We start from the raw sequence: 144,179 nt of genomic DNA on the forward strand, positions 1-144,179 counted from the left end.
GAATGGCTAAAATCAAAAACACACAAAAAAAACAGGTGTTGGTGAGGATATGGAGAAAAAGGAGCACTCCTACACTGTTAGTGGGAATTCAAACTAACGCAGTCACTGTGGAAAAGTGTATGGAGTTTCCTCAAAAAGTTATATATAGAACTACCCTATGATCCAGCAATCACACTACTGGGTATTTACCCAAAGAATACAAAAATACTAATTCAAAAGGATACATGCACCCCTATGTTTATCGCAGCATTATTTATAATAGCCAAGATTTGGAAGCAGTCCAAGGGTCCATCGATAGATGAATGGATAAAGAAGAGATGATATATAATACAATGGGATATTCTTCAACCATAAAAAAGAATAAAATCTTTCCATTTGCAACAACGTGGATGCAGCTACATAGTAAATGCTAAGGGAAATAAGTCAGTCAGAGAAAGACAAATAGCATATGATTTCACTCTTACATGGAATTTAAGAAACAAAACAATGAGCAAAGGGAAAAAAGAGAGAGAAACCAAGAAATAGGCTGTTAACTATAGATAATAAATTGATGGTTACCAGAGGGGAGGTGAGTGGGAGAGTGGGGGAAGTGGGAAGGAGTGCATTTGCTGTAATGAGTACATGATGTATAGAATTGTTGAATCACTATATTGTATACTTGAAACTAATACATAGCACTGTATGTTAACTAACTGGAATTAATTAAAATAAAAACTAAAAAAAAAAAAAAGAAGAATTAGGGGAGAAAACAAAGATAGGTTTATCATAGTTAAGCGACAAAATAAAGACATGTAAGAATGCGCAGGGTAACCTGGAATTGAAAGGCCAATATACCAGGAAGAAAAAAGCTTTTCTGAAGTAAGCTCAACATTTTGCAAAGCATTCTTCCTCCAAGTTTGAGTCACTTCTTAAGAGTGGACTGAGCAACCAAACAGTACTCTTAAACCCAGAGTCTCTAGGAGAGTCATAAGACTAGGAAGAGGAAGTTGAAGTTCAAGGCTACTAAGGCAATCAAAAGGGACAAGATCCTATAGAAAAAAAAGAACTGCAGAGAAGTGAGGCCAAACCTGTCCTAGCACCCCAACCCAGTCTTCCCAAAGTGTTTTCAGTTTTCTTAGACTATATGTGAGGATTTTAGGACATAAGTAAAATGTACCAGCTAAAAAGCAGTAAAAATAATAAAGACTTTCCACAATTCCAGTGCTGGGAATACAAAATCAAAGTTAAGAGACCACCGGGTTACTACTAGAGACCTCATATGGGACACATCCTAGGAGTAAACGCAAACCAAAAATGATATGCCTTAAGAAAATTAAATGCAAGGCACTTGGATGGCTCAGTCAGTTGAGCATCCGACTTTGGCTAAGGTCATGATCTCGCTGTGAGTTTGAGCCCTGCATAGGGCTCACTGTTGTCAGCCTGTCAGTGCAGAGCCTGCGTTGGATCCTCTGTCCCCATCTCTCTGCACCTCCCCATTTGCACACGCTCTCTCCCTCTCTCTCTTTCCCAAAATAAAAAAAAAATAAATTAAATAAAACATTAAAAATACACTTAAAAATTTTAAAAAAGAAATAAAAAGAGAAAATTAAATGTAACTTCTAGATATTGCTTTCCCTAATTGGAGTAATGATCAGACTACATATAAACCCTTATTGTAGGAAGATGATATCAACCAAAGTCGCTAGAACAGCCCTTTCCAACAAAATGTTCTGTCATTGTGACAGCTGTATTGCCTCAAAGTGTAGCCACTAGTCACAGAAGGCTATTGAACACTTGAAAGTTGGCTGCTCTGACTTAGGAGCTTAGTTTTAAATTCTATTTCATTTCAATTACTTAAATTTAATTTTAAATAGACACATGTCCTTCATGGATATTTTACGGGGCAGCACAATTTTGGCAATTCCCAACACTGATTCAAAAGTTATTGTATATAACAAGAGATTGGAATAAATTATAGTAACTGAGAGGTGAAGGAACATTATTAAAAGCAACCTACCAGATGCTACACTTTCTGGAGTTTTCAGGTATATGTATACATGTATACTTTTGCCTCTCCCCCACCCCCCATCAACCCTCAGTTTGTTCTCAGTATTTAAGAGTCTCTTATGAGTGAAAACATATAGTATTTGTCTTTCTCTGTATGATTTATTTCACTTAGCATAACACTCTCCAGTTCCATCCACATTGCTGCAAATAGCCAGATTTCATTCTTTCTCATTGCCAAGTAGTATTCCATTGTATATATAAACCACATCTTCTTTATCCATTCATCAGTTGATGAACATTTAGGCTGTTTCCATAATTTGGTTATTGTTGAAATGGCTGCTATAAACATTGGGGCACAAGTGCCCTTATGCGTCAGCACTCCTGTATCCCTTGGGTAAATCCCTAGTAGTGCTATTGCTGGGTCATAGGGTGGATGTATTTTTAATTTTTTGAGGAACCTCCACAGTTTTCCAAAGCGGCTGCACCAGTTTGCATTTCCACCAACAATGCAAGAGGGTTCCCGTTTCTCCACATCCTTGCCAGCATCTATAGTCTCATGATTTGTTCATTTTAGCCACTCTGACCAGCATGAGGTGATATCTCAGTGTGGTTTTGATTTGTATTTCCCCGATGAGGAGTGACATTGAGCATCTTTTCATGTGTCTGTTGGCCATCTATATGTATTCTTCAGAAAAGTGTCCATTCATGTCTTCTGCCCATTTCTTTACCGGATTATTTGTTTTTTGGGTGTGGAGTTTGGTGAGCTCTTTATAGATTTTGGATACTAGCCCCTTGTCCAATATGTCATTTGCAAATACCTTTTCCCATTCTGTTGGTTGCCTTTTAGTTTTGTTGGTTGTTTGCAGTGCAGAAGCTTTTTATCTTCATGAGGTCCCAATAGTTCATTTTTGCTTTTAATTCCCTTGCCTTTGGAGATGTGTCAAGTAAGAAATTGTTGTTGCTGAGGTCAGAGAGGTTTTTTTCCTGCTTTCTCATCTGGGGTTTTGATAGTTTCCTGTCTCACATTCAATTCCTTCATCCATTTTGAGTTTATTTTTGTGAATGGTGTCAGAAAGTGGTCTAGTTTCATTCTTTTGCGTGTTGCTGTCCAGTTCTCCCAGCACCATTTATTAAAGAGACTGTCTTTTTCCATTGGGTATTCTTTCCTGTTTTGTCAAAGATTAGTTGTCCATAAATTTGTGGGTCTAGTTCTGGGGTCTCTATTCTATTCCATTGGCCTATGTGTCTGTTTTTGTGCCAATACCATACTGCCTTGATGATTACACCTTTGTAGTAGAGGCTAAAGTGTGGGATTATGACGCCTCCCTCTTTGGTTTTCTTCTTCAATATTACTTTGGCAATTCGGGGTCTTTTGTGGTTCCATAAAAATTTTAGGATTTTTCATTCTAGCTTTGAGAAGAATGCTGATGCAATTTTGATTGGGATTGCATTGAAGGTGTAGATAGCTTTGTGTAGTATAGACATTTTAACAATATTTATTCTTCCAATCCATGAGCACAGAATGTTTTTCCATTTTTTTTGTATCTCCTTCAATTTCCTTCATAAGCTTTCTATAGTTTTCAGCATACATATCTATTACATCTTTGGTTAGGTTTATTCCTCGGTATTTTATGATTCTTGGTGCAATCGTGAATGGGATCAGTTTATTTCTCTTTCTGTTGCTTCGTTATTGGTGTATAAAAATGCAACCGATTTCTGTACAATAATTTTGTACCCTACGACTTTGCTGAATTCATGTATCAGTGTTAGCAGACTTTTGGTGAATCTGGCAGGTTTCCCATGTAGATTATCATGTCGTCTGTGTAAAATGAAAGTTTGACTTCATCGTTGCCAATTTTGATGACTTTTATTTCATTTTGTTGTCTGATTGCTAATGCTAGGATTTCCAACAGTAAGTTAAACAACAGCAGTGAGAGTGGACATTCCTGTCATGTTCCTGATGTCAGGGGGAAAGATCTCAGTTTCTCTCCATTGAAGATATTAGCTGTGGGCTTTTCATATATGGTTTTTATGATGTTTAAGTATGTTCCTTCTATCCCAACTTTCTCGGGGGGGTGGGGGGTTTACTAAGAAAGGATGCTATATTTTGTCACGTTCTTTTTCTACATCTATTCACAGGATCATATGGTTCTTATCCTTTCTTTTATTAATGTGATGTATCACATTGATTGATTTGTGAATATTGAACCAACCCTGCAGCCCAGGAATGAATCCCATTTAAAAATGGTGAATAGTTATCTTATTAAGCTGTTGAATTCAATTTGCTAGTACCTTGTTGAGAATTTTTGCATCCATATTCATCAGGGATATTGGCCTGTAATTCTCCTTTTTTGTGGAGTCTCTCTCTGGTTTGGGAATCAAAGTAATGCTGGCCTCCTAGAATGAGTCTGGAAGCTTTGCTTCCATTTCTATTTTTTGGGATAGCGTGAGAAAGATAGTTATTAACTCTACTTTAAATGTCTGGTAGAATCCCCGTTGGAACCATCGGGCCCAGGACTCTTATTGGGATATTTTTGATAACTGGTTCAACTTCTTCCTTTTTTATGGGTCTGTTCAAATTTTCTATTTCTTCCCATTTGAGTTTTGGTAGTGTGTGGGTGTTTAGGAATTTGCCCATGTCTTCCAGGTCATGCATTTTGTTGGTATATAATTCTTCATATATTCCCTGATAATTGCTTGTATTTGAGAGATTGGTTGTAATAAATCCATTTTCATTCATGATTTTATCTAGCTGGGTCCTCTCTCTTTTCTTTATTCTGGGTAGAGATTTATCAATTTTGTTTATTTTTTCAAAAAACCAACTCTTGTTTCCATTGATCTGCTTTACTGTGTTTTTGGATTGTATATTTTTTATTTCTGCTCTGATCTTTTTCATTTCTCTGCTTCTGCTGGGTATCTTTGCTGTTCTGCTCCCAGTTCCTTTAGGTGTGCTGTTAGAGTTTGTATTGGAGATTTTTCTTGTTTCTTGAGATAGGCCTGGATTGCAATGTATTTTCTTCTTAGGACTGCCTTTACTGCATCCCAAAGGGTTTAGATTGTTGTATTTTCATTTTCATTTGTTTCCATATATTATTTAATTTCTTCTTTAATTGCCTGGTTGACCCATTCATTCTTTAGTAGGATGTTCTTTAACCTCAATACTTTTGGAGGCTTTCCAGATGTTTTCCTGTGGTTGCTTTCAAGTTTCATGGCATTGTGATATGAAAGTGTGCATGATATGATCTCAATTCTTTTGTATTTATTGAGGGCTGTTTTGTGACCCAGAATGTGATCTATATTGTAGAATGTTCCATGTGCACTCAAGAAGAAAGAATATTCTGTTGCTTTGGGATGCAGAGTTCTAAATATATCTGCCAAGTCCATCTGGTCCAGTGTATCATTTTGGATCATTGTTTCTTTACTGATTCTCTGTCTAGATGATCTATCCATTGTTGTAAGTGGAATGTTAAAGTCCCCTGCAATTACCACATTCTTATCAATAAGGTTGCTTATGTTTGTGATTAATTGTCTTATATATTTAGGTGCCTCTCAATTCGGCACATAGACATTTATAATTGTTACCTCTTCCTGATGGATAGATCCTGTAATTATTATGTAATGCCCTTCTTCATTAATTTAAATAATAAATTACAGTCTTTAATTTAAAGTCTAGTTTGTCTGATATAAGTATGGCTACTCCAGCTTTCTTTTGATCTCCAGGAGCATGATAGATAGCTCTCCATCCCTTTACTTTCAATCTGAAGGTGTCCTCAGGTCTAAAATGAGTCTCTTGTAGACAGCAAACAGAGGGATCTTATTTTTTTAATCCAGTCTTATACCCTATGTCTTTTTATTGGAGCATTTAGTACATTTACATTCAGTGTTATTATTAAAAGATATGGGTTTAGAGTCATTGTGTTATCTGTAGGTTTCATGCTTGTAGTTATGTCTCTGATACTTTGTGGTCCTTGCAACATTTTACTCACAGAGTCCACCTCAGGATCTCTTGTAGGGCTGGTTTAGTGGTGATGAATTCTTTCAGTTTTTGTTTGGGAAAAACTTTACCTCTCCTTCTATTCTGAATGGCAGGCTTGCTGGATAAAGGATTCTTGGCTGCATATTTTTCCTCATCATCACATTGAAGATTTCCTGCCATTCCTTTCTGTCCCGCCAAGTTTCAGTAGATGGGTCTGCTACTACCACTGTGTGTCTACATTTGTAGGTTAAGGCTCATTTGTCCATAGCTGCTTTAAGAATTCTCTCTTTATCTTTGTATTTTGCCAGTTTCACTATGATATGTAGCACAGAAGATTGATTCAAATTATGTCTGAAGGGAGTTCTCTGTGCCACTTGGATTTCAATTCCTGTTTCCTTCCCCAGATCGGGGAAGTTCTCAGGTATGATTTGTTCAAGTACACCTTCAGCCCCTTTCTCTTCTTCTTCTGGAATTCCTATGATATGGATATTGTTCTGTTTTATCGAATCACTTAGTTCTCTAATTCTTCCCTACTGATCCTGGATTTTTTTATCTCTTTTTCTCAGCTTCCTCTTTTTCCATAATTATTTCTTCTAATTCACCTATTCTCCCTTCTGCCTCTTCAATCAGTGCTGTAACCACCTCCATTTTATTTTGCATTTCATTTATAACATTTTTTAACTCATCATGACTATTTTTTGTCCCTTGATCTCTGCAGCAATAGATTCTCTGCTGTTCTCTATGCTTTTTTTCAAGCCTACAATTAATTTTATGACTATTATTCTAAATTCTTATTCAGTTATATTGCTTAAATCTATTTTATCAATTCATTAGCTGTCATTTCTTCCTGGAATTTCTTTTGAGGGGAATTCTTCTATTTCCTCATTTTGGCTAGTTTTCTGTCCCTTATGCATTTTAAAAGCTTGTTATGTGCTCTGCACTTGCAAGCACTGCTCTATTAAAGGAGGGTCATACACAGTCCAGGGCCTGGTGCCGGAGTCCAGCTCCAGCAGGTGCAGGGGTTCCCGAAGGAAAAACGGTATCGGTGAAAATAAAATAAAACTAAAATTAAAAACTGGAAAATAAAAAACTAAAATAAAAAACTAAAACTAAAATAAAAACAGACACAGACAACAGCAGTGTGTTGAACTGGCCGATTTATTGTAGCAAACGTGACATTATATATGCTAGTGATTTCCTTGTAGCATACGTCAACTATGTTTTTTTAACGTTACCTAACTTTGAAAATGTTCCTATGTATAAACAACCTTTAACATGGTGATTTTCCCCTAACTTTCCCACATACCCTTTGATTATAGATTAATTTCTTACATTATTCCATTATGCATCTGCGTTTATCTATAATCTACAAAGCATTTGCTTTGCTCTTCTCGTGAAAGGCCCTCCATTTCTCAACAGTTCAAGTGGAACAGTTACAGGGATATGACCTCCTAACCACATGAGGGCAGAAGAACAATGTGTTTGCCTCGGTCCAAGGTGCCAGAAAGGGGCTGAAAAAACCTTAGAAACCCATGTCTCATACATTCTGAGAGAGATAATGCACCTAGGAACCAATGAACCATTCTGTAGCTTAACTAATTAGGTTCAGTCATCATCTGGAATGCCTCCGGGGGGCCAGGTGGGCCTAGGGGTTGATTTCACCTGTGCCCAGAGATACACTCCTTAGTTGCCGGAGTGAGGCTTTCAAATCCATATGTCTGTCCTTTACAGGCCCTCTTTGCTGGCAAAGGTATGAGGCTATCCTTCCTGTAAGTAGAGGAGTCTCCATAGGGGATGGCAAGGGCTAAACGTGAGGCCACACAATTTCTTGCGGAACCTTATTTTCATCCCTAATGGTTCTTTTCCCAGGAGACCTGCCGAGGGCAATTCCCCAACAGACAATACCCCAGGTAGTTTTAAGGCCGTATTACCTAAAAGCTGGAGTACAAGAAGCTTCACTGTTGGCAGTCCGCCCTGCAGTCACCAATCCACCCACAGCCCGGGCCCTGCCACTCAGGCTGGGTTAGCTCGGCTTCCAACAACCTGGCCCTTCAGGAGGTGTTTTTTCAGAGTTTGTTACTCTCTCTCTCTGTTGTTGTGACTTTGGTTATTTTATTACCCTACTCGTAGTGATATTTTGGACCCTCTACCAGGTGTGTTTTGATTTGTTCCTTGGAGTATCCCTGTAAAGGAAAACAGACAAACAGGAGACAAAAACAGGCAAACATAACAAACAAATAACACAAACAAACAAGTAAACAAAAACAAAACAAAACAAAAAACTAAAAACAATCCAGAAGCAAAAAAACAAAAAACACCAACTACAAGTAAAGCACAGGGTGGTGTGGTGCCGATGGAAAAGCACATACACAGGGCGAAATGACAGGAGCGGGGGCTGGGCGGGGGAGGAAAAATAAACATTGATTAGGCAGAGAGACTAAAAGGCTTAATCCAGAGAGAGAGAGAAAGGAAAATAAAAAGAAACAAAGATAAAGTTACCCAGACAGAGAAACCATATGTGTTGATTATTCCAGAGAGAGAGAAAGGAGTATAAAGAAGGAGGTGTAGAACATGTATCAAGAAAATGGATTAAATATGTCTGTTTAGACAAACCAATAACCAGAGTTACCAGCCCAGAGGAGGGAAGAGTTGAGGAGCAGAAATGGTGGGAGAATATATCTACATACCCAGAACTGACCTAGAGTTAATCCAGACAATGCTGCAGTGCTGGTCTAGAAGAGCCATCCATCTCCTTAAACAGAATCTGTCTCGCTCCAGTAGATACACGATTATCTGGTGCAGAGGGGCGTGGTTTGGTGTAGGCTGGTCCTGCCTCCACTGTCGCCAGTGGACAGATCCCTGAAGCCCCGCCTTGGGGGGGGGGGGGGCGGGGAGGAAAATGGAGATCCCCGAGTTTCTTCACAGAGCCGGACCAGTGGACTCCATTTGAATCGTCCTCACTATGCCTGGGCACAGATGGGGCAGTCCTCGCTTCACCAACTCCCATGACCTTGCGGTTGTCTAGGATTCAAAATCCCGCTCTGTGTGCTCTGGCCCTGGGGAAGCGCCTCTCAGTGTGGCCCCATATGTGGTCCTGGCTGACTTTGTGCCTCCGCACTTCAGGGAGGACCGCCTGCTCCTACTGCGGACTGTGCCACTGAGCTCGCCATAGAGCCCCAGGGGTGGCAGACACAGGCAGGCTTAGGCTTTTTCCACAAGACTCCAGGGAGGGGGCCTCTTTCTCCTACTGTGGACTGCACCCCTGATCTACCACCAAACCCAGGGCTGGCTCCCCTCCTCCCCAGGTGCGTGAATAGGGAGCCATCCCCAGTCGGAAGAAAGACCTGCAGTTAGAGATAGGATCCCTCTCAGTCCCAGTCTGAGCGCTTTCTCTAGTCCAGATATAGTATTACACTTCCCCAGCCCCTCTTTCTCTTCCCTTTGTCTATCTGCAGAAGGGGATCCCTCCCCGCTGTGCCTACACAGCCTGTTTGATCTCCCCTACTTCACAATCACCCACCTATCTTTTCTCCAGTTGACCCATTTTCTTCATGGTAGATTCAGTCTCTTTTCCACCCAGACTCTTGGGGTTCAAAGTCCTTTGGCCTCAGCACCTCGCAGGAAGTCTCTCCCCCTACTTCTCTGCCATGTTGGCCCTGCTCCTCTGGTCTTTTATCTCTATCCAGTCTTATTTTAACTATTATTTTAAAATCTATGATAGGAAATTCCATTATCTGAAGCTCCCATGAATCTCTCTCTCTATGGTCTTTTTTTCCTTCTTTCATTATCGTCTGCATTAATGTGTTCCCTTATGTGCTAAGTTCCTTTTAATTCAGTGCTGAATTTTTGACATCTTATTATTTTTATTTTTCTCTGTCTCACTTAGGATTTATCATTTATACATGAACCACTCCATGTATTTCAAGTAAGAATTTGAGCTTAAACTACAATTAGAAGGGCTGGAAAAACAAAAGTTAATGAGGATATCTCTGTTTTTCAGAAAATTGGAAAGTTCAAAAGTCTCAAGAGAAGTTGATTGCAGCTTCGGGAGCAGCAGAGGGTATGATTCTGAGGGAGATGCGTGAAGAGCCCTGGCAAATCCGCACATTTCTCGCATACATGTGCCACATGCTTGCTTTAAGCTTTTACCAAAGAATAATAGCTTATTTTTCTTACTCCACTTTTCATCTATGAGAGTTCTTTTCATCAGCTAAGTGTAACTGAAACCCTGCTGGCAGAAATGGTAGGAAAAGTAATTTCTAGTCTTTCAAATTTTTTGACACAGAGGAAATTTTAGAATGCTGGAATGAAACTATGTATCAAATGAAGTATCTGGACACATCTTGTCTGCTTCCCCTCCCCCTCCCCTGCCCCCCCCCCCCCCCCCCCCCCCCCGCCATCTGGTAACCTAAATGCTTTTCTTTTCAGGACACATAACGTAAATGTAGGTTTGAAAATAAATAATATACCTTTTTAACTTCCCCTAACAAATATAAACCTTAGTTGAGGAGGATTTTAAAGAGACAGACATATTGTTGAAGTATAGTACTGTGATTAGAAATATTTAGAAAAAAAATACCAGCTTTGTTTGGATTATTAGTCATTAGTCATGTCACATAGGACAGATTCCTTCATTTCTTTAACATGTTGCCTTGTACATTGATACATCTCTAAAATTGTTATTATAGGGGCGCCTGGGTGGCTCAGTCAGTTAAGGGTCTGACTCTTGATTTCAGTTCAGGTCATGATCTGGTTGTGACATCAAGCTCCACGTTGGGCTCTGCATTGACAGTGTAGAGCTTGCTTGGGATTCTCTCTCCCTCTCTCTCTGCTCCTCCCCCACTCATGTTTCTCTCTCTCTCACTCCCTCCCTCTCTCTCTCTCTCTGCCTGAATAAATAAATATTTTACTATATGTCTATCATCATCTTCATCAAAAGCTCAGGTATGCTTACTGTGCAAAACAGAACCCTGATATTAATAGGTAGATTGGTCCCATTTAATTCAAATAGTTCTATTTAACAGCACACAAATTTTGTTTTGGAAGCCAGAACTTTATAAAGATAACAAAGATTTGTTGAGAATAACTGAGCCTATACTCTAAAAAGAGCTATAAATATTTTACATTACATGGTGTTGGCCTTTAGATAAAAGAATACAGTTTTCTTCTGCACAGATACATTTCTCCTTCACTCTACTTCCAGTGACAAGTCAGTAAAAATTTATTTCTCTTCAGTCCCAAGAAAAAGACCTGTTATGGTTCATCAAGTCAATAACATTTCATGAAGCCAGGATTGTTTCCATTTCCCCTGCTATTCCAAATAATCTAAATCCAGAGGACACACTTTTGTGTGTATTTATAAGTACATTTGGAAATTGCCCATACCCTCCTGCACCAAAATGTTTATTTTCAACAAAGTGTGTGAAGTGACCTAGAATTGTCTTGACCGAGTCTTATTTGCCATCTTTTGTGTCATATGGTAATCAACTAAGAGCTCGGTGAAAAATGCAAGCACTTTAATCTACTTTGGTTTCTTTTTAGCCTAGTTAAAGAAGTTGTCCTAATGATCTATTTTGCTTTACTGGATCTTACTCTGATCTTTGAGGCCAACATTTATTAATAAAAACCAAGTACTTTTGTAAATTTTCATTCTATCTTTAAGTATTTTTCTTAAACACATGCAGGAAAGGGGTAACACTTTGACAAGACTCAGGTATTTGTGATGGCCTTTGTCCAAACACCTGTTCAGTTTCCTAGGGCTGAACAAAGTGTTATAAACTAGATAACTTAAAATAACAGAAAAGTATTATCTCATAGATCTAGAGGATACAGGTATGGATTCAAGGTGTCAATATCATGGGTTCTTTCTGAGGGCTGGGAGGGAGAATCTGTTCCATGCCTCTCTCCTTGCATCTGGTGGTTTGCTGTCAATCTTTGGTGCTCTTTGGCTTACAATTATATCACATTCATCTGTCCTTCATCATCTCATGACTTTGTCCCTGTGTTTGTTTGTGTCCAAGTTTCCCCTTTTTATAGAGACACAGTCATATTGGATTAGGACTCAGTCTACTAACCTCATCTTAATTTGATCACAAAGACCAAAGCTTTTAGGATAGATGCCTGATTGAATATGATTGCACTACGACCTTTCAGTTTAATTCTTCTATGCATAATATAATATAGACTGAAATGCAAACATCTATTTTATTTTTGGTTGAAGATTCTTTGTTCAATGAAAAAAAATCTTCAAAGGGATGTAATACGACAATGCTTAAATAGCTTTATTCAGAACAGAAAGGTAAATCTTCCCTCACCTTTCTGTAGCTGAGAACTTGAGTTCTAGTGTTCTTAACAGTGACAATAAATGTGGTCATGAGGCCGTGTAAGCCAGGGAACTAACTAGAGATGAGATCCCTTTGGAAAACAGAAAGAGCTGCCCTTCCATTAAAGAAGATAGGAAAGGGGCACCTGGGTGGCTCGGTCGGTTGGGCGTCCGACTTCGGCTCAGGTCATGATCTTCGGCTCAGGTCATGATTTGAGCCCCGCGTGGGGCTCTGTGCTGACCGCTCAGAGCCTGTAGCCTGTTTCAGATTCTGTGTCTCCCTTTCTCTCTGCCCCTCCCCTGTTCATGCTCTGTCTCTCTCTGTCTCAAAAACAAATAAACGTTAAAAAAAAAAAAAAAAAGATAGGAAAATCTCTATACATGATTCACACTTATGCCAGTGCAGGAAATAATGTCTCCTTATTTATTTATTTATTTACTTATTTATTTATTTATTTATTTATTTTATTTTGAGCAGGAGAGAGAGAGAGAGAGAGAGAGAATGAGTGGAGGAGGGGCAGAGAGAGAGAGAGAGAGAGGGAGAGAGAGAATCCCAAGCAGACTCCGTGTTATCAGTGCAGAGCCCCACACAGGGCTATACCTCACTAATCGTGAGATTGTGACCTGAGCCAAAATCAAGAGTTGGATGCTTAACTGACTGAGCCATCCAAACACCCTGATCTAATGATCTGTGTGTGGAAAACAATTGATGGTTCCCCAGTACAGAAAACCTGGTTACAAATTAATATAAAATTATCATATTCATAAGATTAAGAGTCATATGAGAGGATCAATAATGGAGGTATCAAACCCAACAAAAAGGAGATAAAATTCTACAAGAAATGGAAACAATAAAATATTCTATAAAATCTAAAAAAAAAAAATACATGCAATAAAAATGCCTAGAAAATGGGCAGAAGAAATCAAAACCATGTTAAAATAGTACACACCAGGAAATAATCTGAAGACCACTGCCTGGGTTTAACTCCCAATTCTACTTTTTGTATAATATTTGATACTCTTCTTGTCTACTATGTCCTTCAGTTTACCCATTTGCAAAGTGGGGATAATTACAGTATCTACCTCATTAGGTTGTTGTCAACAAACACTAAAGATCTCATAATGTGTAGTCTGTAGTTTTTTTCCATAAAGTAATAAACTTAGAAATGAGTAAAAGAGAGTATTTTTTAAGGGTGTGTGGGTGGCTCAATTGGTTAAATGTCCAACTCTGGATTTCAGCTCAGGCCATGATCTCACAGTTCATGAGATTGAGTTCCTCAGTGCTGTCCACACAGACTCTGCTTGGGATTCTCTCTCACTGCCCCTTCCCCACTCATGTGTGCGTGCGCTCTCTCTCTCTATGAAAAAATAAGTAAACTTAAAAAAAAGAAATATAATCCATAATATAAAATCAAATTAAAAAATCACAATTAAGCTAAAGTCAATAAACTGAATAAGCTTCCAGAACCAAATAATAATACTAATAATACTAATAATAATTAATGTAGAAAGAAAAAAAAAAAAACTTTCTTACATATTCTTCCAGAAACTAATAGAAAGGGGAACATATATAAGTCCATTTAATCAAGTAATCTTATCCAATTGAAAACTAGACAAGGACAATACAACAATACAAAAGAAGAAAATTAAATTTAAGTTTATGTTTAGAGATTAAAAGAAAATCATAAATAAGATACGAGAGATAGTTAAAATACATTTTAATCCATTATGGAGTTGTTCAAGGAATGCACAAAATGTTTTACTATTGGAAAGCTCTTTAATGCAATTTACCACATTAACATTAAAGAAGTTATTGCGTGTAAAATTTTATTGGGATACAAAAAACACATTTGATATTAAGCCATAAACTCATAACAAAAAATAAACTCTCCAACAGCTTAGGGATAGACGGTAATTTCCAAAACCAAATGAAAGGGATCTAGGTAAATTCTAATACAAACAGAACACTTAAAAGTGAAATATTTGAATATCTTTTCTAAAATCCAGACATTATATGACTATCTGATACCAGGGCTTATATCAGTATATATTGGAGATATTATCCAGTAGAATAAAATAAAAAATAAGTAGTAGCTATAAGAATAATAAAGAGGAAAACATTTGCAGACAATATGACCATCAATAAAAAAAAATCCATTAAGGTACAGAGATTTAATGTATGAACTTTTCAAAAAATTTGTTAGATGCAACATCAAGATAAAAAAATTGAGAATATTGTTATTGGTATTTTATGATTTTATCAGCATCAAGATACACCAGTGGATATATGATAAAAATATTCATTTTGTGGAAATTAGAAATCAGAACATATAAATAGAAATTCCTAGTAACAGCTAATGAATGATTTAATTATTTCAGTCATTTGATAGCCTTTAGTCATTTTTGCCTTTTTTAAACACAGCTGTCATATAACTCACCATAAAATTACCTCTTCTAAATTTTATACATGAGTGGTTGTTAGTAATATTCACACGGTTCTATAACCACCATCACTCCTATATAATTCCAGAACATTTTCCTCACCCCCCCCAAGAAACCCCTATTAATTAGCAATCACCCCCAATCCCTTCTTTTCCTAGTTCCTGGTAGCCACGAATTTTTCGATTTCTATGAATTAGCCTATTCTGGACATTTCATTTAAATGGAATCAGACAATTTGTGACCTTTTGTGTTGGCCTTCCTTTGCTTAGCACAATGTTTAGAAGGATATAGAAAAATTTGAACCCTCATACTCTGCTAGTGGAAATGTAAAACAGTGCAGCCATTTGGAAAACAATTTAGTGGTTCCCCAAAAAGTTAAAGTTACATTTGACCTAGACTTCTTACCTTTTTGCAGTTCAATTTCCAAATAATCAACCTGACCTGTCAACTCGCTACCCTGCAGTTACCCTACAAGCCCACAAGAGGCAGTATAGTGTAGTATTTCAACACCAAAACTCTGAAATCAGGAAAAGCTAGATTTGCATGTTTCACCCCATTTACTTGGTGTTCACCACTGTAAAAGGTCAATAATATTGCCATCTTCACTAGGTTGATATGAGGACCAAATAGTGCCTACAGAACAGTGCCTGAGAGCCAATGATGACTTCATTATTCACTCCGCAAATACTTTATAGAGCTTCAGCTATTTGTTTCACATTATCCTAAGTGCTAGAGATGTAATGACAAGAGAAAAGGCTCTAGCTCACACAGTTACAATTCTATTGGAAAAAAAAAAACAATGTATGTTTTAATGTTACTATATTTATTTTTCTTACATAAAATATGTTAATATGTTAAAGATATTATAGATCTAATATTTACATATAATAAAATCAGATGGTGATAACGTTCATGAAGAAAAATAAAGGTGAAAGCAATAGAGACCATGTGTGTGACATGTGCAAGTTGCATAGTTACAGGTGGTACCTTTGTGAAGGTGACATTACTGCACAGACCTGAATGAAATCACAGAGAGAGTCAAGCAGATATTTATAGGTACAGCGTTAGAGCATTAGAGGCAAAATAAAGAAAAGTGGAAATACCTTCACAGTCTTAGTTCCAGTGGTACAGGAACAGCATGGTGGCCTAGGACAGCAGCAGGACAAGGAACATGAGTGTGGTTCCTCGGGTCAAGTAAAGAAAATAGTTCAAAAAGAGGTTAGAGAGGGAGGAAGCCAAAACATAAGAGACTCTTAAAAACTGAGAACAAACTGAGGGTTGATGGGGGGGTGGGGGGGGGGAGGGGAGGGTGGGTGATGGGCATTGAGAAGGGCACCTGTTGGAATGATCACTGGGTATTATATGGAAACCAATTTGACAATAAATTTCATATTTAAGAAAAAAAATAAATAAAATAAATAAAATTTAAAAAAGAAAATAGTTCAAAAAGGAGAAGGTGACCACCTGTCCCAATTTACTCAGAAAACTCTTGGTTTTACTACTGACACTGAGACATTTGGTCACTCACTAATGAAGATGGAAAACTGACACCAGGATTGGCAACGTGGAAACCTTTCTTGACCTAAGAGTATTAGTAAAATGGTGGGGAAACGTCTGATTTTCTTCTGCATTCAAGAGAATATAGGAGGAAGTACCAAAATTAGGTTCATGAAGAATACACAAATCTTTCAGAGTTTTTGTAAGGAGAACAGAAAATAGGAAGGTAGATCAAGCGTTTTCAGTTTGTTTGTTTTCTTTGTTTTTATTAAAAATATTGATCCTCACCCCAATCCTTCCATTCAGTGATTTTCTTAATTCATCAGTTTGGTGTATATACTGCCTTTTGTCAATCTTTCTGCTATAGATTAAATGTATCCCTCCAAAATTCATGTTAAATCCTAATGCCTAATGTGATGGTATTTGGAGGTGGGGTCTTTGGGAATTTGATTAGGTTACAAGGACAGAGACTTCATGATTGGGATTAGTGCCCTTATAAAAGAAACCCCCTTTGGGGCGCCTGGGTGGCTCAGTCGGTTGAGCGTCCAACTTCGGTTGAGCGTCCAACTTTGGTTCGGGTCATGATCTCACACCTGGAGAGTTTGAGCCCCGCATCGGGCTCTGTGCTGACAGCTGGGAGCCTGGAGCCTGCTTTGGATTCTGTGCGTCCCTCTCTCTCTGCCCCAACCCACTCGCATTCTCTCTCCAAAATAAATAAACATTTAAAATTTTGTTTTAAATAAAAAAAGAAAACCCCTTTCCCCTTTGTGAGGATACAACAAAAAAAAGGGCCCTCTATGAAAAAGAAATCAGGGCCTCTCCAGACACTGAATTTGATGGCACCTTGATCTTGAACTTCCCAGCCCACAGAAGTGTGAGAAATAAATTTGTTTTATAAGATACCCAGTTTCTGATATTCTGTCATAGCACCCTGAACTAATTCAAATATAATTAGAATTAAGGAATTTTTGGAGAAGTCACTAATATTTAATAATCTCATTCCAAAGTCCTTCCTTCTTCTTTTGAACAATTTCAATCCTATTATTTTCCTCAAGACCCGTTTAAAATGTTATTTTTTCCATAGATGAGGCTCAATCGTATCCTCTACTTTTTTTTGTTTTTGTGGTACCTTTAATTGGCTTTGACATATATCATGTTCCTGGACCCCTAGTAGACTTTAAACATCTGAGTAGTGGGTAATGGCACATTTTTATTTCTTCTGACTCCTCTTTTGTACTCAGTGTGTGTGTGTATGTGTGTGTGTGTGTATGTGTGTGTATATATATATGTGTGTGTGTGTGTGTGTGTATGTGTGTGTGTGTGTATGCAGTACCTAGTCAGAGTACTTTGCAAGGAGAATCTAGGCATGTCCATTAGAGGATTTTATGTTGTAAATTCACCCAAAAAAATCCCCTAATGGACATGCTCAGATTTCCCTGCAAAGTACTCTCACTAGATACTGCATACAGGTTCCATGCACTGCTTTAGCTAAAAGACGCTTTGCTGCCAATACCCACTTCATTATTATTCATCTCAAGGTAATAGAAATACATTCTTCTCTCCTTTCTGCACTGATGTCCAAACAGTCAAGCACAATCGTCGTGTTCTCTTCTTCTCCTAGAGGTGTAATTTAAATTCTGAGATACTCAGAGTGAGGAATTAGAATGCCTTTTGCTTCATTTATAAAACCTGACAGCTTAATTCCAAATACTTTGGAGATTTAATTAATGAGAAGTGAATCAACCCTTCAACATTAAAAAGAAAATCTATAATTTGGCCTCTTCTAGTGAGCAGAGTAAAATGTCAAATTATTTTAGGCCAATGGACAGGATTTTTCATAACTTTTATGATGTAAATGTTTCATAATAATGTCAAAACTTCTGCTCTATTAAGCCAGCATGTAACTGATCCAATACAAATTGCCCATGACACGAAATTGTATTGATGTCTTCTTACCACAGAGATAAACTTGGCTGTGGAAAGTGGGCCATGCCCCCTCTGCAGCAAAAGAACGATATTTGGGAAATCAAGTGACCAAGCTCCTTACTCCTCCTGGAATTGCTTGCTGGTAGCAGCAGCTCTAAGGTGTACCTGCTTAACCTTGAGTAATAAGAGTGGAAAGATCTAAATTGGAACTGACAGTTGGGTTTTATATGGTAATTTTCTATTTGCTCTGGCTTCTCTTTTAACTCAGCTTTTAGGTATATACAGGGTACCTATTAAAAGCACTCTAAGCTACAAATTCTGAAGGATCAAATGCTTGGCCCAGACAGCAAATGAAAATATTGACAAATGTGATTTCCACAAGTTGCTGCATTTATACCACTTTATATCACTTTTCAGGGTACATATATTTATTCTTCAATTATCAGAACTGATTAAGAGCTACAAATAATTTGACAATAACTCATAATACTATGTGCATGTATTTGCAATTACAAAAGATCTTGATAGCTATCACAAAGCCTTTAGTTGTAAAGCATGGTAACCTGTACTACAGTTATATATTTATGGAATAAAGAAAAGCAAGACATGGGAATATTTTGTTCTTATAAATGGTCAAATGAAATAGAAACACTTAACCAAAGTAAGACAATGTTGAAGATAACTTTTCAAATAAAAGAGTAAGGTGAAGTATAAGGATGAGGCACATTGTTTAATGCTTAAAAGACAGTGTAAGAAGGATAGAGATGATAGGAAGGTATATTTCAACTCAACAAAAGAAGTGTGTTCCTATATTTATTTAGAATTAGTTCAACATTGAGTTAGTTGGTTGGGGTAGGCAGTGAATTTTCCATTTCTGGATGTTTAAGCAAAGCATATATCAATCTTCTTTTCACTATGCCTCATGTTATAAAATACCTTTACCATTGCCCTTAATAAACACATGTAAGCTTTATAAAACATTGTTTATCATTTATACCTATGATGTATTCTGATACTATCTGTATATATTTAAGAAAAACTCCTGTTATGACCCTTAACATTGTTTTTTGCATGTTACTAATATTTCATAACAATTTGAAAATCACTGAAATAAATATTCTTTTAAATCTCTTTCAGTCTTATGATTCTATCAAAATAAAATGATGATACCCAACAAAATGATGCAAAGAACAGCAACAACAACTTCACATCTCTATTGTTTGAATCAGCTAAATTTGACTTATAACTGACTCAGAACTGGAAGAGATTATTTCTCAGTCATATGGTAGAGGTCTTAATCCTTTCTAGAATCATGTCAGAATCTTTTGGAGGCCCAGTGTCTTTGTCCATTCACACTATTATTTTGAAATATTACAGGGGAGCCTGGGTGGCTCAGTTGTTTAAGAACCTGACTTTGTCTCAGGTCATGACCTTGCCATTGGTGAGTTCGAGCCCCGCATCGGGTTCTGTACTGACAGCTCAGAGGCTGAAGCCTGCTTTGGATTCTGTGTCTCCCTCTCTCTCTCCCCCTCCCCGCTTGTGTTCTCTCTCTCAAAAATAAATAAACATTAAAAAATTTTTGAAATATTACAGGCTAGGTAGCTTATAAACTAGAGAAATTTGTTTCTCACCATTCTAAAGGCTGGGAAGTCCAAGATCAAGGTGCCAGTATGGTGTTGTTCCAATGGAAACTCTCTTCCTAGTTCATAGCCAGTACCTTTTCTTTGTGTCCTTTCATGGTAGGAAGAGAAAGGGATCTCTGTGGATTCTCTTTATTAAAGCACTAATTCCATTCATGAGGGCTTCACCTTAATGACTAAGCAGCTCCCAAAGACCCACCTCCTAATATCATCATTTTTGAAGAATAGAATTTAAATATATGAATATGGAGGGCATATAAATATTTCTACCATAGCATTCAGAAATTTAGAAGAAGGTAACATAGAACCCTAGTCACCAGTGTCAGAGTCACCCTTAAAGTGTTCATTGCCCAAGATCCTGTCATCTTCTTGAGAGAGACAGCCCCAGTAACTCTAGACTAAGAATACACAGGGGATCTTCAATTTCAGTACTATGGCCATGGTTATGGATGTCTAGCTCCCTTGACAAGAGAAGCTGGAAATCTCAGTGTCTATGCAACAAACCAGTAAAATCTTAGATGCATAATATGTATATTATGTTAAATACGTAATCGAAATGTTTCAAAAATGTGGCAACCGATGACTCTATTTCTGAATATAGCTTTATATTGTGCTTTTTTTGGAAGATTATATGTGGTTCAATATTCCTTCATTGTATTAAGTCTTAGCTAGTTTTGGTAAAATTGTATACATAAAAGTGACCGAGGTATAGTATAAAATAATTGATAACAAAATCTGACAGACCTGAATAAAACTCCCATGTCTTCTTATTTAATGTGCCTGAAAGGCATGGTTTTTCTCACTTGTAAAATGAGTCTCAAACCTGTAGGGTTATTTGAAGATTAAACCAAAAAAGAGTGCCTAGAAATTGCCAGAGCCAAGAGGAACTTATGGAGACATGACAGTGTAATGTGATATCCTATCCCTGGAACAGCAAAAGGACATTAGATAAAAGTTAAGGAAATCGTAATAGAGAATGGACTATAGCTAATCATAATGTATCAATATTGGTTCATGAATTGTGACAGAGGTACCATACTAATTTAAGATGTTAAAAATAGGGAAAGCAGGGTATAGGTATATGGAAACTCTCCAAACTATCATTGTAATGCCCTTGCAAATATAAAAACATTATAAAATTAAAAGTGTATTAAAAAGAATGCCTTGAACAAATTACACAATTGCTTAATACACATATACAAAGAGTTTGTGTATGTATATATGTGGATATGTGGACACATTATACATATTTGTATAGCTATGAGTAGTTGATTGAATATATATGTATATATGCATATATGCTCAATAGATGAGTATTTACACATATATATGTATATACTCAATATATGCATATATAAATATGTGTCAAAACTCATAATAATGTACATATATACATAATATACTTATATACACATGCAAATATAGGGCCATGAATTTCTAAAAAGTTACCTCAACTTTTGAAAGTTCTCAAAATTTTTGCAAGTTACATGAAATAGAACAGAATGAAGAGACATTTAATATTTTTCTTTAGTTTTAATTTTTAAATTTTATAACATTCAGTGAGGTCTTAAGTTTCTGAGCCTTCACTAATTAGACAGATGTGGTTTACATAAATCTGTATTAAACAAGTGACTAAATAATCTTCTGAAGGTGATAACCAGTTTGTATTCTAATAAGGATACAGTTTAGTAACAGCAGACCAAAGGACTCAACTGCAGGCCAGTCTCTATAATTCTGCTTAATTGACTATTAGAAGGTTCATCCTGTTGGCATTATTAGTTCAGAATCATCCATTCTCTTATGTAGCAGTTACTTGCCATTCAGCATTAAGGCAAATGTTATATCAATTTCTTCTCCTTGAGCCTCAAATTATTACTTTAAATTGTTAGGTTTGCATTTACTGATATCATTAAATAGATAAATCCACAATAATTATGTCACTTAAAAATACCGTTTAATAATATAGCCTAACATCTATATAGCCCTTTTGTAAGATTAAAAAAAAAAAAAAAAGTCTCTTTAGCAAATGGTGCTGGGAGACCTGGACAGCAACATGCAGAAGAATGAAACTGGACCACTTTCATACACCATATGCAAAAATAAATCCAAAATGGATGAAAGACCTAAGTATGAGTGAGGAAACTATCAAAATCCTGGAGGAGAACACAGGTAGCAACCTCTTTGACTTCTTACTTGACACATCTCCGGAGGCAAGGAAAATAAAGCAGAAATGAACTACTGGGATCTCATCAAGATAAAAAGCTTCCATACAACAAACGAAACAATCAATAAAACTAAAAGGCAACTAATGGAATGGGAGAAGATATTTGCAAATGACATATCCAATAAAAGGTTAGTATCCAAAATCTATGAAGAACTTACCAAACTCAGCACCCAAAAAACAAATAATCCAATGAAGAAATGGGCAGAAAACACGAATAGACACTTTTTCAAAGAAGACACCTAGATGGCAAACAGACACGTGAAAAGATTTCTCAACATTGCTCATCATCAGGGAAATACAAATCAAAACCACAATGAAATAACATCTCACACTGGTCAGAATGGCTAAAATTAACAACTCAGGAAACAACAGATGTTGGCAAGGATGTGGAGAAAGCCTATTGTGGGATGTGGAGAACGCTATTGCACTGTTAGTGGGAATGAGAACTGGTGCAGCTATTCTGGAAAATAGTGTAGAGGTTCTTTAAAAAATTTAAAATTGAACTATCCTACGACCCAGCAATAACATTACTATTTATCCAAAGGACACAAAAATGACGATTCAAAGGGGCACATGCACCCCAGTGTTTACAGCAGCACTATCAGCAATACAATAGCCAAATTATGGAGAAAGCCCAAATGTCCATCAACTAATGAATGGACAAAGAAGATGTGGCATACACACACACACACACACACACACATACACAGAGACACAGAGACACACAGACGCACAGACAGACACACACACACACACACACACACACACACACACACAAAGGAATACTACTTGGCAATGAAAAAGAGTGAAATCTTGTCATTTGCAACAATGTGGATGGAACCAGAGGGTATTATGATAAGCAAAATTAGTCAGAGAAAGACAGATATCATATGATTTCACTCATATGTGGAATCTGAGAAACTTAACAGATGAAAAGAGTGGAAGGGAAGGAAAAATAAGACAAAAACAAAGAGGGAGGCAAATGATGAGACAAATACAGAGAACAAGTTGAGGGTTGATGGACGGAGTGGGGCAGTGGGTTAAATGGGTGACAGGAATTAAGGGGGGCATTTTTTAGGATGAGCACTGGGTGTCATATATAAGAGATGAATCACTGGGTTGTACGCCTAAAACCAAAACTACACCGTATGTTAACTAACTTGAGAATAAAAAATAAATAAAAATGAAAACATCCAAACTGCAAAATAGCTTCTTCACATTCATCCCTCTTCTTCCAACACAGGCAGTCAACAGGTGTCACAATATTAGGAATATGTGTTTTAGAATTATAATTTAACTGAAATATTGGCCCTACTATATTGTTTGTGCAGGTTACGATTTTCTCACCTGAAATTAAGCAATGGTGTGATATCCAAAATATCTGAAATTATTAAATTTCTGAGATAATGTGGCCATCAGCTCAGGTGCCTCTCTAACTGTCTCCAACACCTTCCCGTAACCATTGTATGACTGATTTCTAGTCGTTGTTTTTTTTTTTCTCCATGTATTCATATTTATTTTCAACCAGAATTAACTTCATGACTACCTTATTTTAATACTTCTTTGTGAACTTTGAAAACTACTAGGCTTAATGCTTTACCACCATTTACTTTGGAGATTCTCTACCTGAAGTAGTATTATGACTTTCACTACAAGATTGTATGGTATCTATAATTATATAATACTGTGTTATTTAAAATTTCACCTACAAAAAATTATGCCATAGGACATGTAAATTTCACCAGATAAAATGTGATGGTGTTAGAATAAATTAACAATCCCTTTGCACTTGTTATAATAAATAGTATTTTAGTCTGTTTTAAATCTGTGTAAAATAAGTAAGTTTCTTAAAGATGATTTAGTTACTATAAAAAAGTACTAAAAATGTTCTATAAAAACAGCAAGCAAAAGTCCATTTAAAGGTTAGTTATTTTTCGTAAAAAACAAAAGTATTTAAAATATATCATACAAAGTCTAAGGAATGATGCTCTTATCTCCTGCACTTATTTTGTAATAACTTCAAACCCCCCTTTCTCTTTGTATCCTTGAAGTCAGTTTGCCTGTGGAAAATCTAGATTGATTTGCATGATGTAAACATAAATACGAGCACCAAAAAACAAAATCAAAGAAGTGATAATAAATTAGAATTTTTGGACAAAAGAAGATTAGGAAAAAATAAAGTTAGGATAAAATAAGTTAAGATGAAATATTATTAAAATATATGCTATTCAAAAGAAGGCAAGGAGGTGAGAATACAATGAACAAAAAGCATATACAATAATAGAACATAAACATCCAGGACACACACTTAAACCAACCCGTACTGATAATTATAATAAATTTACACTGTTTTTAAAAGCCAGATACTAGACACAGATAATCAAAATGGATAAAGCATGACTCAACAATATTGTGTCTATATGTAATATATAAAATAATATGTAGGTTCAGAGTAAAAAGATGGGAAAAGATATGACATGCAAAAACTGATCAGTAAGCTGGAGTAACAGCATGTATATCAAACAGAATAGATTTGAGGATAAAAAAAAATGTATTACCAGTAAAAGGGATCCAGGACCCATTTCCCAGTGTTGAGGAGAGGAGGTTTTTCCACACACTACCAAGCAATCTGTAGACACAAACTGAGAGTCCTACAATTCAACTAAATTCTATCAACTGACACTATCTACCCAAGTCAGCATCAGATCCCACAGGTTAAGGATTCAGTCCTACAAAACATGCCCCTCCCCAGAGCCTTCAGATGCCAGTTGAAAGCACAGGTTATCTATCACCTGTGCTTGTGACCAAAAAGCTATAGATTAGAGGTTCTAATGACCTCTTTGGGTTCCATTAATTAGCTAGAGCAACTCACAGAACTCAGAGAAACAATATAGATTCCTAGATTACTAGAAATACTAGATTATGGGTTCATTATTAAAAGATGTTATTTAGAAAAGTTCAGATGGAAGAAATGCATAGGGCAAAGTAAGGGGAAAAATGGGCAAAGGAGGCATAGTTTGTATACCCTCTTATAGCAGGCCATTCTCCCCAAGTCTCTACCAAATTGAAAGGTCTCCCAAATATCTCCTTTTCATTTTTTTATGGAAACTTCATTGCATAGGTAGGATTGATTAAATACTTGGTCACTGGTGATTGGACTCGATCTCCAGACCCTCTCCTTTCCCAGAAGGTCAAGGGATGGGACAGAAAATTTCAACACTCTACTCACAGGATTGGCTCCCATGGAAACCAATTCCCACCTTCAGGGGATTTCTAAAAGTCATCTTATTAACATAAGCCAAGTGGTCAAAAGGGGTTGTTCCGTATGGAGGTTCCTTAAAAAATTAAAAATAGAATTACCCTACAACCCAGCAATAGCACTACTAGGAATTCATTCAAAGAATACTGGAGTGCTGACTCATAGGAGCACATGCACCCCCAACGTCTATAGCAGCGCTTTCAACAATAGCCAAATTATGGAAAGAGCCCAAATGTCCATCAGCCAATGAAAGGATAAAGAAGATATGGTATACACATGCACACGCTCACACACACACACACACACACACACACACACACACACACACAAAGGAATACTACTCGGCAGTGAGAAAGAATGAAATCTTGCCATTTGCAACAATGTGGATAGAACCAGAGGGTATCATGCTAAGTTAAATAAGCCAGTCAGAGAAAGACAGATATATATTTTCACTCATTTGTGGAATTTAAGAAACTTAACAGAAGCTCATGAGGGAAGGGAAAGAAAAAAAAAATGTTACAAACCGAGAGGACAGCCAAATCATAAGAGACTCTTAAATTCGGAGAACAAACTGAGGGTGGGTGGTGGGGAGAGAAAGGGGAAAATGGGTGATGGGCATTGAGGAGAGCACTTGTTGGGATGAGTACTGGTTATTGTATGTAAGTGATGATTCATGGGAATCTAATCCCAAAGCCAAGAACACACTCTATACACTGTATGTTAGCTAACTTGAGAATACATTATATATATAATTATATAACAATATATAATAATAGAATATATAATATAATAATACATATAATAATAATATATTATATATGTATATATAGGGGTTTGTTGCATATAGCAAGACACATATTTCATCATTAAGGCTCTGAAGCTATTGCAGGAACTGAGGACAAGAAAACAAATATTATAATATTATTATATTTAATATAAATATATTAAAATATATTATATATTATAAATATTATAATTAAACAAATATGTATAAATATTATAAAAGATGCTCCTGTTGCTCTTATCACACAGGGAATTCCAAGGGTTTGGGGAGCTCTGTGTTAGAAACAAGGCAAAGACCAAATACATTTATCTTTTTGGCATATATAATATTTTATTATTTATTTATTTATTTATTTATTTATTTAAATATAATTTATTGTCAAGTTAGCTAACATACAGTGTATACAGTGTGCTCTTGGCTTTAGGAGTAGATTCTCATGATTCATCACTTACATAAAACACCCACTGATCATCTCAACAAGTGCTCTCCTCAATGCTCATCACCCATTTTTCCCTCCTCTCCACCCCTGCATCAACCCTTAATTTGTTCTCTGTATTTAAGGTTCCCTTATGGCTTGCCTTCCTCTCTGTTAGTAAATATTTTTTCCCCTTCCCTTCCCCAATGGTCTTCTGAGTTTCTCAAATTCCACATATGAGTGAAAACGTATAATATCTGTCCTTGACTTATTTCACTTAGCATAATATCCTCCAGTTCCATCCATGTTGTTGCAAACGGCAAGATTTCACTCTTTCTTATTGCTGAGTAGGTATATATATATATATATATATATATATATATATATATATATCACATCTTCTTTTTCCATTCATCAGTTGGTTTGGGCTTTTTCCATAATTTGGCTATTGTTGATAGCACTGCTATAAACATTGGGGTACAAGTGCCTCTATGAATCAGCACTCCTATATCCTTGAGATAAATTCCTTGAGATAAATTGCTGGGTCATAGGGTAATTCTATTTTTAATTTTTTGAGGAAACTCCAGTTTCCTCAAATAAGTCAGTTTTCCCAAGTGGCTGCTCCAGTCTGCATTCCCACCAAGAGTGCAATAATGTTCCCCTTTCTCCACACTCTCACCAACATTTGTTATTTCCTGAGTTGTTAATTTTAGCCACTCTGTGTTTGAGGTATTATCTCCTGGTTTTGATTTGTATTTCCCTGATGATGAGTGATGTTGAGTATCTTTTCATGTGTCTCTTAACTGTCTGGATATCTTCTTAGAAAAATTGTCTATTCATGTTTTCTGCCCATTTCTTTTTTTTAATTTTTATTATTTTTTTTAAAATGTTTATTTATTTTTGAGAGAGACAGACAGACAGAACATGAGCAGGGGAGGGGAAAAGAGAGAGGGAGACTCAGAATCCTAAGTATGCTCCAGGCTCTAAGCTGTCAGCACAGAGCCGGATGCCGGGCTTGAACTCAGGAATGGCGAGATCATGACCTGAGCCAAAGTTGGACATTCACCCTACTGAGCCACCCAGGCATCCCAGTCTTCTGCCCATTTCTTCACCGGATTATTTGTTTTTCAGGTGTTGAGTTTGGTAAATTCTTTATTGATTTTCGATACTAACCATTAATCTGATATGTCATTTGCAAATATCTTCTCCCATTCCATCAGTTGCCTTTTAGTTTTGTTGATTGCTTCATTTGTTGTGTGGAAGTTTTTTATCTTGATGAGGTCCCAATAGTTCATTTCTGCTTTGATTTCCCTTGCCTCTGGAGACATGTCAAGTAAGAAGTTGCTGCGGCCAACGTCAAAGAGGTTGCTGCCTCTGTTCTCCTCTAGGATTTTGATGGTTTCCTGTCTCACATTGAGGTCTTTCATCCATTTTATTTTTGTGTATGGTGTACAAAAGTGGTCCAATTTCATTCTTCTGCATGTTGCTGTCCAGTTCTCTCAACATCATTTGTTGAAGAGACTATCTTTTTCCCATTGGATAGTCTCTCCTGTTTTGTCAAAGATTAGTTGACTATATAGTTGTGGGTCAATTTCTCGGTTTTCTATTCTGTTCCATTGATTTCTGTGTCTGTTTTTGTGCCAGTACCAAATACATGTTTCTCATTATAAATCACAATATCACTACCAGTGATAAAAAAAATTTGATAAAATTTGATAAAAAAAATAATGATAAAAGGATCAATTATGAATATATAAAAAAATTTAAAGTGTCTACATCTAAGAAGTAAATTTTTAAACATATGAAAAGCCATATATCCCCCTCAACCTTTCATCTCTGTCATCTCTCTCTCTCTCTCTCTGTCTCTCCATAAAAAGAAAAATAGATATATGAAATTCCATTTGTTCCTGAGTGATTTTATAGTGCTGGTGAAAATGATCTGCTATTCATTTGTGTATATTTACCCTACAGGGTAAACCAAATTTCCTAAGAAGAGCTTAACTCTTCTTTCAGATGCAATCTACGTACATTTAGTATTTTTGTTTTAGTGTATTTAGAACAGCAATGCATTAATTTTTTTCAGCATACAGACTAGAATAGTCTATTAAAACAAATTGTGTTTTTTTTCCCTCTAAGTCATTATATAATCCATTTATTTTTTTCATTTAAAAAATAAAATAATAAGAAAACCTCATTTTCCAAAGCAGTGTAAATTCTCCTGGGATTTTTTTCTTTTCTTTTCTTTTTTTTTTTTTTTTTTTTTTTTTTTTGCAGAGAGAGGGAGAGAGAGAGAGAGAGAGAGAGAGAGAGAGAGAACATGCATGCACGCAGGAGCATGAGCGTGGGAGGAGCAGAAAGAATCTTAAACTACATGCTCAGCACAGAGCACAACACAGGGCTCAATCCCACCACCTTGGGATCATGTCCTGAGCTGAACTCAAGAGTCAGATACTTAACTGACAGAACCACCCAGGTGCCCCTGTTCTGGGATTCTTTATATAGGCAAGGCATCAGACTGCCTGCAGCCTGAAAGGGTGAGTGGACTCGAAATTTATTTGATTAAACAGGGGCACATGAGTGGCTCAGTTGGTTAAATGTCGGACTCTGACTCAGGTCCTGATCTTATAGTTTGTGAGTTTGAGCCTCGTATTGGACTCTCTGCTGTTGACAAAGCCTACTCCAGTTCTTCTGTCCACCCCCCTCAGTCTCTGCCCCTTCCCACTGGTTCTCTCTCTCTCTCTCTCTCTCTCTCTCTCAAAAATAAATAAACTTAAAAAAATCAGAGGAATCAGAATTGTCACATGCGGGACTTTTCAAGGGGAACAGAATTTGGCACCCAAAAATAAGCCTCTGGAATCCAGATTTATCTGGAGCATGTATTTTTGAGAAATAACAGACACAGGATTAACTGAAAACATAATAGATGTTACCCTTTTGTAGGAAACATTTACATTTGTAAGGGAAAGCTCCATTTGTAGGAGAGTCTTCCTCTGTACCAGGAAAAGGAGGATGGCTAAATCTCTAGAAATGCTCTTCAATGGAGAAGGCAGGAACTTAAATCTGCATGATAACCATATAGTTTACTGTGCTTTGTCTGATAATCTCCCATAATTAGCTCTTCACCTTCCAACATCTTTTGTCTTCAGATGAAAAAGGTATTTAAGGTGAGGGCTTAGGGAGTTTTGCTGGGTATCTCCCTTATATAAGGGAGGTATATACATGTTATTAAACTTCTGTTTGTTTTTCTCCTGTTACTCTTGCACACTAGAACTGCAATAGGTGACAGATGTCAGCCTTTTGTGACCCTCTCAAGTGACCTGAAGGAAACATGAAAAACAGGAAGAACTGGAAAACCAATTAAGCAGAGGCATGCAGGCAATATTTTCAGATAATCAAATATGATAGAAACATAATGTATTAAGATGACCTAAAGGTCTTTCTCATGTGTAAGTGTAAATCAGAAAACCCTAATTTTTACAAACATCACAAATTATACTGGGGACACACATGTATCTGGAAAACCCTTTTCCCCTTTTGTATATATAATGCCCTACAGCTAACAAGCTTCAGAGCTGTTCTTTAGCGCAATCTGAAAACTCTCCCAGGCTATAATCCTCAGTAGGAAAATGAATAAAGCATTTACTAACCTACTTCGTGGTTGGCTTTCTTTTAGCCCACAATCTGTCTTTCATTACATAATGGGTCCCAGCCAAGAACCTAGAAGGGTAGGGAAAATTATTTTGCCTCCTCTCTATCACCATAAGTGATGCTGATGCACTTTTATGAGGATCGAAAACTGCTGATTCCTAGAAATGTAATCAAACTAATGTGAGTTTGCTCCTTGGTGAGTTGCAGCTAGAGATTTCATCAGGTGGAGTTGTCACCAAAAGGAAACTTTATTTGCTACAAATAAGGAGGTCATGGGGAATAACTGCCAAAGCCATGACTTCCTGAGCGGGATTGAGTGGGTTCTTTATTTAGGGTTTAGAATGAATGAATATCCATTCATTCTAAAGAGGAGTTTTGTCATGGCAGGTAAAGGTGGGCTGAAGACGGTGCCCGTGTGTTTAGAAATCATGCCTATAAGGCATCCCATGTTACCTTAATGAAGCTTACGCCCTCCTTTGGGTGGAGACCTTATAATGAGGCAGAGGTAACTGTTGGACAAGGAGAAGGGACTTTGGGCATGCTTCTGTGAGCCAGTATAAACCAGATGCCATCTTTGGCTTATCTCATGTAAGCAATGTAAAACCTTCCTTTTGAACAGCACTGGGAGTTTACCACTTATACGTTGTCTCTGATATGGTTAGGCTATTTCCTGGCCTGGTAGAGACTCTTACATTTTTGTATTCATTTAAAATCCATAACTACTGAGGCTTTTGCATTTTTTTGTGCTTCTGACAACTTCTATTTTCCGTGATCTATGACCTACGATCTATGACCTGGGGGCCTAACGTGATGTCTCCTATATCACAAAACCAAAGTCTCATCTTTCTTTTTCTGGGCATTCCCAGCTCTTTCTGCTTACAGAAACACAATCTTAAAATCTAAAATCATTTTTAAACTCTGATTCAGACATATGTTGTATTGTACACCGAAGTATAGGTGTAGCAGAACAGGGTCAGCTTACTTCTGCTCTTACTAATATTACCTGTTTTATAAGTGAGATTGAGGATTTTTTTAATGTATTAATAGTTCTCTCATTGTGACTCAATGAGATGAAACATATTTGAAGATCTAAAATTCTAATTTTTTGCATACAAACATTATTTCCAAATAAGTAAACCTGAGCCTCACACTCTATTTTGTAAATATTCATACCATTCACCTGAGAAGTATATTCTAAATGTCTCAGCTCAAAAAAACAGCCATTGATCCATATTAAATCTAAGTGAATATTTGGCTTCTCTTATTTAAAAAAAAAATAAACCTCAAGCATCTTGTATTTGTTGGATAAATTGTGCTTGCAGTTTTCATATTCATGAATATAAATTTCAACTTCAACCACATGTTTTATCACAATAGATTTACGTCCTATTGAGAAGGAACAGAATAGGCTATTCCAAAATGTACTACTTCGGCATGAGGATGGTTTTGAGATAGAGATAATTAAGAATGAACAGGTTCAGGAAAAGCTTTGTATCTCTCCTTAACTGTCTAAAAGACTTTAGATAGGAGGCCTGTACCAGGAAGAGAGCTATTATCAGAGATAAGTTTTTATATCAGAAAGATTTACTTGCATGGCATGGCAAACAATTGTTAACAAAACATTTGCTCTTTTCATCTTCCTGTGATTTATCTTCCTCTTCTTTAAAGCTCCCGACCCCTCCTAGCATCTCTTTAACTTAGTCTGGTGTATGAGCCTCAATGGCCTGACGACATTGGTTTGTGGGACTCCAGTAAGTATGTAGTTAATTTTTTTTCTCGTTAATCTGTCTTATGTCAATACAATTAATTATTAGGCCAACTGAAGAATCTAGAAGGGAAGAAGGGAAAATTTTTCTTCTCCTAGATTATTTTTGGCTAATAGAATCTAGATTATTCTAATGGGTTAAGTACAGATATATATCTAGATTACAAAAAAAAATGTGGACTTCATTGTAAAAAATAGTATTAGGATATAATATTTATCCTAGTTGTTAAAAACAAAACAAGGCCAAAATGGAGTCACTTATGCTAAGCCCCACATTACCAAAACAAGACTTAAGTATTTTTAGTATTCTCAGAAATAGAATCTTAAACCAATTGCAGGCGAGGAAGAATTTCCTGACCCCTTCAAGGTCTCTCTAACTGTTCTAATAATCAAATTGACACAAGGCAGATTAGCAAACAGAAGAAAAGCAAATTTAATTTACTACATATGGGGAATTAACATGAAACTCCAAGGACAGTCAAGGAAAATGAGGTATATATGTCATTCTAAACTAAGGATACAGGGTAGGAGTCTAATACTTCAAAGAGAAGACATGCAATTCATAGGACAATGAGAAGAATTGCAGATGTTTGATAATGAGTTATTTGTCTTACCATAATGATAGGTCACTCAGATAAAATTTATCTCTGGTAACAACCATCCTTTTGGGAAGGACTCCTCAATTTAGATTCTTCTATGTAGTTAAGTGAGAGGCAAAAGTTTCTCTTGAGCCCCTAGGGCCTTGATTGCCTTCAGCTTAATATAGTTTTCATGCTTAAGTGGCACATCGGGGGTACCTGTTCCAAACTCCTTCACAGTCAGTCAGGAATCATGTGATCAGCACTAAGTAGGTAATCTCCCTGATAACTCCTGCTATCCCCTCAAGGAAAGTTACTCTGCCATAACCAATCTGCTTTGTTGCCTGGTATAACTTCTTTGTTCCTGTTCCCTCTGCCTCTAAAAGTGTCATTTTGTACAGCTCCCTGAAGCTTCTTTTCAGTGTGCTAGATTGGATGCTGCCCAATTCACAAATCATTGAATAAAGCCAGTAAGATTTTTTAAATTTACTCAGTTGAATTTTTTTACACTGTTAATATTGCTCTGTAGAAGTTTTGTTTATACTATTGAAAATTCAGTGCTTTATACATTAGTTCATTTTTTTTTTTCATTCAGAGGATATTATGTTTGTATTGTGGGATAAAGAACAAGACTAATTTATATGATATCTTTTAAAGAGTATATTTTCTACACTGAACAAAGGGTAGAGAAATACAAGTTAAATAAGTTTAAGTAACAACCTTTACATAATGAATTTGATTTGGAAGTATTAGTATGAACCCCTCACAATGCCATTTAAAAAAAGTTTTTTGTTTTTAATTCTTTGTTCCTTAAAAGTATCAAGAAAGAAAATAGTCAACTTAGTGACCAAATTGTGGTCTCTAAAACTCTTTTCAACTAAATTAAACCACCATTTCTCAGAGATGGCTGATTTCAGGTCTAGAACAGGAAATACACTAGACCAGCCAGGAATGTCTTATATAATAAAGCAAAAAAATTTTCCCACACTCCCTGATATCATATAAATGATTTCAAGAGTGAACTGAAAGGTACTCTCATTTACTGAATAATAATAATAATAAAAAAAACTCGATCATCAAGAAGAAAAATAATTATATTAGTTGAGATGCATCACATTTATTTAAATCCATGAGATCATACTGGCATTAAAGAAAATAATAAAAATAATTTACTAACATTATAAAATTCTAAAAAAAAAAAAAAACAAAGACCCCACTAAAAACTACAGACCAATATCCCTGATGAATATGGATGCAAAAATTCTCAACAAGATACTAGGAACCAGGATCCAACAATATATTAAAAGATTCTTAGGGGCACATGTACCCAATGGTTATAGCAGCACTTTAAACAATAGCCAAATTATGGAAAGAGCCTAAATGTCCATTAACTAATAACTGGATAAAGAAGAGTGGTTATATATATATATATATATATATATATATATATATATATATATATAATGAAATATTACTCAGCCATCAAAAACAATGAAATCTTGCCATCTGCAATGATGTGGATGGAACTAGAGTGCATTAGGCTAAGTGAAATCAGTCAGAGAAAGAAAAATATATGATTTCACTCATATGTGGAATTTCAGAAACAAAAAACAAATGAACATAGAAAAAGAAGAAAAAATAAGATAAAAACAGAAAGGGAAACAAATCATGAGAGACTCTTAAACACATATAACAAACTGAGGGTTGCTGGAGGGGGGTTGGGTGGCAGGATGGACTAAATGGGTGATGGACATTAAGGAGGGCACTTGTTGGGATGAACACTGGGTGTTATATGTAAGTGATGAATCACTAAATTCTGCTCCTGAAACCATTCTTACGCTATATGTTAACTAACTTGGATTTACATAAATTGGAAAAAAATTCTGAAGAACCCAGTTACTATTTTGAAAATTGAAAAGAAGCATAAGAACCAAGAATTTATATCACCTTGCTGTTCAAAGTACCTTTCTGGATAACTAAATAATTGAGAAAGGCATTTCTCTTTATCAGAGCATTCTGGTTTTAATGAAAAGAAAGAACAGAATTAGAATATCATCATTTGTAACCACAAATGAAATTATGGATCTAGGCAATGATCACTAAAAGGAAGCAATTAGACACAGAGGCTTCCTAATGGAAGAATACAATAGCGACTAACTACACCATGTTCTTGTAGAAAATCAATCTTAAATTGATCAGACTTCCAGATCTGAGTTTCAGTTAACAGAAAATATATGAGACAGAGGAAGAAATCAAATGCCATCTCAAAAATATAGCCAACAGTTCCAGACTAATATGTATGGGATAATGTATAGACAAAAAACATCTAATACTTTTAACAGACAAGGTGTAAGTAAAAGACAAAAGAGAGTCATTTCTTTGGTCTTTACTTTCCAATGCTGCAGTCAGTTGCTACCTGTGGCTATTTTAATTTACATCAATAAAAATTATATTAAAAATTCAGTTCATCCAAGTGTACTTCAAGGGCAAAATAACCACACATGGACACCATACGTACAGAAGATTTCCATGTTCACAGCAAGTTCTATTAAACAGAAATGCTGTAAACTGAAAGGAAATTCAGAGCTGTATTAACCAAATATAATGTGTGTATTTTATTTGGATCCGATTTCAACAAGCAGGGGTGCCTGGGTGACTCAATTGGTAAGCATCTGACTCTTGGTTTTGGCTGAGGTCATAATCTCACAGTTTCTGGGTTTGAGTCCAGAGTCAGGCTCCACACTGACTTGGGATTCTCTCTTTCCCTTCCTCTCTGCCCCTCCCTCGCTTGTGTATGTGTGAGTTCTCTCTCTCTCTCTCTCTCTCTCTCTCTCTCAGCTTTATCAAGGCCTAATTGACAGATAAGATTATATATGTTTAAATTGCACATGTGATGATGTGGTACATTGTGAAGAAGTTACCACAATTAAATTAATTAATACATCAATCATCACACTATAGTTAAAAACACTGTATTGCATATTTGATATTTTCTGAGAGTAAACCTTTAGCATTTTCATCACAAAAATGCTAAATTTTTTGAAGAAAACATTAAATGTGAAAGAATATAGGTTTTAAAATTTCTTTTAAGAATAACGTGAGCAAAAGTTTGAAGACCATTATTAAAACACTCAAGTGCATAAAAATCATTGTTAAAAATACAGATTTTCCATTCTGCCACCTGGGATTCTAATTCAATGGGTTTGTGCCTGGAGTTTAGAAAGCTTCTGACTAACTTTGGAAGTTAGTTTCTTTTCATAAAACTGTGAGAGATGCTGCTTCTGTAAGCATTGGCATGGCCCTCCCCAACTATCTCTTGCAACAAATGTGATACAAACAGAAATCACTCACTCAACTTAGCGGGTGCTGCAGCCCAAATCCTCAACACCCATTGACCCAACCTCAGAGAACTGAAGTCTATTAGGATATCAATGATGATTTTCTCTCAACCCTAACTTACTCCGTTTACTCTACCTAACTAAATCCTAAAATTTCAGGATGTGACTGAAAAACTGCTCTATTCATGATGCCTCTGACAGATTTCTTTCTAAATGGCAAGGATTTAGAGAAGCTTAACGTACATCAATCCAAATATTATAGAGTGTAGTTATTTTGATCACTGTAAAATAGGCTTAAATCTCTACAAATCTTCATATAATGTGCCAAAACACAAGTCACCCGTCAACTACTTCTGCATTAACATGATATCTGGAAAATATTACATTTGTCTTGTTTTGGTTTGGCTGATGAGCCAGTAAAGTAAAAAAGTGCAACTGGATTCATAGCTAAAGTTGGTTTTTGTTTTTGTTTTTGTTTTTACATAGCATAAAATACTAGTATTTAAGCCTACTTAGAAAGTTCTATTTTACCATTTTCATGAAACTCCTAAGTGTTTCACTACTTTGAACAAGACTGTGATCTAATTAGCCATCTTCTCATCTTCCTGAAAGACAATGTCAGACTTATAAAGGATGATCATCATCACTGTTAATCTTTGTTAAGCCACCCACTTATTGACTGAGGACTCAAAAGAAGATGTCACGGTCTCATGGTCTATTGACTGGGGGAGTAGAGGTCAAATCAGAAGGAGAGAGTGCTCTACTAGTGAGAAGCAAGAGAATCTAGAAAAAGAACTGTCAATTGTAGATTCTAATGGAACAGCTTCTGTATTTGTAGAACTCAGACAAAATAAATGTAGAGCAGCTACCATGAAGAATCATGTTTCCGCCTTCAAAAAAAGGACCATAGTTAGTTTGATGTTATAGGTAAGTTATACATCACTTCCATTTCCAGTTGCTCACATCTTGCTTTTAATAACTTCCTTGCTGGCTTTCTGTCTTTTTTTTATTCTTGTCGTACTCATCCTATATATCAAGGATAAAGTAATCTTTTGAAAACTATTTCTTTGTTGACATCATCATCATCATAAAAATCTCCAGCACATTCTCAATTAGCTATTAATTGAAACCCCAACTGCTTGCATTAACAAGCAAGACGGCTCATTAGATGATGAGTCCTAGCCAGTTCATCAGCATTCTTCCATATCAGTGTGCAATGAAAGCCTTTTGCTTTAGCCAAGCTGAGATATGCTTTTCAAACTTGCCATCGTTCACGTGGAATGGAATGTCTTCTTATCATTTGTTACTCAGAATGAAGTTCAATGCAATGTCTTCTCTGATGCTTTCTCAGGTCACAACATCCTGAAAAGACTCATCTCCCAGATGATCTCTTAAGCCACTTCATTGTACCAGTGATATAACACTTGTCACATAGTATCTTTTACTGTAGCTTTCTGTGTGTGAATGCGCTGACACATCCTCCTGGTATGTTTGGGAAGAATCTTGACAGTGATCTTGTCCTCAAAGGAAAATTTGTAATTTAGCAGATAAATAGGACATAAGGAAGCTCAGAAAGGATGCAGAGGTATAAAAGGCAAAGGCATGTATATTCAGCCGTGTACAGGGCCCATTGTTTTCATGACACAACTGGCAGTAAAAAGAAAACTAAATCAAGTCAGATATCATCTTTGAGCTTTAGTATCCTCAATACTATGATTATGAAATGTGAGACTATGTTACAAAGAGCAGAGTATGCCTACTAACATATAGGAAGTACCCATTAGCTTCTGGTTTCCTTTGTTTTCCTCCATCATCTTCCCTAACTCTGTTTCCTTAACTGAATCAATTTGCATGATTCAATAGTACTAAGTATAAAAATAATTCTAGAGTGTTCTTTTCTTTCTTTCTTTCTTTCTTTCTTTCTTTCTTTCTTTCTTTCTTTCTTTTCTACAGTAAAAGGTAACTATATTGAAATTAGGCAAAACCTGCATTCTGGTCCTCTTTTAGCTAGAATTAGGATCAGGGCGGCTGGGTGGCTCAGTCGATAAGCATAAGACTTGGTTTCAGCTCAGGCCATGATCTCACGGTTCATGGGCTCAAGCACGGCATCAGGCTCCGTGCTGCCAGTGAGGAGCCTTCCTGGGAATCTCTCCCTCCCTCTCTCTCTGCCTCTCCCCCACTTGTACTATCTCTGTCTCTCTCAAGATAAATAAACTTAAAAAAAATTTTAGAATTATAATCTTATGCAAGTTAGTTCACTTCTCTGTGACTCATTTTCTTCATCTCTAAAGTAAGACTATTAGATTAGATACATTTCAACCTTCCAGCTGTGGCATTTCATGAAATTTTCACTGGTATTTTCCAAAAGCAAAATTATTCCGTTATGAAACCTATATGGTCTCTTGGAGGTCAAAGTCCTTTTTGCTGCATTTATCATGCTTCTGGGTTCAGTCCATTTCCTCCTATCCTGCAGGTAGACAGAAGACAATGATAAGTAGTCCTTGATACATATATGAGCAGATTTTCTGTGAAGCCAAGAAAGCTCAGACTCAAAGATGATCGCTCACTTGTATGGACTGCAGTCAAGTCCCCAGGAGTTTTTGATGCTTGTGGAAATCAACAGATTCCAAAATTCACTGTGTATTTTTTTCTTATTTCTAGATACATAGTAACATTTGTACCTCATTTTTTTTTTGGTAGTTTTTTATCCTTTTTCCTAAAAAGAATCACACACATTTTAAAATATCTAGGCCCACCAGAACTTGGGTCTGCCCTGATGAGGCCCCTGCTAATTTGGGATTCTTTCTTGAAATGTACCATTAAGAACATAAATAACTAGAGAAGATAAAATTCCATGGCCTATGAATATATTCAAATTCATACTGAACTTTAAGAGTTAAAATAAAATCAACATATTGGATGTTAAAACTAAAGAATTTTTGCATGAAGTGGTATGGTTTCGGGTGAATTAAGCTTAATTAGGATAATTTGTTATACATACTTATTAATTTTTTCATATTTTCAAAAAACGTTTTAATCTTTATTTTTGAGAGACACAAAGAGAGACAAACACACAGTGTAAGCAGGGGAGGAACAGAGAGAGATGCACAGAAACTGAAGCAGGCTCCAGACTCTGAGCGGTCGGCACAGAGTCAGACATGGGGCTCAAACTCACCAACTGCAAGATTATGACCTGAGCAGAAATCAGATGACTAATTGACTGAGCCACGCAGGTGCCCCATCATATTTTCACAGTAATAGTTATTAAGCATTAGTTACTTTCAAATCCTTACTAAACAAAAAACTAAAAGTCACCTTAAATACATTTAAATAAAGGATGATGTTTAGAACTTCTTATTGCATTAATTCTGAGAGACATGTTTTTATACCCAGTTTAACATTTCTTAACTGATGGCCAGTTGTCAGTCATAACGTCGTTGCCTCTATGACACATCTGAAGACTTGATTAGTGTTCCTGATGGGAACAATAACTCTGAATTTTCAGTAAACAAATCTTTTAAGAACCATTTGAAGAAGAACTATAGCTTCAGGTGTTGTTTCAAAATTTTCTGTGATACTTTCTGGCATGACTTTAAGAATGTGAGTGTCTACCCGTTGCTGGTGGTAATGTAAAATGGTCCCACTACTGTGGAAAACAGTTTGGTGGTGTCTCAGAAAGTGGAACATAGAATTACCACATGATCCAGCAATTGCAATTCTACGTATATATCCAAATTAATTGCAAACAGGTACTTAACCAATAGTCAAAAGATGGAAACAATCCAAATATCCAACTGATTAATAGATAAGCAAATAATGGAATAGGCATACAATATAATATCAATCAGCCATAAAAAAAAGAGTAAAACTCCTGATCCATACTACAACCTTAATAAACCTGAAAAACATTATGCTAAGTTAAGGAAGACAGATACAAAAAGTCGCATATTATATGATTTCACATACATGAAATATCCCGAAGGGGTAAATCCATAGAGACAGAGGGCAGATTGGTGGGTGTCAGGGACTAAGGGGGAAAAGGATGGGGAGTGACTGCTTGATGGATACACTGGAAATGGAAGAGCAGAAACTTTGGAATCGAAATCTTGGTGCAGGTGGGGCCCAAAGTAAAAGCGTCAGAAAGAAGTGCGTGCACTACATTTTAAGTCATGTGAAGATACCTAATGGTCTGGGCAGTACTGATCACACTCTAGTTTCCTTCCTCTTTCCATCTTAACCCTCAATCAGTGGTCCAGTCTAATATAAGTAAATGGCACATTAGTCAAGGAAAGTTTAGTAATACCAATAAATGAAGTCAAATATTAATTTACTTGTGAGGATTCACAATGAAAATTTTTGGTCTCCCCTGAATGCCACTTACTATTTAACTAGATTTTCACATGTAAACAAAAAATACTTTAATATAAGCTACTTATTACCTATTTTTGGATTTAACTAGAAAGCCTATATGCAAACAAAACAGCCAACTTAAGTAGCATAGGGGTGATAATTTGATTAGTCGCTAATTAGCCTGAGTCTGTCTGAAATATCAGTTTTGATTACACTACTGATATTATATCCGTGGCTGGATAATGATAATACAGTTAAGTCAATATCATACATGGGCGCCTGGGTGGCTCAGTTGGTTAAATGTTCAACTCTTGATTTTGCCTCATGTTGTTATCTCACAGTTCATGAGATCAAGCCCCATGTGGGACACTGTGCTAACAGCACAGAGCCTGCTTGAGATTCTCTTTCCCTCTCTCTCTGCCCCTCTCCCACTTGCACTGGCACATGCTCTCTCTCTCAAAATTAATAAATAAGAACTTCGTATATATAAATATATATGTACAACGTAGAAACTTAACACCTATCTATATGTATATCACTCAATATATATCAATATATATCATAGAAACTTACTCAATTTCTTGAAAATGTAAGAACAGATAGGGTAGGTGAATGTAGCAAACAATGATTTTCAAATAGGTAGTATCTGACTATTGCCATTTATATATACAAGGCTTATTTTGAGAAAGTGGTTTAAAGTGTCAGTGTCTTATACTGACAAGATATAGCACACACCAAAATCAGAAGTCTGAATACAATTTACTTACGACTATTGATTAATTCTGTGGAGTCTCACAAATAGGTCTTGGATATAACTGAAATATGTAAGAATCTCTGTGCAAAATGATTTTAAGTTTAAAATGAATATGGCTAATAGCTTGTGTCCTTTCCTCCAAGTTCTTCTCAGATTGTGTATTTCAGAGAAAATGGGGACGTGATAACTCTTGAGAAGACACATTGTTTTTTCTCCTCAAATATCGGAAAAGATGAAATGTTTGCATTTATTTTACAGAACACTTTCTCTACTTTGACCTATTTCTGCTCTTTCCACACCTATGATCTGTCTGATATATCAACTGTATGTTACATTTAGACAAGATAATTTTAACTTTGTTGATTGTAGCTGTATATGTGGGAAATGGACTTCTTGATTATTTAAGAAACAAAGTTTTAAAAAATATGTTTCAAGGTTCCAATGGGCATATTTTCTTCACAAACAGATAATAGATTACAGGAATATTTACTAAGAAGTTTAAATCCTTAATTGGCTTATTTGTTTAATATAGATGTCATAATATAGTCAAATCAAGTATAGTCACTTCTGTAATAATGGTAATTAGATCATACATAATAAGTAAATAATAAATTCTTATGTGATAGAAATTAGATTAGAATGAATGTAAAATTTATTCTAAAATAAGTGTGAAATCTATTGAATGATGGGATAGTTGTCTTAAACTACATGTTACTATTTTAAAAATATTTAGTTTAGCTACAAAGTAACATATAGTTACAAAACTTCATTTCTGAAGTTACCAATAAACTCTGTTCTCTTTGATTCCGAGGCCTAGAATTATGGAAGGAACAGTTTAGTGATATAGAAACATGGAAAATATTATCCAGATAATATAAAAAGGTTTGTCAAATCATGAAGTCAGCAGGTCTATTCTTATATTTGCTTTCCAGTGAATTGGCTGTTACAGCATTTAAAATTCAGTGGTGTTTCGTAGTCTCTATATTTCCATGTTCTTCTTTATTCAGAGTGAAATTTATAATACACAGGGGAAACAATTTTGTTGAAAAACATATCCTGGTTACTACCAAACACCAAATTTGTGACTCAGATATCATGAGATTTTTCGCACAGCAAAATTATCTGTGCAAGTCAAACCTTGTTAATAGAAATTAAATAAAATTTTAAAATGGAATGATTTTTAGAAAATGATTAAAACTTTAGTCTCAAATGAGAACATATATTTTTCCTGAAGATACTTAGAGGCTGTAAGCTTCAATACTTTGGAATGAGTTCTAATATCAAACTTATTTCTCCTCACCGTACACAGGAAGATGAATTATAAAGAGTGTGGTCAAGAATAGATTTCTGCTTTGGCCTGATTTTTTTTTTTTCCAGAACATTCTCAAAACCTAGCAGGATATTCCGTGTTGCTTTTTCCCTTTACCTTTGTATCCTATACACACAAAATAAAAGAAAAAAAAACTTAATTTTTACATAAAAAACACCTAGTCTTTTTAAATGATATTATTATCTACTGAAATATAAGAAAGACTTGTTTTCTTCCAAATTATTATTTAAAATGTTTGTTTCTTGTATTACTTGTTAATGGAATGATAGTAGGATTTATAGTAACTTATTCATATTTCCATTCTCTCTCTCTCTCTCTCTCTCTCTCTCTCTCCCACACACACACACACACACACACTGCATGCTTTGTCTCTATATTTCTATGTGGTTTTACAACTTTATTTTCTCTTCTACCATCCCTTTTCCACATGAACTATATATATATTTTTTCTCTCTATGGCAGTAAAGGGAAGGGCATTTTAACCTCTTTGGGATCAAAGAGTCCTTTTTTCCTTTGAATTCATATGAAAACCGATTCCCTGCTGTGCAGTGTTATGAAGCTTCCAGTGAAAATCCATTAAACATCTCCTTAGGAGCTAGGAAAGCAATGAGTTTGCCATTTAGATTATTTCATATCCATATTCCCTTGGGCCATATTACACTTGAACTTCTACTGCTGTCCTTTTTCTTTCAAATCTAAGTAAAACTGGAAATCTTTAAGAAACTTCAAAAAAGAGAGAAAGATAACCCAAACAGTTCATTTATTCTTGCTCTTCTAATACTTTCCTGATAATCTTTAAAACTCGAAAGGTCTTATCAGTTCAAGATGATTCCTCTTTAGATGGGTAGATAAATGGAAAGATGGCTGGCTGCTATTTCTAACTTCCTTGGTAGAAATCTTATTGATTCTAAGGCTGTATGAGCTATGATGGAAAATTAGTGTGACAAGAGAAGAAATGAGGTTTGTTTGAACAGATGTGAAAACTGGAGATTAATTTACCAGTAATATATCTTAAATTATAAAATTTCTTAATCTGGCCCTAACCCATGTATATTTATTTCTATAGCCTCGAACTCTTACATTATTCTGCTTGTCACACAAAAATTATTTAAAATTATTTTTACATAAGAATTGTTACAGACCAAATAAAAGTTAAATAGAACATTCTACTTTAAAGGGAATTTTTTTTAAATTGATGGATACTAAGTACATAGTTGTGCAACTTCAAAATTTATTTTTATTTATTTTTAATTATTATTTTTTTTTAAATTTATTTATTTTTGAGAGGGATCCTGCTTGTCTGCATGCAAACACGTGTGTGAGAAGGGGAGGGATAGAGAGAGAGAGATGAACAGAGGATCTGAAGCAGGCTCTCCACTGATAAGCACAGAGCCTGATGCTGGTGTTGAACTCACGAACGGTGAGATCCTGACCTGAGCTGAAGTCAGAAGCTTAATCAACTGGGCCACTCAGGCACCCATCAAAAATTTTTTTTAATGTATTATTTTTAGAACTCCATTGGGTTGTAACACCTGGCTGCTAACCACTGCTAAAATGGTCTACCAATATCCTTTTGCAAAGTAAATATGAACATGGTAAGTAGAAGACCTCTGGTTCAGTTCCATCTTCTAAAGACTTTGGAAGTTATCACTTACATCTTTACAGCAAGAAAAAGCTGGACAAACTGAAATTTAAGGACATTTTGAGACTTCTTAAAGAACTAAGTTATAGGCCAAACTTCTACTTCAAAATCTGGAAACAGAGGTGCATCCAGAGGCACAGCCAAAATGTGCAGGTCTGGAGCAGAAACTGCTGAGGCAAAATAAAGGAAAGGGATATTTAAATAATATTATGGTTATTAATATTATGATAATTTCGATAAGTCATTGAAAGCTGAGTGTTGATTAGCATCAGAGTAAGAAATTCCTTTGGACCAAAACCACAGATTCATGGGGTTTACACATTCAAGAAGCCTACCAGGTTCTCACTCAGAAGATTTGAAAAAGGGCCTTCTTAGCTCATTCATTGTAAAATACTGCAAGAGCCTTCTCTGTGACAGAGGTCCATTCCTCAGGACAAAAGACTTTACCAGAGCCTAATCTCAGCTGGGACATGGGCATTTCTCCTATCCCAGCCTGCTCAGGATTTCTGGTTTTACCAAATGGGGGTCAACTATTATCAAGATTTCAAAGAAGAGAGTATGGGTAGGTGGAAAGGGATACTATACCATTGGAGAAACATTGATGAGGGTCACAGGCCCCAGACCCAGTCTTATTAAAACACTGAAATTTATCTGAAGTTTATAGAGCACTTCCCTTTCTCTGCACCATACCATACAACAAATAGGGTCCAGTGTAATAACGGTGGATTATAATGAATCGAGCGTCAAGACAGACTCTCCGAGGTGGAAAGCTCAGTCTAGCCAGGGTCAAGAGATAAGACACAAATAAATAATACTATAAGAATTTAAAGACTGTCACCTATAACTACTTTAAACATTAAAATGAGCCCAAATCCTAGAAGTCTATTTCACACAAAGCCTGTCTTATCAGTAATTGATACAACAGGTCTATTTTTTGTTTCGACAAAAAATTACAAAGCATGCCATCTAACAGAATAAAACCACGATCTAAAGAGCAAAGCATTCATGAAACTGTATTCATGTATGATATAGATCTTGGAATTATCAAAAAGGAAATTTAAAATAAAGGATTAATATATTAAAAGGTTCTAAGGAAAAAGCAGACTGCACGTAACGATAGATGGATAATATGGGGCGCCTATTTGGCTCAGCGCCCAACTTGGGCTCAGGTCATGATCTCGCAGTTCATGAGTTGTCGGGCTTTGTGCTGACAGCTCGGAGCCTGGAGCCTGTTTCGGATTCTGTGTGTGTGTTTCTCTCTGCCCTCGCTTACTTGCGCTCTGTCTCTCTCTCTCTCAAAATAAATAAGTATTAAAAAAAAAAGAATAGAATGGGCAACGTAAACAGATATCAAAACTCCAATAAGGAGTCGAAAACAAATGTTAGAAAGCAAAAGCAACAGAAATGAAGAGTGTTTCAATGTACTCATCAGGAGGCTCAGCGTGGTCAAAGAATGTTCAGAGATGTTGTAGACTAAGTGGACAGATACTTTCCAAACTGAAATATGAGGAGAAAAAAGAAGAAAAGAACAGAGCAAAACATCCAAGAGCTATGGAGCAATTACAAAAGATGTTTGTAATATACATCATAATGTAATATACATTATGTATATGTAATATACATATACATAATTGGAATGATTTGAAGGAGAAAAGAAAGAGCAGCAAAAATACTTCAAGTAATAATGATTGTGAACTTCCCAAAATTAAGGACAGACAGGAAACCACAGATTTAGGAGCTCAGAGAATACCATTCAGGATAAATGCTAAAGAAGTGTTTTTGTTTTTTTTTTTCTTTTACTTAAAAAAAAAGCCCTCATACCTATGCAGATTGTATTCAAACTGTAAGATACCAAAGACAAAGGGAAATTCTTGAAAAGAGACAGAAAGAAAAACTTCATCAGTGAAGAACAAAGATAATAATTACAGCCAACATCTATTCAGAAATCATTCAAGCAAGAAGATAATAAAGTGAAACACTTTAAAGTATTGAAAAGAACAACTATAAACCTCAAAGTCTGTATCCAGTGAAATTACCTTTCAAAAATAAAGGACAAAAAGACTTTCTCAGACAAACAAAACTGAAGGAGGTCTTTGTCAGTAGACGTTGCAAGAAATGTCAAAATGAGTTCTTCAGGCAGAAAAAAAGGATTATAGGTCAGAAGCTTGAGTCTGTGTGAATAAAAAAAGAGCATTAGCAAGACATGAATGAAGGCAAATAAAATATTTTATTTTTCTCATTCTTATTGAATTAAAACAAACTAATATTTGTTAAAAGTAATAATAGTAACAATACAGTGGACGATAATAGCATATGCATAAATAAAAATAATAAAACAGTATCATGAGTAGTGTGAGGGGCGAATTGTGAAGTCTGTTATAAGGCACCTGCTCACAGATACTATTAGTTGAATGTGAACTTCCAATGGCTTAAAAGATATATTTTAAACTCTAGGACAGTTTCTAAAAATCTTTAAAAATATAGATATGACAGAAAATATATTTTAAAAAGATACCAGGATTTGAAGGCCCACATTCACCCCAATGTTTATAGAAGCATTATCAACAGTAGCCAAATTATGGAAAGAGCCCAGATGCTGATCAACACATGAATGTATAAAAAAGATGTGATATATATCTATACAGACATATTGATGTTTTGATATATATAGTTGAATGTTATTCAGCCATTAAAAAGAATGAAATCTTGGGGCGCCTGGGTGGTTCAGTTGGTTAAGTGTCTGACTTTGGCTCGGGTCATGATCTCACAGTTTGTGGGTTCAAGCCCCATGTCGGGCTCTGTGTTGGCAGCTCGAGCCTGGAGCCTGCTTCAGATTCTGTGTCTCCCTCTCTCTCTGCCCCTCCCCTGCTCATGTTCTGCCTCTCAAAATCAATAAAACATTGAAAAAAACATTGAAAAAAGCATTAAAAAAAATAATAAAATCTTGCCATTTGCAATGACACGAAGCTAAGTTGTATTATGCTAAGCAAAATAAGTCAGTCAGAGAAAGACAAATACCGTATGATTTCACTCCTGTGTGGAATTTAAGACACAAAACATGAACATATGGGAAGGGGTAAAAAAAGAGAGAGAGAAGCGAACCATAAGAGACTCTTCACTATAGAGAACAAACTGAGGTTTGATGGAGGAGAGAGATGGGTGGGGGAATGAGCTAGAAGAGAGATGGGAATTAAACAGGGCCCTTGTCTTGTGCACTGGGTGTTTGTTATACGTAAGCGATGAATCACTCAATCCTACAGCTGAAACTGATAGTACATTATATGTTAACTAACTAGAGTTTAAATAAAAATTTGAAAAATACAAAATAAAATAAAATAGATACCAGGAACACAAATGCAGCAAGTAGAAAACAGTTATAGACATTGTGGAAATTAGCCTAACCGAGCCAATAATCAGTTTAAATGTAAATAATACAAATACAATTAAAGTTAAGGATTCTAAGAATAGATTTAAAAGCATCCAACTTGTTTTAACTATTTTAATTTTAAATATATATACATATATGTATGTACATATACTCAAAAAGGTTAAAGGAATGGAGAAAGATAGACCATGCTAATAGGAATTGAAAGGACGTTGGCGTGTAATAATATAGTAATACTGTTGTATGGTAACAAATGGTAGCTACACTTATTGTGGGTGAGCATAGTCAAATTCATAATTGTTGAGTCACTAATGACAACTATACTTCAATTTAAAAAAAGGAAGCTGGAGTGGCTATATTACTTTCACACAAAGCCGACCTCAGTATAAGGGAGATTACAGGAATATAAGAAACATTAAACAATAATAAGTTTGTCACTTCTCTGGGAAGACATAACAATTGTAAATGTGTACACGCTTAACAACAGACCATCACAATATGAGACAAAAACTGAGAGAATTTTAAGAAAAAAAGAAAAATCTACTACTATACTGGAATACCACCTCACCCTTCTGTAATTGACAAATCAAACAGAAAGAAAATACATAAATATTTAGATGACCCGAACAATTCTAACAATTATGTTTGAACTGACAATTACAGAATAATCCATCCAACAAGAGCAGAATATACATTCTTCCCAAGTTCTCTTGGAACAATCACCAAATTAAGCCAACGGAATGAAACTATATATCACTAATGGAAATCCAGAAAATCATCAAATACTTGGAAATTAACTAACAATATTATTTTTAAAAACATGGATCAGAGAAAAGTCCCAAGATATTTTTTTAAATTTTGAATCAATAGAAATATAACTTATGAAAGTTTGTGGGGTACAGTGAAAACAATGCATAAAAAAAATCATAGCCTTAAAGGTATCTATACTATATCTAATATAAATAACTTAAGATTCCACTTTAGGGAAACTAGAGAAAGAAGAACAATTTAAACCTAAAGCAAGCAAAAAAAAAGCTTATAAAAATTAGGACATAATTCATTAAAATTGAAAACAGTGGGAAAAATTAAAGAAACCAAAAACTGTTTCATTTTTAAAAATCAATGAAATTGATATGCTTCTACTCAGGCTAAATAAGAAGAGGGAGAGGATAAAAATTACCAATATCATAAAAGAAAGAACGGTCATTATTTGTGATCCCATAGACATTAAAGGGTTTTAAAAATACTATGAAAAACTAAATGTTCACAAATTTTATAACTTGTTTGAAATGGACCAACTGCTAGAAAGACAAAACTACCAAAAACACAAACAAAAAAGGAATAGATAATCCTAACAGACCCATAATTATTAAACAAACTGAATTAACAATTAATCACCTAAATAAGAAAGCAACCAAGCTAATGGTTTCACTGATGAATTCTGCCAAATATTTAAGGAAAAAATTAGAGCAATTTTCTTGATTTTTTTTTAGAAATTAGAAACAGAAGAAATACTTCCTAACTCATTGAAAAGAAAGCTGAAGTAGCTTTATTAGGTTCATACAAAACTAACTTCAGAACAAAGATTTTCAAGGATAAAAGGGCATTATATAATGATAAGTGTATCAATTCTCCAAGAAGGTATTCTAGGGCAGCGTTTCCCTAAAATTAAAAATAGCTGGGGCGCCTGGGTGGCTCAGTCGGTTAAGCGGCCAACTTTGGCTCAGGTCATGATCTCACGGTCCGTGAGCTCGAGGCCCGCGCCGGGCTCTGTGCTGACAGCTCAGAGCCTGGAGCCTGTTTCGGATTCTGTGTCTCCCTCTCTTTGACCCTCCCCCATTAATGCTCTGTCTCTCTCTGTCTCAAAAATAAATAAACATTAAAATAAATAAATAAATAAATAAATAAATAAATAAATAAAAATAAAAAAAAAAAGCTAAATATGTTACAAAAGAAACTACAGCCCAGTATCTCTTAGGAATAGTACGTGCAAAATTCCTCAACAGAATATTAGAAAATTTAATCCAACAATGCAATGAAAGAGTCACATACCACAGGCAAACATGTTGTATTACAGGTATGCAAAGCTGGTTTCACATTTGAAAATCACTCAGTGTAAGCCAACGCATCATCAAGCTAAAGAAGAAAAATCATATGATCATAATAACTGACGCAGCAAATATTGGACAAAACCCAACATCCTTTTGTGATTAAAAAAAATGCCAGCAAACTAGGAATATAAAAGAACTTCCTCAATTTCGTAAAGAACATCTACAGAAAGCCTTACAGTTGACATCGTATTTTATGATGAGAAACTGTTTCCCCCCTGAGATGAAGAACAAAAAAAAATGTGTCTGCTCTTACCACTTTCATTTCAACAATATAGTGGAATCCTAGCTAGTGCAATAAATAAGAAAAAGAAATACAGTATACAGTTTGGAAGTGGATAAATAAATCAATAAATAAAACTATTTGCAGATAGAATGCTTGTATATAAAAATCCTTAACAATCTATTAAAAAACATGCCTGGAGCTATCAAATCAAATGAGTATAGCAAGGTCGCCAGGTCTCAGGATACAAGGCCAGTATACAAAAGTTACTTCTTTTCCTATACACCAGTGTATTAGCCAGCTTAGGCTGCCCTAACAAAATATCACAGACTGGATGCCTTAAACAACAGAAATTTATTTCTCACAGTTCTGGAGGCTAGAAGTCTGAGATCAGCATGGGCAGGTTCTGCTGAGAGCATCATTTCTGGTTTGCAGATGTCTCTCTTCTTGCTGTGTCCTTACATGGAAGAGATGGAGAGACAGAGAGAGAAAGAACACTCCCCTGCTTTTTTTTTTTTTTTTTTAATGTAATTTCAGTTGACATACAGTACAAGTTTGATTTCAGGAGTAGAATTCAGTGATTCATCACTTAATACAACATCCAGTGCTAGTCAAAAGTGCCCTCCTTAGTGCCCTTCACCCATCTACCCCATCTCCCTCCATCAACCTGCGATTTGTTCTCTATCATTAAAGAATGTCTCGTGGTTTGTTTCCCTCTCTTCTCTTCCCCCCTTTCCCATATATTCATCTGTTTTGTTTCTTAAATTCCACATATGAGTGAAATCGTATGGTATTTGTCTTTCTCTGACTTATTTCACTTAACATAGTACATTCTACCTCCATCCACATTATTGTAGATGGCAAGATTTCATTCTTTTTTTAAGGCTGGGTAATATTCCATTGTATATTTATACCACAACTTTTGTATCCATTAATCAGTCAATGGACATTTGGGCTCTGTCCATAGTTTAGCTACTGTTGATAATGCTGCTGCTATAAACATTGGGGTGCATGTACCCCTTCGAATCTGTATATTTGTATCCTTTGGGTAAATACCTAATAGTGCAATTGCTGGATTGTAAGTAGTTCTATTTTTAGTTTCTTGAGGAATCTCCATACTGTTCTTCAGAGTGGCTGCACCCGTTTGCATTCCCACCAACAAGGCAAGAGTGTTCCCTTTTCTCTACATTCTCTCCAACACCTGTCGTTTCTTGTGTTGTTAGTCTCAGCCATTCCAAGAGTGCCAGGGTGTCTCTGTCAGTTAAGCATCTGACTTCACTTCAGGTCATGATCTCAGGGTTTGTGAGTTCGAGTCCAGCCTCAGGCTCTATGAGGAGAGCTCAGAGCCTGGAGCCTGCTTCAGATTCTGTGTCTCCCTCTCTTTCTCTCCCTCCATGACTGACTCTTTCTCTCTCTCTCTCTCAAAATAAATAAATATTAAAGAAAAAAAATTAATTTCAGCCGTTCTGACAGGTGTGAGGTGATATCTCATAGTGGGTTTGATTTGTATTTCTCTGATAATGAGTGATGTTGAGCATCTTTTCATGTATCTGTTAGCCATCTGGATATCTTCTTTGGGGAAAAAAATGTCTATTCATGCCTTCTACCCATTTCTTAACTAGGTTATTTGTTTTTTTGTGTGTCGAGTTTGATAAATCCCTTATAGATTTTGGATCCTAACCTTTTATTAGATATGTTGTTTGTAAATATCCCCTGCCATTCCCCAGGCTGCCTTTTAGTTTTATTGACCTAATATCTCTTTTTCAAGGACACTAATCCTATTAGGTTAGGGTTCCACCCTTCTGACCTCATTTAAACTTCATTGTCTTCATAAAGGTCATATCTTCAAATAAAATCACGTTGAGGATTGGGGCATCTACATATGAATTATTAGAAAAACACATTCTACTCATAACAATCATCAGTGAAAGACAAACGTTTGAAATTCTAAAATATAATTTGTAATAGAACAAAAATAACAAGATACAAAAGTATAAATCTAACAAAATATGTATAGAATATGTATATAGAAAACTAAAATATTGATGAAAGGAATCAAAGAATATCTAAATGATAAGTAGATAGTCTATGTTCATGGATTAGAAGACTCACTTTTGTTAAGATAATGGTTCTTTCTAATTTTATTTTATTTTTTTAGTGTTTATTTATTTATTTTGAGAGAGTGGGGAGAGAGTGTGTGAGCGAGCATGGGGCAGAGAGAGAGGCTCTGTGCCGATAGCAGAAAGTGGGGCTGAATCCCACAAACCTTGAGATCATGACCTGACCCAAAATGAAGAGCTGAACACTTAGCCAAAGGAGCCACCCAGGCACGCCCCTAATTTTATCTATAGATTCAATGCTATAGTAATTAAGCTGATTTATTCCTAGTTTGGAAGGTAGATTTCATATCTGAAAATTATTCTCTGTAAACTGCACCAAGAGGCTAAGGAATAATACAAATTGATGGTAAAAATGTATTTGGTAAAACTCAATATGCACTTGTGGTTAAAAAACAAACAACAAACCAAAACCTTAACACACTATTTTGCAGATATTAAAACAAAATAAATAACAACAACAATAACAGAACTGGTTCTAAAGTTCATATGGAAAAGCGAAGACCTAGAATGAAGGTTGAAGAACTTACACTAATTAATTTTCACACCTATGATAGTAAAACTATAGTAACCAATAAATAATCCCACTCAAATACTGCCAACTAGTCTTTGACAAAGGCACAAATGAAATGTTGCTGGAACAACTGGACATCCATGTGCAAAAAAAGAACCTAGACACAGACCACAGATTTTCATAAAAATCAATTAAAAATGGATGATACAGGAGCGCCTGGGTGGCTCAGTCAGTTAAGTGTCCAGCTTCGGCTCAGGTCATGATCTCGTGGTTCGTGAGTTCAAGCCCTGAGTCAGGCTCTGGGCTGACAGCTCAGAGCCTGGAGCCTGCTTTGGATACTGTGTCTCCCTCTCTCTCTGCCCGTCCCCCACTCATGCTCTGTCTCTCTCTCTGCTCTCTCAAAATTAAACATTAAAAACATTTTTTTAATTGGATGATACATTAAATGTAACATCAAAACTGTCAAATTTCTAAACAAAAAAAAACAAGAGAATTTGTAACTCGGGGTTTGGTGATGTGTTCTCAGATATAACACCAAAAGCAAAATCCAATAAACCAAAATAAGTTGGACTGGGTAAAATTAAATACTTCTGCTCTATTAAACACACTGTTAAAAGAATGAAAGATGAGCCAAGACTGGGAGAAAATATTTGCAAACACATATTTCGTAAAATACATGAATCAAAAATATTACAAAGAACTCTTAAAACTCAGCAAGAAAACAAACAACCCAATTTAAAAAAATGGGCCAAAGAGCTGAATAAACACCTCATCAAAGAAGATATAAATAGCAAATAAGCAGAGGAACAGATGCTAACCATCAATGTCTTTAGAGAAATGCAAAGTAATACAACAATGTGATACCACTGCACATTTGATAGATGGTTTAAAAAAAAAAAGGAGAAGAAGAAGAATACTATTCGCTTTCAAGAATACCAAGCAACAATAACTCTCATTTATTGTTGGTGGAAATGCAAAAAAGTGCAACTTCTTTGGAAGACAGTTGGAAATTGCTTATAAAGTTAAACATAATACTATCATACAATCTGATGGTTGTACTCCTAGTACTTTTCCGAATGGTTTGAATATTTAAATGTACAGTAAAACATGCACACCAATATTTATAGCAGCTCTATTCAAAATTGCCAAGCATGGAAGCAATCACTATTTCGTTCAATAAGTGAATGGGTAAACAGGTATGGTATATTCACAAATAGAATATTATTCAGCAATAAAACAGGAATGACTTAATAAGCCACAAAAGATGGATGAATCTTAAATGCACATTGCTTAGTGAAAGCAGCCGATCAGAAATGCTACTTAATGCATAAGTCCCTTTTTTCTAACATTCTGGAAAAGTCAAAACTATAGAGCTGGTAAACATATCCAAGTTTGCCATGGATTTGGGATGGGAGGTATTGACTAGGCGAAGCATACTATAATTTTATGGCATTTAAATTATTGTGAATGATACGGTAATGGTGGTAGACATAGCACCATGTATTTGCTAAAAATCATAAAACTTTACAGCACAAAGATTAGATCTTAATGTATGCAAATTAAAAAAAAATCATTTCAGAGGTGAGGTTGTCACAGGATGGAATGTAGGATGTAGCAGAAGATTTAACTGGATAATAAATGTATGAAACACCCTCAATGAAGGAAATAGGGGAAAAGAAGCTGACCTAATTCTGGAAATAAGTGAAGTGTGTAAAGTTACATACAAAGGGAATAGTATATAAACGCTGTACTCTAAGCGAGTTGATAAAATTGTTTCCCATGGAGGTCTGCATTGACATTTCTGAAATCACTAAACATGCATAATGGAATTGAACCATTAAATAAAAAGATCAGCTAGTTTTCTTAGTTTGAGGGGTTAGAGCAAGAGGATGATGAAATTATCTACTTGATAATGGATTCGATTCCGATGAATCAGTATGAGCTCGTGATTAACTTAACATAGACATGGATGAATACATATAGAAATATTTATAGATATGTGTATATTCATGGGTTAGCATACACACATGTATTTCTTTGCTCGAGCATCTGAGATTATCTATAAGCAACAATAATCCTAATACCTGCATCTTGGTTTCTAATGTTATTCTTCAATAAAAGGAACTTGGGTTTCTTGGAGAAATGACTGATTCCAGAACTGAGGCAGTAAATATGTAAAATGAGCTTGGTGCACCTTTGTAGTGCCAGAAACTAAGCCAGCATTTGTAAAAACCACAGGGGAATGTCAAGAAGACACAGGGGTCAACTAAATGAGCTTGTGGTTGGTAAAGTTTCAGTGAAACATCTGAATTTAATCTAAATAGGTGTTAATATAGTTGAAATTTGAATATAAAATAAAAAGTGGAATCTTCCAGTGAAATATATGCTACCATAATGATAATTTATTAGTACTAACAATAAATAGTAGTATTATAACCATTTATTAATGGAAGTTATTGAATTACCAGAAAACAATAACGGATGAAAATAAAGAGCTTAGGCATAGCCATAAAATATGAAGAATTCACTTAGTAAAATTTAAAATAGCAAATATATCTTCTGAAACATGTATTTCTCTCAAACATCACTTACACAAAGCTAACATAGAAATAGATACATAGACAGATGATAGATCTAGATGGATAAATAGTATATTTTCTGAAATTTCTGTGTAGTGGAGTGAAGAAAGAAATGTGGAGTGAACAAAAAATGTGGCTAACATTTTTCACATGCCTCTTCTCCCAGCCTGAACTCTTTATCTTCCCTTATTGATGGCTCTTAGTATTTTGGAATAACATACCATAAAGCAGAAATTATTTAACTGATAGATTCTTAAGACAGAAACTCTCATTTGGAACACGGGGAATGAGGGAGAAAGACATTTAGGTTTTGTTTGCATTTAAACATGAAATTGTTAGATAATAATAAATTTGATCAAGTTGTTCTTGAACTGGCTGGATAAGTTTTCAGCTACTTCTCAGAAATAATGTCTTGAAGTAAAAAAATAAATAAAGTTGATTCAGGACAATAAACGTATATTATTTTTCTGCCAAGTTTGAGGATTCAGCTATATAAAAATGATAGACCATAGTTTTATATTTTACTCAGGTGAGTAACATAGCAGAAAACAAAGTTTAATTCCTGGGATCTGTGAGATTACTTTTTCTCTTTAATATGGATGAATACATATTTGTTAGCGAATTTTGACAAGTAACGCATTTATCTATTTTTGAAAACTAGAGCTTTGAGATTCATTTCTATTCTGGTTTTCTTTCTAGATGTTCTGTACTGTTCTCTACGCAGTGCATTGCATTTCCCTTAAATGCAATGTCAGACTTAGGAGTGTGGCTATGATTCTTAGTCCTTACACCAGTATTTTACCATTTTGCTTTGCTTTGTTCCATTTTGTTTTACTGCAGCTATGAAACTGTAGTAGCTCACAAGCAAAGCCATTATGTTTCATCTTTCCTACCTTAAATTTGTGCCATTTTAAAAATGCCATGCTCGAAATTAATTTATAAACTTGTGTTTTTTTATGGCTGAATAGGTGAAAATATTTTTCCAAGCTTAAGGCTGGTAGAGAAAAGTACATTAAGAAAACATTGAATAGGTGTATTCCATGAATAGAGATAGAGTAGACGTTTGATTCCTCCTTCCAATGGTTCTCAGAGGAGGAACACTGACCTTCGACACTCTGTAATTTACTCTCAATAGACTATTTAGCAACATAAACATCTACATTTGTTGTTGATTTTTTTCCTGTCAGAAGTTGTTTAGAGTGTCCTTCCTCCCTTTGGACATAAAGTGTTCATTCATTATATGCGTTTCCATTTCTGAACAAAATTCAACATTTGGTTAAAGCACTTCTGGGACTCATACTACTAAGTTTCTTGAATTAGGTGTACTAAAAAAAAAAAAGTACACAGTTGTCATGTTTTCTTTCCCTATAAACATAGACTTTATTTTGCTATTTGGAGCAATGCGCTTTTTTCCATCTAAGACAAAAACAAATGTAAGAGGCAGTGGAGTGAAGGGCATATTTAAGAAATGTGAAGTTTTAATAGTTATTTTTTTTAATGCCATGAGATTTGTGATTGTTTTTATGATAGTATATTTTTATATCTTTATGGAAACTCTTTATTTCACCGTGCTGTGTCCTTCTTACTGATACGTGTTCAGAAAAAATCTGACAAGTATACATGAAATAGGTTATATAACAAGACAGAAAATACAGAAATTCGCCAGAAAATTATAAAGAAATAAAAAAACAGTATAAGGCATCAAATAACTCTAGATTCCATCCTAGAAAGCCTGACAGAAGCTAATCTGTCAAGTTTCTGTTTTAAAAGTTTATTTTAATATAAAGTGAAGCTAGAATTCTAGTCAAACTAAACTAGCAAATACATATTTTGAAATAAAAATATCTGTCAAACTCTGGGTACAAGGTGCAAAGAAAACAATTCAGTGAGAAAATCAAAATGAACTCAATTTCTAGATGTGAAAAGCTAGTTATGTGCTATTGAAAAGATACATGATAATTGTGCTATTGAAAAAGAATTCCATTTGTTTCTAAAATCAATAGCTTTACAATCATGATTGTTTTATAAGATTTTAAATCATAACTTTGAATAAACATGATTACAACCAAATTTAATTAAGACTTTTCAGCATCTTTGCTACTATCTGTATAATAGAAAAATAAAGAAGTGCTTAAGTAGTTGATTGGAGCAAATTTAAAAAAAAATTTTTTTAACGTTTATTTATTTTTGGGACAGAGAGAGACAGAGCATGAACAGGGGAGGGGCAGAGAGGGAGGGAGACACAGAATCGGAAGCAGGCTCCAGGCTCTGGCCCATCAGCCCAGAGCCTGACGCGGGGCTCGAACTCACAGACCGCGAGATCGTGACCTGAGCTGAAGTCAGATGCTTAACCGACTGAGCCACCCAGGCGCCCCTATTGGAGCAAATTTTAAATGTTGCTGTGGTGTCCAACTCAAACTGAATGTGTGGTTGCGGTGATTTGAATAAGTAATAGGCTCATAGGAAAAAAAAATCCAAAATTTCTAGATCAGATGGGTAGACTTTTGATAATTTTGGTTATTCACCAAAATAAGCAATGGTGGTGACAGAAGTCTAGTTTTTGACAGAGGTGGAAATATGATGAGTGAATTTAATAAGATTTGGGTAGTTTTTATACAACCAGATGGAAAACTTCAATAGACATTTCAAGAAAGTTGTCTGTACTGGAGAAGGGGCTATTGTATTTATGGATAAGAATAAGTAGGCCAAACTGAGTAGAGATTAAGAAATGGAAATGTACATTTAAGGGCTCTATAGGAAATGCTAGTGATGTTTAAATAGAAATGGGAAAATTGGGACACCTGGGTGGCTCAATCGGTTGAACATCTGACTTTAGCTCAGGTCATGATCTTACTGTTTATGGGTTTGAGCCCCGCATTGGGCTCTGTGCTGACAGCTCAGAGCTTGAAGCCTTCTTCAGATTCTGTGTCTCCCTCTCCCTCTACCCTTCCCCAACTCATTCTCTCTCTCTCTCTCTCTCAAAAATAAATAAACATTAACAAATATTAAATAGAAATGGGAAAGAATATGGTTTGGGAGGCCAAGGAAGGAGAAGAATAATTTAAAAATATTTTCAATAATGTTAATTGCTGAAAAAATCAACCAAGACTTTATGCTACTCACAATATAATATAATGAATAATGACTAATAGATCTTGTTTTTAGGTGACCTTAGCAAGAGGTGATGTCTGAGAAGTGAAAACACACAATATATGAGGCATAATAGGAAGATGATGACATAAAAGCAAGTACTAAAAGCAGACATTATTTTTAGAACATTGGCTATGAAAGAAAGGACTGTGTGATTTCTGAGTTCATGAATGGATTTTTAATATGTAATTTACACAAATCTTCATGATAGTGTATTGATACATTAATCCATGTTAGTCTATTTATAAAATCAGTTTAAATGTTAAAGTGTTGGATAAACATAAATTTCCTTAATGTTTTCTCTTTCCTACATTAAACCAGAAGAAGAAGAAGAAGAAGAAGAAGAAGAAGAAGAAGAAGAAGAAGAAGAAGAAGAAGAAGGAGGAGGAGGGGGAGGAGGAGGAGGAGGAGGAGGAAAAGGAGGAGGAGGAGGGGAAGGAGGAGAAGGAGATAGCAGAAAGGTATAGAGGACTGGAAATGACATGACTAACAATTATCCTTATTGAGCAATACACTTCTATAAGCCAACTTTACCCTACCACTATACAACTCCAGGAAGTCAATTTTTCTCAATGTGTGGTCAACTGACTACTGTCATCAAGAACATTTGGAAACTTGTTACAAACATATATCCCTGGGTATCCATTAAAAGAATATAAAATATATTTTTTTAAAAGAAACCCAAAGTTTTCCTAAAGTTACATTTCATTCTAAGTTAAAAAAAAAAGACAAGAAAAAGAAAAAAGAAACCCAAAGTAATATTTATGGTCAGGAAGGTAAGGTGAATAGTATATCATGGAATAGGAGTTTGAAGCAGTGGGGCTAAGGATTCTCTATTTGAATCAGTAACACAGAAGTTTTAGAAGTTTTGATGTTTTTGTCAGTATCAACTTTCTTCTCACAATACTGGTTGGTGCAGGGGAAGTGGTAAAGTATATCTTTAAATGTCTATTCTAGTTCTAAAATCTTAAGCTGATGCAAAATACATGAAAAACAGACATTGCTTAAATTGCAAAATAACGATTATAGGAATAATTATTTTAGATTAGATCTGAAAATGTCTTATTCCTACTTCTTTGCCATTTCTTGTTCTCCTTTCATTATCATGATTGTTTTTATTTTAAAAACAACATCTTAGAAAAACAAGTTTTATTTTCTAGACTTAACTGAAAACATTACATCTTTCCGAAACAACAAATACTCTTTTTTTTTTAATGTAACCCCTCTCTGAAAATTTCAGAAGTTTAAGCAGCTAAATGTTTTCTAAGTTTTGTTGGTGTTCTTACTGCTAATGAAATAATAGCATGTTAAGATAAAAGGGACTTTGGGGATTTCCTATCCCCAATGCTCACTTTAGACTTCTTTTTGGGATAAAAAATAAAGCAACATAAACCAGATTTACCATTCCCACCTGAAAAAATTAATAACCAGACAAAATATAGGAAACAATGTTCTTACAAGATGCTGAACTTCAGCTAATGATGAACAGTGACTCCAAGATGTGGGAAATAAATTAAAGTGACTTCGATCATTGCCCCAGCTTACTGCCTACAAAGAATTTCCAGGCAACAGGATATGTTGGGGCTTGGAGGGAAAGACTGAAATCAAGAGTTCCCTGAGTTGAAGAGAGGACTAGGTTTCCAAGGGAAGAGAAAGAGGCTGGAATTTTAGGACGGAGAATCAGCAAGGAGGGACACAGGCCACACAAAAAGTTTCAAAGATCTGGAGAGGACAGACCTCATGTTTTTAGCTCACTAGTGATCAAATCATGGAGGAAACTACCTAGTGTCCTTATAGGAAATGAGAAGTGGATGACAAAGGAGAAAAAAAAAAACTGCCTAAAAGGAGAACATCCCCACTGTCTCCAAAAAATCTTCACATTCTCAGAGTAGTAATTTCTGTTCTTACCCATTATAGTGGAAAAACCTCATAATTCTTATGGCATTATGAAGAATATTAACAAGGGTTTTGCTGCAAGAGTTGGACAGTTAGTCCTAAATTAAATGGTGCTCTGGTACCACCTAATGAAACTTAAAAGCAAGACCAGAAAGGATGACACTCTTTTTAAATAACCCCACTACAACCCAGATTAAAGATAAAAAATATTCATGTCTGGCTTATGTTAACCACTGCATAGTTTAGTAAACGACAAGTAGATGACTTGACATCCTATTTAATTTTTCTGTTTTCCCTTTTGAATGTTATATTTTTTTATAAATTTCTACCTCATTTCCCTTGTTGCCTTTCATGCATCATTTTGTTTTAAAAATTATTTTACTATAGAAATTATTAGCATAGAAAATTGAGAAAACACAATCTTATTTTTGCACACCAATCCATTCCATATAGAGTGTGATCCATCATGCCTTTTCTTTTTTTTTGATCATGATTTATTTATATTTTAATATGAAATTTATTGTCAAATTGGTTTCCATACAACATCCAGTGCTCACCCCAAGAGGTGACCTCCTCAATGCCCATCACCTACCTCCCCTCCCTCCAACCCCCCATCAACCTCAGTTTATTCTCAGTTTTTAAGAGTCTCTTATGGTTTGCCTCTCTCCCTCTCTAACTTTTCTTTTCCTTATGGAAAGAGCCTAAATGTCCATCAACTGATGATTGGATAAAGAAATTGTGGTTTATATACACAATGGAATACTACTTGGCAATGAGAAAGAATGAAATATGGCCTTTTGTAGTAATGTGGGTGGAACTGGAGAGTGTTATGCTAAGTGATATGAGTCATACAGAGAAAGACAGATACCATATGTTTTCACTCTTATGTGAATCCTGAGAAACTGAAGATCATCATGCCTTTTCAAGTGGCATTTTATTATGAGTTTTTTGTATATCAAATATTTAAATTTATTTTGTGATAATTATTAATATTACTTCTCTTTTTTGAGAGTTTTCTACTATAAATAACGCTGTGATAAATGCCCTTATGAATTCTTCACACAGCTCTCTTGTTTGGCTCAAAGAACTTTTTTTCTACTTTGGCTCACTCTGACTTCAGCAACACCTCCACCTCTATATTCCAGGCCCCTCATTCCTCAATAAACCTCCTTTCTTTCTAGTATCTAGGTGAAAATACTCTTTCACTTCCACAGTTGTCACCTACTATCTCAAAATAATTGCCAATGTCTGCTGCTTGTTCTTTATTATTCACCTACTTCACAGTCTTACACAGACTCTTAAGACCTTCCTGTGATCAAGGCTAGTCTAGTAAAACTATACTGTTAAAACCTCATGAATACGGTGTTGATGACATTTTCAACTGTGTAGCACAGAAAATTGCTGCTTAGAACCCTATCACCTCTCTCCAGAAATTGTTTCCTTGGCTTTATGACTTTCTTAAAAATGATTTTTTCGCTTGTCAGTAATCGAAATCTACTGAAGATGGTTTGCCTAAAAAGTGACATGTATCTGTGCATAGAGCTTCCACATCGAGACTGTACAACTTCAGGTATTGTTGAACACAGGGCTCAAGTGCTAATAGGACTCTTCCTCCCACTTGTTAAGTTTTTATTTTAACTCCAGTTAGTTAACATACAATATGATATTAGTTTCAGGTTATATAATATAGTGATCCAACTATTCCACATATCACCCTGTGCTCATCAGACAGCACACACCTTAATCCCCATCACCCATTTCACCCATCCCTCCCACCCCCACACCCACCTGTCTGGTAACAGCGTGTTCTTTATAGTTAAGAGTCTGCCTCTTGGCTTGTCTCTATCTTTCTTTCTTTTCCCCTTACTTGTATTTTTTTCTTAAATTCCACATATGAGTGAAATCATGGTATTTGTCGTTCTTTGACTTCTTTTTCTTGGCATTTTGCTGTCTAGCTCTATCCGTGTTGTTGCAAATGCCGTCTCATTTTTCATGTTGGCTCCATTCAGGTGAGATCTTTTTTGTGGTGGTAAATTGCCAAGCAGCCGCTCCACACTTATACTTTATCCACATAGCAATTCCAGAACAAAAGGACCTCTCTCCTTATTACTCCACCAAATTTCCATAAGGGTCTCATTGGCCTGCTTTCCTTCACATGCATATTATGAAAGCAATTGTGATGCCTAGGGCTATTGATCCCCAAGTTTTGATGAATATATATATTGATCAAGATACATACCATATATAGACTGTATATAATAGTATATGAAATATAAATTATATATAGAATTATATAGAAATATACATTATATATACAGTTATATACATTATACATTATATATAGAATATACATAGTTATTATATACATTATATATAGAATATATGGCTTTTATTCCATTCCCATTATTCTACTCCAGGTTCAATAACCCTCAACTGGAACATTATACTATTTTCTTGATTGGTCTTCTTGATACCTTGGCCTGTCATACATTTCTGATATTATACTCTTCATAAAGCACCATTTTAAACATGTCATTCTCACTGCTAATAAATTTTCATAGATTTCTTGTTGACTATTAAAATCTATCCAATTTAGGTGGGCAATTAGAACCCTTCATAATATGGCCATAAGTAACTGTCCAGTATTTTATTACAACCTTTAGCTTCCTACTTGTGATTTTTCTGTGAAGTTGCCTTTCTTCTAATCCAAATTAAAACAAAGATCATCCATGTGACCTTTAATAAGCCACTTGACCTTTCAGCGCTTTTGTTGTGAGTACCAATAAAAATGTGTTTCTGCATACTGTCTGATAGATTGCATTGTTGAATTTCTCAGGGCAAAAAACTTTGGGCTCCTAAGGTTACACTTTGTGAGTGCAGAGTTTGTGTCCACTGAACAAAAATAACTATAGATTCTTAACTACTATAGATTTCTGATTGAAAAATCTGAGTGCCATCTAGCAGACAGATTATTATTGTGTTTTAATTTCTACATGGAGTTAAACTTTTATTCTTTATTTTTGAAGTATCTTTACAACTTTAACGACACCATATTTTGCTACCCATTTAAATAAGTAGATTTTCATTAAAAACCATGTAGTTTAATCAGTCCTCTTCAGCAAGCCCTGAGTTGTCTTATAGTATTGATCACAATGTGTCTAAACAAATCCCTTGGGAGAGGACAGAAAACCAACTGGGGTTCATGTGTTTTTCCAATTCTAAAGAAGCTCTATTTTTTTCAGCTTTGCTTTTTGATTAAGTTTGGAAGGTGTTTACAGCTCACATTCTGAAATAAATTACAGCAGAAACCCCAAAACAATATCGTTGATTGATAAACAAAATCTTTTTTATTTCATTATGTTTAGTTTTAAAGAATATCTCTCTTGGACTTGAGAAGGTGGGTTGTGCCTTCCCAGGGGACATTCTTGTTCACAGATAATGATGTTTAACTGCCTATAAGGCCAACACTGTTGTCAGTCAACTTTGTTACCTCTTTAGCACTGTAGAAACTCACATTACTATAACCAGTCCTCTCAGTGCTCACTCTGAGCTTCTTGGCTAATATACGTTGGAATAAGACTTCTGCAGACTTCTGATGTTTTCCCAGATAACTATGACTCATGTACCAGGAGCCTTTCTTTGTATCAGTATTTCTTATACTTCTAGAATACTTTATCTGTCCAAAGCAGATTGATCTCACCTGTCTAAACATCCCTCCCTCTTTAGATAATTCAAAATTAACATTTTAAAATTATTACTGCAATAATGAGAATAACATTTGTTATTGTCACTTTTATTATTCTGTTGTTGTCATGTCACATACCATGAGACAATAGTTAACAGCCAGGCTATGAAAATAAACCACCTCGAGTGAAGGCTGGCTCCACCAAGTATTTGCTATATAATACTGATAATGTTACTTAAACTTTTGAAGCCGATCCTTATTCATGATTGAAATATGTATGCTGCAAACTGCCGACAGTGCTTCTAGATGATAGCTTTTAGCAGTTACACTTTTCCCAAAATGGCCCTTGACTTGAGAGAGCTGTCTAGCTTTATGTTATACCTTATGGCCCCAGGAAAGCTAGTATCCCATAACTAATCAGCTATAATGTATAAGACACAGAATAACTTTCATGAGCCAGCCTAGCTTCACAGCTTCTGCATCTCAGGCTAACCTCTCACTCTGCCCACTCTGATTCCCTTTCTCTGCCTTCCCATGAACACACTGGGAGAACCCAACCTACAAGAGTAATGGTTACTATTTTTTTAGCACTGTTCAAAGTACTAAGTGATCAGACAAAATAAGTAAGAGCATCTTTTTCCCTTCAAAGAGTATAGATAGGTGTTTTCAAAATTATGGAAAATAAAATCATTTTAACTGGTCATTACTTTTTAAAAATGTATATTTATTTATTTTGAGAGAAAGGAGAAGACATGAGCAGGGGAGGGGCAGAGAGACAGGGAGAGAGAGAATCCCAAGCACGCTCTGTGTGGTCAGTGCAGAGCTCGATAGAGGGTTCAATCTCATGACCTGACTCAAGACCTGAGTCAAAATCAAAAATCAGAAATTTAACCAACTGAACAACCCAAGTGCTTCTTTAGTTGGTCATTATTGACTTTTTCTTAAAGTAACAAGAAAATTAAGGGGCGCCTGGGTGTCTCAGTAAGTTGAGTGTCTGACTCTTGATTTTGTCTCAGGTCATGACACCAAGGTCATGGAACTGAGCCCAATATGGGGCTCCATGTGGAGCATGGAGTCTGCTTAAGATTCTCTCTCTCCCTCTGCTCCTCTCTCCCATTCTCTGTCTAAAAAAAATAAATAAATAAAAATAAAATAAAATAAAAAAGTAACAAGAAAATTAAGTATGTCAATGGCCTTCCCAAGCAGGAAGGACAAGAATTCTTTTGTGATATATTGTCATGGCTTCATAGATTGGTTTTTCCAGGAAATCTAAGAAAAATACAAAATCAACTGTCTAGCCTTTATTCAGGAAAAACGGATTAAGCATTCATAGGGCAATAATCAATGAGACATCTTAGACATTATAACATTTTTATAAATTGCCATTCCCATTGTCAAAAGTCTATGCCAAAATTTAAGTTTTTTAAAGAAAGGGATTTTGTCATTTGTCCCTCCTGTTACAGAGGTTTATTAAGGACCTTTCTTGTGCTAGGCACCAGGCTTGGCACAGTTTTTATATATTACTGTGGAGTAAGCCTCCCAGAGTCAGCCTAGTGCCTGGAAGATCACAGACCACCGAAAACTGGTTTTTCATGCAAAAATGAGTAATGAAAGCACTTGAGATAATGACATCTGAACTTAATTGCTAGTTTTGTCATGCATATGAGTTGTAGAAATTTCCCTTAACCCTTCTGCTCTCAAGGATAGTTAAATGTAATCACCAAAGAAGATGGCACCTGTCCCCAGTCTCTGTGGGAGGGTCAGAACCCACAACTGAGATGGGTGTCTTGCTCGAAATTGTAAAACCGTCTCTTGTCATGATCATAGAAGTAACTTTACTTTTCTTTGGGTAAAGCTAATTAACAAATGCAGATAGCCCTTGATCTGTCCCTCTCTCCCCAGTGTTTGAAAAGCATCCCACCTTTGTTCAGTAGAGGTGAGTACAGAGTCCTGGCCTCTTCAACTGCAACAGCTTTGAATAAAGTTTTTCTTTCCTGTTTGACTTCGTCTATTGCAATATTTGCTTTGACAACCCCAAGTGAAATTTATTACCAAGATCTATCCTTTCTGAAATGTTTTAATATGTATAAGGAAGAGAAGCAGAAAAATAAAGTACGTCGTGGAGGAGTCAAGTAAGAGCCTTAAAAGCAGGTAGAAGCTAGTTGAAAAATATTTTCATTAAACACTGGCTGTTACCCATGAAGTTACGGAGACAGAGAGGTGAAAGCAGTCTCAGAAATTATTGTACCTCAGGATACTACAATTTTTTGCTAAGAGGTTCAGGCTGAGAACAGACATGCTCCACGTTCCGATGGTCATATTTTCCCCCAGACATATTTAGAAAAATAAATAATGAAAAGGAAGTAGTATTCTCCCCAAATTGTACAAATGTCAAAAAATATAGCCACCCTCCTGAGTGTTATTGTGCCTTGCTGTCTCACCCAGGTGGAATCATCATTCCTTTTGTCAAAATACACCGAAAATAATGTGTGAGGAATTGGAGGAACTCTCATTTTTCTAGTGATAAATTAACACCATGATGGTCCCCGAACTCAGCTACCTATTCTCAGCAAAGTCAAGTCAATTGAAGGATTATATAGAGGGTGCCAAGAATTAATAACCTCTAGAAAGGGTAGCTACTTTTAAGTCATGCTACAAAGTTCCTACACTTTGCAAGAAGGCTGACTAAGAAGAATCTTCTCACTATAAATATTCATGTATATAATTATTTCTTGCATCCCAAACACTGGCACTCAGTGTTTGAGAAATTGACATTACGATGCTTATTTAAAATGCTTCGTTATACTTTCTGCAAAATAAACGTCTATTATGCGGCAGAAAATTTAGAACGTATAAAATAAAAAGTTGGAATCTAAAATTGTCTGTAAACCCACAATTTCTTGATAGCCACAATTACCATTTTAGGTATAGCTTAATGTTTAGTTTCTACTACAAAGCAGGCATTACTCTATGTCAATGTTAGTATATTTAATTCTCACAACTGCCCTGCATGATGAGCACTATTCCTATCCATATTTTACAAGCAAGGAAATAAATACAGAAATGTTAAGTGACCTGTCCAAGATCACAGATAAGAAGTGATCAAGCCCGATTTGGGTTAAGTTCTTTGGCTTCATCACCTACGCTCTGATAAAACATAATGCTTAAAACCAAACCTTTATTTTGAGAAATTTGGTTTGCCAAAAGATTTTCAAATATATACACAATTTAATGGTGAACTTATTATAGCTACATTTTCGTGCATATTTTTCTACTCATCTCTTTAGATTAAAATTCTAGAATGAGACTGCTTAGACCAAGAGAATGCCCATTTTAAAAATTTTGATGCACACCGTCAAATTCTCAACATAGATTTTAGCAGTTTTATTCCATTTGTACTGTAAAAAAAAAAAAAAAAAGAAAGACCCTTCATTTTTGTCCTCTCATAATCAATTTTTTAAGTTTACTTATTTATTTTGAAGGAGAGAGAGAGAGAGAGAGAGAGAGAGAGAGAGAGAGAGAGAGAACGTGCAAGTGCATGAGTGGAGGAGGGGCAGAGAGAGAAGGAGAGACAGAATCCCAAACAGGCTCCGTGCTGACAGCTGAAGTGAGGCTCCATCTCATGACCTATCAGAGCGCTACCTGAGCCAAAATCAAGAATGAGATGCTTAACCTGGTGATCCACCCAAGAGGCCCATAATAGATTACTTTCTATTCCACCCCGACCACCACTGTATCTGAACATTTGGATTAAGGCAAGACTTAATGTAAATATAAATTGTATTAGAATTTTCCTTATTTATCAGAAGAAACTATATAGAAACACTTGTTCATTGTCTAGTATTTTTATAGTGCTTTGAAAAAAACTCTTAAATTCACCTTCGTTGACTTTCATTAATTTTACTACTTCAGGACATAGCATGTATAGGCTACTTTCCTAGGTGTAGTCAATAATGCAAAGATAAATAATGTTCCTTTTCTTAATTAGCTTGCTAAGCAAGAGGGAAGTTTCCCATGCAAATAGTTGAAGCAATAAGCAGAGTAGAGTTCTTGCTAGCTACAATTCAAGCAATGTATTATTATATTCCAGAGGGGTGAAGAGAAAACCATGTCAATAATGATTCAGGTGGCACAGTAGGCTTCCTATGGAGTTACCTTTAGAGTTGAGGTCTCAATGAAAAAGAACACTTGGGTAAAGGTAGAGAAGTTTGAAGAATATACTAAGCCGTGATAAAGCAGGCTACGAAACAACTGTATGTTTTCTGAAAGTGATCAAATGGAATTATGGGAATATCTCTTTTCTTTTTATGAATTGGGGGTGTTTAGTGGAAGACGGGCTTGACTTTTTCCGGCTATAAGAAGAAATCTTATCATCTAGTTGTGTAAACACGCTGTTCTATTGGCTTTTTAATCAACACTGCCCTCAAGAGGGCTAGGTATTTCCAGTGATAAAATTTGTGCCGCACAAAATAATCATAAAATAGTCATCAAAAAAAGTATATTAATCACTTCCTTTGTGCACAACACTGTCCTACGCACGGGTGAGTGAGTGATCTGCCTAAGATCCTTTTTTTCAGGGAGATTATATTCCAGGGGAGGGAGATAAAATAAATAAATAAACAAATGTGTAAAAAAGAGATTAGTAGTAAGAGCTGAATGATGGAAACAAAACGAGAAGCTGAGATAGACAAGATACAGCCAGCCAGGCAAAGACCTAGGGAGCACGTTGCAAGCACAACTGAAGGAACCCATCGTCGGGAGGAAACTCAGAAAAGGAGAAGGCTAAGTGATTTTGACAGTAATGACTGCTACCTTCAGTCTGTTATCAAAATTAACTTTACCTTTAGTTTCTTGCCTAAGAGTATTTTATATCTCTTCATTCATTTTTATTTTTTGCCTGCTTGGGGAGTGTATGTAGCAAGCTTTAAAAAGTATCATTTTATATTTTACTTATCCACATGTGCTGAGGCGTTACCGAAAATTCTTCCCCAGTCACTAAATTCCTTCTTTCCTATCCCTAGATGCCCAGTAACCCATACCGATAGTCCCATCCAGCCACACATTCGAGATCACAGATCATCAAAGTAGTCAGATCATCAAAGAGTTCTTGAACTCTTTAAATATTCTACTGAAACCAATTTGATAAATCAACTCCAGATGATGTTTGTTTCAAGGATTTTTTTTCCCTTTGAGAAATGATTATAGAATGAGGCTTCCCATCAAAATCTGCCTTTCATTTTTGACCAAATTGGGCTTGCTCTCTTCCACATAATTTCATCTTAATTTGATTACTAGTAACATTTATCAGTAGCTTGATGCTTTATTTTCATTTCTTTTTCTCTTATTCTGAGGTATTTTACATTTTTTTTGGAATGTACATTGTAGAATAATACTATCACTATAAAGCCATATTTTTAAAATGTTCTTTAATATATTTTATTTACCTTAATATGATAATAGTTATAGCACATAAGATTTATATGTATTGTTATAACTATTAACCATCTTGATAAGAAATGTGTTTTTTTCTTTTTCTCTTTCTTTTTCTTTTTCTTTCTTTTTCTTTTTCTTTTTCTTTTTCTTTTTCTTTTTCTTTTCCTTTTTCTTTTTTAAATCCTAATAAGCCCTAAGCTATACAGTGAAATCATCACTGTACAGGATCATGGAATAAGTCTAGTAATGAAAATTTTAAGAATTGTGGTGGGGATTTGTACCCAATTTAGGTGAACATCAACCTTAAGGCAAAAAAAAAGACAAATTAGTTGTTTCTCAAATAACTCACTGAGTATGAGGCTTGGCCATTTGAAACTATGTTTCCTAAATTTTTGAAATTTTCTTGCTCACACTGTAAAATGAACACTAACTGTACTTGTCTAGCTTAGGAAAGGAAGTTCTTTGGGATTTTCAAGTTGTTTGGAGATTGTCACTTGATATATTGCTTTAATCATTTTGCTGTTTTAATCAATGCGCACATGTGCTCGGCGAGATCTGACGAGCATCATATAATGCACGCCAAAAATAACAAGCAGGAAAACCTCTGGGTCCTCTCCAATTCCAAAATATAATGTAATCTCTGAACCAAATGAAAGTGTCCCCAGTCCAATTTGTTCAAGGCAACATGATCAATTTATATCCTCCCGAAGAGAAATAAAGGAAAGCAAAATGTAAAGGCAGTTGGAGCCTCAAATATATTCAGAGATCCTCTGAATGCATCAAACAAGTGTCATTTTCACCTGAGGAAAAGAACTTTAGAAACAAATGTTTCAGAGTTACACAGCAGAGTCCTTTTAGTTAGCACTGTCATGGAAAACAAAACACGTTTAAGCATGCCAAAGTGAATCAGCAATAGTGGAATCAAATTCATTAAGGTTTTATTCAAATCCCATATACACTTATTCTAATAGTTACATCAGTTAACATTTATTGTATGTTTGCTAAGTGGGAGACGGATCATTAAAAATGTATTCCGTTTTAATCCACACACGAATCTAAGAGGGGAGGTACTTATTATCTCTGTTTTTAAAAGGAGCAAATTGAGGCTTAGGGGTTTTGAGCAACAGAGACAGGATTAAAACGGCATAAATAGGGGCACCTGGGTGGCTCAGCTGGTTAAGTGTCTGACTTTTGACTTCAGCTCAGGTCATAATCTCACAATTCATGAGTTTGAGCCTCCCACCGGGCTCTGTGCTGACAACATGGAGCCTGCTTGGGATTCTGTTGCACGCTCTCTGTCCATCCCCAACTTGCTCTACATACATACGTATATACATATATACATACATGCATACTTAAAAAATAAAAACAATAAAAAGGCATACAAATAAATGAATGGTTTTCTTTCTTATTGCTTTACTGAATCTCTGGAAAGAAAATCTATTAGTGCATCTGGAAGCCTTCTTTGGAGAAATGTCTGTTCATGTCTTCTGCCCATTTTTTAAATTGGATTATTTGGTTTTGGTGTTGATTGTATAAATTCTTTATATATTTTGTATACTAACCCTTTATTGGATATGTCATTTGCATATATCTTCTCCCATTCCATATGTTGCCTTTTAGTTTTGCTGATTGTTTCCTTCACTGTGCAGAAGCTTTTTACTTTGATGTAGCCCCAATAGTTTATTTTTGCTTTTGTTTCCCTTGCCTCAGGAGACACACATCTAGAAAAATGTTGCTATGGCCAATGTCAAAGAGGTTACCGCCTGTGTTCTCTTTTAGGATTTTTGTGGTTCAGGTATGACACTTAGGTCTTTAATCCATTTAGAATATTTTTTCCTATGGTATAAGAAAGTGGTGCAGTTTCTTTTTTCTTTTTTTTTTTTTTTTTGCATGTTTCTGTCCAGTTTCCCCAACTCATTTGTTGAAGAGACTGTCCTTTTTCCCATTGAATATTCTTTCCTGCTTTGTCAAAAATGAATTGACTATATAGTTGTGGATTTATGGCTGGGTTTTCTATCCTATTCCATTGATCTTTATCTCTTTTTTTTTTTTTTTTTTTTTTTTTTTTTGTGACAGCACCATATGGTTTGATTGCTACAGCTTTGTAGTATATCTTGAAGTCCAGAATTGTGATGCCTCCAGTTTTGCTTTCCTTTTTCAAGATTGCTTTGGCTATTCAGGGTCTTTTGTGGTTCCATATAAATTTTAGGATTGTTTGTTCTAGTTCTGTAAAAAAACACTGCTTTGGGTAGTATAGACATTTTAATAATATTTGTTCTTCTAATCCTTGGGCATGGAATATCTTCCCATTTTTTTGTATTGTCTTCAATTTTTTTAATCAGTGTTTTATAGTTTTCAGAGTACGGGAGACATCCAGATGGCCAACAGACATATGAAAAGATGTTCATCATCATTTACCTGCAGGGAAATACAAGTCAAAACTACAATGAGATGTCACTTCACACCTGTCAGAATAGCTAAAATCAAGAACGCAGGAAACAACAGGTACTGGCGAGGATGTGGAGAAAAAGGAACCCTTGTTCACTCTTGGTGGAAATGCAAACTGATGCTGCCACTCTGAAAAACAGTTGGAAGTTCAAGAAGTTAAAAACAGAACTACCCTACCATCAAGCAATCCTACTATTGGGTATTTATCCAAAGAATTCAAAACACTACATACACTCTCATGTTTATAGCAGCATTATTTACAATAGCCAAGATATGGAAGCAGCCCAAGTGTTCATCAATTGATGAATGGATAAAGAAGATGTGATGTTATGTGTGTGTGTGTGTGTGTGTGTGTGTGTGTAATGGAATATACATATTGGAATATTATTCAGCCACAAAAAATTATGAAATCTTTCTGTTTACAATGGCATGGATAGAGCTAGAGAGCATAATGCTAAGGGAAAGAAGTCAGACAGAAAAATACAAACTGCATGTTTCCACTCATATGTGGAATTTAAGAAACAAACAAATGAGCAAAGGAAAAAAAAGAGAGAGAGAGAGACAAACCAAGAAACAGACTCTTAATTATAGAGAACAAACTGAAGGTTACCAGAGGGGAGGTCGGTGGGGAGTTGGGTTAAATAGGTGATGGGAATTCACTTATTGAACTTCCTGATGTACGCGTGTGATGAGCACTAGATGTTGTATGGAAATGTTGAATCACTATATTGTACATCTGAAATTAATGTGCCATATATGTAAATTAACTGGAATTAAAATGAAAACATAAACAAAATTAAATAAAACTGAAAAATGAAAAAAAAATCTATTTGGGCAAAATAGTATAAAAAAGGAAACAAATTTCTATCACTAATAAAAATCATTATGCTTGCTTTTGTCTCTAAAGCAATGGATATTCTAGGATTTGCAGCAGATCTTAATTGAAATGTTATTTTCACTTATTTAAAAATTGCATGAATATAGTGGTTGGTTAATTATGATGAGTTGAAGACTATTTTTCTTCTGGTTTTCAACACTTCGGTTCTTCATTTTATTATGTCAATAAGGTAATTTTCTGAAATTATTGTAAAATGTAAGATTGTTTTCCATTTTTCAAGGTAGTGGGGTTGGGTTCAGGAAAAAATAATTGTATGAAACAGGCAGATTCAACAATAAGTAGATGACCAACCCGATTAAAAAAATGGGCAAAAGTCTTGAACATACATCTTACCAGGGAAAATAGACCAATGACAAGTAAGCCTACGAAAAGATGTTCATCAGATGAGAAAGTGAACATTAAAACAACAATTATATACCACTACACAACTATTAGAATGGCCGAAATCCAAAACACTGACAGCACCAAATGCTGGCTAGGATGCAGAGCAACGGGAACTTTCATTCATTGTTGGTGGGAATGCAAAATGGTACAGCCACTTTGGAAGATAGGTTGGCAGTTTCTTTGAAGACTGAACATATACTTTTCACATGATTCAATAATCACACTCCTTGGTATTTACCCGAATGTGTTTAAAATTTACACGCACACAAAAACCAACACCGAGATAGTTGTACCAGTTTATTCACCCCCGCTACACATAAGTGAAACAAATCCAAGTCAGTATCAAAAAAGCATTGATAGCTGAATTAAGATTTGACGCCCTGTTCAAACTGCAGGTTAACCTGTGAAACATGCATGCTTAGAAAAATAGTTTGCTAAGCATAGAGCAAAGACTTTAGAAATGATGTACAATTTGAATGGCTGCACACAAGACAAAACTTACAGTCTGAAACTAACTGGATAGCTACTAAAACAAAAACAAGATTCATCAGCAGAGTATAACTGGACCCAGAGTCTACACAACACAGTATTCAAAACATGCAAGAGATAACCCCAAATTACTCAACATACAATAATGTAGGAAAATGTGATCCATTCTCAAGAAAAAAGACAACTGGGAGATGTTGCTTTGGCTGAATGTGTCCCTCCAAAATCTGTATATTTGAATCCTATCCCCAATATGATGACTTTAGAAGGTGGAGTCTTTGGGAGGTAATTAGAATTGGATGAGGTTGCAAGGGTGCCACTAATTAATGGGGTTAGTGCCCTTAAAAAGAGTCATGAGGGAAATTGCTTCTGCTCTCTTTTTCCACCATGTGAGACCACAGGAGAAGATGGCCTTCTATAAAACAGAAAGTGGGCTCTCACCAGACAACAAATATGGTGGCCCCTGAATTTTAGAATCCTCATCCTCCAAAACAGCAAAAAATGACACTCTGTTGTTTAAATGACACTAGGTTATAACAGCCCAAAATGACTAACACAAAGGTCATCTCCAAGATGACCCAAATATTCAAATTATCATAAATATTTCAAATCCGTTATTATAATTCACCTAAATAAAGCAAAGGAAGACACACACACCCAGTTGAAACTATTGTATTACTCAGTAGAGAAATAGAAACTATAAAAAGGAACCAGAAGGAAATTTTAGAACTGAAAATTACAATTTCTGAAAATAATACACACACACACACACACACACACACACACACACATATATATGATTCTTGGTGCTTAATAGCAAAAAATTATAGTCTCTGAAAATCATATGTATATGTGTGTATATAATCATATACTTATATTTATATTTGTATTTATGTCTGTATTAATATTTATATGATGCTTGGTGTTCAATAGCAAAATACAGATATCAGAACAAATGTACAGTGAACATGAATATAAGTCCACAGAAATTATATAATCTGTAGAAAACAGAAAAAAACAATTGCAATAAAATGAACTCAGATGCAGGGAGCTGGAGTAAAATATTACCTGAAAATTCATCAAATGTGTCCTTGGAGCACTAGAACAAAAGGAGAAAGAAGTGAGGCAAAGAAAAATAACCAGTACCTTCAAGAATAAAGCATCCTCAGATGAAGGGAAACTAGTTAGGTTCAGCAAGAACCTAACTCCTCTATGGGAAATGATAAGTCCTTCAGACAGAAGAGAAATGACACATGAAGAGACAGATGGAAATATGGATCTGTGAGGATGAAGAAATATAAGAAGAACAGTAAATACTTGAGGAAATATTTTTCAGAAAACTATTTATCTTCCTAAATTCTTCAAAATATATGTGGCTGCTTTCAGCAAATATTGTAACATTGTCTGGTAACATTCTGAATATATGCGGGTGTAATATATATCACTCCTATAGCATAAAGGTCATTGGAGAGAATGTCAAAAGTACCTGCAAAGGTAAAGTTTTTTACATTTTATGTTAGGTTGAACAATATTAATTTTAAGTTAACTACAAAAACTGATAATCCTTAGAGCAAACACGCACACACACACACACACACACACACACGAAATATAGCCAAAATGTCAAGATAAATTGAAATGGAATAACAACAACAGCAACAACAACAACAACAACAACAACAAATTATCCAAAAGAGGGCATGCACGGGGGAACAGAGAAACAAAAAAGAAAGACAACAAAGAACAAATAATAAGTTGATACATCTATTCCAACCATATTAGTAATTACATTAAATGTTAATACCCTGAGCACTCCAATTAAAAAATATATTGATAATATGTATAAAAATCATGACCTGTCATATGCTGTTTTTAGAAGAAAAAATTTAATAAGACACAGATATGCTGCAAACAAGTAGACGGACAAATATACATCACGGAAATAGTAGACATAAAAACACTGAACGAATGATTTAATTATCAGTTGACTTCATGACAAAACTGATGGCCAGAGAAAAAGAAGGATCTCACAGAATGTTTAAGATACAATTCATCTGGAAGACATGATGATTATAAATGCATACACATAACTAATAAATGCATACTAATAACAGTAACTAAAAATACATGATGAAAATTTGAAAGCATTAGGGGAGAAATGGATGCCACAAATATTTTATAAGATCTCTGTTTGGTAGTTGATATAATACCTAGATAAAAATATCAGTAAAGGCACAGAAGGTCTGAATCAACCAATTGAATCTAACTGGCATTTATAGAACAACCTAGAACTGCAGAATATACATTATTTTCAGTTGTGCATGCTACAGTCAATAAGGTGGACCACATGCAGAGTCATAAAACAAGTCTTAATATAATGTAAGTGGATTTAAAATTATAAAGTATATTACATGTCAGAGTTAAATTAGAAAGCTGGGGGGGATTGGGAAAAGGGGGAGATAATGGTGAAAGTGTACAACTTCTTATAAGAAGAATAACAAGTTCTGGGAACCTAATGTAGAGCAGTGTGTTTATAGTGAATAATATTTTATTGTACACTTGAAATTTTCTAAGAGAGTAGACCTTAAAGGTTCTTACCCCCCAAAAGAAATGATAATTATGTGACAAGATGGAGGTGTTAGCTAATGGAGATGGTAGTAATAATTTTGCAATGTATAAATAAGTCAGATCAACATTTTGAACACATTATAAAGATGAAGCATTACATGTCAATTATATCTCAATAAAACTGGAAAATGACATAAAATAACACAAAATAACATAAAATAAGATACAATTAGACCAAAGTTTTTTTATGTAAAAATTTTTAGTTTTTATTTATTTTTTGAGAGAGAAAGAGAGAGAGAGAGAGAGAGAGAGAGAATGAGCGGGGAGGGGCAGAGAGAGAAGGAGACACAGAATCCAAAGCAGGTTCCAGGCTCCGAGCTGTCATCACAGAGCCTGACGTTGGACTCAAACTCACAAACCATGAGATCGTGACCTGAGCCAAAGTCAGACGCCTAACCAGTTGAGCTACCCAGGAGTCCCTAGACAGAAGTTTTAAAAAAGAAAACAGTATCATAGGAAAGCCTCAAATACCCCCAAATTTAATTTTGTTGAGTAGCATATGCATCAAATAGAAATGTGTTTCTAGAAATGAATAGCATATGCATCAAATAGAAATGTATTAAATGACAATTATCATATTTTGATTGTGTAATCTCTATTATTTGTATAATTTTTATGTTCTAATGCAGCACAGGCTGTCTGCTCAGCTATACCCAAGAGCAACAAGGAAAGGGGACTCGTTTTTAGGTACCATATCTCCACATAAGTGGAGAATAATACAGATTCGCAGTATAGTTATTTATTCTAAGCAGTCTAAAATTTGGGCCTCAGGGGCAGGCAGAGTTAAGACACAGAGAGAGGACCAATTTCTCCCTCAAAGCCTCTTCAAATCCTCACTATAGCCCTTGTGTTTTGTTGGTGTATTAACAAAATTAGAATCCTTTTATAATAAATCCCTTTGTTAATAAAAAAAAAAAGGTTGTGCTTCATTTAAAATCTGATGTCACATTCTGTAAAAATGATAAGAGCTAATATGTATAGATAATAGCTCGATTCTAGATACCAAGATGGTGACTACACTTTACTAGTTGCATAAAAACAGTTTTACGAACACTTGTACAAAAATTGTGTTTTAATATTTTAACTATCAGTTTCTTGTTATTGTATGATATACTCGCCACCATTTGAGGAACTCTCTTGCTGTATTTTACTTACCATCCTTTTGGTCCTGTTTTTCATTAAAGGCACACCAACGTGAGTAAAATTATTTATGCAAATTTTATTTAAACAGTCTTCACGGGGGACAGTTCTATCACTATTCACGCATTTTATAATCTATGAAAGTTAAACCTCCATTTAATAGACATTCCCAGTGCAACAACTGCCTTGGGCAATGTTAAAGAGGCAAACACTATCAAGACAATGGGAAAGAGAGACCAGGATGAAGTCTGAGCTCAGCTGCATTGAAACAAATCAGAGTTTTTAAGAGCTAGGATGAGGGCCATGGTAGGCCTTCTGTGTTTGCCAACTGGCCAAAGCCAAAGAAATCTTCATGACAGGACACTGTGTGCAACTTGGAACAAGAAACCCATCTCAGTTGGGCTCCTACCCTCCCACAGGGACTGGGGTTCAGTGTCTATCTTCCTTGACTACTTTTCAAAGTAACAGATCTTAGGTCCTCGAGAAAGACAGGCCTAGGTGGTAAAACTAGCAGGAGCTTTTTAAAAGATTTAACGCATCAAGTTTTCTAAAAGTAAACGGTCTCCGCAAAGTGGGGAGTAAGAACCTGTGTGGTCAGACCATCTAGGTTCCTTAAGGGTCAGTGTGAGAAGGAAGTCAGGAGCTAGAGGCAAGAATAAGCCCGTCTGAGGTTTCTCAAGCGGAGGAAATGGTCAAGGCCTTCTTGTTCATTATCAATTGTTAGACAATTTCAAAATTCATTATGAATAAATTTGGGTCTTGAGGATTCTTCGAGTTCGGATTAAATAACTGCAGGGGGTTAAACTAGAGAGGAACGGGTGATATATTCTCTGACTTACAACAATCAGTTGATGTAAATTACGATCTGTATGAATTTGGAGGTGAAACAATATAATTAGTATCATAACTTCTCATATGTAAAATCAGAGGAGATGCCTCCAGGAGACACATTTTACAAATAGGAATGCTAACTGAAGTAACCTAAATTAACCTAGGGCCTACAAGAATTTCATATATGCTTGCACTCTGAAAGATTTTGATTTAATTTACTGAGCAACTTGGAAATATAAAAATTGTACTACAGATAACATTGATGGAACACTTCCCTTCTATATTTTGACGTTCTTTTTCCCTAAAAGCATGCTGATATTATGAGAACGCTTTTCCATGTTTTCTGGTAAGCTGTATCAACATATGACAGTTACATGGCTTATTGAATCATATTTACCTAAGTACTATCAACGTAAATAAATAATAAAAGAGGAAAAAGGCAAAGCATTTGCAGATCCAAATTGAAAGTAATAGGTTCCATTTATCTGCTATATTTAAAACACTCTACTGTAAGGATTAATATGATCTTATTTATGCCAAATTTTCAAAAGAAAACGCTGAGGATCACAGAATTAGATAATTTGCCAAAAGCTATGTAATTAACATTTGTGGGGACATCAGTGCAATCCAAGCTTGGCTCACTGCAAATCTTAAGTTGTTTTCCTCATAGTGTATCCGCCATCTGAGACAAACAGCTACAGTGAATGTATTTTTGTTTGTTTACAGACCGTGATCATTTTACAGTATAAAATATAAGAACAAACTTCATAAGCTGTTGACTAATTAGATGTTTTTAAGTAATAGGAATGTCGACAAGGATACCGCAGTCTTCTATTAATTATTAATTGATTTATGACATCATTTTTAACAGCTTTCCAAAGCCCCAAAATAATTGTATGATAAAAGATGTTTTTTTAGAAAGACATCTTTAAAAGATGTGTTGTTTTTTTTTTTTTTTTGAGAAAAAAAAACCAGCATTTTTTCTTCTTGTATACAAGAAAGAAACTGAAAAGACAGAATGAATGGTTTATGGTCTGCTCACTGCCACACCTCCACCACCCCTATGAAGCTGTACCAACCACAGTAATTTATACACACTCCCCACACCACACATACACATGAATGCACATTCCCACACAGATCAGCACTATTGCAGCCAAGACCAAACCTCGCTAGCCCCTGAAGGTCTCTAATTGCGAGTACTCAAGTCAGCAAAAGGTCTGAATGAGCTTCCTGGGCTTTGTATTAAATGATTTGGGGATAAAATTTGTGGGATATTTCCAAACCTACGGCTCTGACTTCACTGAGACCAGAATAAGTCACTTCTAAGTAGAATGAAAATCTTTAGGTTTGCATTATAAACTATTTCTTTACTCAATTTACAAAGTGGTCTCCTAGCCAGATAGAATCAAGAGGATAAAAATTGAGACTGTGTCTCTAAATATATTTACAAGTGATCAGCACAGGGAATAAAAAAGAAAGCCATTATGTCAAGCTCTGGATGATACCTGTGAAGCATCTAAGTGTGTATATGTCATATATATAAATATATATATATATACACATATATACAATTAGTATCATATATGTATATATATGATATTATGATATGATTATGGTATTATATGATTATGGTATATATGATATGATATTATTAGTATCATCATTAGTATTATGATATAATTAGTATCATATATGTATATATATATATAGTTTTACTCTTCTCAAGAAATTAGATTTAAAAATATTCTGAGCTTATAGGGGCCCATTGTGTATCCACTAAGTTTATGCCTCAAGACAGAATTTAGCACAAAGGATTAGAGTTTTGAGTGTGAGTCCTTACGAATGAAATGAATATTTGCTTTTTTTCCTGCTGCCATAAGGTGAAATACATTGAAGCCGAGGTGTAATTTTCCCAAGAAAGCTGCTTCTCCAAAGCAGGTTGATCTTTGAACTATTTCCTTATTGACAAATAGTTTTTTTTTCTGAGGGTTCTAACTCTATGTTCAAATTTATTGCACCTCATTACATGATTTTTGGCTCTGGAGTTCACAGGCATACTTACTTTAGTGAGATACAGCAGCGGCAACAAAACTCTTCTCTATTGACCACCGTTGATTATTTATCAGCCAACAAATGTTTGGCCAATTTGGTCTTTAGGTGAATAAAGTGATTAACTGAATTTCAAAAAAGAAATCGTGTCCTTATTCTATCAGGTTTAATTGACCCTTGTATAAGTAGATGGGCTGGCCTGTGAGTTCAGACATTCTTAGTGAGAGAAATTAATCTCTCCAAACTATTCGTCACTTGGAGTCAGGAGCAAGAGTCAGAATCTAACATAGCTTGTCAAATAAATATTAATATAAATAAATATAACATGACTATATTATAAAATCATATTAACTAAACTGCTAATAAATATAGTGATCTACATAATTTATCAGTTATATTCTACATAGATTTCTAAGAGTTTTTGTTAATTACTGGGTTTTCATTACATATTTTAAATGCCCATAGCATACACACACTCCCTCTTGATCTCTTGCTTTCTCTGTAAAGTCATAACAACAGTAATACAGGTGAGTATTTTCATTTGCTTCAATAATAAAGGAAGTGTTTCTTTTCACAATTGGCCTGAAAAAAATATTAGTTATCTCATGCAGCATGAAAATGACAGAATGGAAGAAAGGCTTACATGACTACAAGTCCCGGAAGAAGGGCAAAAAATACTGGAACATCCTGCAGTGAGTTTATCCACCTACAACCACACAGGGACCAATTATACAGATTGAGGATGGCTTGACAGAATCAAGAATGAGTTCAGGAGCCCCTGAGAGAGAATCGAAGATTAGATCAATACAATTCTAGCATAAATGAAAAAAGAGGTAATTAATACAGGAGGCCAACCAATAAATTAGGCAATCGTGTTCAGGAAATGGTGTGGGACTTCTGCTGCCCTAAAATTTCCTCAGTAATCACATGGAAAGGTTCAGGTTAGCCTGGATTCTTTTCCATAAATAAGTTTCTTCATTTACTTAGAAGACATACTAGGTAGATACATGGAAAAGGATGAGAATTAAAGCTGCAACTTTAAATATACTTACAAGTTATTTAAAACAGAAAGAAAAAAACAAAAGCATGATGCCAAGCCACGGCTCATACTTGTGTGTCAGTATCAAGTGGATTTTTATGAATAAAAATTTTATTTGTAGATTATATTACTAATTTATGAAAATGTGTACTCAAAATTCTATATACATAATTATTCAGAAAGTCACACAATTAAAATACATAATAACTAAATCATGGTACACCCGGGTGGCTCAGTCGGTTAAGCATCCAATTTCAGCTCAGGTCATGATCTCACAGTTTACGAGTTCCAGCCCCCCATCAGGCTCTGTCTCTCTCTGTCTCTCTCTCTCTGCCCCTCCCAAGATCTCACTCTCTCTCTCTCTCTCAACAAAAAATAAACATTTAAAAATAAATATATAAAATAAAATACATAATCACTAAAGCAAATTTTATAACAAAAAATTAGAAGGATTCAGAAAGATTTTTTTTTTTAAGTTTATTTATTTTGAGAGAGAGAGAGAGCATGTGTGTGTGAGTAAGGGAGGGGAAGAGAGAGGGAGAGAGAGAGAATGCCAAAGGGGTTCTGTGTTGCCAGTGCAGAGCTTGACATGGAGCTTAATCTCACAACCCAATGAGATCATAACCTGAGCCAAAATCAAAAGCTGGACACTTAACCCACTGAGCCACCCAGGCACCCCAGAAAGATTTTCAAAAGTTATATGAAGGCATTGCAACACATGGGAATTACTTTTAAACTGTCTCATTTATTATATACATTATCACATATGCACCGTTAAATATAGATATGAAGATCATGTTTGAAATTTTGATCATATCTAACTAATATTCCAAAATGTTTGTGAAGGTTTTAGGGAATCTTGTGTCTATATTCTGAGGTAGTTCTTGTCACATGGGAATAGTTAGTTTGTTTAGATAATGGTTAAGTCCAAAGTGTATTATCTCTCCAGGCACAGATTGTTGTAAGGCCCAGCGTTGATTGCAAATGGCATATTTTGCTTTCTTTCCCCAAACCATCACTCTTTTATAACATCAGCTTAAATATTAATATTATTTTGTAAGCAAAAAAGTTAAGATAGATAAAATAGCAATCTCAAATAATAATTGTGCGTGTATAAATTATCTAAAAAGGTTTGGAAGTGAATTTTGAATCTAGCTGAAAATGACTCTCCATATTTACATTAGTAAGAAGTTGCTTCTGGTGTTTGTTTTCTATTGCTGTGTAGCAGATTACTAGTCCTTGTGACTGGAAACAACACTGATTTATTCTGTTACAGCTTCTGGCAAGGAAAACAAAAGCAAAAATCACCTCTTGGGGCTACATCAAAATAAAAAGCTTCTGCACATAAAGGAAACAATCAACAAAACTAAAAGGCAACCTATAGAATGGGAGAAGATATTTGCAAATGATTTATCTGACAAAGGGTTAGTTTTCAAAATAGATAAAGAAGATATAAAACTCAATACCAGTAATCCAATTTAAAAATGGGCAGAAGACATGTTTGATTTTTTTTTTACTAAGTTTAATTTCAGAAAAATTTTCTTGAGTTGTAGATTTTTTTTTAAATATATGTGGTCTGTTTCCTTACTTTGGTCCTTCAAGGACTTTTATTATTCACATGTTCACTCTTTTTTGCATTGTCACTTATTCTCAAATATTTAACTCCTTAAGTGCTTTATTTTCTTCTTAATATTTTTTTCTCTATATAAAAAATTATATCTATGGGGGAGAGACAGAGAGAGAGAGAGAAAGAGAGAGAGAGAGAGAGAGAGAATCCCAAGGAGGCTCCGTCCTACCAGTGCAGAGCCTGATATGGGGCTTGAGCCCATGAACCATGTCATCATGACCTGAGCTGAAATCGAGAGTTGGACGCTTACCGGCTGAGCCACCCACGCTTCCCTCTATTGACAATTTTTACATGAAATTAATTTTCCTAAAATTTTGGAATCACATGTATTTCAGGAAATTCTCTTATCATCCCTGAGCATTTTCTTCTGTTATTTATGTGTAGGGGTAAACAATCTTGTGGTTTGCTTTCTGAGTTTTCCTTCTTCTGTCCCTATATCATATTGCTAGGGCCACCATAATAAAATACCACAGACTGAGTGGCTTAAAAAACAGAACTTTTTTTTCACGCCTCTGGAGGCTAGAAGTTCAAGACCAAATTGTCAGCAAGTTTGGTTTCTTCTAAGGGCTAACTCCTTAGTTTGCAGATGGCTGTCTTGCTGCTGTGTTCACACATGGTTCTTCCTTGGTCTTTGCATTTTCTGTTTGCTCATCTTTTCTTATAAGAACAATGGTCAGATTGTATTAGGACGACATCTATATAATCTCCTTTTATCTCTTTAAAGGCCCTGTAACTTCGTATAGGCACATTGAGATATTGGAGGTTAGGACTTTAACATACAAATGGGCACAATTCAGCTCATAATAGTTCCTTTGCCCAACTTTCATTTAGATTTTTTTTTCCCTTTTCTTAGTTGCTCCTATTGTGCTCAAATTTTACTCTAATTCCAGAAGTATATCATTAACGTGGATCCCTCTTAGAAGGAAACTCTGAGAGATCAGTTTCAAGACTTCACAGAGAGTAGACTCTTCCAGTTTACTCAGTTCTTCTAACCTGGGTGCCCTTGCAATCTCCCAGTACTGGAGGGGGCAAGATCTCTCTAGGTTCTGGCTACTGCTCTCAAACTGGTGAACCCTACTCTCCAGGAAACATCTACTGACTATTTTGAAGGTCTTCTGTTCTCAGAACCTTAGCTACTCTCCCAGTTTCTACCTCCCTCCCACATTGAATCAATATCATGTAGGACATTGATCTTTAGTGGGTGGTCCTCATCTGGTTCATATGTTAGAGCTCAATAGGACTTCCCCACCTATTGTTTTAAATGTTGTTTACTGGTTGATGATTTTGCTATTTCATTCCTCTGATTTCCTTGTATTGGTAATTTATGTTTTCTTTCTCTTGTTTTCTGAATCTACATTGTTAGATATTTATCAATTTTATTTATTTTTTATTTTTTTATGTTCTATTTATTCATTTTCTGAGAGAGAGAAAGAGAGAGAGTGAGATCACGCCGGGGAGGGGCAGAGAGAGAAAGAGGGAGAGAGAAATACCAAGCAGGCTCTGCGCTGTCAGTGCAGAGCTCTATGCAGGGCTCCATCTGTAGGACACTCGACCGACTGAGCCACCTAAGCTCTATGATTTTATTATCTCTATTGTTTTATGGGGTTTTTTTAATTTAATTTATTTCTGTATTATTTCTTTCTTCTACTTATTTTGGGTTTAACTTGATAATCTTTCTATGGTAATTTTCAATATGCTCTGTTTTCATTACCATTGATATTGTAAGGTTTTTTTTTTATTTTTATTTCTCTTTTTGGTCATTTGGAATTATGTTAATTAATGCTCAAGTAATCTGGGGGGGGGGGGGGAACTGAGAATTTTTCAAGTCTCTACTTTTAAATTGGCACCTAATTTAATTCTGTTATGACCAGAGAACATTGTACACAATTTGAATTCTTTCAAATGCATTAAGTCCTCTTTTATGGCCTAAAGTATAATCCATTTCTGTGAACTTGAAAAGAATGTATATTTTCTGTTTACTTCTTATAGTGTTTGATTAATGTCAATTAGGTGCATTAGTTGATAGTATTTTCAAGTACTTTCCTACGAACTAATAGTTTTATCAATTGTAGAATGAAGAATGTTGACATCTCCAACTATAATTGTTGATTTATTTGTTTTTTCTCTTTATCAGTTTTTGCTTGATGTAATTTAAACCTGTGCTATATAACCTTTAAAACTTTTATTTCTTCATTATGAAGGGACCTCATATTGTTATCATTTCTGATAATATTTCCTTATTTTAATGTCTCCTTTGTTGTATATTCATAGAACCACTCCAGCCTTCCCACAAGTCATGTTTATATGGTTCATATCAAAAACAGAACAAAAGCCTCTTAGCAATTGATGACCAGCTCCACACTAAGAGATATATCATGGTGTTCCTAACGATTCTCCTATCCAAACAGTTAAGTTTTTAGGTTATTGTTTTGTTTATATCTTTGTTTTTAAGTGTGCTTGATTCTAATAGTTGTGTTAAGGTTGTTTTTTGCTTATTCCATGGTCTTTGTTATTTCTCAATTTCTGCTAATTCATTTTGTTCCTAGTTACTGCTTAAATTTGGGGGCTTTTTCACATATTTAATAATTCTTTATTGTATTCTTGTCATTACGAATGCTAAGTTCTTGAGTATCTGAATTTTTTTCTGAAATTTTAATAACAATTTTTTTTTCTGCAACAGTTAATTTACTTCTAGTTAAGCTTAATTTTTTGATGCTTGTTTTTAATCACTGTTAGAATTTATCAGAATAGGTTTTATTCCAGGGCTGAATTAGCATCTTCCTATGGCATCACTTTTCTTGGGTTTCTACTGAATGCACTTGTCCATGGGGTATCTCTACTGTGGAAGGTAACAACTCAAACCCTTCTTATCCTTCTATGATCTTTTGTACTCTTCCAGCTTACAAATTATTTGTATTTATTCTTACCCAGTAGATGTCTCTAGTGTGATTTGTAGAGTTTTCTCACTGTGCATGTTCAGCTTAGTGTTCAACCATGAATTTAAAGGTATTACTATGTAGCTTTATGGAATCCTTTCTCTTCACACCTTTCCTCTTACTGGTACTTTTTCCCCCTCAAATTTCAACTAAGGCAGTAGCCTCAACTTGGATCTCTGTCTCAGCTCTCTGGCATACATGTTTAGGTTCCTCTAGAGAGGTTCAGAAAGGCTTTAGAATTGGAAAGCGTATATAATTGCAGAGCTCATCTCATTTGTTTCTCTTTTCTTAGAAGTCACTTATACACTGTTCTTCATATGTGTATGCAGATATTTCACATATCTCATCCAATTTCAAAGCGTTGTTGCTTTTTGTTTGTTTGTTTGTTTGTTTTGTTTATGTTGGGGGCCTAGCATCAGTTACCTATCCTGGTTGTAAGCTAAATTCAAATTATGTGTTTTTACGATGAGATTAGCAACTGATTTCCTTACATCTGACTGGACTAAATTAAACCTTCAGAAGTATCCCAAATTCACTAAATCATTCTTAACATAATATATCAATTATTTATATTAAAATGTATAAACAAGGTGTATAAATTTAATTCAAGACTGTGTAATATATTCAAACTTGGAAAGTACAGATTCAATCTTTACTTATGATTTAGTTCATTTTCACATATATCTTGAAGAATGAGTGGATTTTGCCATGTGAGAAAGGAAAGACTCAAAGAGTATTCCACACAAACCTTATGGCATGAAAAAAGTGTAGGAATATGTCCATGTGTGAAGTCTTAAAGAAATATCAATACATTTTATGTGACTAAACCTCAGGAATCATGGGCTGTGCAATGAAAAATGGTTGTTGTGGTGTGGTATATGGTCTTCACTTTGGGTGCTAAATATGAACACTTCAAAGGTATTTTTTATTGTTGGGAGTAAAATTTCCATGAGACTTCAATTTTTCTTTGGACTAGTGTCATAGATTTGTGACAGGGTCTGGAAAAAAACCCCATAAAGTTCTGAAAGGGGTATCTATTTGCATTCATTCGTGAGCTTAACTAATTTTCTTGGTGTTACTGTTTCAATAGTTATACAAAGTGCATGCAAAGTCCCTAGAAAGAGGGCAAGACTCTCCCTATAAGTACAAAAAGAAAATATTCACAACCTTGTTTATATTTATTTTCTTCCTTTCTTCCCCTGTCTCAAGACTATGTTCTATAGGCAAGAATTATTTAGAGCAAACTGCTCATTTGGAAATATGACACTGGTATAAGTCCATCCAACTTATATCATTTTCATTACTTCAAACAAATTCCATTCTTATCTTTCACTAGAAAGACTATTGTCATCAAGAAGAGCTGAACTAGAAGCCAAGGTCATAGCTTTGCAAGCTTCATATTAAGACTATTAGATACCCCCTTCTCCTAGATGACTGACTTCACATCTAAGTTTAATATTCTAAAATTTCCATTCCTCTCTTTCCCTCATAGCATGACATGTATCTATCCAATTTACACCATAGTACTCTCATTACAGCACTTCCAAATACATGAAACTATAATGCAAATATAATGCAAAGGAGGTATTAATTCAGAAAATTTAAATAAAAATAACTTTTTAAAAGATACAAATTAAATGAACTTTTCTTGACAAGATAAACCTTACAAGAAAAAAATTGATATCTCACAAGGCCAAAAGTAAAAAGGGAACCAAAAATCACAACAGCTTAATGTGGATGGGTGGTGACTACGTTGGTGAGACACCTCTGATATCCAGAGTAAGTTTTCAGCCCCTGAATAAGGTTGAACACATCCTTTGAATGATGCAGTAAAATCTTGCTCTTATAAAACTAGAGCATAGAAATAATGCATTATTTTGTATCATCCTTAATACCTGAAGAAATTTTCAATGTCAAAGACATTGAAAATAGCCTTTGGGAAAGCTAAAGAATTGCTAAGTGCCCTCATTAAGGCATCACAATCAAAGCTTTCTTTTCAAACCAGATTTTTTAAAAAAATTGTTAATGTATTTTAAAGGGTTTAGATAATTATCAAAATGCATAAAGAAAACTTTTAAAACACAGGTATTAAGAAGAATAAAGATTTTCATAGACTTTTCAAAAGAAGAAAACACTTGAAAACAATCCATTAGGAATCAAAAAAGGCACCATTAGCTATGATCTGTAGTGCATCAGTACCACAAAAACAATTTTCAAAAGGGATTCTTCAGTTGTACCCTAGAAAACATAGGATAACCTTAAGTACTAGAACTGGAAAATGCAAAACAAATGTCTATCTTTCAATAGCAACAGAAGTTGTCCAGTTTATTGCTGAGTCTAAAGGAAATTAATTAGGTAACTTTCTCCATCACTACCACTTGATGTTATGGGAAAAGAGACTGGAGTAGAGACCTGGAAAAACGGAAGTGTTGGAGGCATAACATGAATAATCTTCACTGAAACAAACCTATCTTGTAGTTTAAAAGGGATACTAGTAAATTAAAAACAGAGTCATTCATTATAGATGTTCTTTAGTGTGGATCAAAGTACATGAAAGAATGTTCACCTTTGAAGTTAGGTTTTTTGCTTGGATTCACATACCCATAGTGCTTTTTTCCCCTTCAATTTGACTTAATGAATTCACCACTTATACATTAAGTAACACTACATGCAAACAATCTGCTAATTGCTGCAAGCATACAACAGATCAGTTTAAGTTCCCTATATCTAGGATCTCACAGTCCAGCAAGAGGGGCAGAGGTGATATACAATGACCTCTACAAATAGGTTTTAAGTTGCACTCTGTACATAGTCGGCACATACAAGGGGAGTATTGTTCTCATAGTACTCAGCACAAATTGGTATATTCATTAAAGCGATTTTTGGCCAGTGATAATAACTTATCTTACTTTCTGAGTCTATTGTGGGTTTTTTTTTCCATTTTAAAGATAGGTATTTGATGGATAGCAATCAGCAAAGTTCTGGAACCACCAGCAGAAAACTTTCTCAATATAGTTTAAAAGGATTAATTTTGATAAATTAAGTATAGCCCAAATACTAGCCTCATCTTTTCATGCTCACAAACTTGACTGGGTAAATGCGATCTCAATTATTCCTATGAGGGGCAATAAGAAATTTCCAACACTCATAACTAAAAGCAGTATAAAAATGCATAGAGTTATATGGGTAACACAACTACCGTGGGGATCAGAATATTTGCATTTATAGAACCAGAACATTCTCTTCCTGCATGCGCTGTGATAAGGAAAGCCAAGTATGTAATTAGCAGATGGCTTGATGAGAATCAGAATAAGAGTAGTAACATAAATAAATAAAATTTACTAACAATAGGAATAAGACCTAATGTGCACATATATACTCATAATTGGGTTGCTGTTGACATTGAGTTCATAATATTCAAATATTATTGATAAATGCTAAACCCACCTTTTCAATTGGGATGGAATCATTAAAGGAGTAGTAATAACTGAAGTCTGTAGACATAGTCTTCTTGTTATGTATACATATTGTATATCTTGTTATATATAGATATTGTGCACCTTGTTACACATATATGTAATTAGCATTGTATGTGTACACACATAGTTAACACTATTAACCTCTCTGACTCTCTTTTTCTTCGTTTTCATTCATCAACTCTTGTGAGTGATGCATAGTTCATTTCTATGTGTTAATACCTTTCCATCAGTCTCTGGCCCAACTGTCAGTATTCTGAGTCATAAGATGCATGGCTACAATTTAAGTCATTATATGTTGACCTTAAATTTGTGTCAGAGAACATACAGTGTTGAGTTAGGGGTGAGATAGAGCTTACCCAAAATTGCAGAATAACCACTGTTCATGTTCCCTTAGCATCAGTCTTTATAATGATTAATACGAATAAATATTATTACAGCTACTAGCAACTTTCTCCTTATTGTAGAAGTCATATACTTTGAGTATCTAGTTTATTTAAAATAATTTAAAAATTATTTATTTAGATACATAACTGATGAAATTTCATGTAATGGATGGTTTCAACACATACAGAAATCAAACAATATTTATTGATTCAAGATGTAAGAGAAAGAACCAAAAGGTCTTCATAAAGATTTTGTAAGCCGAAATGTTATGTTTGTCTTCCTTTTTTTCTAACTTTTCTTTAAAGTTTATTTATTAGAGAGAGAGAGAGAGAGAGAGAGAGAGAGAATGAGTGGAGGAGGGGAAGAAAGAGAGAGGGAGAGGGATAATCCCAAGCCGGCTCCATGCTGTCAGACCCCCAATGGGGGGCTGGATCTCACCAACCATGAGATCATGACCTGAGCTGAGATGAGTTGGAGGCTTAACCTATTGAGCCACCCAGGCGCCCCATGTGCCATTATCTACCTAAAAGTCCATCTGACCATCTATATAACAAATAGTGGATGAAGAAAGGTTGCTAATGCTGCCTTGTCTGATGATGTGGCTCCTCTATGATTCCATGAGTTATTATCAAAATATTGACCTTTAAAGACCCCACATTAATTGGGTATTATGTACCAAAATGGACTGATACTTATAATATGGATGGGGAAAAAAACGAGTAGTATCCCAAAGCGTTAGTTAGGAAAGAGAAAGAATTTTTTAAAAAAAGAAAGAAAGAAAAGAAAAGAGAAAACTCATTACAAAAATGCAAAGCCATTGAAAACATTTGAAAACACACATCTTTTAAGTGATAATTACATTCATGGGAAAATTGGCATATTTAAACCTTTTATTCCAATACAATGTTATTTCAATTTCTTTTTGATTATTAGGCCCCTGTAAAACCATTCATTTGAATTATCAAAGGCACAAATATAATAAACAGCCATATTATGGAGTGAAATGAAAAATGTGCATGCTATGTTAAAGTAAATCATACAACTTCAAAGAAATTTGTGCTTATGCTTGTTTGCTTTGGCAAACACTTCCTAGAACCTAAAGGGTGTGTATTTGCGTATAGTCCAATGGGTATTCTTTAATAGAAAAATTAAAAAAGCACATTTAGATTACCTCTAAGATCATACCTAGCTTCAAACTTTATTACTTTTTAAAATCAAGATGTTTTGGATTCGGTTGACAGACATGCAACTAATATTTATTTAAGGAAAAATGTTTTATATTCATATACTTGTGAAAAGTACAGAGTAATACTGGTTTAGGGTACCTCCTGACACTGGGGCTAGATATAGGACTCATCACCATCTCTTTCCTTTATTCATAGGCTATTTCTCTTTGTGGTGGGTTCTGGCAACTCCAATCCAACATCATCTTCCCTTCTGCCTATTTTCCAATAGTTCCCACAAAGTTCCTAGAATTAAATTCCATCCCATTCATACAACACCCTTAACTATATCACTGTTGATAGTGGTAATACCTACATAATTTGTCAAGCTCTGGGTTATGTGCCAATGTCTTGGCTTAGAATGGCAGCAGGTATCTCCACGAAGGAGAATTGAGGCACTGCCTCTCAGCACCTACCTACTACTCATAGATCCTACTACATGGAAAATTTATGAGTGGATGACCAATTTGCACCCCTTTTTTACCACATTCTCAGTTCCATCATATGTTGGGTTATAGTTTCTTTTCTTTCAGCCATGATGTCTGCACAAAGAAAAATATTGCTATTTTCGCTTGTCCAGTGTACCATCATCCTGTGGACAAGAATTCTCCATGAATCATACTAAACCTGAAGGAAAAGCATCATATGGATCAATTAGGATATTTCTATCACTACTGTGGGCTCCTAAAGCAATTCATCTTAACACAAATACTCCTTTCAAAGCTTTATAGTACGGGAATGGTGCCTCAAACCTGGTACCATGATAAATTTTGATTTTAGAGTGTTATATCCAGAGAAATCAAGGGGAAGGAAATTCTAGAGCAGCCTGTCTAGTAGAAATTCTGTGATGTTGGAAATCTTTCTAATCGGTACTCTCCGGTATAGTAGCCACTAGCCAAATGTGGCTATTAAATAATTTAAATATAAATATATGATTAAGCACCTAACTTAATTTTAGTTTAATTTTAATTGAGTTAAATTTAAATAGCTCCATGGGCTAATGGCTACATATTGGACAACACAGCTCTAGACAATAAACTGCATCAGGTCATGTCTCTGCTATTCATAGTTATATCCCCATGCAGTATAGTTTCCAGAGAGTGGCAGGCACCTAATAATTGCATTGTCAATAATGACACAAATAGCTGACATTTCTCAGGCACTTCTTCAAACCCAGGCACTGTGCTATATTCTTTAACTACTTCACATAAACATCTTTGCAAACAAAGATGTTTCACCTTCATCCTAATAATATAGGGCATTTCCCAGAAGTCCAGAGTATTGTGGTAGATAATGAAAGACTCCAGTCAATTATAATCTATGTATTGAGAAGCCTCATTCAATAGAATATTCTCCTAACAGAATATAATGATAGACTGCCACCACTCTTTTCTTATAAGCTTTATTGACATATAATTGATGTACAAAAATTGCAAATATTTAATGTATAATTATAATTGGCTTGGACATATACATACACCTGTAATACTATCATCACAATAAAGGCATTAAACATAGTCATCACCTCCAAAAAGACTGTGCATATGTGTGTGCATGTTCAGAATACTTAACATGAGATCTATCCTCTTACATATATAATATACATATATATATATATACATATATATATGTATATATATATATATATACACATAAAATTTTGTTTTAGAAAGTGTGTGAGCAAGGGAGAGGGAAAGAAAGAGAATCCCAAGCAGGGTGCATGCTCAGTGCAGAGCCCGACTTGGGGCTTTATCTCACCACTGTGAGATTAAGACCTGAGGCAAAACCAAGAGTTGGATGTTCAACTGACTGAGCAGCCCAAATGCCACTATCCTCTTAACATATTTTAAGAATATTATAAACTATAGGCACTTTGTTGTACAGACAATCTCTAGGAGGTATTCATCTTACATAACTGAAACTTTATATCCTTTGACCAACAACTCTCCATTTCTCTTTTCCCCAGCCCTAGCTACTACCATTTTATTCTGATTCTACGAGTTTGATTGTTTAGATACTTCATACAAGTGGCATCATTCAGTATGTGTCCTTCAGTGACTGGCTTATTTCACTTAGCACAATTTCCTTTTGGCTCATTCACATTATAGCAAATGGTAGCATTTCTTTTTTAAGGCTGAATAATATTTTATTGTACGTACCACATTTTCTTGATCCATTCATCTGCCAATAGACGTTTGGATTGCTTACATAGATAGCTTGGATATAGTGAATACTGACCACTACAATGTACATAGGGGCACAGATATCTCTTTGAGACCGTGATTTCAATTCTTTTGGATATATACCCAGAAGCAGAATTGCTGGCCCCTATGGTAGTTCTATTTTTTCAGTTTTTTGAGTGAATTCCATGCTGTATTCCATAATGGCTACACCACTCTACTATCCCACCAACAGTTTATAGCGATTCCAATTTCTCCACATCCCCATCGATACTTGTTACCTTTTGATTTTTTGGCAATAGCTATCCTAACATGTGTGTGATGGTATTTCAACGTGGTTTTGACCTATATTTCTTTGATGATTAGTGATCTTGGACATTTTTTTTCATAGTTGGCCATTTGTTTATCTTCTCTTTGGAGAAATGTCTATTCAATCTTTTGTGCATTTTAAAAATCAGATTATTTGTCTTTAGCTAATGACTTGTAGGAATTCCTTATATATTTTGGATATTAACCCCTTATCAGATAGATGGTTTGCAAATATTTTCTCCCATTCCAAAGACTGTTTTTCATTCTGTAGATTGTTTCCTTTGCTGTGCAGAAACTTTTTAATTTGATACAATTCCACTTGTCTATTTTTGGTTTTGTTGCCTGTGCTTTTGGTGGCAAATCCAAGAAATTGTTGCCAAGACCAATGTCAAGAAGTTTTCCCTGATTTTTTTTTTTTCGCAAGAGGTTTTATAGTTTCAGGTCTTTAGTTTAACTCTTTCATTCATTTTAACTGATTTTCATATAGCATACAATGAGGTCAAATTTTATGCTTTTGCATGTGGATATCCAGTTTTCCCAAAACAAGCACAACTCAATAAAAATCACATCTTGATTCTTCAAATTCTGCAGTGAAGAAAGGATATTGCTAGGGGGTGGGTGTTTAGACTTTGATCAGCAATTCTTTTCTTTTTTATGATAGACTATTTCCGACTCACAGTTACCACATATTTTATCTACTAATGCATTAGCTATGTGTTAATCATAGCTATATTACCATGATTTTTCACTTTAATGACTCCTCATGATTTAAATTTGCCTAACATGGGACCTATTTTCAGGGGATGCCCTTTCTTATTTATTGCACTTTGCCAAAATTGAATGTAGAATTTTGTTTGGTTTTGTTTTGGATTTGGTTTCATTTGCTTGTTTTAGGAAAGACTGATCCATTTAAATAAGAATTTACAAATCTTGGGGAATCCAAAACAAAACAAGGCAAACAAGTAAACAAAATAAATACATCTGCCACAAAGAGGAACATATTATTAGATAATCTATTTTTCAAGATGAGAGAATTAAGACAGGTTCTTAAAAAAGAAAAGTGAATTGACAATGCATGGGTATATATCTCATCCTTGTAACTTACTGGGTATGAGAACTCTAACAATTTTTTTAATTTTATTTATTGATTTATTTTTAATATATGAAATTGATTGTCAAATTGGTTTCCATACAACACCCAGTGCTCATCCCAAAAGATGCCCTCTTCGATGTCCATCACCTACCCTCCCCTCCCTCCCACACCCCCCCATCAACCTTCAGTTTGTTCTCAGTTTTTAAGAGTCTCTTATGCTTTGGCTCTCTCCCACTCTAACCTCTTTTTTTTTTTTTCTTTTCCTTTCCCTCCCCCATGGGTTTCTGTTAAGTTTCTCAGGATCCACACAAGAGTGAAAACATTTGGAGATTATACCATGCATACTTTCTAACAGTTTTTTAACCCACCTATGCCTCAGTTTTTCCATTAGTAAAATGGGGATAACAATAGTGTTTATCACATAGTGGTGTAAATATTTAATTTAATATATACTTAATATATACTTAAATATATACACTTAATAGCACCCAGCAGGTGATATTTAATAAAAATTAACTATTATGATAATTATTAATGTTATCAACATGGTCAGAATATGGTCTCTTCAGAGATGTTTCTCTGCCTAGTTTCTGGCATTTCACCATGTGACAAAACTGCTCTAATTCTAAATGTTTTCTTAACATTTATTCATTTTTAAGAGACAGAGACAGAGCACAAGTCAGGGAAGGCAGAGAGAGGGGGAGACACAGAATCTGGAGCTGGCTTCAGGCCCTGAGCAGTCAGCTCAGCCTAGCACAAGGCTCGAACTCACAAATTATGAGATAATGACCTGAGCCAAAGTCTGATGCTTAACCAACTGAGCCAGCAAAATACACCATTTCTACTCTACTTCTAGATTACATTCAAGCACAACTGGATCCCTGAAGAGTACAGACCATAAGGTTTACCTTTTATTACGTTGTTTTCCAAATTCCAGAATTCCCATTTGTTAATCCCTAGTTTTGATTGGTAGTAATAACAGCCTTTCAAGGGTAACAACTTCTGCTAATTTCGAAGGTGCAGCCTTACCCCATGACTTCCATTAGACAAAGAACCCTTAAAAATTACAAACATGAAATATTTTTTATTTATTCAAATAATTTTTATTTATTTATTTATTTTATTTTTGAGAAAGACAGAGAGACAGAGTGCAAGCTGGGGAGGGGCGGACAGAGGGAGACACAGAATCTGAAGCAGGTTCCGGGCTCTGAGCTGTCTGCACAGAACCCCATGTGGGACTAGAATTCGCAAACCATGAGGGCATGACCGGAGCTGAAGTCGATTGATTGATTAACCGACCAAGCCACCCAGGCACCCCATAAACATAAAATATTTTATAAAAAGGTTGAACATTTTACAAAGCAGCTACACATTTACTGCTCATTTGACCCACATTTCAGAACAGTAAGTATGCTAATGTAAGTATTAGCATACACCTTCCATAAATTAGAAAACTAAAAATGAAAGAAGCCAAGAGATATGTATGGAGTGGGTGTCACAATTAGGAAACAGGGAATTTGACTCTTAAACCTAGGTCTTAAAAATCTAAATCCAGATATATATATGTGTGTGTGTGTGTGTGTATATATATGTATGTATATATATATACACAATTTTTTTTTTCTTCCTAAACTTTAGATTTTCTGATAATGAGTTTTTACTGATCAGGGTTGCTTTGTGAATAAAATAAGAAATGAGAGGGGGATGCTATAATATACATCTTTTTACCAGACTGCAAGGTCATTTACAGAATAGGAAACTACATTTTTCTATTTGGGTGATCTTGCTGAACCACAAAAATCCAAATAAACTCCATAAATTTTTTTAAGAAAGAAAACATTATCAAGGATCTCACTGTTGTAGGAACATGCGGTTTCAACTTCAGCCTACTTTAAATAAAAATGGTTAAAAAAAGAAAACAACAACATTAATCACATTATATTTCTTACTCTCACATCTCGTTTATGTTACGTATCGGCTGCCCAAATACATATGTTATTCCTATTGCAATTCAGATGTTCATATGCTTACTTCTACATCAACTATTGTTTTCTCTATGGGAATAATTAATTTTCATCACTGCACTTTCGTACGTATATTGTTTTCTCACAGTTTCTTCTTCAATCGCAATTTCTTTAATTAGGGATTTTACTTAAAAGAGGATGATAAAAGACACAAAGAGATTTGATGTCAAAGCAAAGTGCCTAACTGAGAAATATTCAAGTGAATTCTATATTTGTTATCTTAAAATAAAACTTCAAAGGAAATGATGGAAGATTTTCAGGTTCCTAACTATATGAATAAGAATAAGAAACAAAAAAAATGATTAAAAATGATGAAAAGCCATGTAGATGAATAGGTCTTTATAATTGCATGTGCGATTGCCTACTGGACTCCTGGCTTTTCATTTATTTTATTTCTGGCTTTTCTTTGGGTGGAGGGAGAGTATCTTTCTTTTAGAGGGGCATTCTGAATAATTTTAGTACAACATTGAAATATAGTACAAAAAAAAAGGTTTATTTAATCATGAGCTATGATTTTGTGATACCATTCTTGACCCACAGTACAGGACCTGGCTTTTAATGCAGAAAGATATCTGGTTACCATGACTATAATTACCATAATTTTACACCTATTAATTTTGTCTGTAGAATTAATTTCCATAACTTATGACTTGAAACAAAAACATCGGTCTTGTTCCATAGTTTCCAAGAGCAGAATTATTATAAACCTCATAAATGCCAAATGTTATTATTATTATTTTTTTTTCTTTTCTCTGAGTCCTCCAACCTGATTCCCTCTTATTAAAATTCAAACAGCTGTGAAATGGCCAGGCGATTTGAAGATGAAAGTAAATGTGAAGTGACCTTCATCCATGCTGAACAAATAGAATATTATAAACACGCTTTCTAGTTGAAGTTACACAAAGCAAATTAAGAAATACCTAGGGCTATAATTTACTACAAAAATGTTTCTTAAATTTCTGACAGTTTCATTTAACTGACTAATTAAATTTGCTTGTAGGCATTTTAGAGATGGAGTCTAATAACTGCACTGTCATTTGGGAAGAAAATGAAAATTACATTTTCCGTGAGAGATATGTTTGTAATGGTCCAGGTTTCCTACTAAACATTTGACAAATATCTGTAAGTATTTAGGCCTAGTTGTATTAGATGATAATACCAATTCTATTAAAAGGTGATTAAAAGAAAATCTCATGTGTAATAGTTTGGAACTATAATGTGCTTTTTCTAAAGGACTTGCCAAAGGACGAAGTTAAAACAACTTTCTACAGCATCAACAGTATGTATCCATTGTATATTTTGTTTACTCATGTCATAGAAATTAGCATGTGTGGATGATTCAATTTACAGTTCTCCCCTTTGATTGTGTGCTGCTTCTTCCCATGAATGAACCAGAGGAATCTCCTCCCCAGAGTTTGCATTTTCTAGATGTCAGTCCAAGATTACTGTGAAGGATTTAGCATTCTGTGTTTACTAGTACACACGCTTAATACATCAAGCGGGCTAATAGATTTTTTGACTTCCCTCTAAAGAAACCAAGCCTACAAAACTCCTTTTATACAGCATGTTGTAAGGCTGCAAGGAAAAACATTCAAATACAGTTTTGCAAACAGTGTCTTCAGGCGAATCTTAGAATAAAATACCCTACAATTTTCTATAATTATACTCCTGAATTGTGGATAATGGTCAAAACACTGATTTTCTCTTTTTATTCTCTTTAGAAACAATCTAGACTCTCGGCATGTTAAATATAAAACACCTGACAACGTTTAATAATTATTTCCTTTCATTATGTGTAATTCTGTTATTCATTTCACAAAAATGACATTTCAGAGAAAAACGTGAAAGCTACAATTTTATAATTATTTTGCCAAGTGCCAATGCTTGTATGCTCTGTGAAACCAGACTAGCTCAGGGTTTAAAATTTCACTGAATCTCTGCAAAATCATCTGCATTTAATTTAGTTCCTCTCTTACCTCCCATTAACCTGTAAACCCTCTGAAGGCATGAAGTGGTATGCACTCATCATGGAATACTCTTCAGCCCCTAATTTAGTGTCTGACACAGCAGTCATTTGATATGCATTTGCTGACTTGAATTGCCTGACATGTTTAACATGAAGCTTAATTAATAGGGTGTGGCATTCAGGGAAGAAGGGAAAGTTAAAAAGATCAGCCTTTATTATTCTTGCTGCTCTAGTGGTTTCATGTTTTCATCCTGATTTAAAAAAAATAATAATGCTCAGATTTGTAGCAAAAGTGAGAAAATATTTTCATTATAGAAAAATTTATACAATTATTGGTGCTAATTAGAGAAAACTGGGAGGATTTCCAGTTTCTGATTTCTCTTGCTTCATTGGAATTAAAATCAACACCCTGAAAGTACCTCCTACCATCCCAACTTCATTTGGTTTCATTTTTTAAATGTTTATTTATTTAATTATTTTGAGAGAGAGAGAGAGAGCACACAATGGGAGCGGGGCAGAGAGAAAGGAAGAGAGAGAATCCCAAGCAGGCTCCACACTTTCAATGCAGACACCAACAGGTGCTTGAACTCACAAACCGTGAGATCATGACCTGAGCCAAAATCAAGGGTCAGAGGCTTGATCAACTGAGCCACCTAGGCGTTCCCCCAACTCAATTTTTAACAAGCAAGTTGGAATCAAATCATAACCTTGGCCTATAACTTGTCTATGCTCTAAGTTATACTTTATATAGAGAGTTTGGATGGTCCATTTTTGTCATATTTCCAGCATTGAAGTCAACCAGCCAAAGAGTACAAGAAACATCTCTGTAGTCACATAGAGTTATGTTTATTTAGCTTTCTGCAATAAGTAAGAGCATGTACCAAAGGAACCATAGGAGTCCCAGTGCAAGGAGTTTGAATGGATGCCTTATTGTATTTGTGCTTGTTCTGAGTGATTTTAAGCAAGTTTGGAAAGTGGGTGTCGATTTTGGAGTGGGTGGCATCAGGAAGGGAGGTAATGTGGTCATTGGGTACCTTGGTAATTTTTTTATTTAGGAGACCTGAGAATTACAGCAGGAAGATATTTGTCAAAGGAACAGAAACAATAATGACTGAAGCCAAAAAAGGAGAATGACTAGTTGTTATTGGTCTTTGTTTTTGTTGCTTGGTGTACTTGTCTCTGTCTTGTACTGCCATGGCTAAAGAGTGACCTTTACGAGTTTTGTTTAGAGTCTACACATGTTTATATGCTTCGTTGGAAACACAACAGCCGAATTGAAAGCTTCTAGCTCACAGTTTCTAAGTTCATTTTTTTTTCTTTTTCTTACCAAATATTACTATAGTTACCAGTAATTATTGATTTCTTTTATTTGTGGATTAAGATTAGTCAGGTGATGAGGAGTTTCTCCCGTGACTGCTTCATCTAAAAGAAATCCAGGGGCGCCTGGTTGGCTCAGTCGGTTAAGCGGCCGACTTCGGCTCAGGTCATGATCTCACGGTTCGTGAGCTTGAGCCCCACATCGGGCTCTGTGCTCAGAGCCTGGAGCCTGTTTTGGATTCTGTGTCTCCCTCTCTCTCTGACCCTCCCCCGTTCATGCTCTGTCTCTCTCTGTCTCAAAAATAAATAAACATTAAAAAAAATTAAAAAAAAATAAAAGAAATCCACTCATTATTAAGGCAAAGTTGTTGCTCTTTCTATGTCACATCTCCCTTTTAAGTCCAGCTGGCCAGGAAAACCCCTATAAATGGAAAAAAAAATATCTGGCTTCACCATTTCTGTGGCATAAACAGAAGAAGAATGCTTGATAACAGAAGTCTAGGTTTAAACTGAAAATCTACTATCATCTTGGAAACTATCTTCCAGGTAGGACTTCATAAGGATTCATCAGACTAGAGTTCAAACTAGCCTTGATGGCTACTTGTTTGACATTGTACTATACAATTCATGGTATAATAAAAACCTGAGATAGTTTTTTTTTTTTTCTTCTAAAACTCAAAATATAGGAAATTAACAGGTACAGATCAGGAGAAAAGTTAAGATTCCTGATGTCAAATCTGACTCATTGAGAACAAGATCTTGGATTCAGCAGGCAGTGCTAAATAATGGTGAGCCAAGCCTGATTTAAATAACTGGTATGTGTTAATGAATTGTAGGCTTTTGACCAAAAGTCACATTTATTGGTTCTTAAGGAGTGTTTCTATGAAAGAAGAAGAAATAAGGAATATTGTAGAGAATATGGTGGGTCCAATATCATTGAAAGCAACTAAACATAAATGACATTTTCCATGGGTACCTATGGCTCCTGTTTGAGTAATACATACACACTAGCTTGAATCCTAAAAATAAAATTTTCCAAGATAAATAGAAAGCTTTTACAATATCTAGTAGCAAACTACTTAGGGTATTTTTCTATCTTAAAGAGTGGTGTTTACTTTGCATTTCACTTTATATTTACCATCATTTCACTAAGCAACTAGAATAAAAATCATGGGCTAACAAGGTTTTTGATCCCTCTGATCAAGGATTCTATTTTACCAGAAGGTCAGTAAGAATGGGTTATGGAAACTTAAAGTGGAATCTTCATATATCATGTTACTCCCAGGCGACAATTACTACAGTACAATGGAGTGGAGTGTTAAATACCCAGGTGAAGCAGACATATTTCATTGCAAAGGCATCTTGCAAGGAATAGTTTCCTTCCTCAGAGAGGAAACTTTTTACGACTCAACTTTTTCTCTGGAGAGGATTATGGTCAAATAATTAAAAGGATGTGGAGTAAAAGCAATTCTAGCATAAATATTACAGCAATTACAGAAATATTAATAATATCAATTTTTTTCTAAAATATTTTATTTTACATTCAGTATCTTCAAGGGCGTCTGGCCATGCATTTCCACATTCTTAAAGACTGACAAGTGCAGCAATTTTCTTTAACTTTCTGCCTGTCTTAGATGGTCTAGCGTACTCCCCCTTGAAGCCTCACTCACCAAAACAGCAAATAAAGGGACAAGTGTTGAGCACATTCATAGAATTAAAAACAAGCGAAAAAAATAAGATTCATACAATAAAAATAAAGAGGCAGGAGAATTCATTTAGCATCAACAGGTACCTTCTGCAATATCTGGTTCTATCAACATACTACTAAAGTTTTAGGAGAGCCTGAACCTAAAAATCACAAGAGTGGGTTTACAGATGAAGACTTGTTTTGGTTGCAAGTTATAGAAACTCATACTAAGATGAGGAAAAATAAAAGTACTGTATTGGCTTATGTGACTATCATGTCTGGAGAATGACCTTTAGGCACAGCTGGGTCAAAAGACCCAAATAATTTTATTTTATTTTTTTGTAAGTTTTTATTTAAATTCCAGTTAGTTCGCATGCAGTAAAGTTAATTTCAGGTATACAATTTAGTGATTCAACACCTATATACAACACCCAGTGCTCATCACAAGTGCCCTCCTTAATCCCCATTACCTACTTAACACTCTCTTCACCTGCCTCGCTTCTGGTAACTATCAATTTGTTCTTTATAGTTAAGAGTCTAGGTTTGTCTCTCTTTACCCCTATGCTCATTTGTTTTCTTTCTTAAATTCCACATATGAGTGAAATCATATGGTATTTGTCTTTCTCTGACTAACTTGGCATAATACTCTCTCCTCCATCCATGTCATTACAAACAGCAAGATTTCATTCTTTTTTATGGCTGAGTAATATTCCATTGTATGTATATGTGTGTGTGTGTGTGTGTGTGTGTGTGTGTGTGTGTGTGTATGTAATCACTTATTCTTTTTTTAAAGTTTATTTTTTTATTTATTTTTGAAAAAGAGAGAGAGCAAGTAGGGGAGGGGCAGAGAAGGAGGGAGGCAGGATCCCAAGCAGGCTCTGTGTTGTCAGCACAGAGCCGATGCTAGGCTCAAACTCACCAACCGTGACACTATGACCGGGCCAAAATCAGGAGTCAGATTCTTAACCAACTGAACCACCCAGGCACGCCTATACCACTTATTCTTTGGTTATTTATTTGTGGACGTCTGGGATGTTTCCATAATTTGGCTGTTGTAGTTAAAGCTGCTGTAAACACTGGGTTGCACATATCCCTTTGAATTATTACTTTTGTATTATTTGGATAAACACCTAGTAGTGCAATTGCTGGATCATAGGGTAGTTCTATTTTTAACTTTTTGAGGAACCTCCATACTGTTTTCCACAGTGGCTGCACCAGTTTGCATTTTCACCAACAGTGCCAGTGGGTTCCCTTTTCCACACACTCTCTCCAACACCTGTTGTTTCCTGTGTTACTGATTTTAGCCATTCTGACAGGTGTGAGGTGATATCTCATTGTAGTTTTGATGTGTATCTCGATGATGATCAGTGATGTTGAGCATCTTTTCATGTGTCTGTTGACCATCTGGATATCTTCTTTGGAAAAATAGGACCCAAACAAATTTCAATCTCGATTTCTATTTATTCTTCTTCATCTTTTTTTTTTTTAATTTGAGAATAGTTGACACATAGTGTTACATTAGTCTCAGGTGTGTAAGAAGTTAAATAGTAGTTTGGTTACCCACCCATAGCGAGTCAATGAACTTATTATACATAATGCTACGCTCACCATGAGCGTAACTCATGCAAAAAACAAAAAACAAAACACCAGCCTGATTAGACATTTTTCTCTATATCTTCTTTTTCGCTTTTCTTTGACTCTGCTTTTCTCAGTATTGGCTTTAACCTCAAGTGGGTTTATTAATCACTGAGATCCATGTAGTCACAAGTAGTCTCTTCCTCACAATTTAGCAATGCAGTAGATGCTATTGGTGTCCTGCCTATATCCCCATGGTACTCGGAGTTCCCACATGTGCTGTGGCTTTCTATCCTAAGCATCTGCAATCTCTCTGCTTGGGGCTTTCCGTGACTGCTGGAACAAGAGCAATCTGGGAGAGTGAAGGATTGAATATCTCCTGGAGCAGCCCTCAGCCTGGAGGTACATTCTGCACCATCGGCCAGAAATTCCCAAGGAGACTAACTTCAATTTCCCAAAGGTAATCTCCTCATTACCATACTCTCAACTGATTTCTTGTCCTTCTCTGATCACTTCCCTCTTCCCATACCAGGTTTCTTTGGATCACCTCTCAAATAAACTACTTTCCCTCAAATCCTTGCCCAAGAGTCTGCTGCTATGGGAATCCAACCTAACATGAGCAGCCTCAAAAGAAGATAGCTTTTTCCTCTAGGTGCTAGCTACTCTGAGCTCGTCTTAGCTACTCAGAGCACCAGATTCAAGTCATATGTCCTCTTTTGCTAAGGAGAGAACCAATATGTGTATTTCTTACATAAATAGATGTGTCTATTTTACAAGGGCTAATACCTGTGGGACAGGCAAAATGTGATATTTCCACAGGAGTCTGAAATGTTTCATAAGTGAAAAACAATTGTAGAAGACATAGTTACTTCTGGCTTCTGAAGGACATCAACCAAACTACCATTTAACTACTTACACCATACACAATTGTTTAGAGTAACATCCTGAGTCTAAATAATCCAGTATCAATTATGCTCTATTTTTAGGCTATTGTTTTGATGCAAATATACTGATATTTAATTAAGTCCCTTTGGAACATGAACTAATAAGTTTATAGACTATAAGAAATAAAGTTTTATTTATAATAATAGATTTCTGTAAAAAACATGTGAGACTCTGATGAATATCAGAAACAGCGAAAAGGATACTGATAAATTGGATGCATAGATTCTGGTAGATTTGTGAAAAAGCTACACTAAGCTGACTTTTTTTTATATCAACTCCAGTGGAAAGTGCTGTAAATATTCTACATGTATTATGACTCCCCAGTGGAAACAGAAACATACTAGGATTGTTTTCTTTCTCTTTCCTTTTTTGATTTGCTTTTGAAGTCTGAGTCAAACCTATAGACTCTGAGGCTTATCTCGATTGAAAAGCCACTACATTTTGGTGTAAGACCCATCCATGGGGTTCATCCTGAAGTCAGACACAGGAGTTCAAGGGCATAATTACCATGATTACTTCTATACTGAAGGCTTTACTTGCTGACTGGAGGGGATAGAGAGTAAGATAACTTTTCTAGCACCTGTATGACGTATAAGAAATAAGCTACACAGGGCGTGCCTGTGTAGCTCAGTCAGTTGAGCATTTGACTTCGGTTCAGGTTGTAATCTCACCATTTGTGAGTTCAAGCCCCGCATTAGGCTCATTGCTGTCAGCATAGAGCCTTCTTCGGATCCTGCTTCAGATCTCCTGTTCCCCCTGTCCCTTTGCTTCTCCTCTGCTTGTGCTCTCTCCCTTAAAAATAAATAAACAAGAGGAAAAAAAAAAGAAAGAAAGAAGGAAGCTACATAGTATGGAAATCAAATGGGGGTGCATAAAATGGCCATGGTAAATAATAAGCACCAGCATCCAAAGCAGAAATTCTTTTTTAATAATATCAATACATTTTGCTAGCTAATTAAGAGAAGCCACCAGTCATTGGCTACCCCTGAGAGAAATTGAGTAAATTTAAATTCACTTCTGAAAGCTTAGAAACTATGTTGTTAAAGAATTCACGGAAATATATGGGCAATGCAACTCATACTCAGCATTAGAATAAGGACATGGCTCTTCTGCCACTAACTGTACTAACCAGAAGGAATTATTTCAGCTCACCAGGGTAGACACATGAAGAAGAAGTTGGGTATCACAAACTGTGACACATGCTTCACGTTTACTATGTCATGGCTTCTCAGGCACAAGCGACTGACCAGAGTGTAGACTCAGCAGAGCTCAAGAGGTATCATTATTCCCCTTACAATACAAAATGAACAACATAAACAAAATCCCCTCAGTTTTAGGAGGAAAAGCAGAATCCACTTGGATACACTTGGATATACGTGGGCGCCTAGGAGCCCTCTGTCTAAACGTTATTAAAAGGGGAGGGCACAATAGTCTTACAATAAAGAAAGAAAATGGAAATTATGCAAAAGGACACACATTAGATTTGCTTTTCCTACTTTAATTTTTCTAGGTTCATAGGTAACATTTTCATGGCCCTAAGTCTACCCTTCCTACCTCAATTTCTAAAATATTTCACATCTTAACATCATTTAGAGGTGGAAGACTGGATTTTTCTCTTGACAGTTTGGGGCAGTAAAGACATCCAAAGTTGGGAATATTTTGTATTTAATAAGGACTGACAACACCTTATTCACAGAATTAAAACAAAAGTCTTAAAAACCTGAGAGATAAAGAAATGTTCTCCCACAGACCTGCAGGAAGAGGACCAGATAGAATCCGAGGCCGGAAGCGACCCAAAAGTAGTTTTGAGGATTTTCAAGTTCTTTGTTGACTTTCCAAATGTGTTCTAGGTTATTGCTTGAGTGGACATAAAGACGACTAAGAAAGATGAAAGCAACAAGCCAAAGAATGAGGAAAAAAGAATGGTAAAGAATGCTAGCTGTATAGAGAAGCACTTTCACCTGTGCTTCCTGAAAAGGTTGGGAAAATCCCAGCCACCATGCTCTGTTTGATTGAAAGTTCCCTGGAAAAAAAATACCCCAGGGGTGACCTTGAACAAGTAATATCACCCAGCTGATCCTCATCTATAAAATCAGACACTTGGATAAGCAGATCTAAAAAGTTCCTTTCAGCTGTAATATTCTCTAACTGCGTGACCTTCCAGGAACAGAATTCCTATTCTTTTATAGACTACAGGGAATTTAAAATAAAACGAACACACTTTAAGACACTATTCAGTCTAATGAATCATTTGCTGTAAGCCGTTTTGGGAAAATGTGCTTGATGCTCTGTGTCCTCTGAAGAAATGAACAGTATCTTCGCTTTGCTTTAGGGTGATTTTAAAGGAGAGTAGACGTGGATGTGATCAAACGTGACACCAGTATGCTGTGTAATACGTACTAGCCTCCCCTCCAACAATGCTGAACTTCAGAAATAGCTAGAAAGGAAAAGGCTTTCCTGGTGTTCAAGGTAGTAAATAAAGCTGAAATTCAGAAAGCCAGGATCTTGTTTGAGCTTTAACGCTGAAGTGTAGCTTAAAACAATTTAATCATCTTTTCATGTCAGTGATTTGATTCACATGGAAAATGTGATGCTTTGGTTCATATCTGCTTCTGTGTTTCAGTCATGGTAAGGAGACTGGAAAGAGAATCTTTGAAAGGCCTTGAGTTACAGCAAGACAGAGGTACACAAACATAATGCTGTTTGTACTTATCATTATGCTGCTATTTATTTTTGCTGAGCGACTCCATTCGACTCATAAACTCAACATTCCAGCAGTAAAAGCAAATATATTTCCTTAGAAGCGTATTTCACGTGTCTTTAGAGAAGGCAAAATTGCTTGTCGGACAACATTTCAGAAGGGGCAATTTCATGGGATTCTCCTGTTTTTTAAGTTGAACACCTATTTAAAGTTATGTTTTCTAATTTCGTTGATTTCTGACACTCAAACCTCATTTCAATTAAATCTCACTGCATAGAACTAGGCATACTTTTATCTGCAGGTTTTGACAAGGGCAATAAAAGGGGGAAAGAAAAATGACGATCAGCAAAAGATTGCATTATCAAATATCGACTCTTAACACATTGTCGGTTACTAAATATGAAATACTGCTAAGGTTATCCTCCTTCAGAATTAAATCATGAATCTTAATTTTTGCCTTACAGGAAATTTTGAGAACCGAAACTCATGCTACACTTTATTCTGTGTTCAGAACATTTGACTGAAACTTAAATTTTGTGGCTGTGTATGAAATCGGTTGGCAATAATAATAGCAGCTTCGTATTTGCCCTGATATATTTTTAAAATTTATTTATTTATTTTGAGAGAGGAAGAGAGAGTGTGAGTGGGGGAGGGACAGAGAGAGAGGGTGAGGTCATCACACAGAACCCCACCAAGGGCTTGAACTGATGAAATTGCGAGATCATGACCTGAGCCAAAATCAAGAGTTGGACACTTAACCGACTGGGCCACCCAGACACCTCAAGCTTCAAATTTGCCCATATTGTGATAGAGAGCTTTTTATTATTATTTGACAGGCACCTGAATTAAGAGATTGAATCTTCAAAACATCCTCTTGAGTCAGTGTATTGATATTTCATTTCATTAAAAAATATATATTTATTTAAGTAATCTCTACACCCAAAGTGTGGCTCGAACTCCCAACCCCAGGGTCAAGAGTTTCATGCTCTTCCAACTGAGCTGGCCAGGCACCCCTGTCATATCATTTTAAACTTTAGGAAATAAAGTCACAGAAAGGTTAAGGAGGAACTAATTCGAGGCTTAAAGCTACTGATGACACAACTGAAATTTCAATTAGGCAGTCTGGCTCCCACAGTCCAACTACTTACTAAAATTCTACATATGGTCCCTACCCCAAGGGATGCTACTGATGTTGTGGGGTTCTGTTATGGATATAAACAGCTATTTTTATCACCATCACCATCTACTCTTACAATTTCACATAAAATGTCACGTAGCTCTGAACTAGGGTGGGGATTGGAAAACAAAAATTGGATGAGAGACAGAAGACACAATTTCAGTTCCAGCACTTCTCTTGACTTAATGTTTGATCTGGGACAAATCACTTAATCTCCATAGACTACAATTCCTCATGGGCAAAATAAAATAAAGAAATAAATATAACTGCTGGGATATGGAATTGACAAAGCCTTTCCAAAATGATTAAATGCAGATTCTATAATTATAAAGTGCTTCACTTGTATGAAAAGTGCTTCACTTTTTATGAAAAAAATAAATAGATGTGACCTTATCCAATTTTGGAGGCAAATAAATTCCATTGCTATAAAAATATTTTTAAGATGTACATTGTATGTTCCATTGGCTTGATTTGGATGTTTTGATAAAGAGCAGGTCGGTTCTTAAGAAAAAAACAAAACAAAGCAAACATCAGGATAACCATCACAAGAGGACATGTGTGAGCAAGAACAGCAAAGCATCAGGTCACGTATTTACAGGTTGAATTCAATAGATTTTTCATGGCAAAGAAGAAAAACACCTTTATAGAAAGAATGGAAAATGTTACAACAATGATATAATAGATAAAGAAACTTTGATAGGGTTATAACTTAAGACAAGGGAAGAGGCTTTTTCCTAACGTCCTAGAGCTAAAATCACTTGGAAGAGACCCAGAAGTATTATGTTTACTTAAGTGATTGGCTTGGACACATAGCTTGCTACAGTCTCAAAGTGGTAGGCGTGGCCATAGTGAGGGTAAAAATTACTGGAGGCTCTGATACCCTGGTAAATCACTGTTGAGAGAATATCACCAAGTCACAAGTAGCAACACAATGTAAGAATTATTGGATATTAGATGCACCATAAGTATTTTTTGTACTATTTTTAGTATTGGTAACTGAAGCCAAGTAGTAGTATGCAGGTGAACTGGATGAAAAAGAAAACATGCTTGCTGTAGTAAAATTTTTGGAGAGATGGAATCAGACTCTGTAAAGTTGTACAATGGCATCCCTTCTGATAGTGATCAATGGGGATAAGGAAGCATCATCATGGGATCCATTGTGTTCTGGCATATTTTCTTCTATGATTAACTATTACCTCGTATGTCAGGAAAGGAGAGAGGTTAATGGAGTCTCCAGGCATGCATGAGGCAACAGTCTTCAGTTTAGATAAATTATATTAATAATGTTTATCAAAGCATCCAAATTTCCTAGTGACACCATCATACCTACTATGACAAAGCCCTGGGATATTCAGTATTCAGAAAAGAGGCCTGAATATTATTATGTTCTTTGAGGCATAGTTGGCAAATGACACATTTGGAAAAAAAAAAAATCTTGCCTTCCTAAAAACCCCACATATCTCAAAACACTTTCATAGTCTTTATGGACTAGGAAACAATCAAGTGAAATAGATAACACTATCCCAACTTCTCAAGAGGAGAAACTAAGGCTCAAATAAATTGCAAATTATATAACATCATTTAACTCTACAACAGAGTGAAGATTTTAACCCAAATATTTTGTTTCCAAATTTAAATCTTTTTTTTTATCCTAATATAATAGTAAAAATCCTATATAACTCCCTGAAGAGACAGAAATATCTTGAGGATTTGGGCTCTGTAAATTAATCCATATATTTTTGCCAGGTAGAAAAGTTTATTTCATGAAAGAAAAAAAAAAAAACAAAAAACCCAGCAACACCAAGAGGTGTTAAATTGGATCAGGTAAAGTTTATATTTTCATGTCAATTTTTTTCCAGTTTTATGGAAAAAAAATAATGTACATCACTGCATAAGTTTAAGGAGCACAACATGATGGTTTGATTTGCATATATTATGAAATGATTACGACACTAGGTTCAGCCAACATTCAGTAAATTCATTTTAACCTGTCACTCATTAGGGAAAAAGAAAAAACAGCTGCAGATGTGGTAATAAAACAGTTCTGTAAAATCTATAAAATTGTTCCTTTAAAACATAACAATATGTGGCTTGCAAATTTAGTCTGAGATAGACATCTTAAAGACCAAATGTCTATCACCAGTGTTTAACTTTTCAACAAGATATGTTGTGCTCTACAACAACTGTATTGTTAGCTTTACAACTGTACATTAAAACTCTGTTGTTGCTTTTGTTGAAAGAGATTCTGTTGCTAGGAAAACTTCCAGATTTCGTAAAGAATGATTTTAATTGATGATATCTTTATTTCTTCTTCGCTGTAGGCCATATGTTACAACAGAAAGAATTTTTATTTGAGACAAAAAGACTTGGAATTGAATTTCTATTCATCCATCAACCATCTGCATGATATTAATCAAGCCACTGTGATGGATCTCTCTAATGGTCAATCAACAATTTCATAAGACTTCCTTCATCTCTGCCTATTGCCAGGTTCCTCTCAGCCCTGCCTGCCTGCCAAGAGCTCTTCTTATCTTCTTTGCTTGATCCATCACCAATTTTCTCCTCTGGACCTGTGGGTGTATATAATCCTGAGTTATGGCCATTCTCAGCCACGCTGATGCCAATTAAGTCTCAAGCGACAATGCTGCGAGGTTAGAAGTTCTGCACTCTGATCATCAGTCTGGGTACCTTTACCATTATTTTGTGAATACTGCAAAACTTGGACATCCCATCTCTGCTAGGCCCCCGTTCTAACTCCTTCCCTCTTCTCTCTTCCTCTCAGTGAACATGGAGTACAGACAAGCTCATGTTTCATTAGGGCTCTTGGCTGTCAGTCTTGGCATCTCCTATGCTGCTCTATTTCATCATGATCAGGCAATGGCTCAAAAAACACACTTCAAAACCCCTGATTTATTTCTGATAAGGAGATCTTATGCAGATTCAACCTTTTCTCTTTGAAATTTTCAAATTTGTGCTTAAAGAAAACATAGCCACACACTCCTCATTACACAAAATATACATTTCAGCAATACATAAATGTACTTGCTTTATTATATGCACTATTAATATCTTTCTCAGAAACGTTCTTGCATATGTTGTAAATATTCTGTTTGTCCTTTTAGGTACGGTTTCCACATTTCCCCATGGAGCCCCAGTCCCGGAGGCTCAGTTCCATAGATTTTATCAGACTACCAGTCTTTCTTTTAGTTTGTGCGGCCAATGAAAGATTTTCCTGGCCAGAAACCCATGTGAGGGAGTAGCGTGAGAGTGAGGTATAGGTGCCCCAGATTTTCACAAGGCAGAGGGTGGGCGGAGGCTGTATGCTCTACTTGGGAAGCTCCTTTCTTACAATAGTTCTGAAGAAGTCATGAAAACCACTGTCTTCTTTCCCCTCCTGGTCTCTGCTAGTCCTTTCTTGGCTTCCTTGGTCCTCCATACCCCTTGGTAAATGGTGCCGTCATTAAATTCTCTATACTCTTTTTGTACATGCCATCTGTCTTTCACAGGACCCAGCCCGATATAGTCTCCCTGCACCAAGTTTAACTAAGCAGTATCTACTGCAAGTGCTCAGCTACCGTTTTAGAAATAATTGGTCCCTGAACAGAAAGGGAAGAAGGAACTGGTAGAAATAGTTTACAACCCTTCTGTCAGGATTTAAAAATGTAATTTCTCATTTAAAATCATCATACCCTACAGATATATAAAGATATATAAAGTAGTCAAGTTTAATAGAACATTTTATATACTTTAATAATGTTTAAGACTTAATTCTATAAAAGAGTATTTGAGGTGAAAAAAAAAAGAAATGAGTGATATTTTTCCTTTCTTATTCAGTTTCTTTTATACTCAGATTTAAAAAAATCAAGTCTGGGAAATTCCCTGCTCAAAAATCAGGTCTGTAATTATGATCTTGGGAGTCTAATGATTTTAGGTGTTCCTTTCCAGGCAGCCCCCTTTGAAGCTGATTACTAAATCATCATTTGCAGATCATTTTTTTCTTACATAACTGATAAATAGTTCACGGATCTTCTGAATAATCAAGCAAGCAGTTATATTAGACTTTCATAAAAGACATTCAGTCTTTTGCTTGGGTAATCTGCAAGAGAGGACTTTCTTTTTCCTCTTGAATACTGCCATGATTATCTACAGAACTCTTCCTGCCATCCAATACAAAATTTATACTTCAGAGATACTCCCATTCTGCTTTATCGTAGTATATAAGACTGATCCATAACAGTTGGGTTAGTAATTATGCATCATCAAACTTTTCCAGCTTTCTTGAAGGGATTCTGATAGACTTCTTTTTTTAATGTATGTATGTGCGTTTGTTTGTTTGTTTGTTTGTTTAGAGGAAGGAGCAGAGAGAGAGAGAATCCCAAGCAGGCTCTGTTCCATCACCTCAGAATCCAATGTGGAGCTCAATCTCACAAAACTTGAGATCATGATCAGAGTCAAAATCAAGAGTTGGACGCTTAACTGACCATGCCACCCAGGCACCCTGATTCTGATAGACTTCTAAACCATAGTATCTCATAATATTGTTGGATGACTATTGTAGCAGAGGCTCTTCTCCAAGACTGATTTTCCCTTTTTCCTAAGCATACCACCAGCCCATATATCCCAGACTCTTGGGGTCAGTCATGGTAATTTGACAGAATTCCAGCTCACTCTCAGAGTAAATGATGGGTGTCATTCCTAAACCTGGCCTAGGAAAATCTCAAACATGCAGTCCTCACGTTCATTCCTTCTTCTGACTGAATCACATGGAGATTACCAACAGAGTGACCATGGAAATCATGTGTGGAAGACAGTAGAGAGATCATTAGTATGCATGGCTGAAAAATTGAAGAGAGCAGAGTCCTTCTTTCCTGTCTGGAATTGCCCTTTCTTGTAACTGAGCAGGAAAAACACCTGTTGAACCAATACACATTGTTTGTCTATCTGTTATAAAGGTTAGCCTACCCTAACTGACACAAGTGATATGACCAAATTAATTCTTTCTCACTGACGGTTTAAAACATTTTTCTCATTTGTGTAGTGAATTCCCTAGCTGATTTCATTGCATGAATTTTCAATTTTTTTAGATGGATACGGATAAACATGCACCAAAAGGTTACTCACCTTGTTTAAGCCTACCCAGATACTTGACACCCACCTAAGTAGGTATATGTTGGGGGCTGGAATTTGAAGGACCATTGTCTGCCTCCAGAATATTGCATGTAGCAATTGTGCCATGTGATGGACCAGTGTGTTCTACAGTGTAAAGTCCAATCTCTTAAGCATGGCATTCAAAATGTTTCGTGATGTGACCCTAGTTCTTGTTGCCTACCTATTCCTTCCTTCCCTTCTCTATACCAACTAGGCACCAAAATGATCATTTCACCAAAACATTCTGCATTTCTATCCCACTGTCTTTTTAAAAACTCTTACATTGTGTATACTTTTCTTCTTCCTTTTAGTTTGTCAAAACCCTAACAATTATTGTCAGGTCAGCTAAGTGGTGTCTTCTCCATGGAGATTTACCTGAGCTAGCCCTATTTATGAGTCAGAAAGCAATCCTTTCTTTCTCTTACCTCAGGAAGCAACTTTTTACCTCTTATGCATTCATTTAATAGGTTATATCCCAAGCTTCCTGAGAGTAGGAAGTGTTCTGTCTTCTTTTTTTCGTTTCCCTAATGACTGTCACAAAGCCTTGAATAAATTCAGTATTCAAAAACTGCTGGTTTAAGCAAAATTAGGTTCATTATTTCATGGCCCTTTACAACATAGCAAACATTCTAAACAATTATGAAGAATCACTATTCCTAGATACCTGATGAAGAATCTTTTATATCGGGGCACTTGGGTGGCTCAGTCAGTTAAGTATCAGACTCTTGATTTCGGCCCATGTCATGATCTCACAGTTTGTGAGATTGAGCCCTGCGTCCATGCTCAGCATGGAGCCTAATTAAGATTCTATGGGGCCTCTGGGTGGCTCGGTCGGTTAAGCGTCTGACTTCGGCTCAGGTCATGATCTCACGGTCCGTGAGTTCGAGCCCCGCGTCGGGCTCTGTGCTGACAGCTCAGAGCCTGGAGCCTGTTTCAGATTCTGTGTCTCCCTCTCTCTCTGCTCCTCCCCTGTTCATGCTCTGTCTCTCTCTGTCTCAAAAATAAATAAACGTTAAAAAAAAAAATTTAAAAAAAAAGATTCTCTCTCCCTCTCCCTCTGCCCCACCCTCTCACGCATGAGCACTGTGCACTCTCTCTCTCAAAAAATAAATAAATAAATAAATAATAAACTTATAAAAACTATTTCCAATTATCCAAATGTATTATCAAAGATGATTCAAAGGCCACGTCAAGGTAGTCAGGAAGATGAAGGTCACAATGTTATTTGATTAATCTAAAATGATCTTGACATTTAGTCATGGTATTCCAATTATAACGATAAGATTTTGTGTTTTGTGTCATAAGAATATTCATCTATTTTTCTCCATTCTTCATACTTAAAATATGCAACCAAATTCATTAAAAATAGAGATGTCACAGCATTACCACTAAAAATATAATAAATGTTAATCTCCCTGATAATGCGTTTCCATTTTATGTGGTCTACCTACAGACTAATTCATCCCTGTGGCAAACGAAACAAGATAACAATGACATATCTCCACTTGGTATATGAATTATCCTAACAACATTTAATTCTATGGAAGTACAGATTTTCCTTAGTAGTCATCAGTCTTATAATTCATTAAAAAAAAAAATGGTGTGTGAGGAATTTAATCAGCCATCCTGTTTTATCTGTTCAGTATGTCCAATTCTATCTCAAAATTGATGAACTTTTATACTGAAAATGTTTATCCATAACTCAAAGATTTTTAGTTTATCTGACTTAATACAAAATGGGCAAGAACATGCCTAATTCAACAGATACCAAAAATATCTCCTGCTGAACTGACATAGAGCCACTATGGTAACACAGAAACCAATTGCATTATGATCAAGAGAAATATTCTCAAGGGCAAGAACATATTGTGGCTCAAACCTCTGCTAGTGGAGGAGTGTCTGATTATGTGGGCTCTTAGGGAGTTGTCTAAAGTAGGTGGGAACACCATAAGGTCCTTAAATTTAAGCACCACACAAGTGGGATATTGACTATATGAATTCCCTCTACAATAGAATTGTCCTGCTGTGCATAACCACAGTCACATTGAGGTATAAGCCAATCAGTTGAAGCAAGTTTGCTTTCTTAAGGAGCTTAATCAGATTTTCACAGAAAATATTTGTTGGCAAATATTTTACCAAAGAATAGATCTAAAACTTATTTTTATCTTCTCTGACATGCCTTGGAGATCTGGCCCCTTTAAGCAGGCTTCTATACACTCTGAGGCTAAGATTTAACATCCTTGGCTTTATGATGTGCAAAGACAAGCCCATGAGAACACAACTGCACAGGTTTCAAAAGAGGGCGAGTGCGTACATCCACGAAGGAGAAAACTGAAAAGCTGCCCCATACTTGCAACCTTTTCCTAAATTAAACTTCCATTTTCCTTTTTAAACTTCTTCTCACTTTGATCCTGATCAAAGATATCCATTGTGGCTCTTAGACTATTGTTTGTCTTTGCTTGGTTCTTACCTGGATAACTATAGCTGATTATAGTCCTTTTCCCACAGCTGCCCTTGCCATTCTGAGGGGCTTTAGAATCCTACTGAGTTCTTTTATATTTTGACTTCAGACCCAATTTCTGGGCTTTAGACATCAAAATACTTTTTAAAAAAATTCTAAATAAGGATGACGCTTATAATCAATATATATGTTTACTGGTACAAAGTTTTAGCTTCTCCTTCTGGAAAGATATTTGACAAATAACAGTTGACAGAAATATGTGATTTATACCTGGAAGCTGAAATACTGATTCAGGTTTGCCTCAGCAACCAAGGTAAAATGTTGGTCTGCTTTGGTTTTGGATGTGTAATACTTACATTGTGCCTGTTGAGCATGCATACACACACACACACACACACACACACACACACACACACACACACAGAAGTTAACAGTGGAGATTATACGTCCGTAAATTAACTAGATTTTTTTCTTTACATATTGCCAACAAAATGACTTTAATATATTATTTGGACTGTACTGGGGGATCAATTTAGTACAAACATTAAAATAAAAAGTACTTTGTAAATGCACTCCAAGTGAGGTTTAGAGGCATCTATGAGACTTCTTGATTAACTTAGACACTGCTCCCACTCAATGTAAATATGGCCCGTGGCTGTGTACATTTCATAGATCATTTGCACTACTCAATAACATCTGAAGAATATTAATCAGCCTAAAATAAGAGATAGAAAGCTAAAGAAATTCAATATAAACATGTAGCAGAGTGAACTTTCTGACCTCTCCTGGTTGAACAGACAAATCTATTACTTAGAATTGGTCAACAGATACACGGGAAGGATTTGCCACAGGGTTATCAAATTTCATAACAATCAGTGACAGTGACGGGGCCTTGCTATGAACTTGAGAGTTGAGTTTAAATTAAGATGAAATGTCCTAGATCAGACATTAGATAAAGCTGCCCATTATATTATTAATTTTAATTAGATTCTTTGCTTCCTTATGTTCTTTGATCTGAGCTAAGTAATTAAGTCCATTTTACTTTCTAATTGGATTGTAGTGCATGTCTTGCTAAATCCAAAGATAAGAGAATGTGTAGGTCTTAAATATATACAGCTTTGCAGTGGGTATCCTGTTTATAGAATGGTGCTTTGGGGGTAAGAATACATTTTCAAATTTACTTTACTACAGCAATAGTGTTGATCTTTCCAGGGAGAATATAAAACATGATTTCTTACATTTATGTAATGTTTCCTGCTGAGTCCTTACTTTTAAAACAGAGGCTTTTGGAATATAGAAGGAAGATATTTTCTAGAAAGAGAGGTTTAGGGGCCCCAGAGACAAAATGCAGCCCATCTTAAAGACAACAATGTTCCTAAGATAAGACTAGATTCTCGTTATGAGCCAGATCAATGATTTGATGGTGCAGCTTATGTTGAACCAACCGTCAGACTGTTGAAAACCTTAAATTTAATGATGCAGATGACTTTTGAGGTTGAGAATAAGGAAAATAACTAAAAGTGAGCACATAATCTATTCAAGGCATGGTGAAAAGTATTTTATATAAATCATCTCATTTAACCTAACATTCCCCCCTTTGGAGTAAATATTTCACTGAAGTTCATTTTACAGAAAACTGTAAAGAAAATTGAAGCATAAAGACTTAATGTGACTTGACTCTATTGTTACATATCAGATGTAAACCTTGAACTGATGTATTTATAACTCCAAAATCTATGTATGTTTTAATCATTACCTGTCTCTGTAGCAACTCTAGTTTAATCACAAGTCTTAGGAACCTTTTCCAGTCTTCATTTTCCTATGTATAAGGTGGAGTCTGAAATGCTTAAAACTCTTAGTGGTGCGGTATAGATTTGCATTATTCACATTTTTAAGTAAGATTAATGTGACATCATCACGGAACACAAGAGGCAAATCAATATATTGTTTTTTTCTCCTGAAACGATAGCTAAATGGAGGAATTATCTGGGTCTTGAATACAATAGCCTTTAAACAACACACTGATAGTTTCTGAACTGGCCTTCTTGCTTCCCTCTTACTGTTCTATCAGCCAGAATTACCCAAACGAAATGTAAGTGAAGGTATGTCAGTACTTTCTCTAAAAACTACAATGGCTTCCCACTTCATGCAAAATATAATTCAAAGTTTTCTGGGGCACCTGGCTGGCTCAGTCTCTTGGTTTCGGCTCAGGAGATGATCTCATGGTACCTGAGATTGAGACCCGCATTGGGCTCTATGCTGACAGCGTGGAACCTGCTTGGGATTCCCTCTCTCTCTGTCTCTCTCTCTCTCTCTCTCTCTCTCTCACCCCTCCTCTGCTTGTGCTGCCTCTGTGTTTCTCAAAATGAATAAATAAACTTTTTTTTTAATTTGTTTTTATATTTATTTATTTTTGAGAGACAGAGACAGAGAGAGAGGGAGAGAGAGCACAAGCAGGGTAGGGGCAAAGAGAGAGGGAGACAGAATCGGAAGCGGGCTCCAGGCTGCGAGCTGTCAGCACAGAGCCCGATGTGGGGCTCGAACTCACTGACTGCGAGATCATGACCTGAGCCAAAGTCGGATAATCAACCGACTGAGCCACCCAGGCGCCCCAATAAATAAATGTTTTTTTAAAGTTTTCTTCATAGTGTACAAGGCTTTCTGTAACCTGACTGCTTAACTTGGGTGACTTCATATCCTATCACTCACCTGCTCCCCACAGATTCAGGCAGCCACCCAGACAGACTTCTGGCTTTTCTTCAAACACTGGCAAACATTCTCTGCCCAGAGCCCTTGTTTTTACTCTATCTTCTTCCCCATACCTATGCATATGTTGTTCCTTAATTCAAGTCTCAGCTCAAGTATGGCCTTCTCTGAGACGCATTCTCTGACCAGCCCATACAAAGTACTATGAAATAGCACAAACACTCCACCAACACCACTTTCTTCACTATTTACCCCTGAGTCCATTTGATTTTTCTTCAGAACCTGTATTATATGACCCCTGATTTTATTTACTTTTATACCTTTCATGTTTACTGCCTTCCTCTTACAGAAACAGGTTTCATAATAGAAAAAGGACTTGATTTGCTTTGCTCACGGCAATGTCTCTAGAGAAGAAAGGGTGTATGGAACACTATATAAACTCAATTTAAAAAATAATCTTTCTCTCCATGGGGCCCCTGGGTGGCTCAGTCAGTTAAGCGGCCAACTTCAGCTCAGGTCATGATCTCCCGTTCCGTGAGTTCAAGCCCGAGTCAGGTTCTGTGTTGACAGCTCAGAGCCCAGAGCCTGCTGTGGATTCTGTATCTCCCTCTCCCTGCCCCTCCCCACTCGTACCTCTGTCACTGTCTCTGCCTCTCTCTCTCAAAAGTAAATAAACATTAAAAAAATATTTTTTAAATAATGAATGGTGGGGCGCCTGGCTGGTTCAGTCAGTCAAGTGATCAAGTCTGGATTTTGGCTCAGGTCAAGACATTACGGTTGTGGGATTGAGACCCTCCTCCGGGTCTATGCTGACAGTGCAGACCCTGGTTGGGACTCTCTCTCTCTCTGCCCTTCCCCCTTTCACACTCCTGCGTGCACACATGCTCTCTCTTTGTCTCTAGCTCTCAAAATAAATACGCTTAAAAAAAATAAACTTTAGTAAATAAATAAATAATAATGAAAGGTGAATGAATTAATGAATAAATGAACAGATATATATTAATGTGCATTATATTAAAAGTACTATTGTACACATTTTGAAATATGTCTGGTTTTATCCACATATTTTCCAAAGATCTTTTTTAAACCTTTTTTTTATATGACACAAAATCTTCTATAAACACTGAGCCATCACACTAATACATTTGAGAAGAAGGAAATATCCTTGTTGGAGAAGGTCCAAGAGCAGGGCTCTTGTTTAAATTATGTATTTATTTCTAATACCTGCATTTCTTTAACCTTCCCAGCCAGGCACATTTAGCAATCTATCCTTGGTGAATCCCATTTCATGTTTTGGTGATAACACGTTTAGTTAGATAACACGTTTAGTTAGTTAGTTGGCCCCTGTTTGCCCTGATCTCCCAGCCTCTGAATTACCTGTAGGAATGGAGTCTAATTTTTACCCTACACATCCTGTTCAACTTTCTTCTCCCATCTCTCTGCTCACTGGTCCTAAAATCTGTTCCACCCATGTGGACCCCTGGATGTGCCCTTAATCCTTGCTGTTGGAACTTCTGATTGCTTACCTAGACCTGGGATTTTGTGTGGTCTCCAAACTCCACTCTGACTTTTCATTCTACTGCTTTAGTTACCATGTTCATCTAATTCCAAAATTTTGAAGGATGTTTTATTGTAACAAATTCAAAATTATAATGAATGAAGTTATTGGTTAAAGGAAGAAATCACTAAGTATATCAAAAGTCAATAGCTATACATATTTAATATCTAATAGTATTTATTTTCACTGCTGGTTAGAAGTATATATCTTATCAACATGTACATGAGATACAGTGTTACAATATGCTGTGGTAAATTACCTGTATATGAAAAATGAGGTTTATTTATAATATAATTATAAATAGCAGAATAACACCCTTTCTAAATATCAAGAAATTCTGTCATGGCTCCCTACAATAGTTTTGTGTTAATCTTTAAGGAGAAAATGGTGTAAAGCACCTGGTAAAATTTCAAGTGATTTAGTATGTAAACTACAACTTGATTATAGAGTATAATTCAAAGTGTACATGATTTTTCAAAGGGCATTATGATTTGTTGATTTTTTATTTGAAATATTGTTATTATTTTGCCACATGGCTTACAAACACAGGAGTGAAAACAACATTTCTCATCTCATATGTGAAAAGATTTTCCATAGATGATTATAGAAATAACAAACATGATATACTGGGAAAACTGGATGAGAATGAGCTATATTTTTAAATAATAGATTCCACTTAATGAATTGGAAAACTGGACATTTGCTAGATCATAATATGAAGAAAAAATAATTTGTGCTTTACAGAAAATCTGTGTTTATAATTATGTTCTCTTATGCACAATATGAACAATATTTCCTTTGAGGTAGACATAAGAATTCAAAATTAATTAAAACGGCATCCCCAAAAGACATTTAACATTAAACACATTATTATAGGCATTACCCTATCCCTTCATACCTAAAATGGGGCACATGCATGGTCATCACACATGACTATCTGAGAGGATCAAATCAGGATGTTTATGCTTTCAGACCAAAAATCAACAGAGCACTTGAGTTTTGTTAGCTATTCAAACTTCTCCTCTGTCTATTCAATGTTCTGCTTTTCTATTGCTAATGTTCATTGCCTCAAATTGGCTGAAATATATGCTTTTTGTGTTCTACGAAAATTCCATCTTCTCTTGACAAATGTCCTTATGTCCTTAGAGTTCCCAAATCTATTCACTGATGAAACACGTCTTCATAAATTTGTTACCTAGTATACTAATTGTTTCTTTAAAAAGAATGAAAGAAGAGACTCTTAAAAACTGAGAATAAACTGAGGGTTGATGGGGGGTGGGAGGGAGGGGAAAGTGGGTGATGGGCATTGAGGAGGGCACCTGTTGGGATGAGCACTGGCTGTTGTATGGAAACCAATTTGACAACAAATTTCATGTTAAAAAAATAAATTAAAAATTAAATTAAATTAAATGAAAAAAAAAGAATGAAAGAAAGAAAGAGAAATAAAGAAAGATTTACTTCCAGAAAAACTTTAGATATTTGTGATTTAAATACATTTAGGCAATTTATTATTGTCTGAGAATTAAATACTATCCACTGTTTCATTATACCCTGGCCTTCATATATTCTTTACGAAGGTTTCAGGTTGCTAAGTATGCATGGATCTCAAGACAGATATGCAGTATTATTGAATGAGATCTCTGTCTTTAAAAAGATTTAAGTGTATCCCTCAACATAGTAAACATCATATATGACCCATGACTAATATTGTACTCAATAGTGAAAGGTTGAAATCTGTCCCTTTAAGATCAGGAACAAGACAGGGGCACCCACTATCACCACTCCTTTTCAACATAGTACTAGAAGTCTTAGCCAGAGAAGTTACTCAAGAAAAAGAAACAAAAAGCATCCAAAGTGGAAAGGAAGAAGTAAAACTGTCTCTGCTTGCTGATGGTACAATTTTGTATATAGAAAATCCAAAAAAAGTCCACCAAAAAACAATTGTTAGAACTAACAAATTCAATTTTAATATTTAATTATACATATGACATTATATTTATGATGAATTATATATATGATGACTATAAATGATGAGTTGTATAATTATATGTGTGTATATATGATGAAATATTATTCAATCTATAAAAAGAAGGAAATCCTCCCATCTGACACAACATGGATGGACCTTGATGGTAGTATGCTAAGTGAAAAAGCTAGAGAGAGAAAGGCAAATACCATACAATCTCACTTATACATGGAATATAAAAAACATCAAACTCAGAAACGGGGACTAGAATCATGGTTTCCAGGGGTAAGAGGTGAAGGAAAAAGGGAAAAGATCAAAAGTAGCAAACTTGCAGTTTCAAGAGGAATAAATTTCAGAGATCCAAAGTACAACATGATGACTCTATCATATTGTACACTTGCAAGTTGCCATGGCAGCAGAGTTTTAATGCTCTCACCATAGCAACAACAAAATGGCAATATGTGACATAAAGGATATGTCAACCAACCTTATTTTGGTAAATATTTTGCAACATATACATGTGTCAACTCATCACATTGTACACCTTAAATTTACACAATGTTATATGTTGTCTGTCTCAAGGAAGCTGGGAAAAGAAAGATCAAAGATGATGACCATCCTTCTATTTTAAGGCAGCAATGTAGCAGTTCAAGCATTTGCCCCATCCACTTTAACTAAATGGCTTCTCCATGTAACATTAAGAAGGGGACTCTGAACATGTACTTTCGTTTTTGTATTAACATTAAAAGTACATGAACAATAATTATTTTGAGTAAATTGAAGTTTTAGTGGATTAAATGTTTCCTTTAGGATAAATGTCTTCATATATTTTATGGAAATATGTAAATATTTTAAAAATATTAAAATATTTTTAAAAATATTTTTAAAAATATTTTAAAACCATTGTTTATAATATATTCAATTTATGATTGTCGTTTTTTGGACAGTGAGCATGATCTTTAAGTCAGGCAGGTTATAAAAGTGAAGTGGCAGCTGGTGCTTAGGGAATGCTAGAAAGACTCTGAACAAATATCATCCCTACTCAGAAGAACACTGAGAAAAAGGAAAATGCCTTTCTTTAAAAGAGTAACGAGAAGTTACCTTCTTTTTATTAGGAAAAAATATCCACACTCACAATTACATGACTCAATTATTTAAATTCTTTCTTCTCACACTCAGAGAAAGGGAAGATATGATCTACACCACCTCATACCCCTGGAAGGGGAATTTTCCCTACACTGAGAAGAAAATTAGTCATAAAATGAAATATCCAGAGCTCGTATGTAGGTGACAAAATAAGAATACTGGCAAGATTTTATTTCTCAACCTGTCTTTTTAGTTAAATATAAGGTGCGAATATAAAGAAATGAGATTGGTTAAAAAAATAAAACAGATAACAAAAAGAAATAAAAGTCATCCACATCGGTAAGGAAAAAAGAAGTAAAACTCTCACGATTTGCAGATGACATGATACTCTATGTAGAACACCTGCAAGACTCCACCACAGAACTGTTGGAACTGGTAAATTCAGCCAAGTTGCAGATGAATATACAGAGACTGGATGTGCTTCCATACACCAATAATAAAGCAGCAGAAAGAGAAATCAAGAAAAAAATCGCATTTATAATTGCATCAAAAACAATAAGAAGCCTAGGAATCAGCCTAATCAAAGATGTGGAAGACCTGTGCTCTGAAAACTATTTAACACTGATGAAGATGACACAAAGTAATGGAAAGACATTTCAGGCTCATGACTTGGAAGAACAAATATTGTTGAAACATCTACACTACCCAAAGCAATCTACACGTTAACTGCAATCTCTCTCAAAACAACATTAGCATTTTTTTGCAGAGCTAGAGTAAACAATCCTAAAATGTGAATAGAACCACAAAAGACAAACATACACGCACGTACATGCATACACGCACACGCACACACACACACACACACACACACACACACACACACACACAGAGGTAAGAATCCGAGTGGAGTACTGTTCCCTTTCAAAGAATCCAAGTGACTATTATTCCCTTTCATAGGGTCACTGAAAATTGCACACAGGATATAATCTGTATCCCACTGCTCTGAAATATTTTAGATCCATCTATGGGAAGAGGTTAAAAATGTTAGGCTATAATACAATGGAAAGAGTTTGTGATTTGAAGTTAACCGTGACTGTTTTGATGCCACCTTGCAAAGTATATTGAGCAACTAACATGAGCCTCACTTTCAGTAATCGCACTCTGTAGCTGTGAGAATGATATAATAAAAACACATAATAATTATGTGATACCTACTCAGTAGTCAATTTTTACCTTCTTTTCTCCTTTTTCCCTGTCATGAATAAAACCAAACTGCCAAATCCTTGACAAGTACCGTTGCTACCTTTTCAAATTTGTTTCTCACTCATTCACATGTCCCACTTTTACATGGAACCTATTCTTTAATCAGCCTTAACTCGTTGAACATGCTTCAAGTAATATATAATATTTCCTTCCTGTAGTGGACTTCATTCACGTAGTTCCTTCTAGTAAAGGACTCTTCCCTAAACCTCAGTTTAATCTATGGCAATGTCACTGTTCAAGCAAGTATCACTGAAAGGATCCCCTGAGCCCAGATGGATGTAAGTCCTTCCTTTATGCTGTAATATAACCAGACTCCTACTTCCTTGCACACCCTTTCACATCATAGAACACATTCACAGCATTTATTTATTTATATACTTTATTTCAGGGAAGGAGCAGTAGTTTATCTTGCAGTCTTCCCCAGTAGACACCCCTAGTTGGTATTCAAACAAGGTGTTTTGGGTAAGTGTCTGTGAAATAAGAACTACAGAATTGTTCTGTATTCCATCTAAAATTTGTAATACAAACAGATTCTCAGAAGCTCCACAGTGTGAACAATTTTAAAGTCAATGCTCTTTTCTACTTAAATAAGAAAATAAGATGTTTGGGGCTATTGTGTTGTTTGTTTTAAAAGTCCAATATAAAAATACTAAAACCAACTTTTTGCTGAACTCTTTTTTGTAACTTATTTCTCCTGTTTTTCTTTATGCGATATTGGAGGGTTTTTCAAATTATAAGAATTTATGTCTCTTACCTTCTCTGTCCTGCCTTAAAAAATCCACCAAAAAAGTGCATTTCATGTCCTTGATGCTGTTTGCATCTTAGCTGATAAAAGACTTGCACTGTCATTTTTGACAACCAGATTTAATTTAAATTATCACATATTATTATTATTATCTTTTTGAATTTCTCTTCAATTTTTATTTTATTTTTTTCACAGTTCAGTCCCTAGTAATCTGACATATTGTGATATTAACAATTTGGTAATATTGTTGCCACTTTCCAGTATGCTCCAGTATAAATTTGTAATGGTTTTTATATGAAAATGTTTACTTTGACTTTTAAGTTTAATATTACAACAAAAAGTACATTTCCACAGTATTACATATGCTTTGTAGATACCCTTTTAAATGCCCACAAGATAGGCTGTAACCATACTTCAAATATGGGGTATTTAGAATGGTTTCTTATTAAGTTACTTTTTTTGTTATCTTTCGCTGTTTTCCTTTTACTGAGTTTGCTTTTTGCATTCACCTTAACCGCATGATTGGAATCAATTGCATTTAATTAATTGGGACATCTCCTGTTCCATATCTTGTTCTGTGTCCTTAGGGTTTACACCAGATGTTTCCTAATTTAGGAATTCTGCTCTTCAGCAACTAAGTCTGGAGGTGGAACATTCTTCATTATGAGGCCATACATACAGCTCTGATCACCTGCTGTAGGTCCCAGCTTCACCCTATCTTGGCTCTATCACTTTGGCTGCTATACTTCTCAGTGCTTCTGTCTTCTCCGCTAATAATACAGGGGTGATGATAATAGATTCCTTAAGGCAGGGGATTAAATTAGCAAATGTATATAAATCACAAGTTTGTGAAATGGGTATATAATACATATATTAATATATCAGGAGCCTCACATGGCCTGCTATAGAACTGATTGATATTCTTAGCTGTGTTTTGGTTGATATTTTTGATTAATGGCTTGTCTGAAGACATTCATATGCTAATGAAAGCTGGAGATAATATGAACAGAGGTGTTAAAGCTCTGTGAGCAGTTTGGCCTGTTGGGTTAGATAATCTGGAAAGATTTATGAACCCAGGTTATTAACATGCTTACAGCCTAGAAATCTAGGACTTAGAGGTTTTACATAGTTTCAGCTTTATAATGATTAAGGGAATAAAAAAATACGATGTCTTAATGTGTCAATTATACTTCCATAAGAAAGGAAACCACATCTTTTTTTTAATGAGGTATAAGTGACATGCAACATTACATTAGTTTCAGGTCTATAGTATAGTGATTCAACTTTTGTATACATTACTAAATGATCACCATAATAGGGCTGGTTACCACCTGTCTCCATATACACTAATATACAATATTATTGACTGTATTCCCCATCCTGTACATTACATACCCGCAACTTATTTATTTAAAATATTTATTTATTTTCAGAGAGAGACAGGCCATGAGTAGAGGAGGGGCAAAGAGAGGTGGAGAGAATCCCAAGCAGGCTCCATGCTCAGAGCCGAGCGTGATATGGAGCTCAATTTCATGAGCCGTGAGATCATGATCTGAGCCAAAATCAAGAGTTGGACACTTAACTGACTGAGCCACTAACCCAGGCACCCCATAACTTACTTATTTTACAGATGGAAGATTATACTTCTTGATCTCCTTCACCCATTTTGCCTCCCTAACACTCTTCCCTTCTGGTGAGCACCAGTCTATTCTTTGCATCTCAGAATTTGGATTTTGGTTTTTGTTTGTTTTAGAGTCCATGTATAAGCGAAATCATGTGATATTTGTTTTTGCTCTGTCGGACTTCTTTCGCCTAACCGGATAGCCTCACTGTCCATTCATGTTGTTGCAAGTGGCCAGATTTCATTCTTTTTTTTTTTTTAATGTCAGAGTAGTTTATTCCATTGTATATATAGCACATATTCTTTATCCATTCATTTATGGATGAGCACTTAGGTTGTTTCCATAATGTGTCTATTATAAATAATGCTGCAATAAAGCATATATCTTTTTGAGTTACCATTGTTGTTGTTGTTTTCAAATAGATACATAGTAGTTAACTACTGGATCACACGGTAGTTCTATTTTTATTTTTTTTGAGAAACCTCTATAATATTTTCTATAGTGGCTGCACCGATTTACATGCCCATGAACAGTGTACAAGAGCTCCCTTTCTTCACATCCTCATTAATACTTTTTATTTCTTGTCTTTTTGATAATAGCAATCCCAACAGATATAATATCTGTTATATCATTGTGGCTTTGATTTACATTTTCCTGATGATTGACAATGGTGAACATCTTTTTATATAATTGTTGGCCATCTGTATGTCTTCTTGGGAAAAGTATCTATTCAGATCCTCTGCCTAATTTTTATCTGGATTGTTTGGGGGGGGGCATTGTTGTTGTTGTTATTGAGTTCTATGAGTTCTCTATATATTTTGGATATTAACCCTTTATTGGATATATTATTTGCAAATATTTTTTTCCAATCAGTAGGTTGCATTTTCATTTTGTTGATGGCATCCTTCACTGTGCAGAAGCTTTTTAGTTTGTTGTAAGTTCCAATACTTTATTTTTGCTTTTGTTGCTCTTGCCTTTGAAATGAGATCCAGAAAGACATTGCTATGACCTATGTCAAGGAGATTAATGCCTATGAATCCCTCTAGGAGTTCTATGGTTTCAGATTTACATTCATGTCTTTAATTAATTTTTTTAATTTTTTTAATGTTTTTATTTATTTTTGACAGAGAAAGAGACAGAGCATGAGTGGGGGAGAGGCAGAGAGAGGAAGACACAGAATCCAAAGCAGGCTCCAGGCTCTGAGCTGTCAGCACAGAGCCCCACACGGGGCTTGAACTCACAAACCGCGAGATCGTGACCTGAGCCAAAGTCGGACACTTAACTGACTGAGCCACCCAGGCACCCCTTCTTTAATTCATTTTGAGTTAATTTTTACATAGGATATAAAATAGTGGTCCAGTTCCATTCTTTTTCATGTGGTTGTTTAGTTTTCTCAACATCATTTATTGAAGACACTGTCCTTTCCCCACTGTATATATCTTGGCTCCTTTATCATCAACTAATTGACCATATGTATGGGTTTATTTTTTGGCTCTCTATTCTGATCCTTTGACTTATGTGTTTGTTTTTATGTCAATACCATACTGTATTGATTGCTATAGATTTGTAGTATAGTTTGAAATCAGGGAGGATACTATCTCCAGCTTTTCCTTCTTTCTCAGAATTATTTTGGCAATTCAGAATCTTTTTGATTCCACTCAAATTTTTAAATTATTTGTTCCTGTTCTGTAAAAACTGCCATTAAAATTGAATCTGTAGATTGCTTTGAGTAGTATGGACACTTTGACAATATTATTTTTTCCAGTCCATGAGCACAGAATATCTTTCCATTTATTTGTGTCTTCTTCAGTTACTTTCATCAATATTTTATAGTATCCAGTGCATAAGCCTTTCACATCCTTGGTTAGAGTTATTCTTATAAATGTTATTATTTTTGATATGATTGTAAATGGGGTTTTTACCTTGATTTCTGTTTCTGATGGTTTGTTATTAGTGTACAGAAATGCAAATTATTTTTGTATATTAAATTTGTATGCTGCAACTTTATTGAATTCATTTATTAGTTCTAGCAGCTTTTTTTTAACGTTTATTTATTTTTGAGACAGAGAGAGACAGAGCATGAACGGGGGAGGGGCAGAGAGAGAGGGAGACACAGAATAAGAAGCAGCCTCCAGGCTCTGAGCCATCAGCACAGAGCCCGACGTGGGGCTCAAACTCACGGACCGCAAAATCGTGACCAGAGATGAAGTCAGACGCTTAACCGACTGAGCCACCCAGGCGCCCCAGTTCTAGTAGCTTTTTCGTAGAGTCTTTAGAGTTTTCTATTCACAGTATCATGTCATTTGCAAATAGTCATAGTTTTATTTTTTATCCAATTTGGATGTCTTTTATTTATATTTTCTTTTTTTTTTTAACGTTTTTATTTATTTTTGAGACACAGAGAGACAGAGCATGAACGGGGGAGGGTCACAGAGAGAGGGAGACACAGAATCTGAAACAGGCTCCAGGCTCTGAGCTGTCAGCACAGAGCCCGACGCGGGGCTCGAACTCACGGACTGTGAGATCATGACCTGAACCAATGTCGGACACTCAACCGACCAAGCCACCCAGGCGCCCCTATTTATATTTTCTTAACTAGCTGCTCTGGCTAGGACTTCCAATACTATGTTGAATAATAGTGGGGAGAGTAGGCACCCTTGTCTTATTCCTGACTTTAGAGGAAAAAACTTTCACCTTTTCATCACTGAGTATCATATTAACCATGGGTTCATAATTTATGGCCTTTAGGATATTGAGGTACATTCTCTGTTAAGGGTTTTTCTGATAAACGGATGTTAAATTTTGTCAAATGTGTTTTCTGCATCGAGATCTTCGTAGACTTTTATCTTCATTTTGTTAATGCAGTATGTCACAGTGATGGCAGATGTTGAAACATCTTTGCATTCCTGGAATAAATCCCACTTGATCATGGTATATGATCCTTTTAATGTGTTTTTGAAATCGTTCTGCTAACATTTTGTTGAGGATTTTTGCACCTATGTTCATCAGGAAGATTGGCCTGTAATTTCCCTTTTTTTTTTTTTTTTTTTTTTTTGTTGTGTCTGTCTGATTTTGGTACCAGAGTAATGCTGGCCTTGTAAAGTGAGTTTGGGAGCACCTCTTCCTCTTCAGTTTTTTTGAGGCATTTGATGATAGGTATTAAGTCTTTGAACGTTTGATATAATTCACCAGTGAAGCCATCTGGTTCTGGTTTGCTGGGAGGTTTCTGATTGGGAACATAGTCAATGATGTTGTATATGGAGACAGATGGTAACCAGCCTTATTATGTTGATAATTTCGTAATGTATACAAATGTTGAATCACTATATTAGAGACCTGAAACTAATGTAATATTGCATGGCAATTATACCTCATTAAAAAAGATATGATTTTCTTTTTTATTAAAGTATAAATGACACAATAAGACATAGTATTTTTTTTATTCACTTAATCATTATAAAGCTGAAAATATGTAAAACCTTTAAGTCCTAGGTTTCTAGGCTGTAAGCATGTTAATAACCTGGGCTCATAAATCTTTTCAGATTATTTATTTATTATGCTGTTTATGGAAACAGGCCTGTATCATAATGAGCTTTCCTCTTGGAACTGCTTTTGCTGCTTCCCCTAGAGTTCTGTTGATTTCCAGCTCATTGATTTGTTCTTCTGCCTCACCTGCTCTACTATTGAACCTCTTTAGTGTGATCTTCAGTTTGGTTATATTCTTCAGCTCTGTGAATTCTTTTCAGTACTTTCTTATATTTTCTATCACTATTGAAGTTCTCCCTGCATCCATGTATTCTCCTCCTGAGTTCAGAGAGTGTCTTTACGGGCATTACTTTGAATTCTAGCTGACTCTCTTAATCAAGGTCTTTTTCTGAGGTTTTGTCTTGTTTCATGTAAAACATGCTTCTCTGTTTTCTCATTTTGCTTGACTCTATGTTGTTTCTATGTATCAGGCAAAACAGCTACCTCTCTGAGTCTTGTAGAAGCGGCCTGTGGAGGTGATGAAGGTTCTCATTCAGCATTTCCATAGTGCTTGGTTATCTCTTAAATCTCTATGCTTTTCTAAATCACCTAATTTGTTATTGATAAGTTTCTGTTGAGGGTGTACCAAGATTTGTCACTATTCCATGAGAAGAGTCTCATTTGGCACCTATTTTCAGGCCAACAAGAAGTCATACCCTCGGGCAACAGTTTTTAAAGTCTGCAAATCTATACACTCCTGTCAGGCTGCAATGGCAATCCCTGCTGGCCTCCTGACCAGTTCTGGAGATGCTTCTTGAGTGATGGTTGCAAAAATCTGGGCTCCACACAAGTGTATATGCTCCTTCCCAGGAGCCTTCATCAAGTTGTAGCAAGGCCAAGGGGGTGCACAAGGATGGTGTCTACCTGGTTATCTTCCCTGGGAGTGTCTCTTTAGTCTCTAGTTGTCTGGAACCTGAAGACTGTCCCTCAGGCTGAAGCTCCAAGCTTAGTAAATTGGCCATTTTCACAAGGAGACTGGAGTTGTGCTTCAGTCTGCTATCTTTGTAGTGCCCTGAGAGTGGTGGCCCACCAAGAGCTGTCTTTGAAATTGTTCCATGCTTAGGAAGTTCTGGAATGCCAGCCCTCTTGACCACCAAAACCACGCAATCAAAAATCACCCCCTGCACAAATTGTGCACTACCACTGGTTTTCGGTAAGCAGGCAAAGTGTATAAGGCTCAGGGCATGCTCAGGACATGCTCACGGGCTTCACAAAGGCAGTGGGTGAGTGCCTTGTCTATGCATTCCTGCTGCTTTAGGCTGGGAGCAGGAGAATGCCTTGACCACTTGTGCTCACCAGGCCCAGCGAGGGGTCAAAGAAGTCTCACGATGGCCTGTACACTCCAGCTTCAACAAGGCAATGGGGCAGTGCAGCAATTGCTTGCCCCTTGGCCCCCACCATCTCTTAGCAAGGCTACAGGAGGGTGCCACTACTGTGATGGCCTACCTGCACCAACAGGGTAGGTAGAGAGTGCAAAAATGGTGTCTTCCAGCACCTCTGTCTTCGAGGACTTTTAGCTGTTTCCTGCCCATCCAGTAGATGCTTTTATATTTGCAAATGACTCTCCTTCACATTTAGTCTAGGTGCTTTTCACACTGCTATTTTTTTACGGGGTTTCAGAGTGAGTAAAACCACACAGGAGCCCTTTAAAAGGGGAATCTCAGTTTCCTATAGCACTTTAGGATGTCAGCCCTGTTGGTTTTCGAAGTCAGACATTTGGGGAGCTCATCTCTCTAGTGCGGATCCCAGGGATGGGGTGCCCGATGTGGGACACCAACACCTCACTCCCCCAGGAGAAGCGCCAGATGGGTGAGATCCCTCCCTTTTGTGTGTTGCTGCACTGGGGGTGGGATTTTTGGTGAGACTGTGTCTCTGCCTCTCCTACCCATCTCGGTGGGGTCTTTTAATCCTTTATTGCGGATAAGCAGTTCATCTAGTTTTCAGATCTTTTTCAGAGGGACTTAATCCATAGGTAGTCTTGGATTTTGTGTCTATGGAAAAGGTGAGTTCAGGATCTTCCTATGCTACCATCTTGCAGAACTCCTATTCAAATTTTAGATGCCACATGGAGAATAACTGTAAAACTTGATTTTTCCAATGCAATCTTTTTCCAAACAAGTCCTCATATCAGTCTTCAAGTGCATGTCAGTTTGTTCTGGTTTTGTTTGCTTGTTTTTTGTTTATTTGTTTGTTTTTGCAATTAAGACTATTTTGTATCTGGTTTTATCTTCTCACCATCACTACCGTGTAAGAAGGTAGTAGGAATCATCTCACGGTTCTTACTACCCTCTCTATTAACATGTTTGCTCTGACTTTGCTGGCAGGAGTGATCTTACTGATTTTCTATTGAACTAAGTAGAGAAATAGCCTTGTATTATCTCCATAGATAGTTGGCCTTCCTAAGTCATTTATCAATTCTTATTACCATGAATGTAGGAGTAATTGAAATTCTGTGTTGTCATCACCCACCACTGATATGACCTGAATTCTTCCCTGTGATACTTTCCTATCTCTTCTTATTATACAATGACTTCTTCTGGTAATTTATGCACATTTTGAATATTCCCATTCAATTTTGTGTGATGTGAGGCACACGGATGTTCTGCAGTGCTTCTACAAGATAGTTCATAGAAAGAAAGAAGTTTAATATATGACAAACATATTATTACTAGATGTGCTCTGATGTGGAACATGTGAGATTATACAGAAATTGAATAGAGAACCTTCATGTTTATCTTTTCTCTGTCTAATATGGAAAAATGCCTCTAGCTGAACTTAATAAAATATTTACTGTATGGTATATTTTTCTCCACAAGGCAGGCAAGTTAGGCCTGCCATAGCCCTGATGACTCAGTGAGAAATCAAACACAGAAGGGTTTAACCTGATTTCAACACAAATTTTCTTGTAAGCTAAGGAGTTGTATCACTAAGTACTCACTTGTTCTCGTGTTCCAGTCCCTCAAACCAAAATCATCAAACTTGGTCATCTGAGGTTTTCTGAATGCTGGATTCTTCTCCATTTGAGACTGCTGAAAATTTTAAATGCATGGATTGTGGGCACTTCAGGTTGGCCTTTATGAAGAACAGGGGAAAGTTGCATCCACTCATTGGTGTCTTTGAGCTCAAGAGCATTCTTTGTACCACGTGTTTATTGTTTTAGCAGCTTACCAGTGAATGCAAACTTATACCCTGCACACATCATCATTCACTCCAATTTACATGTTAACTACATGCATAGCCTATCCAAGTTCACTCAAAAAGTGTATTTTCTTTTCAAAAATAAGACTTCTTTCTCAAATTCATTTCACTAAACCATAGAAGTAAATATTTCTATAATCTATTCTTTCTTTTCTAAGCATTACCATTGTCATAGTCCAAACACTTATAAACTCTCTGCTGGATAATTACCAGAGATCCTGACTGTCTCCTCTTTCTCATGCTACACTGTTCCAGATAGATCTTTGTTAAAAGAAATTCTTGTATCTAACTTCCATGTTTAGTATCCCCCAATGATTTCCTGTGAAACACAAAACAATCTATGCACCTTAATATACAAGACCCTTCTTAATCAGAACAACCTTTCCAGTTCCTTTTATTACCATCACTCACTTTGAAAATTACTCATAGTTCCAATACACTAAATGCTCACCCATATCCCTGCTTTACAAATCAATCTTCCTCTTAAACTTTCTTCCCCCTACCATATGGCCAATTGCCTACTTAGAAATTAGATCCCGTCATTCTCCAATGTCTTATATAAATTAATTTATTCTCATGTACAGTAAAATTATTTGTTATTAATATTTTCAATGTAGTATATAGCTTAATGTGTTACAAGTGTGCTTAAAAGCAAAGATGATCTAAACCATCTTTGCAATGTTAAGTCTTGTGAAATATCTTACACTTATGTGCAATGAATTTTAATAAAATTGAATTCAATTTTATTTAGCAAATCTTTATTATTTACTTAGTGTGGGATAATTTATTTTATAAGTATATGATTATTAGGCAAATAGTGACATGATACTTTTTTGCAATGTGGTTTAGAAATTCAATTACATATATGAAGGGTAACATCTAATTTAGGCAAATCAACTCATTTCTCCTTCTTCCTTGAAAAACCAAAACTCCAAGAGCTGTTCCTGTTCAGAAAATGTGGCTTATGCCCTAGAGCCTTTATCAATGAAATTTCTCCAGACCTCATCTCAATTTTATCCTTCCCAGTTGAAGTCCTTCTCCAGACTTCATTCCTTGCTGAAATTCCCTTTGTCAGAAGCTCTTTCCAATTTTCTACAAATGAACCCCCTTTTACTCTGTGTCCCCTTTATAAGTGTGACTGAATAATATTAAGTAACAGTTTTTATAGTACCTTCTAAACTACAGTTTTCATTATGAACTATCAGCTTATCATGAAATTGAGGAGTGCTTACTGTTTAACCAGGAAAAAAAACCCTGAATGTATTATTACATCCATGAGAAAAAAAAATTCTAAATTCTAAAGAAGTAAGTTACTTGCAGATTTATGTAATCTAAGAGAATGTGGTTTTAAATCAAAATATTGAATTTTGAAAATGTTAATAAAAACAGAAATATGCTTATAAAATGTGAGGGTCTAAAGGTGTCTTAGAGACCATGTGTTTCCACCTACTAAGCTTAGAAATTTAAAAAAAAACACTAAGAATGCTTGCCTCAAATCATACATGCAGTCAGCAAAATATCCAAAATGAGAGCCCTACTCCCACAGATTCCCATTTAGGCTCCATTTAGTATCATGCAGTATTTCTGAAAAATAAAAGTAGCTACGTGGATGCCTGGTCAGGGATCTGATTTGCACTATAGCTACAAGATGCCTGGGACCCAGACACTTAGACATTTTTGTTTCCACTTGAAATTTGGGGAAAAAAATCTTCTTGTCCTTATTTCTTATATCTGGGGTACATCTTGTGTGTTGAGATTAACTTCGCTTTTGATTTTTCTGAGAAAACAACTGTCCATTTATACTTCTGTTTGTACTGCCCTGAACTATTAAAGACACTAGATGTTGCCTCTTTGAGAGTAAGTAGAGTTTGATACAAGCAGTGTGGGTGCACTGACTTACTCTGATGCAAACTTGCTTCATGTGAATTATGCAAGCGCTCCTGGCAACTATCTGTGGCTGAATTTATATGCTCTGCTAAACATCCAATCATCAAGACAGCTACTGCTACCCCTGTCATCAGAAAACTATATTTCCCTCTCCTTACATTTAGTATGTGCTTTAAAACCTCACATTTATTCAAGCTTGCTCAGGCCAAGTTTTATATTTTCTCTTAGCGCTTTGCTGATTATTCACCCATGTAACTACACTCAAAATTAGCATCAAATTGGAGATATGAGGACCAACCATAATAAAGATGTTATGAATACTCAAATCTTCAGATCTGAAACTTTCTACTTTAAGAGTCTAGCACATAAATGTCAGAGAAAAGCACTAACCTTTGGATTTATGAAGAGAACTCTGATGCCATCCTGTGGGCATTTAAGGAAACTCTGAAGTTTTCCTTTTACTAGGGCAGGTATATTTAATGGCATGCAGACCAAAAAGGGAATGACATGTAAAAATGTAACAAATGCATCTTCTCCTAGAAGCAAACTTCCACAAACATGTACTTTAAACAAGATATATTTCAAATAACACTATATATGTATATATATATATATATATATATATATATATATATATAGTATTACTCAACCACAGTCAAGGACAATATATATTTCAACATATATATACAATATATATAATACAATATATACAATATATAAACAATATATATTTCAAATAACACTATATATATGTGTGTGTGTATACACACACACACACACACACACACACACACACACACATATCTTCAACCACAGTCAAGGACACTTCTCGAAATTCGCTCTTTGAATTCCTGGGACAATTTGAAAGATGACAAACAAGTTTGAATTATAGAATCTTAAAAGCTTTTAAAATTAGTGTCATGATTCTGGGAAGAGGGGTTGGGATGGTCATGTCTATTCCTGGATAAACACTGTGACATGGGCTTACGATAAGAAGAGATAAATTCCTCTTTTTTTGTATTATAATCTGCTTCCAGTTTTAACAGTTTCCACCACCCACCCATGCTCTAAATGTGATAGGGTTTGGATAAATCAATTTTGAAGGAAATCAGACTCTTAAGTGATCTAACTTTTAATTCAAAGATCTTTACTTTGAAAAAAGCCATCTTTAATTGTGTAATAAATCCCTTCTATGAACGCTCCAACTCATATAGTGTTTAAGTTGAAACTGGTTACCTGAATTTTTTCTGTGAAGAGAAGTATCAGTAGGTGAAAATTGCCAGAAAGTGAGGAAATGCAACCTGTGCATAACTCCCAGGGTAGGGCTCAACTAACCACTAAGTCATCTAAAAAAAAAAAAAAAAAAAAGAAAAGCAGAAAGAAAGATATCAGGAATATGTTTTCTATTTTCAGCAGAGACTAGATTCCTAATTTGAACAGAAGAGGATGGTTTCAAAATTCTTGAACTTTTCAGGCTAACTACACGAATTACTGAAGACATTTTATAACACAGGACACAAACACATCTCATGGAAAGGGAGAAATTCGTTGGCCCTTGCAATCCAAGAAACATGAACAGCCCACTTGGTCAAGTACAGAGATGCAGGAACTCATGGAACGAGGATATCCGATGGTGTCAGGACCCTCTACATCTGTCTACCTTTGTATATTATTTCATCACAAAACTGATGTTTTTTCAACAAAGTGAGGAAAAACAACCAATTGCTCCTGAACCTCACACTGACGGTAACCATCACTTGAAAAAGATTGACTTTCTCAATTCCAATGTAAAAATTCACAAGCATATGTGATGTGCTCAGCCTTTGTCAGTTGGGTTTTACACTTTGTAAAAATTCAGGATTTGGATTAGAGTAGTTGATTTCAAATCCTACAGGCACCATGAGAGTTACCTTAGCTGAGTTACTTAATTGTTCTTTTCTCAGGTTCTTTGTCTAGAAAGTAGATCTAGATCTAGATCTCTGCTTTGTATAGTTATAGCACTCCGAAAATTAAAAAGCACTATGGGAACGAATAGTATTATTACTAGTATTAAATGCTAAAGAAATAGAAATTATTCAGGCACCAGGGTGGCTCGGTTGGTTAAGTACCCAACTTTTGGCTCAGGTCATGATCTTGCAGTCTGAGGCTTTGAGCCCCAAGGTAGGCTCTGTGCAGACAGCTCAGAGCCCGGAGCCTGCTTCGGAGTCTGTGTCTCCCCCTCTCTCTTCCCCTCCCCCGTGCTCCCTCTCTCTCTGTCTCAAAAATAAATAAACATAACCAAAGAGATAGAAATTATTAATATTTTATGCATTATGTTTTATGCATTGCCCTTGCTTTTCAAAGGGTCCTTCTGAAGAGTGTGTCTTCATCCCGTCTTCAGACTACCAAAAACATACATTCATGTCTAAGTAATTAAAGGGACATTTGAGTTCAACTGACCAATTACTAAGTGGCTACGTGCAAGGATGTAGAAGGCCCAGTAAGTACTAATACTAAGGAAATACATGCAAGTCATTGTTGCCCTTTCAATGTGTCTCTTTAGGAAGCTCCATGCTCATTCTTTCAGCTGTGCTGCTAATACTCCACATATTTCTGGAACTATTTTTTTTTTGGAACTATACTCGATCAGTTTACAACCCAATATGAACATTATAGTTTGTATTATAATATATTGTACTATATTATATTAAAGTTTATAGCTAGTACAAAAAAATAAAGAGTTTGTCTTGGCCCAAAGTTGTGGAAATTGTACACAATTGGACAGGAAATCTTGACCTTTTTGTACTTTTATATTGTGTCTAGAGGAAATTTCTTATAACCCTGTCTGTAAGCCTCTTTGATAGGGTTTCTGAGGCAAAGTTTATATATTCCACTAATGTGGAAGCTCGATTATTTAGAATATTAGAATTTTAAAATCTAAAAGCCAAAATGAAGACACATTATGAACATCCTGGGAAACATATATATTCAGATATTACATAATTAACTGATTCTTAAAACACTTGTCAATAACATCACTTAAGTAATTCTTTCAAAGCACTTTTGGAAACATAAAAGGAATAAAGAGTGAAAAAAGTTGTGTCCAGAATGTCGTTTGAATTCCATTATATTTGTAAATATGTGTGTGCATGTGTGGGTGTGTGTAATGTAGATATTAAAATCAGATACAAAAATCACCGTAAAGTGGATAATGAATCTGTCAAGGAGACCTAGAGTTCTATTGTGCATTCAGTAATATGCCAGGCATGGTTTACATACAGTTAGAACAACAGAAGAAACCATGCATTGCCATTGAGCCATGGAACCCCAGGGCCAGGACTGAACAATGATTGAGGGTTGCAGTTACCATTACCAGTTACACTCATCATAGTGAACTCGATGGCCAGGAATAGAACAACCTGATCATAAGAGGCAAGATAAATCAAATTTTTCCAATATCTTCTAAACTGTAGTCCACCTAAATCTGGAGTCCTAAGTGATTTTTATATGAATAGGTGCTCCTAGAAAATTTTATTGATCTATTTTTATTTTAATATGTCACTGTACATATGACCTATGTCATATGTTTAAACACTTCATTTTGGAGAGTATCTATTAGTGTATCAAGGGATATGAATGTTCTGTGCTACCTATCAGATTCATCAGACTGATATACCATATTTAGAGAAGGTCAACGTAATACACCTTGTATTCTCTTTCTCATGTTTCAATTTTTCTGAGATAAGTGTGATAAGGGGGTAAGGAGTGAGATAGTTGGAGTAAGTGCCAGGAAAATAGTAGGTCCAATAGTAAGAAACTATGGAAACTGAGGCAAGAACAATGATAAAGTGAATTATTGGTTGCTTACACATGACAATGAGTTTTCCTAATAAGATAAAAGAATAAAAAAAGTATGAGAAATTAATGTTTTGAAATAAATTACTGAGACTATTTTGGAGGAAACTTTGAACAACTAAGAACAACAAAGAGGTTTGGATATCTAATGGACGTATATAATGGTGGAACAGAAGGCAGCTAGGAAGATATGAATTGTTAAGTCTGTTTATTTCAAATTTTGTTTAGCAATATTGTTGGTGGTATCAAATCCTAGTTTGTCTTTGGGAAAAAAGTGACTTGTTTGCTTTGGCTCACTTTCTCTGACCGTCAATGAGTAACACCAGTTATGCTTTGGGAAGGCATAGATGAAGCATTACTTATTCTCTATAAAATGTTTACACATGAATTGGTAACTACAAATCATGAATAGTTATAGCTCTAAGTTACACAAATCAGGATCCCCCACATTGGAAATCAATTAAATTTTAGCTTTGCACAAGCTTTACTAACATCAAGGTTGCACATTTCTCCTTGCCCATTGGGTTTCCTATAAATGAACATGATATGTAACTTAATTATATACAAGTGTCTATGTGCACAGGCATATTAGACTGAGTCAATAGATGAATGAAGCATAGTCACTGGAATATTAATGCTGCATTTCTAAATGTAAATTGGCAGATTGATTCTCAGATCACAAGGTCCAATGTGAGGGTAGACTGAATTTAGAAAGATTCTTTCTTCCTTCCTTCCTTCCTTCCTTCCTTCCTTCCTTCCTCCTTCCTTCCTTCCTTCCTTCCTTCCATCCTTCATTTCTCTCTCTCTCTCTCTCTCTCTCCTTCTTTCCTTCATTACTCTCTCTCTTTCTCTCTCTCTCTCTCTCTCTCTCTCTCTCTCATGCTATTAATCCTGAGTATATTCTCCTTATCTGCAAAAGTCAAAACCCAACCACTGCCAGAGGTTTCAGGCTTTTGTAGCCAGCTCCTCAGCAACTCAGTAAATCAATGGATTTATCCAGATCAAATCCTATATTGTACACCTTCAACTTATAAAATGTTACATGTCAATGGTGTCTCAAAACGGGGGGGGGGGGAAGTTAAACAAAAAAAAATAATCATTGTATTCAAATAGACACTTGGGAATGGAGGAGTTAACCACCCATAAGAATCATTCTGAGTGTATTATATGTTCCTCTTCTAGTCCCCAAAGTCTACAGCTCTGTATAACTGCAACCATCTAGGTTTCTATGTAACTACTCATCCATGTTGAATGGATTGCCTTTACTGTCTAGAGTTTTATGTCACCTCTTTTAATTTTTAAGAGTGGTGATTTTTTTTAATTCATTAAACAAAAAGTCCAAATTGATACACTAATCAATTACCAATTTTCCTAATGTGAAGTTACGCACATTAAAAAAAATGTATAAAACATTAATGTATAGTTTATTCAGGGATTATATTCCAAAATTCATCTAATCAACATGTAGGCCAAGAAATTGAAGACTGACAGCATCCTAGGAGCCCCAAGTATGTCCTTTCCTGATCCCTGTCTCCCAACTAGAGATAACTGTTGCTTCCCTTTGTAGGTTTACAACCTGGGGATGCATTAAATATTAAGTGTTTTTTTTCCCCATTTGAACTTAATAAAAATCTATTTAATCTCTTTGTGGATTTTTTGACTTATTTTTTCATATGTTTTTGTGATTTGTCCAAGTTTTATATGCATAAAAATTAGGAAGACTAATTATTTAATACGTGTTCTTTCTTTGTAAAATAACTTGGTGAAAAAAAAAGCTAAGTATAGAAAAAAAATACTGTGGTTGCCTTTAGCAACTGGATGAGAAGATGTTGGTCTTTTTTCTTTCTACATTAATCTTCCAAACCAGAGTGTAGTCCTACTTCTAGATACCAGTTGGCTTGCACAACTCAAAGCTCCTTTTCCCCTTTTTGTTATCCTTTGAGGATGAGGGCCATATTCTAGGTCTTGCGCTGCCAGCTGGCTTCTGGTACCACTCACTGGCAAGAATGAACACCGTGGAACATAAGCATAGAAACAAACTTTGAAGTAGGTCTCCTAGCTCTGGAAGGCAAAATCAAAGCTGGCTTGGTTGGCAACCCAAAAATATAAAATTTCACCAAAGTTCCCACGTAAGGATGAGTTTCTATTTTATTTTGATATTTAATGTCTCCTTAGTCTGAGAGCAAAGGAGAAATATTGCAATCCATAGTATCAATATAATCATATTTTAATATTTACAAGAAGTCGAGGGAAAAATTAAAAGCAGATTTCATATTCTCCCTCTCATAATAAGTCCCCAGGTGTTTTGATGACAATGTTGATAAAATAAGCAAATGGTCTATGAGATTCAGCCAAGTGAAAGGCTTTCTACTATGAAAAACCTATGCCATTAATATTTCTGGGCCAATATTATAGACACAAGATAGACTGTGAGATAGTCATTTTTTTTTTTACTTTTCTGATGAGTATGCACATAAGATATGTGTATATAGGTATCTGAATCAGGAAGATAAGTCAGCTTTAAGTTTGCTCTGAATTATTTATTTTCTAATTTTGCCTCTTGTCTTATTTCCCCTTTCAAAAGGAGCAATCCATTAAAAGTTATCCTGGTCTCTCCAGGCATTCAGTAAGTTTTTGTGTGATGACTAAGTAAAAGAGGAAAAATAGCTAAACCTATTGAGGGATTAGGCAAAAACATGCAGATAATTAAAACAAGATCACTGGGCAATAAACATTTTGAATGTGGAGTCTTAAAGAGAAAAGTATTGCTAAACATGAAATCATAATACCCTTCTAAATCTTGAAATATATGCTCCCATGTTTGCACCAGGGTTTTGCTTATATTTAAATAACATTTCCTTAATGCAGCAGCATTAGTTCATTTTTCATTGATCCTTACTCACATATACAATACAAATAAAGTTATCAAGCTATCATTAATTTATTATTTATGAAGGGCTTTCCTATGCATATTTCTTTTGATCTCCCAAACAACCCTATCGCTCAGAGATTTAGTCAACAAATATTTACTGGATATTCTCCAACTGTATATTTCACACTGTGGCAGAGCTATGGTACAGCATACAAGCAAAGTCCATACTTTCATGAAGTTTGCCCTTTGGTGGGGAAGCCAAAGGACACATTGCTCCAATTAATTATAAGTGACTAGATAATTATAAGTATCAGATGTTGTAAAGGAGAAGGCTACTGTCATAAGATGAAGAAAGGGAAAATAACTTCTACCAAGTTTTGAAAGTAATATGTCTCTTTCCCTTCCTTCTTTCTACCTTTCCACTGTGTTGGTATTTTTAGACACATGCTATACATTCTTTTTTTTTCCCCAAAAGACATACCATCCCCCTTCTTTTGAGACAACTTTATAGTTTTTATCAGAAGAGGTTAGGTTTTCTTCACTTGTTGTGTTCATAAATAATTGAAACTTCCCAAGAAAGTGGCATACAGCTTTCTCAAATAAGTCTTCAATGACTATATAAAAATGTCATTTTGTTTTCCTGGTCATTGATGTTATCACTGTTGTTTTTGTTGTCACCCCCCCTCCCAAAGACTATGGAAAAAAATATTAGATTCATAATGATTGTAATCTTTTGAGCCTTCAGGGATTTTTAAAAGCTTATTATTCTCTCCTTGTCCACTGTGGCGTTAACCCATGGGTTTAATTATCATGTTTTTTTTTTTAATGGAGTAAAATTGAAATACAGGCTTCTCCACGTTTTGAAGAAAAGAGAGGAAAAAATTTAAGCATAAAACCCCAGCAATTGTTAACCAAACCTAAGAGTCTGCTTTGAACCTTATCTAGAGGAATAATCCTAGGTAGTTAAAATTGAAAGTTTGAGCCCATCTTCATAAGGTTAATAAAAAGTTGCATTAAGTGTTACAACTCATTATCATTTTTACACAAGGCTTTGTCATCTGATCATCGTGGTTTCATGTGAAACAAATGTATTATTATTATCACCGTCTATTGAATGAGTATCTGAGGCCCTCAGTTTCTGTGGTTTGTCCAAGGACAATGGATGATGAACACGATGCATCAAAGAGGCAGATGGGCAACGCGAAAAAAACTTAGATGGGGTATTTTACTTTATTTCTATTTATGTATATTTTTGTTCCATCGCCAATGGTCAATGACTTAAAGAGGGAGTATTTTAGATTCTGAGGTTTTCTTCTTACCACTGAAAGAACCATATATTAGGAGAGCAGGAAATCTCATAGTGACATACACAGAAACCACAGATGTTTTAACTGAATCAAGAGAACTCCTATTATGTATTTTGCATTAGAATCTAAGGAAAGCCACCTTTATAGGCAAACCTTGCTTCCTTGATTGCCATGTGTGTTGACTGCTGCTGTTGATGGGAAAGAACGTCCAGGAGTCTTCAAAGCTGCACTACTTCTTAAGAGAAAAATGTACAATGATACAAAGGAGACAGTGGCCTGTTGGAATAAAAAGTCACAGCACACTGCCATTTATCCCATAGTTACTAATACCGGGAATGGGAGGCTTCCTTAGGACTAAATCTATGTCTGTGGCTTGGAACAATAAAGGAAAGATCTAAGAGGTCAGAATCACAAGAGAAAATATTTCTATATTACAGAATTGAAGAATTCCATTTTTATCCACAATAGCTAATGCTGTCCAGAAACCTCTCGGGCAAGCCAAAGAAGGAGGAAAAAAAAAAAAAGTCAAGCTGGCCACAGATGTCCAGAATATGCACCTTCATTTATTGTGCAGTCACATAAGAGAAATGACCTCTCCGGAGGGTGCAGTATGAGTGATTAAAGTTTCCTTTAATGCTTCAAACTACTTCCAAAGCTCAGTGGGAACTCTACATTATATTTCTGAACAAAAAAAAAAAAAAATGAGTAAATATAAATACACCATTTTTCCTCCTTAGACTTTATCTTTGACTTTTTCCTTTATATTTTCTCCAATATAGAAATCATGATTTCCTTTCTTCTTCCAAATATTATAGATGTTACATAATTTAAAACAATGAGTGCTCAGTTTTAATTGTATAAGAGCATTTCACCTATTCTGAATATACAATGTGTTGGCTTTATTCGTTTTAGTGGAAATAAAAATGTTTCATTTATTAAACTAAATATATCTTTAGCTAAATGAATTCTATTGGCTTTTTCTGCATTGGTTGCAGCACTAAGTGTAAGATTTGCTCAGGATAGATAAACCCTTGAGACCAAAGTGGCTAGCCTTTTTTTTCTAGGAGATGAACATCAGAAAAAAAAAATGTCACCCAGAAAACTGAAAGTAAATGAATAACATGAAGGCTAACTATGAAAAGTTTGAGAACATACAGGGAATATTTGGAATTATATACTTATTGTGGAATAAAATAATCGTATCTGGGAGTAAGGACAAGGAATGAAAGAAAAACAAAAGAATTTGAGCATTTATGAAAATAAAGATACACTATCTCAAGCATGAAGTTTTTCTCAGTTAAAGCAAGTTCTTTTATTTGAATGTTATTTGCCTGGCGATCCCCGAACTCAATGTAGAGAGTCAATAAATAAGTGTGGAGGGAAAGGAGGAGGGTATGAGGAGAGAGTGAGAGAGACAGAAACGAAATTTTAAAAACCGTTCTAGGTTCTAGCATCCAAGAACCTTTCTTGTGCTCGCTTCACCCAGAATCATCCCTTATTCTT

The sequence above is a fragment of the Panthera pardus genome, unplaced genomic scaffold (assembly GCF_024362965.1).
Source record: "Panthera pardus isolate Hobbes unplaced genomic scaffold, ASM2436296v1 HiC_scaffold_20, whole genome shotgun sequence".
Classification (NCBI taxonomy): domain Eukaryota; kingdom Metazoa; phylum Chordata; class Mammalia; order Carnivora; family Felidae; genus Panthera; species Panthera pardus.